General features: G+C 39.8%; 1 protein-coding gene across 4 annotated transcripts; it reads left to right on the top strand.

Moving 5' to 3' along the window:
• The first annotated feature begins 33,848 nt into the window (after positions 1–33,848).
• On the top strand, positions 33,849–96,066 carry LOC308056773 (uncharacterized protein). Of its 4 annotated transcripts, none has more exons than XR_013924967.1 (3): positions 33,849–46,771; positions 62,186–90,993; positions 92,222–96,066. XR_013924967.1 is itself a non-coding variant. In XM_080372605.1 (3 exons), exons 1-3 carry the CDS (start codon positions 42,255–42,257, stop codon positions 62,240–62,242), a joined length of 414 nt encoding a protein of 137 aa, XP_080228731.1. In that variant the 5' UTR covers positions 33,849–42,254; the 3' UTR covers positions 62,243–91,907. The 4 variants fall into 4 exon arrangements, 1 of the variants encoding a protein (XP_080228731.1); XR_013924969.1 differs by lacking the exon at positions 92,222–96,066 and having other exon boundaries at positions 33,849–42,055; positions 43,041–46,771; positions 62,186–91,907; XM_080372605.1 differs by lacking the exon at positions 92,222–96,066 and having other exon boundaries at positions 33,849–42,500; positions 43,041–43,151; positions 62,186–91,907.
• Positions 96,067–144,179: the final 48,113 nt, after the last annotated feature.

The raw sequence follows: 144,179 nt of genomic DNA on the forward strand, positions 1-144,179 counted from the left end.
TCTCATCTGTTTTTTAATTCTTCCTTTCACCCACCATCTGATGATAGTATTTTCATATTTGCTTTGTATTTGTCTGTGTTTCACTGAAAAATGAGTGTTCACCCATTGCCTTTTTACAGTTCTGTTGCTGATGCCAGACCAGTGCATTTTGTGTGTACAGTGATTCTGTTCCATTTCTCAACAGTCTTTGAAAAATGATTATTTGGGACAGGATTTGGTTATTGTTGCAACTGTATAAAATCTGGGTACCTCTAACAATAGTTGCTGTGACCATTCCTTAGCTTCCTTTCTTCAGACCCTTGTGTACTATCCCTGCAGACTACACTCAGGACACTCATTTCTGTGGAAAGGCGCCCAGCCTTTTGCATTTTCTTTTTGAGTCTGATCATAATGCTGCAATATTACTGAGCTGCTGGATTTTTATGCACTGGTTTTGTTTCTTTGTAATAATTAGAAATCTTCACACCACCTTAATGCAAGGAAAACACATTTTGGAGGAAATATGATTACAGGCTTGTTCAGTAGTTGATGGGTTGCCAGCATCTTTTTGGCTCCATTTAGAATGTGTGAGAAATGGTGTGACTTTCTGTTTGAATGGCTAGGAACTGTAATGGTCTCCTGGGGTTTAATAAATGAATAGGAAAATGCCAGGGTAATTTTCATGAATATTATAAATTGCACATGGGAGGTCATCTAAAAAGTGTACAAATAACTGAAAAGGGCCCCCTTATTTGTTCTTTTCTTTACCAGCTGCACTGTAGAAATGAAAGTTGTAGGTAGACCTGGAGCTTTGATTTACTTGTTCTGAGGAAGGAAAAAGGAGAAAATGTGTGTATATCTAGACGTGCATTTGTAATTTCATGTTAGCAAAGTGGTTGTCAAAATACAGTTTCAAAACAAACCTCAAGATGTTTTCTTTAGAGAAAATGTAAGGCAGTATTTAAAAGAGGGTGTTAACTGAATGGCCACTTAGCTGATTAAAAACACAGGTTTACATTAGTCATTTACACTAGCTTTTCACGTGGGACCTGTACCCTCAGGTGTGACAGAAGGAAGCCCAAGAAGGGCACTATATATGTGATGGCAAAGGTGGAACCTGTGCCTTTTAATGAGTAAGATTTTTGCCAGATGGCTGAAGAAGCAGCTGCAAAACACCTGATCTATCAAGCATGGTTTGGACTGTTGGCGCCGGCAGAGCTGGCAGTATAGCAGTGAGTATTGTAGGAAAGCAGGATGGAATTGCCACTCCCATCCATCCAAAGACGGTGACTCAGTTTTCTTGAAGAAACTGTTGTATATCTAAAAAAAACCCAAACAAAACCTGATGGTTGGTAGGAAACTCATACAAATTCTGTTTCCCAACCTCTTTGTCTGCTGGCAAGTATATCAAGTAAGCACAGTCTTTGCTGCTTATTGCAGATGTAAGGCTGTGACCTACTGACAGAATTAGGAATACAGAGGCTGATGTGTTGCATCATATCTTTTCAGTTGATAATATGCTAATTAGTCCTACAGCTTATTAGCCAAGCACAGCGTTGGTACTGCCGTCTTTCTCATTTCATGTGCTGTGGAGCCAATGAGTGTAATTCCGGAATTTAAAACCTTTTAACTTGCTTGGTAGAGGACAAAACCAGTCTTAATATAAATGAGAAGCATGCCCTTTGGGGTAACATTTTTACATGCATTTTAATTCGTAATCACGTCCATCCAAGTCCCTGGATATGTTTCTAATATAAAACATTTTATAAACAATGTGGTCCAAACAAACCAAACTATTATTCCTGCTGCCTCCTACTGACAAATGGCCACCCAGCTATTGAAAAAATCAGAGTAACAGCACATTAAGCAAGTACTTTTTGCATTACTTTATTTTCAATCTGCGAGACCAGGCTCTGATGGAGCACAAAAGCATTGCATTTGCGCCAAGAGTAATGATGAGGAAAGACAGGTCCTTCAACTTAGCTAGGTTCAAGTCTAAGCAGAACTGTAAATTGAAATTAGCTTCTTTACTAGATAGAAAGACAACTAGACTATGACTGTAGCAGATTGTACAGAGGCACTAACTGTGATAATTGCAATAAAATCTGACAGATACGATTGCCAGGGGACCAACGGCATTTTCCTTATGTGTGTAATATATCAAAGGTTTCTGTAATGAATTGAAGGGTGGTTTATAACATTGTCCTAAGTGCTTCCATTCTGATTTTTCTCTCCTTTTTTTGGTAGACTTTGACCACTTCATGATGCACAAGAAGTAAAATGATTCAACTATTTTGCAGGCCTCATTTAGAACATATGAGGACTCAGTTCTTCTTTCGTCTTATTCAGACAAAACATTTCATAACAAGCCACATAAAATTTGTACTTGGGAATTTTAGAAAGGGAAGTTGGTTTATAATGTCCTGCTTACATCTTACAAAGACATAAGTTAAATCATGTAAAGCTTGATGCACTGTACCTCGTTTGTTTATTTTGTCTAAAGCAAGTGCCAGAATGCTTGTTTGTTTCTTTAGCTTTATAGAAACAAGCACTTCAATTAAATTCTCTGTAAAAAGAGTTTGCAATCCTTGCATCATTTTATATCTTCATAATTGGCTAAGACCATCTGAAAATTCAAAGCAGCTGAAGGAACAGACTTGTAGCCAGAAGAACTAGAGAGATGGGACTGTGGTTCCCTTCTGAGGCATGCTGAATAACCACAATAATTAACTTAGTATTTCTCAAGTTAGTTTTTGGGTTTTTTTAAAGCCTACAAGCACTGGAGGGGAATAACAATCACCTGGAACACATAAGCACTGAAATTAAACCATGGACGTCAGAATGGGAGATGAGTTGTCTTCATCTTTCCTTTCTCAGTGCCAGAGGACAGACTGTATGTTTTGCCCAGAGGTCTCAGGGAGGACCTCCCTTCCTACCAAGTCCTCTGCAGAGTCTCCTACGTGGTGAGGTTTGGCTCCATGCCTCTTCTGCTGGAATCCTGCCCTCAGAACTACAAAATATCAAGGCATTGTCAGCTAGTGCCCTCTGCATTGCCCAAGCTGCATCCTGCAAACCCTTTCCTGCCGTCATGGTGATGTCTGTTGGATGCTCTATGGGATTGTCCCAGGTAAACCACTACAAGTAAGCTACATGGTGCATGGTGAGCAGTCAGTCCTCTCCACAGTGGAAGGAGGACTGTGAGGTATAATGTACAATGTATAGCTGTATGGGGTCTGGACCCTCTCCTGCATGGTTACTGCAGGCTGCTAGTGATTCTTGCATAAATCTGCCCTCTGCTGCTGAGTAAATCTGGGGGAGGGTGAGGGGTGGTAAAGCGTAATAATGCTTCCATGGACAGGGATGTCTTCTGCTAGATCAGGTTGCTCAAAGCCCCATCCAGCCTGGCCTTGACCACTGCCAGGGATGGGGCATCCACAGCTGCTCTGGGCAACCTGTTCCAGTGCCTCACCACCCTCACAGTAAAGATATCATCAGTATTGAACTCTTAAGAGACAGTGTACATATACGCAAGGATATATATACCATTTCATTGACCAACGCAAACAACAGCCTCAACTTGCCTGATTTAGAGAAGACTTTTTCAGCCATAAATGTCAATACTAGCTTTCGTTCAATTTCCCAACACACACACACACTCACTCACACACCCCCATCCAATGTCTTTGGTTACAGTAGTTTCTTTGCTTAGAACAAGCTCTCTTAGCACCTTTCTGCCTGATGCCTCCTTTTTTCACACATCCAGAAACAGATGCATTTCGATCCTGATGGAAATATACATCACCAAGAAACTAACATTCAGCAAGGTTGTAGGCCATGGCTTACACATAAGATGTAGTAAAAACAACCTTGATAGTCATGTTTTTCTATATATTACAGGTTCAGACAATTCAGACATATGTAGAATTACAAGGTGCATTTATGCAAAGTCACTTTCTATAAGGTAAATATAGGTGTAGTCGCCCACTGAAACAGGTTCCCCAGGGAAGTGGTCATGTCACCAGGCCTGTCAGAGTTCAAGGAGCATCTGGACGATGCTCTTAGTCATATGGTTTAGTGTGAGGTAGTCCTGCGAGGAGCAGGGAGTTGGACTCAATGATCCTTATGGATCCAACTTGAGATATTTTATGATTCTATGATTTTCATCGAGTGGACCATATATTTTGAAGGTATTAAGACTGACATTCTCTGTGCTTGTGCTAGACCAATTAAAGCTTCTTTATTAATGTTTTTTGAAATTCCTTATGAAGGCTTACTGTAAGTTAAGGGCAAAGCATGGGTAATATTTCAGTCAGCAGGAATAAAGGTTTTCAGAATTGCAAGTTGGATTGAAGCATCCTGGGGCAATGGGGAATCACATGGTGTGCTGAATGAAGACTGCTGCCTTCAGAGGTGATCTGCAGAAGATGAACTTACACACTAGACATACTCCCATACCACGATACATCAAAAAAACACTATAACAAAGTGAAGCCTCAATTCTAATACGATTTTGGAAAAGAACAGAAGCAATCTGGACCATCCAGAGAAACTGGTCTGAAAAGCTCACTTATTTTTTCCACAGCAGAGCAGAAGTACATGAGCCTATGGCCCAGAATTAAAAGAAAGATCAGTAATAACTGGGACTCAGTGTAAATAATGAAGGGATAAAAAATGTATATGACTGGAATGTAAAACTGTAGAAGATTAAAAAAAAAAAAAAAAAACTAAAAAGAAAATGAAAGCCAATACAAATTCTGCAGGGAGTACATTCTTGGCACCATGCTCTAGAGGGGAAGTTAGGAAAGGAAAACCATTACATGATGAGGAGGGTAGGTAGGTAAAGGGGAATGCAGGTATTGAAAATAAAACCAAAAACTTTTAGGGATATGAGCTAAGAAACCTACACAAGAGCTACAGGAAGAAGGAAATATTCAGAGTCAAATGATTGTGGCTTCTCCTTTGTCTGGAGAATTATACAGCATTCTCCTGACTCCAAGTGGGCATTGCATCAAAAATGTTAATAAGAGAGACTGTTTTCAACTTCTGCTTTATAGGTAGTTAAGCATTTTCTTACTGGGACAATAGCGGCAAGGACAGGTTCACTGATGATTTGAAACAATATGGAATTTCTAATTTTATTCTAGAAATTCTGAGTTAGAAATAATCAGCTATAAAGGTATGGAGACCACGTACTTGGCCTTTGCAAACAGGATAAGGGGAAGTATGTTAGGAAGGAGCCCTGCTCTCCTTGTGTGTATCTCAAGGCCAGGATGGTTGCAGCTCACCCACTTTCTTCATGCGGCAGTTTGTCTGAATTGGAGCTGGACAGGCTCATGGTTTGCTTGGTGCTAGTCAGCAGTAAAGTCTGTGGGCACTGTCCCAGCAACTCCCTGCAGGGGATTCAGAAACACCGAACTGCTTTGGCACTGACTCTGTGTGCCTGAGGCACATCTTAAATGTTTCTTTTCTTAGAAATTTGCTTGCATAAAATTCAGCTTTTCCCTGGAGTAGAATTCCTAGTTTTCACAGGCACAGTAAGGACAGTGGTGGGGAGTGGCTGTGTGTTGCCATGGGTGTTCAGTCTAGGTGCCACTGCATGTTTGTAGGTTAAATCTTTGTAACCTGTCACTCTATCTCCTGGGTCAGACAGTGGGAATAGTTTGCACCATTTGAAGTCACATAGCCATGCAATAGGCATAAAATCCAATATGTACATTACCTTTATGTTCCAAACCAATGTATTAGCAGTGTTTCAGCAAAATATTCTCTTTGGCACAAATAGTGCCAGATTACAAAAGTGTTTAGGAGCTGCAGGTTGTAGATAAACACCAACTGGGATTTCAACAGTGCTGGTGTTGGCCAGGTGCCTAAAACCCAGCTGGCTTCAATTCCTAATTACCTTTGTTATATGGGCCACAGGGCTTTTAAAGATCCATCCACACAGTAGGAGAGAGTTTTCTGAGTGTATATGCTGCAGTTCAAAGTATATGAGTTCCTGGGCAGAAACTGCAGTTTCAAGTAAGTGCAATGGAAAGAAAGGCATAACACATATATGCAGGAGGGGTTTGTGCCAGGTGCGGGTACCACTCTATAGATTCTGTGACTTGCTAATTACTGACATTTTTTTTTTGCTCAAGTTTGCATTAGAAATACAATTAGAAATAGAATTAGAAATAGCTGTAAGGTATAGAAAGTAATTACAAAAAACAGTCTGAGATTCACCATTAGATTTTGATGGCAGGGTGAGGGCCTCATGGAAGAAATGGTCTAAACAAGCTGCCAGATTGTAACTGAATAAACTCTAAGGTGATTTTCTATTTACAGATGAATCCTGGGGTCTAAGTTGTTTTCACCAGGACTAGATTCTAGTCTTGTTGTTCAAAACAAATCCCCTTCTTCCTGCACACTGTTCCTGGAAAGCCTAATGGGAATCAATTCTGGGGCCAAATGCATCCTGCAGTGCAAATGCGGGCACAAGGATCTGCACCGCAGAAAGCCTGTATGTGCTTGTACACTGCCATGTGTTGCCTTTTTATTTTCACTCTTCCCCAGTAAATAACGTACCACCTTATGTCTTCGCAGAGAAACTTCCTTTGGTTTGTTTTACTTTTGTTTATAGCTTGCTGTTATCATAGGTCACCTCAATGGGTGAAAAAGTGAGGTTTTTTTCTTTCAAGGGTTGTGTTGGAAAGTTTTCTGTAGGAAGTACTACGGGCCTTGGTGTCCTGCCAGTTCAGCACACTGAAGTGACTGCTTTCTCTTTGATGGGAAATCCTACTTCTTATTCCCAGAGGGTTGCTTTAACACTTAAACTTTTTTTTTTTTTAATAAATCTGAGAGTCTGAATTATATCCTTGTGGTTAGGAAAAAAGACATTTTACTAGGGAAGCAACTTGTTATGACCTTAGGTAAAATGCCAACTGCAATAAAAAGTACTTTCAAGTGTCATTTATATATTAAGCAAGATTTAAAGAGACACTAAAAAATATCTGGCTGTGTTTGCCAAAATCTATATAGATTTTTATTCTCAGAGATAATGAGGTAAAACACAGCTTGTCTTTTTTCAGACTAATGGCCTGATTTTTGTGGTCAATACATACTTGGTGGGAGTTTTTTCAAGTAAGTGTGATAAGCTCAGGCACTAAAATCAGACCTGATTATACTCCAGAGGGTTTTTTAGTTTCTCTCCAATGCAGAAGCTGGATCGTGACAAGCAAGCTTCACAGCAGCTTTCCTCCACTTTTCCCAAGCAGTTCACAAGGTGTTCTTGTTTCCAAGGAGGGTGGGCGGGAGGAAAATGAATGAAATCCAAGGGAAGTGTGGGGATCCCAGCAGTGGGTCTACAGGGAACACATATTGTTTCCCCATCAGCCCCATGGAGGTCATAGAAAAAAATAAGGATTAAGGCTCATTTGCTCCCTTTCTGTTGAAAAATATCTTCTTTTTAAATAATGGTTGTGGCTCGGTCATTGCTACAGGGAGTCTCTGGTGTCGCACTGCGATAGCAAATGCTGGGGATGTTCATTCTCCGTTCTCTGGAGACTGGCAATGAGTCTTGTTGCCTTAAATCAAGAAGTTTCAGGAAACTTTCACTTGTATTACAAAACAATTAAAAATCTCTGAAATAGCTCTTTTAAGTCTCTCTTTACCTTACACGGCTCCCAATTCTCTTCTTACAAAATGCTCTCCTGATTTTCATTGCACAGTCCTGCTGTCATTGCTTGAATGACACAAGTGTTGAGTAAGCCAGAAGTTGTCCCTTCAAGCTTTTTGTTCTGAGTCTGAAGCAGAAACAGCAATGCAGTTGTAAACCAGTGAATTTTATTTTTTTAAAGACTTCTACTATTTATTGTATATTCAACTAGATAAAGAGGAAGCTAAGAAACCTGTATGCTAACAGCGTTATCTGCCATCTAAACAAGACAGATGTCAAGCTACGTTTATCTCTCCAGAAGAAAAAAAATGCTTTGCCATTCTGTCATTTAATGCAGTCTTATGAAAGATGGTAAAGCTTTTGAATGGCGCATAAAAAAGCAGAGATGGGAGGAACTGTTTTATATTTTCTGTGTCTCAACTTTGCTACCTGTTGGCTCAGCAAGAAGGACACAAATAAGTAACAGTTCAAGTCCAGAAACATCAGAAAGAGGGAAGATGAAGGAAATGCTGTTGTTTAATTATGTGTTTGTCCTTTTTCTCTAATACTCGTCACCCACAAGCAGCAAGTTAGATTTCGTTTGGAAGCAAGAAATCCTCAGACATAGTTTGAGGTCTTGACTATATAATGAGACATCTCTTCCCCCACATGCTCCCAGCTCTGGAGTTCAGTTCTCCCTTTGGCCTTTCCAGCCATTTATAAGGTTTTTCTCTGATTCCTCCTGACAGTTATTAATCCAAATCTCTGCCTGAATTCAAGATCTGGTCTGTGTTTTAACAATACCTGCTGTAGGCTGCACTATGCACTAAGTTGCACAGAGGACACTATCTTTTGAGGAATTTTATAATCAGAAATCACTTGGGCTCAGAAAGCAGGCTTGGGAGTGCGTCTGCATCTAATTAACTGAAATCCTTTTCTTTCCTCTTTCACATATAAGGCAATTTTCCTTCACCTTTCCTCACGCTGGCAGTGTAAAACCTCTTTGTGCCAGAACACAGGACTTTTACCCATTTATCCTCAAGGTTTATAATAAAAAATCAAGGCTTAAAGAGGTTGGCACACAGGCACTGCCATGGCATGTTACAGAGACAGCTCAAAATGTTTGCAAAGCCGGGGAGAGAATAAAGGCTTATTCCTGGCAGAAGCTAAATGAATTGTTTGGTTTGGTGCTTAAATAAAACAGAAGATACAACTCTTCTGCTTTTAACTGAGAACTGTGTTGACCTTAGCTGTATTTTCAGCTCTCAGTCTATGTGCTAAAAAATATAGAAAAAAGTAGGTCATATTGCATCAAATGGTAGCTGCTGAGTGTATATATTGCATTATTAAAAGAAAAAAAAAAAGGGGGGGGGGGGAGGAGGGGGAAGAAAAAAGAGCCAAACCACAGTGGCAGGAAGAAACAAATTTTTGCGACAAATTCTAGTGATAGTAGCATATATCACAGCTGAGGCAAGCAAGATGCATTTGAAAGTGTTATATAGATGTATATTAACAAAGTAGAACTGAAATTAAGACGAACAAGCTTAACAGGAAAAAGGCAAGATGTTTTGAACATACTTTATACCTTTAATTTCTCCTGGTCCTATAGAGAGAAGACATTTATATTTATACCTTTATACTGTTACTTAAAACGGGATGACTGTCTGTGCTCTGGCACTGCAATCACTACAGGCACATTTCATCCATATGTCACTTGGCTGTGTATCACTCTGGGTCCCAAATAGCATCCTTCCAGCCTTGAACACATTATTTTGTCTGTTTGTCCCTTCCATCTCCCAGTGCCTGAACTACAGTGAGGACTGTGCTATGGGCTACTGGTGGGATATTCTCACTGCATGAAACCACAGGTGTGCGCTGCACGTAGGGCACCAGGGATCCAGGGTGCTTGGTGGCAGGAGAGCACTGGCGGACTTTGTTAAGGGGAGAGAGCCACCTAAGGTGCGGTTTTACCCATACTCTCATCTGAGAGATGGCAGTTCGCCTGGGCTGAGATGTGTTGAGAGTGAGTTAGCCTGGGTAGTCATCAGCAGTCCAGCATACAAGCTCACTCCCTGACCCTTTTTTATGTAGTGATACAGATGTAGCATAAATGTCTTTTAACTGGGGAGGGGGGAAGTCATTGGTCATTTCATTCACTCAGTGAGTGAATTACAACATTTTTTTTGGCAGTCAGTCATGACAATTCAGTGTGAAGACTAAGGGTGTAGGCGGTTCTTGCTGTTGCATATATGTTTGTCAGCAGCAAAGATTTGGCAGATTAAGGGAGAAGTCCTGTCTCATCTACCCCACTGTCTTCATATGGAGCCTGTCCCAGCAGGCCTGAAATGTTGAGGAGGAATTTTCCTACTGACTCCAAAAAGGTTGGGACCAGCCCCTTGTGCTCCTGGGTCTCCTCTGCATGTGAAATGCATTTCTTGTTCAACAAGTATGTGTTTTGCTAGTCTTAGATGAGTAAAACCATAGCAGAAATACATGTTTTGTTACCAGAATAGAGCTTGATAAGCATGGACACGGTCCGTCAGCGGTCAGTCTTTGTTAGCAAGAAGTTCTTTCCATACAGTGCTCCTCCAGGTAAGAGCTAACCCATGGCCCTCTGTCAAGCAGATTTGGTGAGCATTCAGTTCAGGTGCATTTTTCATACCTTGCAGGGTGAATGAAGGAACTACGATGTAAACACAGTTTAACTCCTGCTATCATCATTTAGGAAGGTCTGCCTTTACATGCAAAGAGAATGGTTTGCTGAAAAATATGAGAATATTATGAGCAAATCCTAGTGCATTTTAGTGTATGCATCCTCTTGTTACCTTTGGCATGGAAATTATTCCAAGAGCTGGAATGGAGGCAGGGAAAGGAAGTGCTTTCCTTCTCACGATAGCTATTCCCTGACCTCAGTATCGCCTGATAACAAGGGATGTTTCAGAGATGGTATCAGATCACCACTGTTGGTAGGACTTCTTCACAATGCCAAAACAAACAAGGCTGGAAAATTGCTAAAATCAACAGGATCTTGCCTTAATATTGCAGGCAAATGCTTGTCAAAAGTCCAAGTCTGATAGTGCTGGAAGTGGAATGCTGAGTTTACCCGCACAACAAATGAAGCAGTGGAGGTCAGGCATATTTCAGCCCTGACGGGCTCTGTAGGGTGAAGTCTGACAGCTCCTCCTACTGAGACTACACTCAGATCTGCTACTTGGTTTTGTGGTCAACTGGGATTGAGACAGTGATTGCAGAATAAAGGCCAACAAATCTATGGTGCAGTCACTGACCAGTTGCTGGGCTATAAAATGTTAAAAATGCATGCTCCCTCCTGGTTCCTGGATGGAAGTCAGTGTGGACAGATTCCACATACCAGGTCAGTGTAAAAAACCCTTTTCATTTGAAAGGTGAAAACCTGAAAAATTGAAACATTAAAGAAATATTGAGGACTCTATTTCCACCTCCTTGCAACTATTCATCCAACCCTGAATCACTGCAAGGAGGATTTGGGTTTTCCCACTGATGCAAAACATCTTATTGTAAGAACTTCATGCTGGTTGATGAGGCTTATTGCCATTGTCAGAAAGTGTCTGGCAGATTTGTCACCTGAGAAAACAATTATTAATCCACAAAAGGAAGTTTTGCAGAATTTGACTAAAATACAGTGAAGCACTTTAGAGTTAAATTTTGTACATAATCAGACCAAATAAAAAGAGGCTAGCAAAAATGTGTATTGTAATAGAGAGTTACTGTCAGTCACTATCAGAAATAGACAAAGCCATTATGGCAGAGGTTGTGTGGTCCCACTCTCTACTGCTACTCTAGAAAGGAGCTGTCAGTATCAAATGAGAATTTGTTTAAAGGTTGCTGGGTTGTAATTGACAAGAAGCGAGAGAAAAACATGTTAAAAAACCTCAAATGCAGACAAGGTCTTCATGTGGTGGGTAGGGCAGCAGGGCTGTGAGTCAATGGGCTACAGCTCTGTCATGTAATGTGGGATCTCAGTGATAACGCTGGGAATAATGTCTCCTTTGCTTCCTTTTCAATCTGTGCAAGAAGTATTTTGAAGTATAGGATTTAACTTTGGCCGCTTTCTTTAACAGGAGTTGAACACCAGTAGCATTAAAACCTCCTGTCATCAGGCCTGGGGACCTTTGAATACAGGAAGGGTCAGAGAAGGCAAAATGAAACTGGTGCGATACTGGGTGCTGGGAACCGCCACTGCCTGATCTGTACCAAAAGGGAAGGGAAAACCAGGCAGCTGGTCAGTTCTTCACCTGCCTGAGAGTCCAGGGTGCATTGTCCCCACCACAGACCAGGAGAGGTTTGAGCCCCAGATCTTTGCCTTCTGCTACTGTCTGCAGGTCCAGGAGGCAGGACACTTGAGCGATTAATTTGGTTTGAGAAATTAGTTCATAGACTGTAGTTTTTAGTATTTAAAATCTTGTATTATGACTATAGAAAGGTAAAAAGTAGGGAACTGTGCCTCTGAAGAGTCCTAGCATGTACTGGTTGGAACTGGATGTTGTGTTATACTCAGCTTGTGTTATGGGATGCTGACCAGAGGACTGCAGTATCCAAGGAAGCAGGTCTCTTGGGACTCCTTGGCTCTGGCTGGGCACAGGTTTCCTGTCGCTTCTGAAACATGTAAATGTCAATATTTGCATTATTTTAAAGATATTTTGTCTCAGTTTGTCTCAGGACTAACATGGCTGTTCTTACATTTCTTGTACCCACAAAGCTCCTGTTCTGTCACAGAACAGAAAATATAGTCTCTTGCAGAAGCCGCTTCAAATGATTATGTGAGATCATACAAAAGCCACCAGCTAGCTGACAGCCAGGCTACCAAGTGAGGTTACTGTCTCAGACATGCTGATATGTTCAGATGATCCTAAAATTACCATGCAATTGGTGAGGTTGGCAAGCACATAGTATCTGCCTTGGAAAAAAATGACACATTTGTGCAGAAACATATGGCGCTCTGAGTCCTGTGTGTTGTCCATCTACTGCTTGTTGCTTGTCTTGGGTTGACATATAGCAAGACTTTCAGATGCAGTGCTTTCATCCTGGGAAAGCTCATTGCATTACAAAGTCATCTGATGCAGCTTTTCTGTGTCATGTCTTGCATAGCAAAATTTTTCATGCCTTCACTTCACCAAAAGTGCATAAACCCGAAATGTTTCATCAGTCCATCATTGCAGGCTCTGTCATAGCTTGCATTTTTCTTGGAGGCTCGTCATGACATTTTGATAGTACAGGAGACAGCTGTGGCGCCATTCCTCTCCTGTTCCCTTCAGCCATTGTTCTGTAAGTTCAAGCCACTGTCCTATACTTTGCATCAGTGCAGCGTTCATGACAAGAGTACAGAAGATTTCCCTTTCTCATTGATTTATCTCATGACTCTATCAATGCCACAGACCCTGTAAAAAAGGCACATGAATAAATATTTATTTACGTATCATTATGAATGGAAAAGGTGTTTGTGTGTGAAGACTGGTTGCAAACTAAGCCTTGAGTGTCCAGAGTGTTAGGGCTGCCTCTCTTCAGATCTTTGAGGAAGGATTAATTTGCCTCTTGAAACATATGCTGAAAGGCAGTTTTTTGGTTTGCAGAGGATGTGAGGACATCAAGAAGAAAGGCAGCTATTTTTTGGGAGTGCAGAGCTATGCTAACACTTCTAGTCACTTGAAGAATCAAGCACATACATCTGTTCTGGCTACATGTACATGATGTGGGGAATGTTGCAAGGGAAATAGCTCCCTCCATGCTCCAGTGCATTTATAAGGCAGTTGTTTGCCTTCCTTCTGTCTATTCATAACAAACACATTTTCTTAGTTGTTGTAAAAAGAGAGGGAAAGCAAAGGTGATGTAGTGATGAATTTTGCATTACGGTGGCTGAATTTATGGATGAAAGCTTTTTATCCATTCAAACACACTTCAAATGTGAATGGCAGATTTCTTCACTTGCCTGAATTACTGTTATAGAGATGAAAGTCAAGAATAGTTTTATAAAATTCCGTATTTTAACTTATATATTTAACTGATAAAAAAGATACTGAGCTTGAAAAGCCTATACAAGTTCAATTTTTTGTGTTGTTTCCCAACATTTCACTGTTATGTGCTTACTAGAAACTAGAATGTAAGCTATAAACAAATCAGTTAATGTGAAGAGTAAATGCATTTTCTGCTCATAAAGGAGACCAAATTGGGCTTTTACAAGCTTACCTTGCTTTGAGGATCTGTTTCTGCTCCCATACAATTTGGTAGCAAAAATTTCTACCCGTTTCAGCCACGCAGGAGCAAACCTAGAGGCAACTGAGAGACAAAAGGCTTTTACAAAACAGTGCAAATATGATAAAGAGAAATATCAGGACACTCAGCTGGTCTCTCAGTGAATGGAATGAAAATAACAAATGAAAGCTTGATCTTTCAGGAAAAGAAGTCTGTTTGGAAAAGGATGCATTCAGCAAAAGATATCATACTTAACACGAGAAAGCCGTGCATTATGGAAGAAAAACTATCTGCTGAAAGTTAGCAGGACACCAATATCCAGGAAGCTGAACTCTGGAAATGAGTGTGCAATCCTCAGGGCTCAATGCAGTCATCTTTTAGGATGGAGTTCTCAGCGGCTTTGGGAATGTGTCAGGTACTGCCTGGGAAAAAACATAGGAAGCTTGAGGAATGCAATAAAATTTGTTTCCTTCATATCCTGTATGAGAAAGTTTTGGTTGTGACTTTTTTTTTTTTTTTTTACCCTGGTTGTTTCTAAGATTTGTAAGGCTTGTTTGTTGTCAAACAGTTTCCTTTGTTCTGCATCTTAAACAACCCAAAACAAAGACCTCTTGTTCCTTTTGGGAACCTATTCTCCTCTCAGCCCAAAGCAGTTGTGGAAGTCCAGTTTCTACAGACTTCCTAAGTGGTTTACAACAACCCCAAACCTTATGATTCTGGATACGCTTTGCCTTCTGCATTTTAGAAGGGGGGAAGGTGTTATTATTGCAGACAATTTAAAACCATAACAAAATGTGGGCTCCGGTTTAATTTGAGAACGGAAAGTGGATGGTATTGTAAAGCTTAATGTTTATAGGAAAGAATGCTTTTCCTTTTCAGCCTTTTTCTTAAGTCTGAAATTTGTAAAAGGAAGTTCAGAGAGGATATACACGTTAGTTCCTACTTGGTTATTTTCCATATGTGAGGTCAGTAGATTTCAGTGGGTTAGTCTGGTTTCTGAACAGCTGAAAAATTTTGAAATCACCTTCCTGAGGTTTTGGAGTAGGGTATTATAGTTTGCAGAGAAAAAGATCAGTTTGAGCAGGCTTCCTGCATTGCCTGTTTACTAAGAAAGTGAGAGTAGAGTGGTCTGAAATGGGACATGAGTGTAATCAAAATAATTTACATCTTCTAAAGCACATCCATTATGGCAATAATTTAAAACTCATCAGGCTTTTTAAGAAACAGCATATATTTCAATAGCCTTGAGACAGTACCTCCTTCTACACTGCTGATTATAGTTGAAACCTTTTGGGAGAGGATGATTTATTGTTTCAGGGCAATTTTCAGTACACCTAAACAAAGGCTTACTTGAGAGGAACTTGTTTTTGAAAAGAAAAACAGACAAAAATAAACAAATTTAAAAACGACTAGACTGACACTGTTATTTCAAACTATTTTGTACATCAACACGCAAGTTTTTCAGGTCTACTTAATACTTTCTCTCAAAAGCAGCAGTACTTAATCTAATTGGAGATCACAAAGCAATCACCTCACAAAGACTGCTCAGGTTATTAGAATTTGAAATATTCACCATTTGGGTTCAAATATGCGTTTCTTGTTTGTGAAGGGTCCTGATTTGACATTTATGTTGTTTTTTTTTCTCCAAATCTGTAAACAGACTTCCCCAAATATTTGGAATTAAAAGGCAGACCTAACACAGAAGGCAGGTGCAAAGAAGGATGAGGGAAAGTCAGTGAATCTAGTTTCACTAGTAATTTCTTACAGAAATATTTTTCATATACATGGATATGATGGAGATGTTCTCAAGGGAAGCTTTGCATTAATGCATGAAATAGATCATTTCAACATAATTAATCTGAAAGGTTTTGAAGATGCTGAGGCTGGCAGAAGTTCTGGGGATGTGTTCAGTAAATCAGGATCTTCCCACTGCTGAAAATATTTTTGAACTGACCTGCAGAGGAAAAGGTGAGGTTTGAAAGGTGCAATTTGGGTTCAAAATAGCTTTGAGTGCTGAGCGTGTCTGGTTCTGCTCCAGGAAAAATAGGTGCTGAGTAGCTGGTTGGGAGTACTATGTTTATTACCTTGCTTTCTGTTAAGGCCTGCAAATCCCAAACTTTTCTGCAATGTTTTCTGCATGTTATTCTGAGTAATTGTTTGAGATACCTGACATCCATTGTACTGGTATACAGCACTATACGCTGAGTATTTGTAGAAAGAAGTTTACTTTGCAATTAATATTGTATGATCTTGTAATTAGTTTATTTGTTAATATATAAACAAAGGAAAGGAAATTCTAGAATTCTCATTAACCTTTCATTTCAGCCCAGCAACACTCCTAAGAATACACCTAATGTGAAAGCAGTGAGTCTACTCAAGGGCTTATTGTTAAACCGGTAGCTGAGAATCTTTCTGCATAGAGTTTAGCTTTGACACCAGGAATGGTCTTACCTCTGGCATACTTTCTTTATGACCAGCTGTGCAAATTTTCCACCCACACAGAGGTCCTGCATGATATTCACTACCTTCACAGCACAAGTCCTTTGAACCTACATCTAAGGTATGGCTAAGGACAGGATTTGCCTTTAAAATGTCATTAATATACAGGTTTATGCATGTCTACGAGAAGTTGCATACAAGATATGCTTGAGCATCATAAGGGATTTTTAAAGTAACTCACAAGTCATACTAATCCCAAAACAGGGATTGTATTATTAGTGTTAAATGTGCATAGGCACCTCGGTTCCATATGAGCTCTAGGCTACTCTGTGGTAATAAAAACTTTAAAGAGTTCATGAGTTATTTAAATATCTTGCTAGCAAGAGTTTAAATGTATAGTCTATAGAAAGCAAGGGGCTGAAATCCAGATGTATCTCATTCAGCAGGGAAAATTGCAGCTCATTCCATGTCTTGATGGGATAAAATGTATCTCCCAAATTCTGCCTTCTTTAATGGTCAGGCAGTTCATTTAACTGTGGACAGAAATAGCAAGAATTTTCATGAGTTTATGTCTTTTGGAGAAGCCTTAAGTCTTAGAAAAATCTCAGAGGTTTTACACAGGAATTCTAATGCTAGCAGTTCAGTGGTAGACTGAAGTCCTTTCTTGTGCTTGGTTTATTTGCATTGTTTCCAGTGACACTACTAAATTTAGGATTGACTCTGGAAATGAAACTAAAAGGTGACAGTGACAATAACTTTAATCTTTTTTCTTTTTCTCCTGTTCCTTTACGACTGTTGCTGAAATGCTCTCAGCTCACAGGTGAAAAAGAATTTCCTTGTAACAGCCCCACCAGTGTGAAAAATTCTGCAAAGGCAAATACAGAAAGTCATGGGCAGCATTTATCTTCCATGCTTATGTTAAAAGCTGCTCTCCCAGGCTTGGGATGCCTTCACTGGAGTGAGAACTCCTTCAGCTAGTAACACAAAGCACCTATGCTAAAGCTTTATGAAGCTTTCCTTAAGCTCTTGCTTCTCCTGAAAGAGAAGCCTCCCTGTTCTCAGGAAAAATGGTGATGATTGTCCCACTGTCCAAACTTCTGTCCACTTTCTTCCAGCAAAGGCAGTGTTAGATGACAATGATCAGGAGCACAGAGCAGACTGAAGCCTGGAGCAATGCAGTGGTGCTGTTTCCAGTGGCTGCCGTCTGCATTGGATCAGGCCATGAAAACAACCCAGACAAAACCTCCAAGGTTTCGTCTTTGCTTAAGCAACATTTGAATTGGCCTCACTCAGAGGGATTAGGCAACGGGTTTTCCAATGTATGTATCAGGAAACTTCTCTTTGAGGTTAAGAAATTAATGCGGACTATCTAAACTAAAAGAAATGAATTTCAAGGTCACTTTAAAAGATATACAAGTAATTTTCTTCCCAGTTCCCACCTTCATCTGTACAAATGCCATCTCATTTTTCCAGACAGCAATTTGGCCAGCACTAGCACACAGCTGTTTTTTTAAAAGTGTACTGCATCTCCACAGTTTCTATTCTCTTCCTAGAAGAGAACAGTTTTTTCATGTAATTGTTGTCATCGGAGGGAATGGCACTGGCTACAAAACTTTATAAACCGGTTTCATTGATTTGATTTTGTCAGTTCAACAGCTGTCTCCCAGCCCCACTCTCATTACCAACGTCAGTGCTCCCATCACTCCCATCACATCTTTCAAAGAAAGATAAAGGTATGTTTATTCTAAATAAACATTTGGTTCCAAGGGATGAGTGTGTACATAGGATTCCGTCCAATTCACATGAAGGTTTCACCTTGCATAAGATCAGATCATCTGTATAAACTCAAGTGTCATTCAGACAGAATAAAAGTACCCTACAGAACGTCTTCTGCGAAAAAGACATTTTCCACTATAGAATTTTTTAAAAAATGTTATTCTTCTCCAAAACTTCTTTACAGAGTCATCAAAGAAAGGCAAGTTCAGCAGTAATACTCATGAAATTTATAGTCCTTTGTGTTCTTAATAGTGTATTGAAAAGAATAAAACTACTAGACTAAGTTATTCAGATGAAAACATTCCTGGACCGAGTAAGTTAAAAAGACTAATAGTTAAAAGTTATGCCACTCAGCTATGCACTATACACCACTCAGCTATTCACTACTCTCACTGCTCCGTTCCTTGGAGCGTGGTTTGCAACACCTATGATGCATGATTGTTAGAAGACTTGACATTTCTCTTCCGACACAGTTCTGGTGGATTAGAACAACAGGTCATAGTCTGAGCACATTTTGAACCTTATTCATCAGGACAAAAGCTAGATAAATTGTCCACAGTCATCCCATCTAATACAAACATACCAGGCCAGCTTCTCCTCTAGTTGTAGTAAATGTTACATGCCTTTATTTCTAAATGGAGGACTGGATGCAAGAGACCTAGGAAGACTAGGTCTACATTAAATAGTAAGATTTCCTCCTTATAATGGAAATGTTGAATGCTTATGCACAACCAAAACAGAATAAGAGTGAATCTTTGGGTGTCCTCCAACACCATTTGAACTTAGGCCACTGTAATGTAGAGCTGTACTGTGATTATCTGGTATCTTCAAAGCAAAGGTTCAATCCAAATACATTTTTCCTATAGTTTTTGAAAATAAATCAGTTTGTGTGGAATCCAAATTCAGAAAGAATATTGTTTAGGGAAAATAGGCACTCACTGTACCTGTCTTTCTTCATAAAACTCATGCAGGTAACAAAATTTCATTGTCTGTCTGCATTTTCAAAGTGCAATGATGTATTTCTTGCCTGTACTTAAAATGTGCTTTTATTATTTTAAAGCTTTCTAGAACCTGTAAATCTTGACTATTATTTAACTTTAAAACACTGGCAATTGTTTGAAATAGTTTTTAGATCCTCTACACAACCACTCTGTTACAAACATTTAAATTATGTTCACATGACCTATTCACTCCACATACTTTCATCTGAAAATTCTTAAATTCTTCCCACTGGAAATTAAATATTATCTTCTATGTTGTTTCTTTATAAGGTTTACTTTTTCAGTGTTTAACTACTGCATATGGTAATAATATAAACCATCAATCACTTATCACAAATATTCATGGAAAATCTGATTGTGTTGAGCTCTATTTTGCCAGTGACTTTGGTAAATGTTAAATTCTGTTTTCTTAACTGTATCCAGGAAAATTAACCTCCACTTTAAAATTCATTTGGAAGACTTGTTCCATGATATTTTTTTTTGTCAGGTTTCAGACATTGTAATTGGTTACTGATTAAAGACTGCTATGTTACTCATATGGGCATTTACCATTTTAAACAGGCTAGAAAAACTCAATACATTTATTTTAATTAAATGTAGGTTGGCGTCTACCTGTACATGAGGCCAAGAACACACTAATAAACAGACAATCTGCTAATACTGATTTTAATAATGATTGGTTTTAATTCTTTGTGTTCTCAGAGGAAGATAAGCATGTGAACTAGGGGCAAAACCTGTTGTTTGCATTCATACTGTTTAAGTAATAATTTTACAGCTTTTGGTAAGACACTGGGAAGTCTTCTTTTACGATATCTTTATGGAAAAGAGCAGGTTCTCAAAGTCAGTGGAATGCTTACTTGTATAAAGCTTTTTGGTAGCTTGCTTGAGGGGGAATAGAACTATTAGCTACAGCCTGCTCAGTGCAATAGCTTCAGTTTAATAATTCATCCTTTGACTGACTTTTGGCAAATGTGATTGACTACTTATTTTTTTACTGATGCCAAACTCTTCACCAAGAAGGTTGAAGAACGTATTTTGATCTGTAAGGCAATAGTAGCTTGTGGAGCTCATAGTACATCTCCCTGACCACTTAAAACCTGCTTAGGGCTGTGGTGCTTTACTTCAAACAAGGGCAGCCGCTGTCTTATTTTCTCTGTCAAAAGTCACATTAAGAACCATATGCCTGTAAGTCACTGCTACTGATGGATGTATCTGCTGGAAAGCTACGGGTGAGGGATGAGCAAGAGATGTTTGCTCTAGGTTTAGAGGAGAACCATGTGAATGAGTTATATTATGCCTTAAAGCGACTGCTTGGGCAAGGGCATGAGTACACCAGCTGTGTTTGCTGGAGAAATTACTTTTTCCCTGCTCAGAGCTGCTCCTTCCCCCTCCTGCTGTAGACAGTGGTTGCTCTCCCTTCTCTCTGCTGGTAGCAACTCTAGAATTTTTCATTCAAAATGAGTTTGTTTAGCAGAAGACCTACCTTTTAAAGTACTTCAGCCTAACCCTGATTTTTCTGCCTCGTTAATTGCTCCAACTGGAGAGGGCTATCAGCTTTCTCAGTTAAAGTTTCTATCTCAGTCGTGGTGTTTTGTCAGGATCCTTCTTCTCATTAATCTCTGGAAAAATCCAGCTTGTACTCCCATGGTTTTGACCAAAATTGGTGGCTCTCACCACGTGGCTGGCACCTTCTTTTTAGGCTTGACTGGAAGTAGAAAGCCAATGAAATTTGGCAGCTTAATAATGGAAGTATTACAATTAGAGAAATGAGACAGCTCTTTATTAAAATAGATTCAAAATCTTACATGTATATTATTTATTACTGTTTACAGACCTTTGTCCTTGGGGAATCTAAAATGCACAAAGCTGTTAAAGAGCTCTCATGGTTCTCTCTACAGGTAGTTGTATTTCAGGTGATAAATTCTTTCAGACAAGGACTTGATCTTCATTACATGTATCTGCACCTGTGCAAATATGCCATAATTTAATCAATTTGTTTTGTGGAGTGTTTTGGAAAGCCCTTGTGAAGTGCCTTATTAGTATATAATGATGATGATATATATTTTTAAAAAAAATGGCTTCAGTGATGTTTATTTTGCTGCATAGGGGCTGCATGACATAATGGATGCCATAGGTTCCCTTGCAGCCTTGTGAATCTCCCCTTGGGACCTGTATGACATAGGGAATAAAATAAAGAGTTCATTTGGGCTGGAATTTAATTTAATTAATAGCATTAAGCATATGCATAGTTCCCTTGAAGTCTGTGGAAACACACTCTGCTTTTAAACTTTTAAATATGATTAACTATCTCGCTAAAGTAGTTACTTTTCTAAATCAATTACTTTTATTATTCTGTGTATCAGGAATACAAAGAACGGTGAAGGTGCCCTTTAAATGGATCATGTAGCACCACTACATGTGGAAAAGACGGGGGAAACAGCCAGACTGAAAATGTAGCCAAGGACAAAACATTCCTCTGGTGATGTGTGGTGTTAGCTAAAGGTATTCAGCACCTCACAAGATCGGGCCTTGTATGATTAAATTGCTGTATAAACCTGTGGTAATAGATCCTTAAATAACAAAGTGAAAGGGGAGATAGGAAAGCTGGGTGGGAACAAAACTAACTCAGTGCATTAGAAAGATTATTGTTTGAGTTCCCAGTATTTAATGGCTGGGTTCACAGTGCAGGAACTAAATTCAGCAGCAGTGTTGTTCTGGCCAGTGATTTGGTGGTAATGTCAACCTGAGGAACAACACCATAGTATGTACAACTCAGGTCAGACACGTCTCTGATTTCTGACCACTTTTTCTCTTGGGTGGTGTTTATTTTCTTCCCAGAAAATATGGTAATATTTGGATTTATTCGATCTTGTAGCAGTCTTGTACTGCTTATTCTAATGCCTGTTGTTGAACCTGACCCACACATTATCCCTTCATGTAAATAACTGATTTAGACCTAAGCCCTAAACCCTCTGCTTAAGGCTGTGTGAGCTGGACTGAAGGAAAACAATATGTCCTCACATGGAGTGGAGCACAGAACAAATGTTCTTTGACTTTGAAACAACGCTTGCCATGCACTGTAGCATTGCCTCTCTTTGGAGGGTGCGTGCACAACTGTTCTCCAGCTTCTTCCCTTCTGAGGTCCTGTGAGGAGGAGCAGCATGTGTCAGTGCTGCCGTGCCAGTGAGCAAGGGGCTGGTGGGGTGCGTGGAGCTTGCTCTTCTCTCCTGTTCTGCGACACCATGCCTAGTGTGTCAGCAGTAATACCATTCTCCTTTTTCTAATGTTGTTCTAACACCTGGGCTCATAAGATGGCAGGCAGTGAGCGTGACTCTTAATTTCATTCCTGTAGGTTGTTGCTCACATCTCTGATAGGTCTGGGTGTTAACTGTTAATGTAGTCCTTACACGTGGATAGCCAAAGACAAACCACTCCATCCGGGAGTTTAATGAAAAATTATAAGACAAGGGACTTCGTTGAAATAATCTACAGGAAATGTATTTGTCCCTTGTCAGAAATACAATCTTTGTGGAGGGGAAGGATGATAGGTATTGCAGTTTGTGTTCTTTAGCCAGAGAGACTTATTTCTCACAGAAATGTAAAAAAACCCTCTCTCACACATAGGACTATTTTATAGTAGATACAAAGAGAAAAAAACACATTACAACCATTTTGCAGGTAACTTTCTTCCTTGTTATATATCAGGCCATAAGTAATGCACCTTGGAGACAGCAAGCCAAAGCAGTAATTATTTCTGCGGTGATGCTTGGAATCCCCAGGCATAATTTAAGGCTTTTTGGTCTAGACACAATATATGTACACAATAGGAAGATGGTTTCTCTCTCTAAATCAGGGGTCCTCAAACTACGGCCCACGGGCCAGATAAGGCGCCCCAGGGTCCTCAATCCGGCCCCCAGTATTTACAGACCCCCCTGCCCCCCCCTGCCGGGGGTTGTCGGGGGGAACCAAGCAGCTGCAGATGACTGCCTGCCACTGCATCCGCGTGCTGGCCCCCTGGTTAAAAAGTCTGAGGACCCCTGGTTTAAATAATCACCTCTTTACCAAGCTCATAGCAACAACACCTCATCAGAATGCAACCAAATTTGTGTGCTTGTTCTGCCTGTAACTGCATGTTAAATGATGTGAGAATGTGCCAAGTGGTGAATTGCTGAAAACCCACAATAAATACAATTCAACTAATAGCACATTTATTACATTCATGCTATTCAGATATTTTAGGAACTAATAATATTAACTCCCAGTTTATTGTGTATCATCTGATTTTTGCTTTTTTAATTCTAAAGCTAAAACTACCCTTGCAATTCTTTATGAAAAGGTGATGCACATATCTTTATGGTTTCTAATAATCCTTTTGCAAGAGTACTTAAACTATTTTAAATAATGGTAACAATCTAAATGATTTAATCATAAAAAATGAGTTAAATATAAATGCTCAATATCTAGATTCCTAGCATAGCTGTAGATGTTACCACCAGCAATTTGCTACGTTTGGTATTTTGGAAGGTTTACCACGGAAACCTTGTGAGGTGACACAGACCTTTAAAAACAGTGGGCCATTGACTTGATGAAGCATACTGTCATTGACTTGGGCTAGCAATGCACCTCTATGCTTAGTCATATCAAACTGAGTGATGACTGAGGGACTTTGAGAAAATTTAACTCATCGTGGAAGAAGAAATGCTCTTAATATGTGTAACAGAAGGCTTCAAATTATGCAGGCTAATATATAAATAGGAGGCAGAAATATAAAAACCACTGTGGATTATATGGAAATTTAAATGTTGCTATAGCCACTGAGTGACAATTCGGCCTAAAGAATTTGGGCAAATAGCATGAGAATAGATGGTATTTATATGACATGTGCAGCACATTAAAATGTGTGCTTACACTTGTGGCCAGATTCTTAGTGTAAGAGTAAATTTGATATGTGAATCTCTTTCACTGCTGGCAATAGATAAGAAGTAGGGAAAGCTAGACATAAACCAGGTGTTATTATTTTGGGTTTTGTGCTCAGGTCAAGACTGCAGAGCCTTGGTGTAGTTTGTCATCAATGCAGTAGCTTCAGATGAATTCTGGCAACTCATAAAGGCTGGAAGTGGCCTTGTTGGTTGCCTTTAATCTTGTCTACAGGTGAATCAGCTTCTGAATACTACATGTTCCATAAGGAAACAAATTTCATCTGTCAGCCATTAAATACCCTGCAACAGAAATAAAGATACATCTTGAACATATTAGTCCACCTACATGGAAGCAGGTGTCTGCTGAAAAACCTCCCAACAAACCGCAGGAAGAAATCTTGTATAATTTTATTAGATTCCTTAAAAATGTAAACCACAACAGTGAGACCATGGTTCTCTCTATTTGGAGTGCCTTTTCTTTTAAGATCACAACAATCTTCTAATTTTATTCAATAAAATAATATATGCTGAAACAGTACTTGAAGTCATACAGGCCTTTAAATAAAGTGAAAACTTCAATTAACAGTCAGGTTCTTTATACCTGAAACCTAAATTTGGACAGGTATTTGGAAATGCTGGGATTTGCCTCCAGTATAAACATATGAATAGCCCAATCCCTGACATTTACTGTTTCATGCTTCTAAACATTTAAAAAATATGGTCAGATGTCAAATTTGTCGGGGAGGGAAAGATTTTTTTTGCTATTTTTTCTTTTTTTCTGTTAAGAGTACTTTGTTGGTGAGGGAGCAGGGTCTTGTTTCATTGCAAAGGAAAGGAAAGTCCCAGCCAAAATGTTCCAAGGTCATGTCTGCTGGGTGAGCATGCAAAGAAAACAGTGGTGTTTTGATTTTACAATCTCAACCCATCTTGCCACCTCAAATAGCCTTCGTTTTTCATTCCTTCTCAAAACCTTCTCACTTTTGTCATGGTGGGCCAGCCTCTGCTTTCCCCGAGGTGAAATAGCCTACTGTCACATTGCCTGCACTCAGGAGGAAAGCCGTTTTCTCTACAAAATGATTACCCACAGCTCAGGATCTTTGGGATCTGGTTTACCTGTTTTGTTAATTTCTTTTAAATAAGGATTTTCAAGTGCATCTTACTCCTCGCCTCTAGACCAGTTTGGGGGTCCAAGGGCACCCCTGGAGGAACCCACAGGGCTTAAGCAGCCCAGTAGGGAATCGCTGGGGTTAGCGGAGGCTGGTGAGGCACTGCCGCCCTGGCTCCCTGGCCTCAGGGCACAGGCTGCTGTGGGCCCAGGGATGCCCCGTGCTGAGAGGGAATGCAAGCGTCAGGGCCTTGTTCATTCCCCCTCCAGGGCCCTGGCTGCTGAGGGTGTCCCAGTTGCTGCAAGTGGTTGTCTTCCCACTGGGGACTGGGGAGAGGCCCCAGCCAGGCAGTGGGAAGGCTGGTGGCCATGTCCTGCCGAGGCCCCAGTGTGCTGCTCTGGGCTAGGCAGGGCGCTCACAGCCCCTGACACCCACTTTGTTCCTGGTTTCCCACCAAGGGAACTGCCCTGTATGGAAGCAGAGATACGGTGTGTGGAGTGAACACAAAACAGCCGCCTGAAAGGTCACAAATGTGTGGGGAAAGAGGGAAGAAAAGTGTCTGGAATCATGGTAACCAATGTCTCCTTTCAGTGAGAAAAATTACAAGTACTGGACGTGAGCGGTAGGGCAGAAGCAGCTTTTCTAGAAACTTCTGACCTGGGGATATGATGGCCAGACTCCAGGGCTTGTCTGTCCAGGTCCTGGGGGACACATTCTTCACCTGTGCAGTGGCAGCCACCAGGTTCCTCAGTAATGTGGTTGGCTGCAACAGGGCCTGTGGCATACCTGTGGAAATTAGTTGTTTATGCCTGGAATAATCACTCAGGGCTCATTTTCCTGCCAGCTCCAGACATTGATTTATCTCTCCCTGTGTTAGACACTGAGGATGAAGCACCCAGCAGTACCAGCTTTCCTATGCTGGCTTGTGAAAGGCATCTTTGGCAACAAACTGAGAGTTGGAGGCCTAACCCTGAGCTGCCTAAATCGAAGTGAGGAAAGTCCCTCCACCAGCAATGAAACCAGAGCCTCTACCCTCCTTTTGCAATTGGGCGTGGATCTGCTTCGACAATTGAACCCCAAAATGAAAAAACATCAGCAGTCTTAAGATATAGAAAAACAGGACTAAAAGCTGTTTCCTGTGAACTACGGAGGTTTATTTTTCAGCTCTCCAATGCATGGGGAAGACACCACCTCCTAGTTTTATTAATGTCTCTTTAATAAAAGCAATGAGCAATGATAAGGAGAGAAGAGGAAGAGTCTGGAACTGCTAAAATGTCCTTGGCTGCATTCCTTCCTGCTGCTTGGGTAGATTAGATCTTGCCAAGCAGAGTGTGTTGAGCCTACCTTGATTCAGATGCCTGAATCAGTGTATTTAAACCTAGTCTGGTTATTTCTACACTATGCTGGAGTGTGGAGTACAGACAACCCTGAACATGCAGTTGGGCAAGGTGGAGAGGAGTTACACTATGGTTTATGGCTGTTTTTACAGGCTGGCTTTATGTGTGCAGTGTTAAAAGCCCTTAAGTGGCACCGTCTGAACACCTGAGGCTAAAGTTTGATTAGCTAACTTGCAGGTTTTCTTTACAGAGAAATATATTTTCCATTTTTATAACTGTGGGCTTAGAAGTTGTTTTAACATTAAGTTGCACAGATGCATCTTTTACTATGTTTTCGTTTCCAGTATGACAATTCAGGGGAGGTGGAGGGTTATAAGACATGACAAATGCCTACTCTCTGCAAATTCCAGAAATAGCAAAAGGCACTATTAGGCTGTTTAATAGACTTGGCAGGTATCTGGGGGCAAATATCAGGAATATGCTTGCAAATATGGATGTCCAACACTTCCAGGAAGATGTTTTTGTTTTCTGAAATACAAGGTGCATGTTAGCCTCAGAGACAGAAAGACCACAGTATAGTTTGTCAAAGGGGAATTCTGGATAGAGCAGGTCGAACAGAACAAAGTCCGTGAAGTTTATCGGCTATCCAAACTGTTTAAAAAAAATTACTGCAAGATTTTATTTAAAGAATTCATGACATTTGACTAATCCAGCACTCCTTTTTTCTGTTTTATCTAAAGTATGTTAAACTGAAGAAAAGAAGGTCTTCAGGGCAGATTTACTGCACAAGTTTTCAGAAATACTGTCTCAGAGAAACAATTCACCAAAATGTTTCAAATGCAGGCAAGGCATATTGGCTCTGGTGGGCTGTTCATGGGAAAAGTCTTTGTTCCTCATGCTCTATTCATGCAATAAATGCATTTCTTCAGGAGGAAAAAAAAAGTATATACAGAAGCAGTTTATTTCCTAAGGTACAGTTCTATTTTGAAATTGCAAATCTTTTTGAGAAGTGTGATGACTTTGAAACAGTGAAAAAGACCTTTTCCTCAGCAGGTTCTGAAGAAACTTCCACAAAAACTATTTTAGCAGATTTGGTGGAAAAGTACTTCTGTCATTCAGAGGAGGATAGGAAAACTACATTTGTAGCCTCTGTTCATTGAAACCAGAGAAAAATTAAGGGATACATTTAATTTAACTTCAGTTATTTGGGGTAATGTCCCATGTCCTGACAGGCTTATTTAGTTTTAGAGGGGCAGAGCTTTCTAGGATCCTTTTATGATGTCCCATCTCAGACATTTTAAAGGGTTCTTGCTTAAGTAAAAGAATACATTTTTTTCAGACACCTAAACCCAATGATCTTATTTTCAAAATGCAGCTGAGTGCTCAAGTATTTTTAAATGCCAGGTCGTTACACCCTGCAAAGAAACTACTGTAGAGTGAGCACCAATCATAGAATCATTTAGGTTGGAAAAGACCTTTAAAATCATCAAGTCAGCTGTTAAGCCAGAGCTGCCCAGTCCGCAAATAAACCGTATCTCTAAGCACTGCATCTATGCATTTTTTTAAACACCTCCAGGGATGGCGATTCTGCCACCTCCCTGAGCCGCCTGTTCCAATGTTTCAACACCCCTTCAGTAACAAAATTTTTCCTACTATCAAATCTATAACTTCCCTAGTGCAGCTTGAGGCTGTCTCCTCTTGCCTTGTCACTTGTCACCTGGGAGAAGAGACCGACCCCCCTGCCTACACCCTCCTGTCAGGCAGCTGCAGGGAGCCACAAGGTGCCCCCGAGCCTCCTCCTCTCCAGGCTGACCCCCCCAGTTCCCCCAGCCGCTCCCCACCAGCCTTGTGCCCCAGCCCCGGCACCAGCCCCCTGCCCATCTCTGGACACGCTGCAGCCCCTCTGCGTCCCCCTGGCAGTGAGGGGCCCAACCTGAACACAGGAGTCGAGGGGCGGCCTCGCCAGTGCCCAGTGCAGGGGGACAGCACTGCCCTGGCCCTGCTGGCCACGCTGTTCCCGGCACCAGCCAGGATGCTGCTGGCCTCCTTGGCCACCTGGGCACACGGGGGGCTCATGCCCAGCCGGCTGCCGACCAGCCCCCCCAGGCCCTTTCCCCCCAGGCGGTTCCCAGCCCCCTGCCCCCAGCCCGCAGCGCTGCGGGGGCTGGTGTGACCCACGGGCAGGACCCGGCACTGAGCCTGGTTGAACCTCACACAACTGGCCTGGGCCCATCGCTCCAGCCTGCCCAGAGCCTCCTGCCCTCCCGCAGATCAGCGCTCCCCCCAGCTGGGGGTCACCTGTGAACTCGGTGAGGGTGTGCTAGATCCCCTCGTCCAGATCACTGATAAAGATACGGAACAGGACTGGCCCCAGCACCGAGCCCTGGGGAACACCACCTGTGACCGGCCACCAGCTGGATGTAACTCCGTTTACTACTCTCTTTGGGCTCGGCCATCCAGCCAACTTTTTACCCAGTGTAAAGCAGATCTGTCCAAGCCATGAGCAGCCAGTTTCTCAAGGAGAATGCTGTGGCAAATGGTGTCAAAGGCTTTGCAAAAGTCGAGGTAGACAACATCCACAGCCTTTCACTCATCCGCTAGGCAGGTCATCTTCTTGTAGAAGGAGATCAGGTTGGTCAATCCGGACCTGCCTTTCATAACCCCATGCTGGCTGGGCCTGATCCCCTGTCTGTCCTGTACATGCTGCGTGATGGCCCTCAGGATGATCTGCTCCATAACCTCCCCTGGCACCGAGGTCAGAATGATGGGCCTGTAGTTGCCCAGATCTTCCTTCTGTCCCTAGCTGTAAATGGGCATCCCATCTGCTGACTTCCAGTCAAGGTGGACCTCAGCAGTTAGCCAGGACCGTTGCTAAATGATCGCAAGCAGCTTGGTGAGCACTTCCACCAGCTCCCTCAGCACCCCTGGGGGCATCCCATCTGGCAGCGTAGACTCGTGTGTGTCTAAGTGGTGTAACATGTCACTGAGCATTTTCCCTCGGGTGACAGGGGCTTCACTGTGCTCCCTGTCCCCATCTTCCAGCTCAGGGGGCTGGGTACCTGGAGGACAACTGGTCTTGCTACTAAAGACTGAGGCAAAGGCGGCATTTAGTTCCTCTGCCTTTTCCTCCTCTTTTGTTACTCTGTTTCCCCTTGCATCCAATAAAGGATGGAGATTGTCCTTAACCCTCCTTTTGTTGCTAATGTATTTACAGAAATATTTTTTATTGTCCTTTATGGCAGTAGCCAGATTAACTTATAGCTGGGCTTTGGCCCTTCTCCTTTTCTCCCTGCAGAGCCTCACAACATCCTTGTCCTCCTGAATGGCTTGCCCTTTCTTCCAAAGGTGGTAAACTCTCCTTTTTTTCCTGAGCTCCAGCCAAAGCTCTCTGTTCAGCCAGACTGGTCTTCTTCCCCATCAGCTTATCTTTTGGCACATGGGGATGGCCTGAGCCTTTAAGATTTCTTTCTTGAAGACCATCCAGCCTTCCTCGACTCCTTTGCCCTTTGAGACTGCCTCCCAAGGGACTCTGTCAACCAGTCTCCTGAACAGGCCAAAGTCTGCCCTCTGGAAGTCCAAGGTAGCGGTTCTGTTGACCCCACTTCTTTCTTCTCTAAGAATCAAGAACGGTCATGTAATGATTGCTATGTCCAAGAGAGCCTCCAGCCACCACAGCACCACAAGTCCTTCTCTGTTCACAAAAAGCAGGTCCAGCAAAGCACCTTCCCTAGCTGGCTCTGCCACCATCTGTGTCAGGAAGTTCTCTTCCACACACTGCAGGAACTTCCTGGACTGTTTCCTCTCTGCAGTATTGTATTTCCAGCACACATAATAGGTTGAAGTTCCCCATGAGAACAAGGGCTAGTGATTGTGAGACAGTGTCAAAGGTTTTACTAAAGTCTAGGTAGACAACATCCACAGCCTTTCCCACCCACTGGTTGTGTCACCTTGTCATGGCAAGAGATCAGTCTAGTCAAGCTGTATCTGCCTTTTACAACCCCATGCTGGCTGGGCCTGATCCCTCAGTTGTCCTGTACATGCTGCGTGATGGCATTCAGGCTGATGTGCTCCATAACCTTCCTGGCAGTGAGGTCAGAATGACAGGGCTGTGGTTTTCTGGATCCTTCTTCTACCTCTTCTAGTAGATGCGTGTCTTTTTGCCTAACCTCCAGTCTTCTGCGACCTCACCAGTTAGCCAAGACTGTTGCTAAATGATGGAGAGTGGCTTGGTGAGCTCCTCCACCAGCTCCCTCAGTATCCTTAGGTGGATCCCATCCAGCCCCATAGACTTCGTGCTTGTCTGAGTGGGGCACATTGGAAAATGAACACATTTCCAATTCCAAATGGATATTTAATCAGTCAGGATTTGCGGGCTGGGGAACTCGGGGAAAAGCTAAAAGAAGGGCTAGCCACAATATGCATCATCTATTTGGCCCTCTACGTATATTAAATTTTCATAGTTCAATTGCTTAGATACTGGTAATCAGTCAGGGACTGAGGACCCTGCTAAAAAACGCACACAAAACACAGAATAAATACAATGATGACAGCAGTTTGTTGTCATATTAAGATGCTTGTCTGTTCTCTTCAACTTTATTTTACTAAAAAGTAATTTAAGGGGAACATTTCAAACTATATGGCTAATGATTGGAGAACTTTCAAGCTGTCTTACTTTATGCAAAAATAATTCTACCTGTTTGATGTGCCTAGTTGTTTTATGAGTGCTTTGCCCTCTGTACTTGCTTTGTTTTTACTAGTTTCTGAGATTTATTTAGAGACTGATTTTTTGTGTTCCTGACTCACACAGAATTGAAGAAACAACAAACTAGTTTTAACAGAGGTTGTAAGATTTTTGCTAACATGAAGAATAAAGACTATTCTGCTAACCTGATTGCAAAACTGATTGGAGGAGTTCTCTATTCTGTTTTAGTTGGCCTGAGAACATAGCATACTATGCACTACAGATGATCTAAAGTTTTAGATTAATCTCTATTTGCCTGATTGGAAAATGTATTTGTTTCTCGTTACATCCTGTATAGGGGAAAAATGTATCTTTGCTTTGCAATAATTCTCTTAACTGCTATTATTAACAAAGAATGTTGCTCTGTTTCTCAACAGTAAATGCTATTGGCCCAAGGCTTATATCTACAAAAGGCCTTAGATACTGATGTGGAATTTAGGTGACTGAACCCAACAGTTAGATCCTCAAAATCCCTATTCAGCTGTTGCCTAGTCCTGTAGGTGCCGAAAATCTGTAGGAGCCAAAGATACTAACATTAAATTCCCAATACCTATGTCTGTTTACTTGGAAGTGCATCAAATGGTGTTTATCTCCTTCCTGGTCATGCAGCCATTCTCCAAACAACTTTACAGCTTTCAACTCCACAGAATGCAGCAGCTTTTCTCCCAGAGTGATAAATTGCTCCTTATGCAGTAATTCAGAGGTTACGTTCCTGGGAAGAGAGCAGAAGAGGACTAGGTTCAATCCATCCTCTTCTTGCTGGGCTTCAGCTCTACATCCCCTCCCCTCCAGGACAGTGGCTTACCCAGCATTCTTGCTGTAACAATTCTGGCCATGTACTTTTCTACTTACTCACCTATACTGCTTTCTCTTCCAGCTACATCATGAAAGATAAGTCTAAGCCTGGGTTAATTATCTGAGAAGAAACATAGCTGCTTCTTATGGCTCCTATAAGAAAGGTCTAGGACTGTAAAAGCTGTGAACATGAGAACATGCTTGTACACATGGGTGAGTCACTTGAAAGACTACAGGCCACTGTGGGTACAACTATTAAAATCCCTATGGGCAGAATTTAGATCTGAGGATTTACTTATTACTTTCCCCATGGATTCATAAAGATACTTTTCTGGCATTTGGTAAATGGCTGTCATCCGAATGTAGTAGCAAAGAAGCTGGATGGTGAAAACACCAGGAAATAGACACAATTCAATTAGATTCTCTATTTCTTCCATTGTTGGTCAGTGAGTTTCACAGTAGATTCTGAATGGAGGTAGTCTCAGGTATATCCCCATATTACTCTGTTGCACGCTGTCTTTCTGCGGGACTCCAGCAAAATTTTACATTCACAAAAATGTCTGTGAATGTAAAATGCAAACGAACTGATTAAACTGGGCTGTCTCAAGCACTAGAACGCTTAAAAAGGATATTCAGGTTCCCTGTTACCCTCCTTCACCTTGCCATTATGAGCACTACCAGTCACTGCACTGGTTCACACAGGTATCTTCAGTAAAAGATATTAGTAAACTTGCAAAATCAGGCACTGGGATTAGAAAAGCCTATGAAACCTGAGGCTGGTACTCTTGTGGGTATTCATGGTGAGACAGTCTTTACAGATGCGATCAGGCAGTGGTTTGGGTTTTTTTCCTTTCATCCAGTCTCTGCCTCTTCTAGTGTGTAAAGGATAATCTTAGCATTAACTAATCTACTCAGTATCTTGCTTAATCTTCTTCTTCCATCTTCTGGAACATTATTCCCTGAAGATGTAATCAACATTTTCCTCACAGGTTCTTCTTGGGCAAGCACCATTAGTTTATTTTCAAAATGCTGAGGGTGGGATGGTGTTTGCACTCCACAGATGGGATGTCACAATGCTATCCCACCCAGAAGTGTATTCACAGCCTCTTTTTGAAAATACCCCTCCTCGTTCACTGTTAATCTATAGCTGTCATATAAACCACCTGTTTTAAACCTCAAAGAGCAAGAGTGTGTATTGACAAGACACAAGGCTCCTCTGTCCCATTCCCTACCATGCATACATGATGGGTGGTATCATTGATGAAGTCCTTATAAGGGCATAGGATTTCATAAAGATAAATGCTGATAAGTTAAGAAAAGTAAGGCCTAATTATGATTTTGAAGATATTGATGCTGATGTTAAACCAATGTACTGAAACAGTCAGCTATTCCGGATCATTCTTGTCTTACAGCATAATGGAATTCTGATGTTAGCAATACATGGATACATATGGTAGGAGATTGATGAGATTGTAGCAGTGTGAAAGGATCAGGTTACAAGGAAGTAACACTTAAAGTAAGAAACAATAAATTCCACTAGAATACAAAATGTATGAAGATTCTACTGTTAGGTCTGTTGGAAACTGCTCTTAAACTTGCAGCCTTTCTGAGTCTGTGTATGTTTTCGGTTTGCGTCAATACATTTGCCCATATGACTTCTTTGTGAAAGGTAAATCCTGAAAAGTTCTTAAGACATGATAAGAGTGTTAAATTTCTTTTACTAAATATTTTCAAGCTTTGAGTGCAAACTGAAAAATCTGGGAAATGTGACAGCTGCCAATGCTAGCTAGTGTATTTATCACAATGGACATTGGTTAGGAAATGCTGTTTCACTGACAAAGGAAACAGAAATGCTCTATCACTACTTTTAGCCTAGAGCTCCCAGCCCCCCCCCATCTTTCTGGGATTAATTTAAGGATCTTGGTACAAAACAAAGGCTGAGAAAACCGAACGTTGGTAAGCACCATACTTTCTGTAAATTGGACATGAGTAACAAGAGAACCTGGGCCATCTCTATTACCAAAACAGCTTGGGTGCTTTGGGAAAAAAAAAGCCAAAAAAAAAAACTGCTTGGCTTGGCAGTCCTGTTGAAAAAACTGGTAAATAAATCTCTGTGTTTGGTTTGGTGTCAGGATTGTTTTGAACATGATTTTGAATATTCAAGTTTTCTGTTAAAATACTCTGAACTCTTAACTTGAGAAATTTGCAGTGCCAATAAAATTCACTGTAAAGCAAGTTTCATGAAAGTTTGCAGTGTTCAAACTCTGAAAAGGAAAATGATACTGGTGACAGTAATGCCCTACCTTTATATTTCCTAGTGTTTGGCTTTTATACTTCATACTGTCTTGATCTGTGATTTGGAGAAACAGCCCTAATAACTTGGGAGGTTATTTTATTTAGTGTCTTGTTTGCAAGTGTTAGAAAACCTGTCGTTTCTACCAGATGCTCCCAGCCAAAGGGAAAGGATACATATCAACAATGAAGTCTTTAGAAACACATTACCTCCTACTTAATTATCAGTATCTCTCTGCCCCACATACAGACACACTTCAGATCTTAGTTTCTAACCTGTGCCTATTTTTGTGTGGAGACTGAATGTTAGACTAGATATGAGACTTGATTTAGTCTTATATCTGAAACTCTGCTTTCAAGTAAGAATGTGTTTGTGAGTGGTCTTTGTTCATGTAGGTGTTGATGCTATTTTAGTTACATTTGTTCCTCTTTTTTCTGGATTTAATCCTTATCCCAGTGGTTTTTAGTATTGCTAAGTACTTCCGTTGTATTATTTAAACTGTTGTTTATTTTGTATCCATTTTTTCCAAGTTAGTTTAACGTTATCCTATTAAAAGATTTTTCTCCTCCAATGCCAATGGTGAGTCTATAACTATCTTTTCAGTACCCTTTTCTCCCCTCTTCCCTCTCTGCTGTCAGCCATTGCCTGACCCGGGCCTTGCAGAAATGTTTGTCTAGTGTGTGACTCTGAACATACAAGCAAAATGCTCATGCCAGTTTAGAAACTGTTAGGAGAAACCTAACAGGTTGACAACCTCCAGCTACTGGGTTAGTTAGGGTGAGCTCTTCCACTTCTGTGAAACAAAAGTCTTGTTGTGGCAAACTGAAGTACTGAAGTTGCTGGTGTGTAGTTTTGGTGGTGTAGCAGTCTGCTCTCTCCTTGTCTTGTGATATAATGTCAGAGGACATTGGCTCCTCCTGCATTATAAACATTCCTGCCAAAGTACTGAAAAACAGAAGAAAGAAGCTGTGAGGTCTTTTATACTTCTTTAGAGTGTTGTAGTCATGGATACTTTTGCTTTTAAAAGTATCAGCTATATTAAACTTGATCTCTCCTGTTTTCCCTAAAAACCCCTTTGGAAGTCCCCATATGCATATTATAAGCTTTCTCAGTCCTCTATTGAAATGCAAAATGGATTAGATATTTCTCCCAGGTGTCTCTCAGTGTTTGAGTTAAGTAGGTGTTAATAAAAATAACCCAAAGCATTAAACAGTCCAAATAATAAACCAGTTCCCCTCTCTGTTAATTAGGTTTTACTTATATACTACTGTGGTGATAATCCCACCTCTTCTCCAGCCGTGTGTAGTCTTCCAGGAAAAATTCAGTAGATTTCCTCATGTAAATAACAGGCAGAACTCCCTCTTCCTTTTTTTCTTCTTTTTAAAAATAAGATTTATTTTTATGTAGTTTCTACTCTGTAGATTGTCTTTAAAACTGACCTTGAGTGGTGATTCCAGATGTAACTGTATTAATAACTGTGATTTTTTCTTCTAACAGGGGCAACTTAACTTTCCACTTCTCTGCCATCAATGAACTGCTAGTAGATGACTTCTCACACAGCCGTGTGGCCAGTAATAGCTAGTAACCCTTAACTGTCACGGAGGGCCTTCAGGTCTTCCTTGACATATTGTTAGATCTATCCTGCAAGCCCTGCTTCACTCCCCTTAAGACCAGAAGGTATTTTGTGCTGAGTTTCCAAGGCACTGGAGGCAGGGAGCTTTTAATAGAAAACTCTTTTCTTTGCGGTTCACTTTACCTAGAATTACATCAAAGCCAAGATTTTCTTTAGTTGGAACATATTGCAGAATATCTATGTCCCATCATTATCTGTGTATTCCTAATCATGGAAATTAAATCCACTGGCTCTCACTATAACTCATCCTTGTTCTTTGAAGCCACTGTTGCCAGCAACACATAATATTCCTTCAAAGAGTGTTAAGATCTCCCAAGTGAAGCTCTGCAATATGTATAACAACAGTTATAATGGTTGGTAGAGCTCATTGTAAAGAGTAATATGGACACCAAGGCAAAACATACTGTTCACTTATTATTGAAAAGCATCCTTTTAAAGCAGAAATAATAAAATTAATAATTATGTAATCTTGCCATTATTTAAAATTAAATAAATCTTCGATGTTTTTCTTCCCTTTTGTGATTACAGAAATGCCCAGAAGGTCGGTTTGTATCATATAAGCTGATTATTCTGGAAAGGACTGTTTTATATGGTATGTGAATATATTATTCTGAAGAGTTCTTTATATTGGCTTGTATGTACATATTTCACTGCATCACTTTAATTACTGACTCTTGTTGAGAGTCTATACTTGCAAATTTTTCCTAGTTAGTAGGCTGTATCTTTGTTCAACAGTGGCTGTGTTAGCTGTTCTCTGTTACCCTTCAGTGTTAATGGATTTTCATCAAATATTTTTGCTGAAATTGATATTCATGGCAACCAATGGACTGAATACACTGCTCGTAGCCACCTGATTAAACCAGCTCAGCTTAGTCACAGGCAAAAGCACTGCTAAAACTCTCCATTTGTGCAGTTTGGGGAAAGAGATGGAAAAGATTTATCTTTCTGGCTTTGTCAGTGCACATCTTACATCTTATACTCCTTATACATGCCATACCAGGTTGTTTTGACTTTGTCGGTTGGGGATGTGAATGTGACCTGTGTGATAAACAACAAGGTTCCATCCCACTGTAAATTCCCTTGTACACCCCAATATAACAAAGAAAGCCATATTAATTTCTACTCCTGAGTTATGTAAATTCATAAAATAATGGCTATTGGTATTTCTGATTGATTTCTCTGAGTCAAAGTGTCCGTTGTTTTAACAGAGTAACAGTCCTGGCAGGAGCAGTAGCAAATAAAGTATCAGGTAATTTGTGGCACCTTTTTCAGAGCTGTCTATCCTATACATAACCCCTACGTCAGTAATATGTATAAAAACTTTCAAAGTGTTTTGAAATCATTCACATTAGCGTGAGAGCTGAGGTTTAAGGGAATGGTGTTGATGAGGAGTGTTAGTGTTTCTGTGCATTTCCTGCATGCTTTTCTTGGATCTCTAGGGGAAGTGTCTGGAGAGGAAGATATTTTTTTCTCCTCCTCAAAGCTGAGAACTGGTAGTGGATTTATGGGTAGCTGAGTTAATTTTTCTTATGTGCAAAAGCATCAGGTTGCAAATGTTCCCATTGGGAACTCTTCCTCCTTCTGGACTAATGCCCACTTTTGAATCCTGTTTCTACAAATTAATTACACTTGGCTTGTCATCCCTGACATAAGTGCCCTTGGTTTGGTAAAATAAAGCCTACATTTTGTCCTGCAGGGAACTAACAGATTCCACAGAGGTCAGTGATTTTTCTTTTTAACTATTACAAAAAAGATCCAAACATCTAAATAACGTAGCAGAGGCTTTCAGGGAAAGGGGGTAAGATCCTTTTTTTCCTGATGTATCAGGTATTTTCACTGCTGAAGTCTAGTTACTGTAATTCACAGATCTGGCAGATTCCAGAATGCTAGTATAGAGTTTCCCAAGAGGGATATCTATTTTGAACTGCCCAGGAGGGATGTCTTTACCTAATTTCACAGCTTGCCCTGTGAACATTTTTGCACATGCTTAGTTGGCCCTACCACTATTTTTTTTTTCTTGGAGGTCAGATTTCTAGGTATGGAACCATTCTTTTTCTCACAATTGTACATACGCGTTTTCCTCCCAATGGCTCTGTGATGCTTAATGGTGTGAGAAAAATCCTATCACACAGGACTGTATTTTGAGATACTGGTATGCAAAAGGGTTTGAGTGTCCTTTCCAGATAGCTTGCCAGTAGCTGTGAGCCTCTGTTTTCTCATTGCTCTACTGGACTGGTCATATACATCATGTCATGCAGAAGCCATACTAATTTCATCTCCCCTAGCCTCTGGGTTTTCTAGAAAATGGTCAGAGACTCTGAGATATTGTAACATACTCAGTAATTCACCAAATCTGCATGAGGGAAAGTTTCATCTAGTTTTAGACCTAAATAAAGAAGGTAATAAAATCTATGCAGGCAAAAAACTAAAACAAACTGTCATTTTTCCATATCTTCCTTAATGAAGTGTACCGTCTACATTAATTTAATTTACTTTTCTTGCAGTCCTTATTAGTAAAATAGAAAAATGCAAGCAGGTCTTCACTAAGTAAACACTAGTATGGGCATGGCAAGAAGCACTGGCTGGGTCTTAATTTCACTGTGAGGTCAACTACCTGTGATATTCTGAATTCCTGACTCTTGAAACTGAAATTGACTTCTCCCTGGAAAAATGGTCTAGGTCCATCACAAACTGAAGTCTCAGAGCAGGAATCATTAAGTGAAGTTTTGTGGTTTGTGCTACAGAAATGTCAGAGTACCTAGTAATCATATTTTCTTCTGAAGTTTAAAATCTGCAACTACATGACTATTCATAAATATAAGCATTCAAATATTTTCTGTATGTAAAAAAATTTATGTAATGTAAAAAAAGTACATTTTGCAAACTATCTAGTGAAGAAAAACACTAAAGCTAAGCTAATTTTCAGGGTCTTATTCTTACCTTGATTACACTGTTGCAATTCAGGTCACAGTGGGACACAAACTGTCAGTTACACAACAACAGCACTAGGCAATTTGTGTAATACCTACGTCTATCAGTTGTGGGTGAACTGGTCATTGCCAAAATGCGCTTCCTGGGGAGAACTTTGTTATACAAGCATTGTACTACTGGGAACTGGCAATGTAGTGTTTGTGAGAATAAAATACAGAAGGGTAGGTACAAGTTTCTGCTAGGATCTGTATTTTCATTAGTAGCTGAATATGAAGTATTCATTTTAAAAATTGAGATGTAAGATTTTAATTGATCATTTGACTTGGAATCTCAATGGAGAGACTAGCGTGAGCTGGAGATCCAATCTGGATTGAAGAGTTTTGCATGAGCTTATGGGATTGAGGTATCCACCTTGGCAGATGGAAATGGTCTTTACGAAAGACTTGCCACATTGCTGGACTTGTCTCAGTAGTCTCCTGATCTCTTCATGTACTTTTTATTTGGCTTTATATGAAGACAAAGAGTCCTGTATATAATTTCCTGTATATCATTAACATATATAGAGAGGTGAGAATGATCATTGTAGATCCAGAAGAAAGATTATCTTCTGATACTTGAAATAACAGAGAGATAGATACTGTGGATTAAAACCTGGAAATAAAATCTTCCCAAGTTCCAACTTGTAACATCAAATCAATATTTGGACCCATCTGAAAATGTTGAATCTGTTCCAAGGTTTTAAATGGGGGAATCATGATTATGTTGTGCAGGAAGACACTACAGGAAGGGACTAGGAAGCCTAGTTCCCTAGCTATGATAAGTAAAGGCAGAAAACAATGCATAACCAAATTCTTTTGGGAAAGTAATGACATTTTTTTGCCTGATTCTTTCTCCTGAAAGGCTCTTTCAAAAGCTCTTTTAAAGAGGAATATTTAGATATACTTATTCACTACTGGTTCTTACCAGCTGGTTCTTTTGGAATGTCATGGAATGAATACTGCAAAAGTTGCCTTTCAGTTTAAATACCTTTTCTCCACCACTGATGTCTATCCATCTGTATGTTTGCAGAGAGCAATATTATCTCCTTTCAGGCTTGGCAAAATAAACCTCTTTCCTTTCCACGTCTCCTTTCAGATCCTCCTGTTACCTCTTCACTGAAGCTCTTCTGGCTTCAGTTCATCTGATCAGACGTGAGGGATGAGAATGGCACACAGTATTTCAGATGACTTTTTTATTGTGTCTTGACATGAAACAAGCCTAGCTCTTTTTTCAAAGGCTTTTGTGTGAAATTGCCTGGGGTATCCCCCTGTATCAAGAAGACATGTTTCTTTTTCTCCAGTTGTGGCTACTGTCTGTGTGATAATAAAAAAAATAATCCCTAACACTGTGTAAGGTGTTATAAAGGCTAGTTCTGTACTGCAAGATACTTAAAATGTAGTGACACCAAAAGGCAAGATGAATGTTAAATCAGCTCACAGCTCACTTTGACAAACAGATTTAGAATCTGGTTGTGTTAATATCACAGCAATATACTCTTTATCACATTCAGACCAATTTAAATTAATTTAGCATGGCACAGGACAGAACATAGCTACCAATAGCAAAGAAGAAGAAAAAGAGAGAATAACACTAACTAGTAGTCAGCTATCAGTAAAACTGGATAAATGGGTTACTTAAAGCTGTCTCCTCCTGTAGTAATGCATAAAAATCTTAAAGCTTCTCTTCTTCCTTTGGTAATACATACTACGCAGCTGTGCTTTTTTTCAGTCTTCAGAGCACAGGTAAATTTTGCAGAGACAGGAGTTTTTCTCATGCATGGAAGAAAGCATGGAGAGAGGTCAGTGGGTAAATTGCTGCAAAATTAGAAATTGGCACTTATATAAGCTTATTATTATTATTATTCTTATAAAGAAAAAAAAGTACTGGGATTCCTGCAATATTTTTTTAAACTTAAGAATTTGAAATGTTTTATGTGCATTTAATTAAAATATGATCCAGTGATAAAATACCATAATGAATTTCTGTGTTTTTCAGCCTGCTTTCGATGTTTTCTTTACCTTTACACATAACTGGCTACTGAAGTTTAGAACCACATTACCACTCACCTTCTACAGTGGTACTGACTAAAACTTAAGAAATGGATCTTTGGCTGATAGACAAAATTATTTCCTTTACTGGCTCATCCCCAGTGAGGTGCCTGCAAAACATTCCAATTAAGTTTTAAGCACATAGTCCTTGTTCTGATATGGATGTGAAAATCTCTGGTCATAAAGATGGCATGAATGCATATTACTGGATGAAAGGAACATTTTTTGTGGTCATTTTAGAATGCCACTGAGTATCAGAAATCTAATCTCTCAGGCATCTGAATGAAGTTCATTGTCTTTGTATATTTCAAGCTTCAATGAAAAACTGGACATTTTGTCTCAGTTTTCTGGCTTACTCCTGAAATATTAGTGAACTTAGTTCCGAAACCCACCATCCCACTTGACAGCAAAAATCTCAGTAAATTCAGTAAGAAATTAGACTTGATACATATTCATCTCGATTATCCTGGAATGTCTTAAGTGTTGCCTGCTGTCACAGTTCAGAGGTTTATCAGTCATGCAGAAGACTTATTTATTTTTGTTGTTTTGTGCACTGGAAGCATCAGCTTCCCTGGTAGTAAAGCAGGCCAGGGATGAAATTGGTTCTAGAGCAGTCTTGCCTTTCTCTTCTCTGTGATGGGCATGAACCTGGATGGCCGCCACATAACAATGAGAGTCCTAGATGCCAACCATAAGGTCCGGAGGTGAGGTTGGAGGTCCATTTCCCTCTTCTTCCATCCTTGGTAGGTTTTTAAAATCAATACATGAGGTTGCTTACAAGCCTTTGAGTCCAGCCCCATTCCTAACCACCAGCTGTGCCGTAACTCAAGAGCTGCTATAAATGAAGAACCTCTGCCCCTGTAACCAGAATGAGTGTATGTTGGATGCAAATCATTGTGAGGATATGACTGTTCAGCACAGTTTCACAGATGGTATTTTCAGTTTGGGCTGAGCTCTGCCTCCCAGAAATGCTGGGTTTGGAACATTGCACAAAAACTTCCATGTAGGAACAAAGTGTAACTTCCTTGTACAGTTTTCTCTCTTAATTGGAGTGAGATGGATTTGATGGATGGGCTGTTCAGTGGATGAAGAATTGCTTGGATGGTTGGATCCACACAATAGCGGTCCACAACTCAATGTCCAGATGGAGATCAGTGGTGAGTGGTGTCCCTCAGGGGTCTGTATTCGGAACAGTACTGTTTGACTTCATCAATGACATAGATGGTGGGATTGAGTGCACCCTCAGCAAGTTTGAGGACAACATCAAGCTGAGTGGTGTGGTTGCCATGCCCTGAGGGACAGGATGCCATCCAGAGGGACCTGGACAAGCTCAAGAAGCGGGGCCATGTGAACCTCATGAAGTTCAACAAGGCCAAGTGCAAGGTCCTATACCTGGGCCAGGGCAACTCCCAGTATCAATACAGACTGGGGGACAAAGGGATTGAGAGCAGTTTTGCGGAGAAGGACTTGGGGGTACTGGTGGGTGAAAAACTCGACATTAGCCTGCAATGTGTGCTCACAGCCGAGAAAACCAACCGTATCCTGAGTGGCATCAAAAGAAGCATGGCCAGCAGGTCCAGGGAGGACCTCTGCTCCACTCTGGTGAGACCCCACGTGGAGTACTGCATCCAGCTCTGCAGCCCTCAGCATGGGAAAGACATGGACCTGTTGGAGTGGGTCCAGAATAGGGATACAAAAGTGATCACAAGGATGGAACATCTCTCCTATGAGGAAAGGCTGAGAGAATTGGGATTGTTCAACCTGGGAAAGAGAAGGCTCTAGGGAGACCTCAGTACTTAAAAAGGGCCTATAAAAAAGATGGGGACTTTTTAGTAGGGCCTATAGTGAGAGGACAAGGGGTAATTGTTTTAAACTAAAATATGCTAGATTCAGACTAGATATAAGGAAGAATTTTTTTATGATGAGGTGGGTGAAACACTGGAACAGGTTGCTTGGAGAGATTGTAGATAACCCATCCCTGGAAACATGCAAGGTAAGGGCTGATGAGGCTTTGATCAACCTGATCTGGTTGAAGATGTCCCTGCTGATTGCGGGGGTTAGGTCGGGGTGGGGGGTTGGGCTAGATGACCTTTAAGGGTCCTTTCCATCCCATACCATTTTATGATTCTGTGGTTCTTGTAGCTGCAGATATTGATTGAAAACCTTGAAGACTTCATGGATCATCTGCTGCATGTGAATCTCTACTGGAAGAGGCATGACTTACTAGGTGAAGTTGGCAGTCAGCTGTGTCCTGTAAGATCTACTGTTTTTTTGAAAAAGTGTACTTTTGGCTAGCTCCTGTGAAAACTTCTGCATGTGTGTGTTTGATGGGTGATCATAAGGGATTTTCTGGAACTGTGACTCTGCAAGTGCTTTTATTGAGTTTTCTATGATGTGAACTCTGAGGAGCTTTCATGGTTTTGGATGTCCTTTCCAACCTCAATAATTTCATGATTCTATGAAATACTTTTTATGCAAGTTGCAGCTACAATGAGAGCAGTGAGTCACTGCACTCTGTCTTCTCAGTTTCTACAGCTCTCCTGGACAGCCTTATCTGTTAACTTATGTCAGGTTCTTTCCATTTGGGAACAAACGGGCTACCTAGAGCTTTGATTAAAGAAGTTTTTTGGATACAGTATTCTGTAGAGAAGGGCAAGAGTTTTAGGAACTAGGTCTGCCCAGTTTCTAGTCTCAGAACTGATGGAAAAGCTCATGACATGGATAGAGTCACCATTTGCTTTTTCCACCATGACCTACTTCAGAGAGTTTGGAAAAAGAGTGGGAGCATTCTCATAAGGTAGTCTTCCCTTGACAGCAAACTTCGGGCAGTTCTTTAAGGTAGCTGGGTGGCAGCTGCATTTTAGTTTGTTTGTTTTCTCCCAAGTTAAAAAAAAAAACAACCATTTGATGTGCTCCTAGGGTCTCCATCTCCAGGGTCCCTGTAGTAATAATAATAGCTTTAGGAAAAGAGGATTTTTTTTTCTTTGTTTTATTTTGTTTGCTTTTGTGGGTTTTTTTATTGTTATCAGGGGTGTGTACAAAGAAAAAAAGACTGTGGCAAAGGCATGGGGAGTTTTGGTGCCTTCAGAGTTTTGGATCTGGGGCAAACACAGATAGGTGGTGATAGGCATGTCAGTCTGAGAACAGTTTCTGTCACCTGTAAAGACCCATTTCATGAGATTATTATCTGGAAACTAAAGGTGTCATAGTAAATCCTGTGTCTCCTTGGGGACCTCTTGGGTGTTCTGGTCTCCTGTCCATCCATGTTCAAGTGACCAGTTCAGTGAACAGGTTCTTCCAAAATCTGATGATACTGTTTCTACTTGAATTTCCACCCTTGCTGTTTTTCCCACAATGACACAGAAGGATTGAGCTATTGGCAGCAATAGCTTTTATACCTGACTAATTCACTTACCACTGGAATCTTGTATTTTACTTCTCAAAGGGGAGTGCAAACTTTTGGCAAACTCAACCGTGGAATTTGCTTATGATCTCTGTTCACAGTGAGCCGTCTCCTACCCTGAGGACTGCTGTGACAATACAACTTAGGTTGATAGAGCGGGAACTAATTTGCGGTTTGTTTAAAATGTCTTTTGGCATTTTTCAGCATCCTCTCTGCTATTATAAAGCTGGGGATAATATAGATAGGGAAGTCTCCAGCACACACACACAGAGTCTTGTTGAAGGCTCTGAAAAGAGCTTATCTTCTGAATGAAATTGCCTTATTGACAGAGCATAGCTTCTGGTTTTGTCAGAAGAGTGGTTTCCATAGTGATAGGATAACCCAGTTTTGTCAAAAAAAATAAGTATCAAAACGATCTTAATGCATCCACTCATATTTTCCTTCTGACTTTCACGGGATTAATGGATTTCTGTGCTCTGTTTGGGTACCAATACTGAACCTAACGAAGTATGGTAGATCTTGCAGAAGGAAAGTTGTTCAAAAGGTATTTTCAGCCTCAAGCCTCCAGAGGTTTGGATGAGCTTCAACTACTCATCTGAACACGCTGTACAATTCATACTACCTTCCTCACTTATACTGTAGTTGGGAAAGAGCAGTGATGCCTCACATTCTCTCTACACTTTTGCTCCTTCCTGGGTGCTTTGTTTTGCAATGTAGATGTAATCCAGAGCCTAGCTAAACACACATGCAAACATAGAAGAATTCGGGGTATTAAGAAACTTCTGTAAAACAAAACAAAGTGCCTTTTGGTTAATTTAAAAATAATCATGGTACTTGATTTACATATACTTTGGAACATCATCAAAATAACTGTTCCAAATCTATAATTTCAGCTACTGCATCTGGCACAGTCAGATTTAATTGGGTTAAAAAATGTAATCCTAGAAGTGTAATTTCTAAATCTTTGCACATTCCTGAGATTCCAAAAACATGCATACTTTTGTAAGTTAGCTTTTGCAAGATCAAGACCTTTGTGTCTTCCTTGCCCAATGACTTGATGAGAGTTGAATGCCCTTACCACATCAGCAGAACAGAGAACTGAAGGAATTCAGAGAAACCCTGGAGAACCTCTACAAATTAATTCATTCATTTGCTTCACCTCTGGAGGTAACAATTTTTTTTGTCAGTTAGACTCCTCTATCCTGCAGCCACCTTTTCAAAACTACAAAATTACAAGGTATGGCCACCACTTAGTTCTATTGTCTTTAATTCTGTATAGAAAAGGGATATGCACTTACTAGCTTTCTAAAATGGATATTTTAGTGCAAAATCATAATATAAGTTACCCTTGATTTGGCTGTAGATTGAAACAGGAAGCTTAAAGAATTGATTGTGCTCTACAAAGCCCCATGTATTCCTCAGTGTCCATTCAGGTCTGCCAACCTTCAAGGTACCCAATGCTAATGTGGCTAGAGAAGAGAGGCTGAAGGATATGTGAAGTCTCAGAATTTCAGCTGAATATCAAAACTGACAGTTTTGTTGCGTTTTTAAATTCTTCCTCTAACTTTATACATGCTGCATGTACTAGTTTACTTACAGACCATTTATTAATGGTCTATTTATCATGAGTGAATTGGAAAGTTGGTGAAATGTGTCGAGGAGTACTGAAGTCACAGCCTCTGAAGTGCTGACACACTACTGACACTGGCAAATAAATACCAATACTGGTGAATATAGCAGTTTCAGTGGAAATGGGGTAGTCAAACACTGGAACAGATTTCCTGGTGAGGTGGTAGATGTCCCAAGCCTGTCAGTGTTTAAGAAGCATTTAGACAATGCCCTTCACAGCATGCTTTAACTTTGGATCAGCCCTGAATTGGTCAGGCAGTTGGACTAGATGATTGTTGCAGGTCCCTTACAACTGAAATATTCTATTATTAGTTTTTTGCAACGGTTTTCAACTTTATGTAGAAATATACCTTTTGCATACACCTTCCACACTTCTGCCTGACCCTTTCTAGTTACATGCCTATATGACTTTTTGTAATTGTCTTTGTTCCTGCTGTCCTGAAATTGTTGCCAGACTCCCTGACTTTTGCTGTCTGCTGTGTCATTGATGCCATCACCTTTGTATAGGTCTGTTCCCATAGTGGTTTGTATAGCTGCTTCCAGTCCAAATCTTACCTGAAGTGCCGCCATCAGTCTGACAAGAAAATAAACACCACGATAGTGACAAAACAGAAGCTCTCAGAAAAAAATGAACTGCTTGCTCTCTCAGATGAGCACTGGCTTCTCTTGTTTTGTATGTACCTGACAGAATTGTGACACTTCTTGAAAATCATTATCATAATAATGATTAATTCTAATATGTCTAACATGGAAAGGGCTTGGCTCACTCATATCTTTAATGGCCCAAAGGAAGTGATCATCCCTGTTACTGTTGGAAGAAGCTGAAAATTACTAATTAAAGGTGAGTGTAGTAAATAATTTTCTTTTTATCAATCTGTTCTTAAACAGTATCATGAAATAGCTGAACATCTTGCTTAACTCAGTAATATTTAGAAATTCAGATGGAGCTGATTTTAAAGGCAACTTAAACTGATACGTATTAGGAAAAAGTGCCAGAATTGAAAATTAAAAACCAATAGGAATTAGAAAATTACTTAAATCTTAGTATTTTGAAGGAAACAGAAAGATGGTCTTAAACATTGACGTTTATGTGTGATAATGCCCAGTTTCTGCCACTGAGTCTTCATCCTCCTTTTTTTGGGCCTTTTCAATTCTTTCTTTATTGGTTAAGACTGCTGCATGCATTACTTTCATTCCTGAAGATGGCTGGATTACATTCTTAAAAAATCTCAAAAGACCTCACTTTTCACTAACTCAGAAGACAAAAAAAATGAGTTTTGTATATGAATTCAATATTTTGTATGAAAATGTAGGCGCTTTCTCTATTTTAACCACAATATAAATCAGCACAGAAAACAATGTAGGTTTTGGCATCTGTGTCATGTTAGTTTTGAATGATGAATACATACCAGGTTTGGGAATTAAAAAAGCTGCTTGTGTGGTATGTTGCAGTTTTTCCAGTGTATCTACAAGTACTTGAGTGTCGTGGTTTAACTCCAGCCGGCAACCAAGCACCACACAGCTGCTCACTCACTCCCCCCACAGTGGGATGTGGGAGAGAATCAGAAGGGTAAAAATGAGAAAACTTGTGGGTTGAGATAAAGACAGTTTAATAGGTAAAGCAAAAGCTGTGCATGCAAGCGAAGCAAAGCAAGGAATTAATTCACTGCTTCCCATGGTCAGGCAGCTGTTCAGCCACCTCCAGGAGAGCAGGGCTCCATCATGCGTTAACAGTTACTTGGGAGACAAATGCCATAATGCTGAATGTCCCCTCTTTCTTCTTCTTCCCAGAGCTTATATATACTCAGTATGATGTCATATGGCTTGGAATATCCCTTTGGCTAGTTCAGGCCAGCTGTCGTGGCTGTGTCCCCTCCCAACATCCCGTGCAACTCCAGCCCTCTGGCTGGCAGGGCCTGAGAAACTGAGAAGTCCTTGACTTAGTACAAACATCACCCAGCAACTACCACAAACAGCAGTGTGCCATCAACATTGTTCTCACGTCAAATCTGAAAAACAGCACTGCACCAGCTACTAAGAACACATACTCTATCCCAGCTGAAACCAGGGCATTGACCTTTCCATGTCCTAAATTCTCTGTTGTGCTCCTTGGCACATCCCATTAGGATTTCCCACTAAGCACAAGGAATCTTCCTTGGGGATTCACCTGCTCAGGGGTGTATCAACAAAATTACAGAAATGGAGGGCCATAGCGAGCAATGAGACATCATCTTATCTTAAAGAGGGTAGATTTAGAATAGATACTAGGAAGAAATCCTTCACTGTGAATGAAGCAAGACAGTGGAGCAGGTTGGCCAGAGCAGCTGTGGATGCTCCATCCCTGGCAGTGTTCAAGGCCAGGCTGGACGGGGCTTTGAGCAACCTGGTCTGGTGGAAGGTTTCCCTGCCCATGGCATGGGGGTTGGAACTGAGTGATCTTCAAGGTCCCTTCCTACCCAAATCATTTTATGATTCTATGATGCTATGATCCAGAACTGTTCTGAAGCAGAATCAGATATCCTTGCATATACTTGACAGATATTTTTCTAAGCTGTTCACCAAGTTATCCAAGAGATACACAGCATAATGAAGTAGCATACTGCAGTGCTCCAGAACCTTTAAATTAGAACATATGGATGCAGGGTACCATCTCAGGTCTCTTGATCCCCTTAAAGAATATGGGTTAGCCACCATTCAGTTTTGTGTTGCTTTGAAGACACAGGTTCTTGTATTCAGTTTATTTTATCTCATGTTCCTTTGGATGTGTTTATCTCTGTCTTTGGTTTAGACCCATTCTAACTTAATGCTGTGTACAACTGTAAAACGCTGTCTCATCTTACTGATGAGTTAAATACAAGAGCTTCCCTCGAGTAGAAATACTTCTTAAAGAGAAAATTAATCACACTAATGATATAGTCTACTTAGAGAATTTCTAATACAGGTAGGAAATCAAATACAAAAGCAAGTGAAAAAGTTCTCTGTTAACACTTCTCATGTAGGTTCTTCCATTTACTTCAGTGTTTGTTTTTTTTTTTTTTAAATTTCGGTCAAATTCATGTATCTTTGGAAGACTGCCATGACATTGTGAAGTCTTTACACGTGTTAAGCAGAGTTCATAGTTGATAACTCCTGATAAATTTGTTAAGGATTTTTGACACAACCCTGTTAAACCACACAGAAATTCACTTCATCCTGTATCTTACCTCCAGCATTGTCCGTAAGCCAAATCATGAGAAGTGTCTACAAGAAAACTATGAAATAGAGAATTATGGTGAAACATGCTCAAGAGTAAATTACTTCCTAACCCTATTTCTGGGTGGTTGCTTATTCACTGAGGAATGTGGTCCCAGAATTTAATCACATTTTATGTAACAGATGGTATTTGCACAGTTCACATGATGCTTAACATTTCTGTGAGTCCTATAATGACTTTCTACTTCAGTTAATATTGTGGTAACAGGGCAGTAATATACAAGGGATTATTATTTTAAAAATGCCTATATTTATCTATTTCTTAATTTCAACAGCTTTATGTAATCATAGAATGATCAGGGTTGGAAGGGACTTCTGGAAATCATCTAGTCCAACCCCCTGCTAAAGCAGGTTCACCTACAGCAGATTGCACAGAATCATGTCCAAGTGGGTTTTGTATTTTTCCAGAGCAGGAGATGCCGCAAACTCTCTGGGTAGCCTGTTCTGGTGCTCTGTCATCCTCAAGATGAAGAAGTTCTTCCCCAGATTCAGATGGAACTTCGTGTGCTGCTGTTTGTGCCCATTGCCCCTTGTCCTGTTGCTGGGCACCTCTGAAAAGAGCCTGGCCCCGTCCTCTGGACACTTGCCCTAAAAGTATTTGTAGACATTGATAAGATCTCCTCTCAGCCTTCTCTTCTCCAGGCTAAAGAGCCCCAGCTCTCTCAGCCTTTCCTCATAAGGCAGATGCTCCAGTCCTCTAATTGTCTTTGTAGTCCTCTGCTGGACCTTCTCTAGTAGTTCCCTCTTGAACTGGGGAGCCCAGCACTGGACACAGCACTCCAAATGCAGCCTCATCAGAGCAGAATAGAGGGAGGATCACCTCCCTTGACCTGCTGGCCACAGTTCTTCTAATGCCCCCCAGGATCCTTTTGGCCTTCTTGGCCCCCAGGGCACACAGCTGGCCCACGGGCAACTGGCTGCCCACCGGGGCACACAGCTGGCCCACGGGCAACTGGCTGCCCACCAGCACTCCCAGGTCCTCCGCAGAGCTGCCCCCCAGCAGGTCACCCCAGCCTGTGCTGGTGCCTGGGGCTGTCCCTCCCCAGGGGTAGGACCCTACACTTGCCCCTGTTGAACTTCATGAGGTTCCTCTGCCCGACTCTCCAGCCCGTCCAGGTCTCTCTGAACAGCAGCGCAGCCTCCTGGTGTGTCAGCCGCTCCTCCCGGTTCTGCATCATCAGCAAACTTGCTGAGGGTGCGCTCAGTCCCTTCGTCCAGGTCATTTATGAAAGAGTTGAACAGGACCGGATCCAGCACCAGCCCCTGGGGAGCACTGCGAGCTACAGGCCTCCAGCTGGACTCTGCACCACTGATCACAACCCCTGAGCTCTGCCATTCAGCCAGTTCTCAATCCATTTCACTGTCCACTCATCTAGTTCACACTACCTGAGTTTATGCAGGAGGATGTTATGGGAGACAGTGTCAAAAGCCTTGCTGAGGTAGAGACAGACAACATCACCACTCTCCCCTTGTCACCCAGCCAGTCATTCACTCACAGAAGGCTGTTGGGTTGGTCAGGCATGATTTCCCCTTGGTGAATCCATGCTGACTCTTTCTGATGACCTTCTTTTCCTCCACATTCTTTGAGAACACCACCAGGATGAGCTGTTCCATCACCTTTCCAGGGATGGAGGTGAGGATGACTGGCCTGTAGTTTCACTGGTCCTCCTTGCCCTTTTTGAAGACTGGAGTTACTCTGGCTTTCCTCCTGTCCTTAGGAACCTCTCCTGTTGTGCAGGAGCAAAAATCATGGACTCAACGACATATCAGTATGATCCTAGTTGAAGCCACTTTACTTAAGTTTCTGCAAGGTTATATACAATTTTAATATTCATACACACATCACACCTTAATTCTATGGGTTACATACACTGTTCACACGCTGCCATACAGATACTAATGTGTTAAAAGCATGCAAGCGGTTAGTCCCATCATTAAGATTGTTGACATTCTTGCAGTCATCAGATCCCAGCTCAGCTCCTGTTTTTCTGCCTGCTTAACTGCCAACGATCCCATTTTGTTTGTTCTCACACAACATTGCAGCCTTGCTGAGCAGATAAAGCCTTTATTTAACCATATCAAGCTGCTGAAGCAAGAGCGACTTTTGATAGGCCAGGTGTCCCTTTTCTTCCAAATACATTGCCACACTGTCCTCCATGGCCTTTCAAAGATGATGGGGAGTGGCTTGGCAATAACATCTACCAGCTCCCTCAGCACTTGGGGGTGCATCCCATCGGGACCTACAGATTTGTGGGTGTCAAGTTTGCTCAAGTGATCTCTAACGTGATCCTCCTCGACTTTTCTTTCTTCCTTTCTCCAGACTTCTTCTCTTGCCTCCAGGGTCTGGGAAACCGGAGGGCCGGCGTTGGAAGTAAAGACTGAAGGAAAGGCAGCATTCAGTAACTCCGCCTTCTCTGTATCCTTCATCACCAGGACACCCACCTCATTCAGCAGTAGGCCCACATTTTCCCTGGTCATCCTTCTCCTCCTGATATACTTGAAGAAGCCCTTCTTGTTGTCCTTGGCATACCTCACCAGATTAATTCCAAACAGCCCTTAGCCTTCCTTGCTGTCTCCATGCATGTCCTGATGACATCCCTATATTCCTCCCAAGTGGCCTGTCCCTTTTTCCACATCCCTTAAACTTCCTTCTTCTCTTTGAGTTGTGCCAGAAGCTCCATGCTCATCCATGCAGGTCTCCTGCCCCCTTTGCTTGTTTCCTTACTCATGGGGGTGTACTTATGTTGAGCTTGAGGGAATTTATGCTTGAGTATTAGGCAGCTGTTTTGGACCCCTCTACCTTCTAGAGTCCTAAGCCATGGCACTCCTCTAAGTAGGTCCTTGAAAAGGTCAGAGTTAGGTCTCCTGAGGTCCAGGGTTGTAATCCTACTTGCTGCCCTGCTTTGTCCACACAGGATCCTGGACTCCACAATCTCATGGTCACTGCAACCAAGGCTGCCCCCAACCTTCACATTGCCAACCAGTCCTTCTGTGTTTGTGAATACAAGGTCTAAGAACACACCTTGCCTCATTGGCTCCTCCATCACCTGCATCAAAAGCTGTAATCAATGATTGCAGGAACATCCTGGACTGCATGTGCCTAGCTGTGTTTGGTATCTGTGTCTAGCTGTACCTGTCTTTGCAGCAGATGGTGGCTGAAGTCCCCCATAAGAACCAGGCCATGAAATCATAAGGCTACCTCCAACTGTCTATAGAAGGCCTCATCAGCTTCCTTTTCCTGGTCAGGTGGCCTGTAGCAAACACTCACAACAGTATTCCCCATATTGGCTTGACCCTTAATCTTTACTCATAAGCTCTCATCTTGTTCTGCATCCACACCAAGGGAGAGCTTGATACATTCCAGTTGCTACCTCACATAAAAAGCATCCATGACACGCCATCCATGACAGTATTCCAGTCATGTGAGCTACCTCACCATGTCTCTGTAACCACAATGAGATCATGGCCTTGTGACCACACGCGGATCTCTAATTCTTCTAGTTTGTTCCCCATGCTGCCTGTGTTGGTGTACAAGCATTTCTGAGAGGTGATTGAGCATGCAGGTTTCCCAAGACGGGTGCAAGTGGATCCACCATAGCCACACACACCCTTGAGATGTTTGGCTGTCTGGTACTCATCTTGCAAGGCAGCTAAGGAACATACATTGCTGCTCTGGTTGGCCTGGCTTATCCCCCAGTTGGATGTGATGGCGTGAGCACTGCCACTTTGAACCCCTCTCCAAGTCCTTCAGTTTAAAGCCAGCCCCACCAAACTGGCCAGCCTGCTACTAAAGATTCCTTTGCCTTTTCTCAGCAAGTGGATCCCATCCCTCCCTAACAGGCTATAGTCAAAGAATGTCCCATTATCATAGAAGCCCAAACGCCCATGATGGAACCAGTTGTGAAGCCAGAAGCTGATGTGCGCTAGATGTCTATTTTTGGCTGCACCTTTTCCTCTTACTGCTAAAACAGAAGGAAGAATAACCTTGGCACCAAAGCTTCTCATTTGCACCCCAGGGCTTTATAGTCACCCTTACAGCACAGCACAGCGCACCTCCCTTCCCCGCCGCCGCCCATCAGGCCAGCAGGTGGGCAACTCAGTGACCCCCAGCAGAGCCACCTGCTGCAGCCCCCAGCGCATCTCTCTGCGGTAACCACGGTGTTCTGCCGGTGCAGTTTGTCCGTGCGGACCTTGCTTGTGCGTGTCTGCAGCTGCTAAAGCTTCTGGTCTGTTTCTGGATGTGACGCAGGAGGGTGGAGGCTGCGGTGGAATCCTGCTGTTGCGGGTCACTAGGGCCCAAGGTGCCTCGTGCTCTGTGGTGTCTGCTACAGGAGCACGGTTCTGAAACCACCTGCCTATCTCTGCCAGTCCTGTGACAGGCATGGTACTGTGTTGTTGCAGTACAGTGTGAAGGGAGGGGCAGAATACCTTCCTCATCCAAACTGGTGGGAAGCCCTGATACTCACAGCTACTTAAAGTCTTTGTTAGCCTATTTGTGATGAATTTTTAGTCTAAAGAGAAAAAAATGAAACATCCTACAAGCCTCAAAAGTACAGCTCACAATTGTTGCAACATCCCTTTTTTTTCTGAATTTCTACTGAAAACTAACTCAAACAATCATTTAATAAGGTCATTACAGTCTGAAAATTGTGATTCAGAATTTTTACACTTAAAGCTTTGTTTTGCTCCTATTTTTCTTGTCTGCGCCCTGTGATATTACCTCTCTCCTTTACAGGATGTAAAGCTAAAAAACAGATGCTCAGAGTCCAAAGATACCAAAAGGCTGGTTTGGCTCAAGTGTTGGTGACCACATAAAAGCTTTAAGTTTTGCCTTGTTTCATGTGGCTTTTTAGTAGAGTGGACAACAAAAATAGTAGAATGAGGCGAAGTAGCGTGTACAAACTACTGTAGTTCATTAAAAATTAAAGAATGGATGATAATAAGAAAAAGACTGAGTATAAAGAAATGTTCAGCTGAGCATATTTTATGATCTTCTAAGCATAAATAGAGGTATACAGAGCCCCCCAGAAGTATGTACAGTCAATAAAATTAGCCAATTATCACTGACAGGTTTATGGATATAGTTTCAGGAAGAGCTTCAGTCTAAATAATTACCAGGGGTGAAACTTCATTGATAGCCAATGTTATTTGGCGAGTATTTTAATATTTGTTTAGATGACTGCTTTTCTAATGTGACAACTCCTAGCAAGTAAATCTGTGAATCAAGAACTGGTAATGGAGCTAGCAGATGTGTGAGAATCTGTGGTCTGAGCAGTCACACTCGGTCAGGCTGATGTCATCTAACTCTTCTACTCTCACTCCGACAGTGGCCAAAAGCAGATGTGTAGGACAAGGTGTATAATTCAGCAAAGCATCCCTAGAGCAACCCCCCAGCTTTTCGTATGTGGCCACCTGATGGTGTGTGGTATATATATGTAACCTTCCACAGATTTCTCTGCTTTGAACTTTTCCAGTCTCCCGTTGGGCCCATGTAAAGTTAGCATTCACAACGTGCTGTGGTAGAAATTCTGTAACCTGCCATGTTCTACTTCCTCTTGGCTGGGCTGTTTGCTCTTTGCCTCTTGAATAGTTTCTAACAGTAAGTTGCTTTCTGTTGTAAATGTAGCAGGTGCAGTTCCTCACCTCATTCAGAGGCTTTTCAAAGTTACTTGTGAGACTTTTTCCAAAGTTTAAAGATCTGCCTAATGAACAGTTTAAAACATGATAAAGTGTGTCTATGCATCTCAGCTAACTTTAGACAGAGTTAGGCTTGTCATGTAAACCAATTGCCCAAGCTTCCTCTACTATCAGAACAACAGAAACTTCCGGATGGTGATTCATCCCATTTATTTTAGGCATCCACTTTTGCCTGGATTGAGTTGCCTTTTGGAGGATCTTGTCCTTCCCTAAAGGAGTAGTATGGGTGGCCAGCTTAGATAAGCTGCTTCACATTTAAAACTGAAAACAGAATCATAGAATTGTTCAGACTGGAAGGGACCCATAAGGATCACCAAGTCCAACTCCCTGCTCCTTGCAGGACCACCTAAAATGAAACCATATGACTAAGATTGTTGTCCAGACACTCCTTGTACTCTGACAGGTTTGGTGCCATGACCACTTCCCTGGGAAGCCTGTTGCAGTGACTGACCACCCTCTCAGTGAAGAACCTTTTCCTCATGTCCAGTCTGCACTTCCCCTGATGCAGCTAGATGCCATGAATCCCAGTCTAAGAAATCTCAGAATCCGGAAAGTCGTTGTAAAGTGAAAGCAAAGGAGGAATAAGCTAAGGAAGTAACAATGCACAAGCATATGAGCAGACTCTTCCAAGGAGCTTCCAAGGGCTGAGTGAATAAGGCAGCCTGGTAGCAAAAGCATAGGCCTAGAATACAAAAAGCAGTCTTGCTGGGGTCTGGATTCAAATCAGACTCAAGTAGTCCTCAAGAGGGTCGTTCAGGCCAGATATTCTGCTAAGAGAGGAGAAACATTTAAATAGCCTCAAAACTAAACAGATGAAACACAAACCTTTGTGTTACTACCACGCAGCCTGTGTCTGTTATCCATAACACAGAGGTTTGAAAAGTATTGTTTGCTACAATTTTCACTGTGTAGGCTGCATGACTTGGGCAAATGTTGAACATTCACTTGGTTCATGACTTCTACTGATAGAGAGTTAGGATAGATGCTCTGAGGGTTTAGCAATGCAGGCCCATTTTGTTCTGGTCCCATACAAATCCCTTTGCTAGGAAATAGGCTAAATTTTCATTTTGATGCACTTAATTATGTTGTGTTGACCCAAAACCATCATCATGAGTTTACCAGAGGGACTAACAGGGATTTAACTCTCCCATTAGCAGTGACCCACATGTGCTCACTTTCAAAACACAAAGCTATCATGCAGCTGCATTGCTCTGGCTTCAGTGTTTGGTCCGGTTGTCAACATGTATTCCGAGAGGTTCCCATGCTGTGGCTCATGAATGAACCACTGAAGGCCCACTCGCTTGTGGAATATATAGAACAACTTTGGCTCTCCTTTTTTCCAGCTGCTAATATAGGTATTTCACTGCTTACAGAAAAAGCCTGGGGGCCAGCAGAAGCAGCTGGAAATAAAGGAGCACAGACAACTCAGGGTCTTGATCCAGGGATTGCTGCTGCACTGCAGCCAAGACTCACTAACAGCAGCTGCTAGGAAGGTGATGGCACCTCATGACAAACTCTTTGACAATCACATCAATATGTAGTCCCTGTTGCTCATCCCTGCTCACCGGTCATCAATACTTTTTCAGGCCAGTCCTTTCCTGTCATGTTTTTGGCCTACATATCAGAAATCAGTCAGTTCTATCTTCTGGTTTTACTAACTTTGATAACATCTTGTCATATCTTTTTCCAGTTGATGTTTTAATCTAAATTGAGCTGATACAGAATATCCTTACAATGAACAAAAGCTAAGTCAGGAGTATGTTGCTTCGCTTTCATTAACTGAGATGACCTTGATTGAGTGAAGGGGTTGGTTCAATATTTTTTTAGAAATGTATCCATGAATATGTGGGCAGAGAACACCCAGTCTGACATTTTTGGGCAAAACTTTTTTCTTTTTAAACACCATACTTTTCAACAATCCAGACATGATTGATGTTTAAAAGTGATGAATCATAGTGCAAAATGTGAACCGTATAAGACCTCATTTCCCAAAGAACGGTGGAAAACTAATAAGAAAAAAAAAATCTCTAAAAACGAGTAATTTCAAAGAAATGGTTAGTGTATGTATGCACCTTGAGTTTTTAGCATAAATGTTGTGACGCGTTTTGTTTGTGTGTGTGTGTGCACTTGTGTTTTATCCTCATCCAACAAGTGTTTTGATGCTATTAGGAATAAAAAGAAATAAAGCTGTTTAAGTCACTAAACCACATGTCCTCTCTACAAAAGCATGAAGTCTTATGACTTGAAGTTTGAAAATTTACCTAGCCATGTTAATATCTAAATTACTGTTGGACCTCTCTTCCTTTTCCCAACCAGCTCTCTCTCAAACCCACAGAAAGTTTCCTGTTCTCTTAGGTGGGCATTGGATCAAGCCATTTGGTGATTCCTGTTGTATGATAGTACTGCTGGTGAGGGTTGAACACTGTTGATGTTGGGTCTGAGTGAATTCCCTAATTTGTAGTGTTTTACAACCTTGTGGTAAAATTTTTATATGACAGAAATGTGACCCGGTAGGGATAAACTTGGGATGAGTTTTTAGAAACTTTTATTACAAGGAGAGCTCTGTGAAATGTTCCTCACCGACCCTCCCAATCTCTTCTTTGTTACATTAAGTTAGGGTGCAGAAATGGGGTTTACAGAGGGTCACCCAATAGCTGAGTTTACATGGGACAGATGTATTTCTGCTGGCCGTAGCTACTAGAGGGACCAAGCAAAGGTATTATGAGTGTCCCATGCATATAATTACAACCATAAATTAGTTTTATGTGCCAGCATGGCTCACTTTTAGATGACAATATAATCGAGCTGATGACACATGTATTTCCAAATTTCAGGCTTTGGCTTTTACGTCTTTCTTAAAAATAACAGCAAGGCAAGCATTCTGAATAGAGCAGAAATCGTCAAAACAGAACACAGAAAAACTAGGCTTTATTTCAAAGTTAATATCCTGGCGAGACTTAAGGGAAGGCTTGACAGGGTTTGTGTGTTCAGCTCAGCCAACTCATGCTTCCAGATGGAAATTCTGTGAGACATTTTTTGGTCTTGTTTGATGACCTCGGACAGTTCAGAAATGGATAGTTTATATTTCACACTGTGTTCTGCTTTCATTCGAGCAAGAGGATGTCAAGGGCAACAGACCTATGTAAAAAGAAATGAGGAGCACAGATAACTACAAACTGGAACCAGCAATTCATCCACCTTTATTGGCAAAGCTCACATATAAAGCTTGAAAAAAAAAACCCAAAATTGTAGTGAAGACTGAACAGCCACAGCTCCATTTTTTGCACACCTTTCTACTGTACTTGTGACTACTGCAGCTGGGCCTTACTAAGTACAAACAAGTTTAACACATCTGTGTCAGCACAGTATTGGGAATTTAATTGCTTGCTCTGGGGTATTTGTAGCATTCTGGAGACCATTTGCCCAGGAAGGTCACAAAATTTCCAAATCAAATCTTAGTATATATTCCATGTCCTGGAGTAGGTCATCCAGCTGTGGTATGTTTTGAACTGAGGGAACCAGGTCTTGGTAAAAGTGCAGCTTCCAGCTACCATCATTCATACCCTTTGCCTTCAGCCTCTGTGTTCTGCTCTCAGTCCTTCCAACATTACAAAGCTTCCTCAGCAGCAACTTGATTGTAATTTCTGTTTACCTCATAAGCAGTATCTTGCTTTTCATCTGGGACTTTAGGAGGAGGATGGCATTTGACAAATTCTGAAATTATTGGCAACTCTGGCTCATGCATTGTCTTGTAGAGGACAATGACTTTAGCAGAAGTTACAGAAATAGAAAGGGAGAGACTAATTGGGGGAATTCTCTTATTTTAGCCCAGAGCTTAGGCTGAAGCCTGAAGCTGGGAAATATCATGGCAATGTATTTTGCTAGTCTTTGTTTTACTGGAGAAATTGTATAAATTCTTAGAAAAGAGCACATGAATGACTAGTGGACCCTGGATTCTTTGACCACAGAAAGCTTCCAGCACATAAAACTTGGAGTGAAGTAAGAAGTCCTATAAATCCACATTAAAGGGAAATGATGGCACATTTGGATCCAGTATAGGAGAACTAGATCATGTGTAAAGTATGCCTTACCACTTCTCAAAATGAAGAGATAGTAGCTAAGATATGAGGATGTTTCAGGTTTCCTACAGCTTGTTCCGCTGACAGTCCTGCATCTATTGCTGCAAGGGGCTCCTGTCTTTTTCACAGAGAAATATCTTCTCTCATGTGAGAAAACTCTGCCTTCCTATCACATACCTTCTACAGATTTCCAAATTATGCTCTTGGTTTTGCCCTTAACTTTTCCTTTTTCACAAACCCTGCAATTATCTCTGTACTGCCTTTGTCAGTCCAAGCACTGGGATTACAAGCTGTGGGAGATTCTGTATTTCCCTGTTTTTATGATTAGTGGATTGGCCAGATGGTCTCAGTTTACTGGCTGTATGATTTCTACTGTCTGAGAGTGAGAGACACTGAATACAAAAATGCATGCCATGGCAAAATGATGGAGGAGAAACTGTGTTAAGAGGTTTATCTCATCAAAAGAGTGGTCTCTAGAAAATACCTTACACAATGTATCTTCAAAAAGAGCCAATTCAGTTGTTTTCAATGAGCTGAACCAGACATTAAAGGAGTTTTACACTGAGAGAAAAGAACATATGGACTTGAAGCAACTAATTTACCTGTGATAAACACATCAGAGTAATTCAGATTATCCTCAGACACAGGAAGAGAATACATTTTGCAACAGAGGTCCTTTCTTGATTTGTAACCCTTCCTCACATAACAGCTTCACTGAAGACAGCGATACATTCCCTGAATGACTAAGAAGAGAACTCTTGGGATACAGATAGATCTCATGCTTACTTTGATGTTTGAGTGTAATACCCTTTTACTTCTGTACCAGGGGAATAGCCACTTTGTATCCTCAGAGCAATTGTAACTGAAACTGAAGCAGAATTGCCAGTGTGTAAAGCAACTCTTCAGGTACCCCTGACTCTATACACTGGTCTGTTACTTGCAGGAAAACATCAGTTTGATTTTGCTTCAGTCCCAATTAGCAGGACTGAGGGTGGAGCGAGAAATATTACATGTATTTGTGTTTTCAGTTGGAGAGAAAAAAGATAGGAGGCCCATGCCAGCTCCTCAAAATTTTAGTTGTTATGGTTGGTTTCTCTCTCTTTAAATTGCATGCATTTGTCTGACCCAAGCAAGTGGTGTGATGTGCTTTCACCATACTACTTCTTAAACTAACAGTTATCTTTGGCAGGTGCTGTAACTGCTCAAGCTCTTTTATATGTCTGGGGTTCTTACTGTGGTCAGCACTTCAAGTATAGCTCAACATAAATGATCTGAGGAGAAAACATGGAAATGAAATTATTTTTTCCAATAGTGAACAAATGTTACTAGTTCCTAACATTTTACAAGTATTTAAGACTTTCATTAGAACTTTGACGCAAAGCTGCCATTGTTAACATGGTTGATGTCTCTACTGTAAAACATTAGCCTTTAGAGTTTACTATTTGGATGCTTGAAACAATATTCAAATACAAGTTCATTTCATATTTCACATCTCTATAGAAGTGTTTTATGTATCTTTTTACAGTGACATTTGGGATTGATCTCAGAGTCTTTTGTTGCTGCTGATGCTAGACTCCTTAAACATCCATTTTAATTTAAAAAAATTAAGACATTGGTCTTTTAAAAATAAAACCAATTCTTTTTTTTTCTTTTGCAAATGGTTAGTCTTTTTACAACCAAAAGACAGTAACCCTTTTCACCCTGGCATTTTGGACAGTGCCATATTAACACTAACTCTTTTTGGACTTCATGTCATCATACAGCCTGAAAGACAATGTCAGCAGAAGTATATGAGCTGGATTTACCAGTGGTGATCATATCATGACTAGCTGTCAGTGGGCAGACTGCTCCTAATAAAGCCAATGGGAGCTTCATATGCAACCTCCAGCAAATAGTTCATTTCAGTGAAACAGGTTTTTCACAGATCTAACTAGTATATGAAAGCCTCTGGCACTTTATACTCTGTGCCAGACTCCAGCTCCGTGGAAATGCCTGTGTGCAAACAGTTGTTTCATCGCATGAATAACCTTAGTAAACAAGACACTGCAATACAGTTTAGGTTAAATACATGTTGTGCAACATTCAGAAAAAGAAAGAAATCAGTAATTGAGAAATGCATCATCAGTTTAGCTTGCTGAAGAGCTGATTATTTAATGTTGGTTCCTCTTTTAAAGAGAGAGAATACATGATTCAGAAGCATTTGTTGTCAGGTGTTCATTACTCTAATTTTGAAGAAGTGCAACTACAAGTCAGCTAAGGCCCACATTAGTTCTCCTGACTCAGTTGTCATTGAAATACAAGGCAGTCTCATTTTGAAAGGAATTGCACAGAACTTAAAAGAAGGAAGTAACAAATATCCCTGTGCAATCCTCTGAATCCAATGGGATTCCATGAATAAAGCTGAGCTAGACTCCTTTTGTACTCAGCCCAGGATCTGTGCTACTGTCCTAAAAATATATAGGAGCGAAACACTCATTTGCTTATACCAGTATGGTGGGGTCATTATCATTAAACATATTGAAAAATTTACAGACCAGCATCTGCAATCGTATGTAACTAAGTAATTATTTTAGCTGCAAAAAGGCACCTATCTAAGCAACAAGGATAAAGGACCTAATAAAATTTTAAAGTACTAGTGCTCTGCTGAATGAGGGTAATTTTCTGGATTTATTTTCTAAACAGTATTTAAATGAATGATTGTTCTGTGAATGTGGATGACGTATAGTTGAATTTAGCTGCACATTGCACAAAAAATGGCTTAGATATATCTGTGGACACTTCAAGTATACACTGAAGCAAACAAACAAAAATTCCTCTTTTTGGGAAAATACTAATAGCTAAAATTACCCCAAAGTGATTTATTTTTTTACTGATATACTTTATTTTAGCTTGCTGCTGTTGTTTTTTGTATGTGGCTTGTTAAAAAGCTCTATGGAAATGCCTGGACTTCTTAAGAATGCAATGAAATAAATATATACTGAAGTTTTAAAAGTTTTAATAGTTTTATTTCTATCATAACTCCATTCTAGAAAATTGGATTAGATGCCAAACTCTGAGGATCAGTTTGTGTCACAGCTATTTGTATTAACTATTTCTTTTTCTTCTTCTTCTTCTTCTTCATCTTCTTTCTTCTTCTTCTTCTTCTTCTTCTTCTTCTTCTTCTTCTTCTTCTTCTTCTTCTTCTTCTTCTTCTTCTTCTTCTTCATTTTCTTCTTCTTTCCTTTAAGGATTCCAAAGTTCATGAAGAAGAAGAAACTCCTGCTGATAGAAAACTTTTCTACTGACTTCCATTGTTAAGTAATGAAAAAGAAGTCTGAACTCTGATGGGTGAGATTCTCCACAGGCTGAGCAAATGGGATTGAAATGGTGCATAGACACTGTGTGTTTTTTCTGTAGAGAACTGAAATTCATCTGAAGAGAGGAAAAGTATTGATGGTTTATTTTGTTAATTCTGATTTTGTGAAAAAGGTAATTCAGTTGGGTTATGGATGCAAAAGAAGTAATTATCCTTAGTAATTCTGGGATATAAACCTGGCAATTATTTCCCTTCTAAAATGTAGAATGTCTAAAAACTCCCCCAGAAAACTTTCCATTCTGCTTCTGGAAAGAAACCTGTAATCAGACAATGCTTACTTGTTTTTCAGATTATGTAATGTTCATCACAATAATTACTTTCAGTGGGAGTAACAAGCAGGCAATTGAAAGTTAAGATTTCTAAGCGAAGAAGACATGAACTTTCCTTCTGTGTTGCAAAATATTTCCATAAAGAAACATATTCCTCTTCCTCCCCACCATGTAGCACAGAATCCTGGTTTATCCTTCTGCAAGGATAGAAGTTCCATAAGGAATAACTAAGTATGGTAGCAAGGATTCTGATGATAATGAGAGAAGGGAACACTGCATACACAAACCAGAAACCCATATATATTTTCTCTTTACCTTTTTTTTCATTTATTTAATACAAATGAGATCTAAGATTTGAAGGTGAGATATAAGGAAATAAAAATTAGGTTAGTGCCCTTCAGAAATGCATAAAATTTCAACTCTTGTTTTCTTTAGCCTTGCCAGCAGTCAGCTTAGGAGATCAGACAAAGGGAATGGGAACCTTCTTGGCTCCCCTTGTAGGAGAAAAGGTCAGTCTTTGTCTTTTAACTGTCATTAAACATTTATTTTTGAATCCTTGTTTAACAACAAATAAAAAAAGAGATTTCAAAACCTGGAGGATCAGTCTTTTTGTCAGCTCTTATGAATTCTCTTGCTTATACCAACCTATCACTTTCTTTCAGAAAAAAACCTGAAGTAAAAAAGATGTAAAAAGAAATCTGCAAACAAGTAAGATTCTCTCATACATCAAACAGAAAGGTCACAGCTTAATTCTTTCATTTGCAGATAAGCTTTAAAGTGTAGGACAGAACAAAACTCCTTCTGTGACAAAGCCAAAGAATGTCAATACAACAACCAAACACCATAGTAAATACAGCAAATAATGGAACGTATTACTCAGATAACTCTCTTGGATAATGCTGGATAATATATTACAGCAAGCAAATAATGTGTTATTCAAATAATGTAGAATTCATCCAACAACTGAAATGCCAGCAAGTTTGAAGCCTACTGCATCACAGTGTTTGAAATGCACTCCATGAGTGTTGGGGTAACTACTCAACTATTCAGACAAGGAAAGAGACAAGTGTCCTGAAATCAGGAAGAGGTCTACAGGACTATTTTCCTAATTTTTCTGCTATTAAGTAGCCTGAAAAAACAATTCTCTTCTCTCGTGACTAAAAGAACATATCTTCATTCAAAAGACAACTTCGTCATTTGTTATCCTTGAGGAGACATAAGCAAAACACTATTGACTAGTAACTGCAAATAGTGAGGAAACAATTTCTTTCTTCTGCTTTTACCTGGAAGTACAGAATTTTTATACTCTTTGTTGACTTCCAAAAGAACCGAGTCCTTAAATGTCAGATGCATTTACACTCTTTGTCCTCTCCATAGGTTGGATTTCTAAAAGGGTTTTGCCGAAGGTCCCCCTCATCACTCCTGGTGAAGAAGAAGTTGCTCCTCAAAAAGTGGGAAAAGTCAAATGCAGGCACAGCTGCTGCTGCCACACCATTACCTAATAGGAGCGGTAGGAGCCAGGAAGACCTGGACATGACTTTGGAGGGGAAATTTTCAATGGTCAGCCAAGAAAATTCAGTGGCTACATCCATAACAGTAAATCAGATAGAGCTAGGGCACACCAGTTAATTTTGCTGGTACACTATCAGGATGGTATCCAGCACAATTTGGCTGTTACAAGTCTTCCCTCACCATCAGACTTCTTGCTACCACACTACACAGAAAACTTATTCCTACATAAGTACAAAACAGGATTCTCTGCTGCATGGTGGGCTTGAAGAGCCCTTACCCAAACTATTTCTTCACACAGTCTGGGAGCAACCATTCCACTATAACTTCACACAGTCTGGGAACAACAATTCCCAAATAGGATGTGTGCTGGCAGGCACCCCTCTCAGGGTAGGAGATTTTATTGGTGTCGACACAACGTGGTGTGTGCCAGTTAGACTCAGTGCTGCAGAACAGTCTGGAGCCCATTCAGTGCCCTAGTACAGGCATAAACATATTTTTTCCAACAGCTTGCAGTCTAACACTTACCCTTTAACCATTTGGAAGGGTATTTTCTAATTCTGTCCTCACTGGAAGGTGCTGGGAAATATAACAAGTTTACACCCGAAGAATCAATATACTGAATTCCTCCACCACATATAGAAGAGTTGAATACAGTCCAATTTCTGAGTTCACAGTCCGTGGAAAATACTGTGAGACTGAACAAGATTTTACTGCAGTAGGAAAAAATGGTAGACACATCAGTGGCAAAGAGGACCTTGAAACAGATAGCTATGACAAAGGCTGAAATCAAAGCTGCATATGAAAAAATGGTGCAGAAACTCTGTCACAGTTCTCTCTATCTGGTATGAGACTAGGAATTAGTTTAAAAAGTGAGAATCTAGGAATTTCTGATAGATCAAAGTGGAAATTATAGGCAACAGGCTGCGTTCTCTGCATGAAATCTCCATTAGTACAGCAGAAATCTAAACGTGACCTGTGACATTTTCTCAGCAAGCCCATTCATTCATTCTTCTTTTCTTCCACAAATGAAAATCACATTAGAAATGTTTTTCTTGATAGGCTTTCACCGTTGTGTTCAACATTCCCATGCTAAACCTAAACTAAGTGTTTTGGAAGCAGGAAACCTACTATTGTACAAAAAATTTGTTCAGACAACAGGAGCAAAGTCTTACTAATGATAATTTAATGTTGACAGAACTAGGGTGTAACTTTGTATCGTGTGAATGATTAAAAGATATCGAATACCGGAATTTTATTAAAACATCTTCTAGAACACCTGGTCATACCGATGAAGACTTGACCAATACTAGTCTGAATTAGAAGGTGTTCACCAATTGTACCATGTTGCATGGGAAAGCCTGAAACCTCCTAGAACTACTGCTGTCATTGTAGTACTTTACAAAGAATTAAAGTAAGGAAATTGTTTTCATCTGACTGTAAGCCTATATGGCTAAAGTACAAAACCAATAAAAGGTGGCAAAACTGCAGTGACAACTCATTTATGTGAACATTTGAACATCTGAGCATAAAGTGAAAACTGGGGTTTGACTGCTTTATTCTCAGTGTGTTTCTTTGACTTTATTACTATCGTTACAAACATTATTCACCAAGACATATTCTAGTAATTACACGGCATAAATTCCTGGAACTAAAATTAATATCCATTATGTTACCTTCACCAAAAAGTCCATAATATGGTTTCTCTTCTTTGCAAAGACAATTTAAAAGCTGGAAATCTTTAAACCTTGGATGTTGTAAAGAAAAACAAAACAAAAAAGCTATTTTGCAGACTTGTCTGGTGTGACCTTGTCTATGTTTCCAGCCCTATGGGGGTTTTGCCTCATTCTGATCTTTAAATATTTATCCTAAAAAATGGGGGTGCGGCTAGGGGGTGGAGAGAGAGAGAGAGAATGAAGGGGGGATGGGGGATGGAGGGACCTCTCTGCCTGTAACCATTCCCCCAGCCTGCTGTCCCCCAGCTGGAATGAACGGAATCCAATAATACTCACTTGTTCAGAAATGCAAAACTCACCCAGACTGTGCAGACACAGCTTTAGCTGAACATTGCATGGCATTTTGGATTATGGGAGAGGGGACGATAAAATAATTAAAAGCAATGTCAACCTAGAAAACTCAGACTGGTATAGAAATTGCCATCCAATCATTACAGAGGACATTGCCTTAAAAAAGATCAGGTTGAAATTAATTTGGGCCAGATCCTCTTTCTTAAGATTTCTGTAGTAGCATGCCGTCCTAAAATGTCGTTTTTTTGTATCTTCCTTAACCACATACGCTTTGCACATTGGAGGCCAGAACCGTTTGACTGCCACTCCACAAAGTGCTTAGCAGCTTCCCAGTGGATGCTTGGGGTACTTGTTTCTTGACTGTTCTTCTAAAAGCTGTTATTTTGCATTTCAGAAGCTAACTATCAGCAGTAGACCCTCGAGATCAAATTCTGGGGGGTGTATACATATCTATGGTATGTATATTATATATCCAGAGACAGTATGAGTCTCTTTCTGCATAACACACATGAAATGAAGACCTAGGTATGTTATTCCCCTGTTTTTTGGCAGCTCACTCTGCCAAGAGCCATTGGGAGTGTCTTTGAAAGATTTCCTTAGTTAGAAAGACACAAAGATTGGCTAAGGAAATCCAAAGTCTGGGTATTTGTAGTTAATGTTGTTGATTTGGGTCCACAGCCTACAGGAGGATTTACTTTGAGAGATGTAATCACATGGTTATGTTGTCTTGGTGATAAACAGAACAGCCGATGAGTCACCTGCATGTTCAATAAGATACATCTAAAGGCTGTGCCTTTGTTTTGAACATACAGCTAGCAAAAAAAGGAGGTGGCCCTGAAAAATAAGCAAAGCAGTGAAACAGAAAGGTCTTGCCCTCCCTTGATGGATATTAAGTTAAGTTGCTTGCAGTTTTGGAAGTGTTTAATAATGCTTCAGGTTTTGGGTTGTACTTTCAGGATTGTGAATAATAACTTTAATTTTTCTTGAAAAGTTTTTGCAGAAAACTACCTGGACATTGAAGTCATTCCAGTGGGTGGAAACTACTGTTTGTTTTGCTCAAGGTGGAGTAATGGCAGCTGCACCCACTTTCTTAAGATTCAGGCATAAGAATGGCACTGACAACTGAATTGGTGAGTTTACAGGCTAAGGTTTTATCTTCTGGCTTACAGGTAGGCAGAGTATTCTTCAGCTACTGTCCTGATTCCAGCCTTTCCTTTTGGGTAAAAAAAACCCAAGAAAAAAGTAACCATCAACATCGAACAACAGGTGACATTAGCTGACCCTTCAGAAGGCTCATAAGCAGAGTTTAAACTAGGACAGAGTGCTGAGGCTACTTGAACACTTCCTCCAGGCCATAGGCACACACAAAATACTCCTGATCAAACTACTGGATTTTCCTGTAGCCTTGACACAGCAAAGCACACTAGCACTACCACCAGCATCTTTGTCCTGTAGCAGGAATAGATAGGCATGGTCTACTAGACTTCTTCCCAGTAGTAATGTGCAACTGACCTTTCCCTCTGAACATCTTGCAGAGATCAGTGCTAACCTTGGGTTGTTTTTTTCTTTTTCCAAATCTACACGAAACTTCTGGGAGGAGGGGAGAGAGAAACACCATGGTCTCAGCTACCAATGACAGAATGATAACACCCAACTATTTATCTTGTTTGCTGCTCATGCAGCTGTCATTATGTCTCATGCATTGGCATAGGTCAGGAAATAACCTTTCAGATGACAGCCAACTGACTCAAGCTGAAACAAGCAAGATGAAAGCAGTTTGGAAGGAAAAACACATCAAACAATTGTCCATGATGCTGTTTCCACACGTCCTTGTAGGCATCCAACCCACAACAGTGCAAAAACTTTGCAATACTCTACTCTTCCTGACAAGTCTGAATGCCTTTCTTTTATTTTCTGACTTGCTAGGAAACTTTGTTCAGAGTGCAGGCCTGGACACAGCAGCCCATGTGTTTATTGCACTCGTTCTGGAGGATGGTTTTACTGCACCGAACTGTGATGTTGACTCCCAGGTTAATATCTAATATGGCTTATGACCTGTGACTTTGGCTGCTGTGTGAATCCCCTATTTGTACAGTGCTCAAGCTGACAGCTGGTTCCTAGTTCACTTGTGATACCAGTTCAAGCTTTTGATTCTAATTTCAGCACAACTTAATAGACCAAGCCTTACATCTTGAATTTTGGGGTCTCAACCATTACAGCAACTGCTTCTTTTAAAGCAATACAGACCAAAACTGAGAAGGAAGCTCATGAGATTGGGAACAAATATTCTGTGACATTCTGATTGGAAGAAACTCCCACAAAACATCAGGCAAGTACAGGGTTTTGCTGTGTTCATGAAATATCTTAAAATCTTCATTTGTGTGCAAGTATTTACTACCAGTATTATTATTTTTTTAAATACAAGGAAGGATTTAGAGGGAAATGTAGGTAGTTTTATCAAACTAATCTTGTTTTTAGAGAAGTTAGAAAAGCTTATGGGGGTTGGGGGTGTCATGTTTCCTCCAGACTCATGACTGAATGCTTTTCTTTATTTTTCTCTCTACGTTGGTTACTCATCATAAATTATGTTCTCATTGTTCAAAACGATATTTCTTCTTCCAAATACTTTGCTTTATTTTCCCATGTGCCAACATAACCTGCCTCAACTTACTCCACATTCCCAGTAGAAATGTTGCTAGTGCTATTCATTCTTTGTGCTGACACTTTTACCAGCTAATTTAATAATTTTTCTAATTGTTTGAAATGTTTTTCATTTTATATGTTTTCCTTTAATAACATAAATCACAAGTTTTAAACCCATAAAACAAGAAACTTAAATATATTTATTTCTAAGTTTTGAAGAGAAAAGTTTAACAATAAAAATTTCTTATTTAGGACGACTGTGGTTGAGATTTTTCATTTTCCAGATATTTAGAAATGGATCAGAATTAAAACATCATATTGAAATACTCAGAAAGTCGGGCAATGCAACAGTTCCAATTTGTATTACAACAAATGCCCAATTCTGGTCTGCAGCTAGAGTGTGGAGAGACTTGGAAAAAATTATATGACAGGCAATTCTCTGGATGCTTTAGAAAAAGAAGTATACTTTTTTATCTCTTTTTGAGGAAAAATAAGAGACATTAATTAGCAGGACATAGGTTGAGGGGCCTTGACCTTACAGAGCCTTTGCAGAGCTCTGCGGAAGACAATGTAGTTTCCTAAGACATCTGTTTGGAGATCAGATTCTGAATTTAGTTATTTGCACAGGTGAATGTGAGGCCATGAATTTAAGGCCAGAATTTGGCTTGCAGAAACATTATTATTCTTGATGACTCACAAGAAAGAACGTGCTTGACCTTTAGATCAGGTTGCATTTGAAGGGGTAATATTTAGAGAAGCCATCTTTTTGCATAAGCCTTATATGTGATTCTGAGCCAAACTAAGCATAAACGTACAAAGCTGTGTTAAAAGATCAAGAGGCAATCAGGCTAATAGAGTTTTTTTGGACAGATAGACTAAGAGGAAACTATGACTACTTTAAGTTTAATGAATTTCTCTGAAATTTAGTAGAAATCACCTCCCAGACTGTACCATATTCATGTTTAACTCATTGCCTTAACATAAAGGCCCCCAAACTGCCTTAATTCATTCTGTATCATTCTGCTCTGAAGCAGAAAAATGAGGGCATAACATAATTCAGTTTAATAACATTTTTCTCTTCCCAAGTGTACTCATTTCTGTAGTCAAATGTGTAATAAGAGGTTTGGCTCAGTTCCCAGGCTTGCTGAGCACCACAAGAACACGATACAAATCAGTTTATGCCGTAGCAAAGATATTTATAAAGGTGTAGTGGGTACGCTACAAACCTCCCAGAAAAGACTTGTGCTTTGAGTTGACTAAATTCCCTAACACACGAAATACAGGGCTTAAGAGGTAAAGAGGCACCAAATACCTCTGTGCGGTGTCTCTGCCTGATCTCTGCCTGATCAGCAGAATGACTATGAGACAGTTTTACTTAAAGAACTTTGTTAAATTCAGATAATTTTGTTTGTATCAACAGAAAAGGCTAAGGAATCCATTAGAAAGTTGAAAACCACCCAATGGTTCAGATCACTCTTCTCAGAACATGAGACTGCATGAACAGGCACAGAGACAGTCAGAGTGGTTTCCTCTGCCCTGTTACTGAGCAGCCGCCCCAGGTGAGCTTGTATAACCCTGTTTTAGAAAGGTATGTGGTAACCTAAGTTTCGTATTTCTTCATATCAGACTTGAGAGGTGAGTTAACATTTTTAAATGTTGTGAAGGAATAAAAATCCCACCAGTTTGAGTGGGAGGGGGTTGCTTTCAGACACCTAAGAAGATAGGTTGGAAAAAGCATTTAGGAGTCTAGTGTGTGTCTTAGGTACCTAAACTGCACAAGCAATCTATAACTCCTAGTTCCCTAGCCAAACCGAAGGACCACAGGCACTAGTGAAGTTACTTAGTCATCTATAGAATATTGTGGCTTCACATACCCCAAAGCGTTTTTGATTAGCATCTCCTAAATGACACTCAGCAGTTTGTGCACACCTGAATTTCCCAAAGTAGGTTATCCTATGTGCAAGTTTTACGAGTGACCTACCTGCAGAGCTAGGCTATGAGCATAGCTCCAGCATACTTACAGCTCAACCATGGCAACTTCAGCCACCTTAACTGAAAACGTACAAGTGATGAAGTTGGTTCCACCAACCTTTCGTACAGTAAACCTTTAAGCCAAAACACGCATTCAGGAATGGCAGCCTGTGGTTCACCAGTGCTCTGGATATACTACATATTTCCCATGAAAACCAGCATTTCTGGTGCCACTATTTGCTGAAATGCATATTGATTTTCTTCTAAATATGTTAACAATTCCAGTGAATGTAGTCAACAGCAATAAGCTATTTATGGGCATCTTCAGGGTGCATAGTGTACTGCTGAGCCTAGGGCTCCCACTTCCTGCACAAATGCTCTCACCACCAGGCTGTTACAAAAAATACGGCACTACCATCTCATCTTCTAAAAGAATAGAGTCGCCAGGCTTCCACATCAAATGGAAAAGTTAAGTCAAGGGTGGGTTTGAGACTGTCACCCATATTCTCATGCAAGCATCAGGTGTAGTGTTGCAGACACTGCCTAAATCTAGAAACAAAGTGGCTGTTAAGACTTTGTTCTTCATCATTGCACCTGTTTGGTAGTGTAGATGTGCTCTTCTTCTGTATACTGGCTTCTGTGAATGCTGTTACCAAGTGCGTAACTCACAGCACAGTGGTTCTGTCATACTCTGCAATGAAAGACTTTGGTGTCTGATTCCACTTAATTAAAGTGCTTCAACCATAGGGTAACCGGTAAGTGAATAAATCAAATGCCCAGCAGTCACCACTACTTTTGGCTCAAGATTTTTTGGCTATTGGTGGTGGAAGGTTTCTTTAGTTACCATTTCCAGGTAAGTGTGCTACTGTGAAGGACTGGGGCTCATTAGCTGTGCTGAGGTGGATCTAGGGAAATACATATAAACTTATCTAAATGATCTGAACCTCTGAACTTAAGTAAGATCTGAAAGTCTCTGGAGAACAGATGAGCACTACAGAAGTCCAGCGAATAGTGCTTTCCTTCTGTCTAACAGGAAACACTGGAAGAGTGGACTTTCTGTAACAGTGGCTATTTATAATTCAGCTGAAAACAAGACGATAACATCAGGAAAATGAAAAGTTAAAAGGAAACAGTGAACTTTTTTAATTGACAAAACATGGGGACTGGTCAGTTTTTCAGCAGTCCAAGGCAAATGTGAACACCTTATTTATGCATCAATGAATATATAAGATTTACCAAGAGACAGTAAATGTTCCATTGAAAAGAACACCTCATAATATATTCCTTTTCATGAGTAACTGTTGAGAGCCTAAACATTCCTTTCTGTGGGGCTATTATACTTAATTCTTTAAACATGTTTTAGACCATCTACGATTCTGCTGCAAATATGAGCTCAGCTGTGGGTGGTAAATGGTAGACGTATTTTCAGTTTATTTGAAATATTTGACACTTTTTGTTAGCCTTGGGCTTCAACCCCCTGTAAGTGAGTGAAATGGATGATCTTAGGGTTACTGACTCATATTTCCTGGCCTCATGATAATAAAACAGAGTAAGAACAAATATGGAGAAATTAAGAAACAACTTGGGACTAATTATAAGTTAGGGTGCCTTCAAGAAAGCCAATGATCTTAAAAAATAAATACTTTTGTTTCATTTTCAAGTCTGACTGCAGAGTGATATTGAGTGAAATATTTCTCCTTAAACTTAGCAGCCGATTGGAAGGCAGCAGCTGGAATATTTTAAAATAAGTACTTTTAAAGAAATACAGACCCTTTCATCCTTGGGAAGAAGGAAAGTGCCTGTGTGAGTGGGAAAATACAGGAAATTGAATTGTTATGAGGGTTATTAATCCTGCATTATGATCCTGCTTTCCCTACAGAAAGACAGAGCGCAGTTCAAACCAAGAGACTGTTCATTGTAGGCGTTTGCCAAACATCTCAGAAGGGACTGCAGCACAGTCACATCTATATAAAAGTGAACATTCCTTTTCTGCTTCTGCTGCCAGCTACAGTTATCTTCCAGTGTGGATGCCACATCAAGGCTAACAAGGCAATGTACGTGAATTACTGTGCTCTGGTAGAGCAATCCGCTCTTTGATTACCTATATTGGTGTCTCGGCAACAAAATTCAAATGTGGGAAGGCATTGGAGGGAAGGCTCGGTGAAGGATGCTTTCAAATACCCATTTTCTAGGGATATTCCTTGAATACCCCTTGTCAGCTGTTGCTTGGGTTCACTGGTGTTGAAGCAGTATAAGAACATAAATATTCATAGGTATTCACAGAGATTTTTTCATCCCTCAATCTTTCCTGCAAAGCTGGATTGACTTGATTTTTATTCTGCTGTCTTTTCTTATTGATGTTTTTTTTAGCATTTGTGCATCAGCCATTTATGCTGAAATCATAGAAATGTTAGCTGGACAAGACTGTGGAGGTCATCCAGTCCACCGTCTCACTTGGAGCAGAACTTTTGCCAATACTAGATCAAATCAGCAATGTGTTGTATAGTGAAGTGTTGAAAACCTCCAAGGATGGAAAATCCACCTCTGCTTTGAGTAACCTGTTGCAGTACTATAATGCCCTCCTAATGAAGAAGTTGTCCTACTCTCCAGTCTGAACCTCTGAAACTTTAACTTGTGGCTGGCAGCTTTGTTTTGTAATCTGCCACTATATCAGAGTTCAGCCATACTGTCTCTGTAACCCTTCAAGTAATGCCCAATAATGGGCAGAAAATTTTTCATCTTCATTTTCAGTATCAGAATAAACAGATTATTTATTCTTTCTGGAATAGCAAATGAAAAATCTTCTTCTGATTTAACAATCCTACTTGCAGGTCCTTGTGACACTTTGCCATATACCATATCTTCTCCAAGAGGGGCTACTTCACCTATGTAGTGAACCTAGTAGCAAGAAAAGATGATTTGAAGTGAGATATCCTGCCATGTGATCCCAGAAACAAGGATTTGACACTGAAAAATTATGCTGGATTTTTACTTCTTATTGCATATGTAGATCTGAAATGCATTTTCAGAGTACGGACTGCTCTGAGTGATGGAACCAAATCTGACTTTACAGGCCTGAATGAAGTAAAAAGATACTATGATATATTAAGATATCAGTAGAGCATGGCAATACAGTACTTGTAGTTGAGAAAAATTTTGCCTCTAATGTACCTCTTGGTTTTTCCCACTCAGGACAATTGTTGTGTTTTAACCCCAGCCAGCAGCTAAGACCCAGACAGCCACTTGCTCACTCCCCCCGATGGGATGAGGGAGACAATCAGAAGGGCAAAATAAAACTTATGGGTTGAGATAAAACCAGTTTATTAGGTAAAGCAAAATCTGTGCACGCAAGCAAAGCAAAACAAGGAATTAATTCCTCACTTCCCATTGGCAGGAAAATGTTCAGCCACCCCCAGGAAAGCAGGGCTCCATCACGTGTAACGGTTACTTGGGAAGGCAAGTGCCATGCCTCCAAATGCGCCTCCACCTCTTTCTTCTTCCCCCAGTTTTACATGCTGAGCATGACGTTGTATGGTCTGGAATACCCAGTGGTCAGCTGGGGGTCAGCTGCCCCAGCTGGGCCACCTCCCAACCCCTTGTGCCCCCCAGCCCCTCGCTGGTGGGGTGAGGTGAGAGGCAGAAAAGACCTTGATGCTGTGTAAGCCCTGCTCAGCTGGACCGAAACATCCCTGTGTTCTGATCAGTGTTTTCCGCACAAATCCAAAGTATGGTCCCATATTAGCTACTATGAAGAAAATTAACTCAGCCAAACCAGCACAGCAAGGGAAGAGAATCATATCAGTTTCCATCCCATCAAGTGTAAATATATTGACTTTGAACTCGAACTGGAGAGTACGTAATTCTGCCTAACACTTTTTGGACAGAGGTGTTAGTTATAACACTGGGTGATGAGAGAATCCCAGTTTGAGGTGAAAGTTTCTACGTTTTGGACATTGCTCCAGCTGTATATATGTTGTTTATGTGTGTACATTTTCAAATGAATCATCTTTAAGAAGGCATGTTAAGGGCTGTAAGACATTATTGCAGTAGGGCCCTTATACTGAATAGCAGCAGTGTGTACTCCAGGGAACTGTCCTCTCGTCTTTACAAACCCATTAGACAGAGTTCATCTGCTAACGCTGGCTCCTCAAAGATGTAAGGGAACAGTTGACTCACTGAAAGGTCTGTCCAAAAAAACCCTAGTTGCACGCACTGCATACAGCAGACATCCTTCTGGGGCTAACCATAAACTCTGTATCTTGTGAGCTGTGATATTTGAATTATGTTTACTCTGCTGCTCCCTTAGCCCATCTTTTATGTGCTCTTCACCAAACAATGATACCCCTTTCCCTCCAGAAATTATGATCCTGCAAAGAAATGAAAACATAATGAGGATTCATTCACATCAAGCTTTATAATGAGGATAATGGAGGCACAGGACAAAAGGACTTTACCTACTTCAGCTTTAAAACATTTTTTTTCCAGTTTTAGTGGGAGAGAATTCAGCAACCGTCAAGAGAAGCAGACAGAATCCTTAGTGCCAAAGCGAAGTGCCTGTGTTCTCAAGACCTTAACACTCCTGAAGGGGGATGTGGAATAAGTCTTCTGGAGATGTCAGCAAGACCACAAATAGCTTGAGAAAAATTAAGTAAAATTTTAAAATAATGGACTACAGCTGGCCTGTGGGAAGACCCCCAGTACACAAGGAATATGTTTGGCTTATACCAAGATGCCTTTGAGCTGTGTTTTTAATATAAGCTGAAATCTGGGATATAACAAGATTTAGTTAGATGGCATGTAAAATGGGATGATAGCAGTTATAGCATATAATTATATTCTTAATTCAGCAGACCTAGCTGCATGAGAATTTTTTTTTTCCCACTGCACTATTAATGCTCTGTGAGTAATATATATCTATACTCATAATACATATCTACGTTATATGAAAACGCTGATCTGAAACAGAGGCAGGATCAGATGCCAAAATCAAGTAAAATCACAGACAACTCCAATCTCTGATTCATGATTATGAAAAGTTAAGCAGATTTGAACCAGCATTACAAAGGCTGAACATAATCCATGTATTTAGTATAAACTGTCATATTTGATTTCGGTCTTCAGGAACAACTAACACAAGCAAGGATTTCAAGTTTGGCAACTGTGTGCCCTATATTCATCCCCACAGGCCCCAGAAGGATAATTCTTAAACTTACAAACTGTCTCGTGCAGCCTCTTTTTTTTTTTTTTTTTTTTTTTTTTTTTTTTTCCCCTGAAAGACTATCCAATTACTTAGTGCTGTGCTGGGACTACCTGGGGAAATAGTAAAAGGAAATACAACTGAGAGCCACTGCGGTTTGACTCCTCTCCAGATACTTTGAAAATATTTTGGCAAAAACAAGGTTTTAAGTAAAACTGTTTCCTTTGGTAACATACCCAGAACTGCAGGTTTTACATTTTTGTACTTAGTATGGAAGGCCAAAGAAAAAAAAAAAAAAAAGCTTGTGTGAGAAGGTTGTACACATGGTAGTAATATTAGTGGGGAAGAAATAGAGAGCAAGCGGCAGGGGGAATCTGAGCAAAATGCAGAAAGAAGACAAGGAGAGAACATATTACAAATATCTATATTCTACTGGTAAAATATACATTGCTGCAAGAAGGTACCTTTGAGTACCTTAGGCTTTTAAGTAATGACAGGAGAAGCATGATGTTCTGTTCATCAAAGGATGACTATGACAAAACAAACAAAAAAAAAAAACACCACCCCCCAAAAGGCAAACAATAATTTATTTTTTGCTGTTTTGCTGTCAAGCAGTGCCAATGAGAGAGCTCTGGAACTGACAATGATGAGTTGGATTTCTTTCTCTTACAGGAGATTCCTTAGAGTACTTCTGATTACTTTTTTCCTCTGAAGTTTTTAGTGAGAATAGAAAGAAGTGCTATGAAAACCTTTCTAAATGCATTGTTCATACAGACTTTTCTAGGTATCTCGGTGATTAAGAGGCCTATGAATATTTAAATAAATGAAATGAAACATTAATGCCTTTGCCCTTCAGGACTGCTTACTTCCTTTAGAAGATCATTGTGTTTGTTTGAGTGCTACTGATTACAACATGTTGGTTGCACACACAGATCCAAAATGTCTCACATTTATAGGTCCATTGCTGTCCTGCTCTGTACACTCATTTACAAGAAACACAATGATTGGCATTCAAGAAAACACTGTTAAGTCACTGTTCTTATTCACCATGTTAATTAGCCAGATAACCATAATGTAAGTGCTTTTCTTTAGTTGTTTGTTTCCAACTACAAAAAAATTCCTGGCCACAACCTTCAGACAGATAAGTATTTATGTTTCTCTCAATTTTTATTATGTCTTAATTTTCCTTCAACTTGTGAGAGTTTTTTTCAAGGCTGAATTACTGCTTTTCATCTGGAAGTGCTCACCTTATCACAGCTGGTCAAAGTCTTTCTGCTTTGGATGCGAATGTTGTAGGTAACCCCTGTGCACATCACAGCTTTTCTTCAGCAGGATGTATTTTCTATCCTGCAGCCACTTGTTACTCAGAAGGACTCAAAGATGCCATTCGTTAAAAATAGCTGTAGGATGGAAGTTAACTTCAGTGGGATTACACAGGTGCTTACTTGTAGTTTTGCAAACTGGAGTGACATGGAAGTGTTTAAAAAAATGTGTAGATGTGGTGCTCTGGGACATGGTTTAGTGGTGGACTTGGCAGTCCTGGGTTAATGGGTGGACTTGATCTTAAAAGTCTTTTCCAACCTAAATGATTCTGTCATTCTATGATTCTGTTGTACTGGGAGAAGTTACCAAGCATGTGAGGTGTGAGTTTAGAAGTAGTCAGAAGACAAGGCTGCAAATCAAGAAGAGAAAAGGAAGAAAGGGTAGGTAGTGAGTGCATGGAGATGATGGAGGTTGGAGGGAATTGAGTATATTTGGGAAGTAAGCTTGAAAAGGTAATGTTAAGCAATAGGCAAGAGTGGCACACTGACACAGGGCTCTAAAGGACAGTAATAGAGCTGAGTTTTGATATTTGAAAAGAAAGGCGAATGGACGTATCCATTTAATGAATGTACTTGAACTCGTAGGTTTGATTTTCCTTTAAACAAAGCATTCAGTTTAATTCTTACTTAGCTGAACCCAGTGAGAGCTAATATAAAATGAAATGGAGGCTTTTTTTCAGGGGGTGAAAAAACTGCTAACACGAAACAATGTATAATGTCCAGTAACTGGCAACTTGCCTCTTTCCTGTACTATGCTATATCTTTTTTCTCAGAGGCTGAGCTTCATTGTTCTTTGTACTTGGTTGAATTCCTTAGCTATTACACGCTGAAATCTTGTATGTTTAACCATGTCTGTATAACCTATTTCTAACAATTCTTTAATATGCCATGTTTATAAACAACTCATTCTGCTATTTGACCCTCAGCTTCAGTGCTTATTTTTTTCTTCTTTTCTTTTGTTTACAGATTGTTTATCCAGGAAACCTGAACATGCTGTTAGGCACAAACTGTGCTGGAGGGGGTAATAACCTCACTTATGTGACAGGACACTAACATCTGATGGAGCCATCCCAGTTAAGAGTCCAGACTCCTCTTTTGGTAATTAATGGAAGGAAGGAAGTTTCTGATATAACTGTTCTTTGAAAGCTACCTTAAGTTAAACTGTACAAACACCTTCTTTGGATGTTTGAAATCAAAACCCTTTTTTATGTAGCTGTCTTTCAGGAGGAGATTACAAAATAGCCTGCAACTTTGAGATGCTGTTCTGTTCTTTGTTTCTGAGATGCTTAGGGGTGGACTGAGAGAAGCTCATTTTCTTAACAAGTACCTGGAAGAAAAAAAATGTAGCAATATTGTAGAGCAGTTCAGGGAAGAGCCTTAGTTTGAACAGAGAAGAGTTTGTGAGAAAATACTGTGTTTTCACATATCCAGTACATGTGGGTAAATTTTTCCATAAGCAATGAATGTGTTCCATTAAAGTGTTATGCCAGGAAGTTTTAATTTCTACACCTAATTCTTTCATGATCTGAAGCCAATTTTTTAAATGTTCATGTACTGTCTTCGAAAACAAAGCTTCAATGGAGAAATTCCCTAGATTATTTCTGTAGTCCTCTGTTCTAGTGGTTTGCACCATGCCGTGAAGAACCGAAGGAATTCTTCCTGGAATTCCTTGAAGACCTACTATTTAGTCATTTGCACAACTATTCTGAAATTAACTGGGTCTTGAAGCTCTTATTATTGTAATTTACATTAACTCTCTTTTTGGAGGCATCCTAGACTTACTTGCAGTGATCTCTTAGAGCAATAATCAGTGTGTCCATTCAGACTTCAGGCTGTGCTAGAGACTGGACACCTTTCCCACAATGGCACTGGACTTCGACAGTGTGGGTCATGTCCTCACTGATGTTAGCAAGAGATCACAGTAGTCACAGCACACACAGTTATTCTCAGCTCACTGCCAGACAGGGCATCCACTAGATCTGTATTCTTCTCCAAGCCACAACTCATTTACTGTCATGACTTTTTTTTCTTTCTGTCCTCTTTGTTTTTCTCCCTTACCTTTTTTATCAAAAAGATAAGATACTGAGCCCATAATGCACCTCTGTATACACATAATTACGTGTATGAAGATCTGGGTTTACCTTCTGTATTCTGGCAAATGATCTCAGCTGATGCAAACTTTTTAATCATGGACAGTTTAAACACCCTTTCTGCAGCATCAGACAATACCCCAAGATCGGTGGCCTTCAGTTCCCACAGGCTGGCAGGTGTTCTACCTCAAGGAAAAGCCGTACTCACATTCACCCTCAGACCCCTCTTTCTAACCCCACAAAATGAGGAAACAGACCAACCTATTTGGTCCTGTACTACCCACTTTTTCTACTTATTTTTCTACTTCTCTGCTTACTGCTCTTTTTCTTGTGTTCATCATCCCTTTAATCATAGACCTCCCTGTCCCCTGCCGCTCCTCTGAGGGAAGGCTCTTTGGTCTTTCCTCACTTGCCTTTCCTCTGAGATGGTCTCCAGCACTGCCAGTCTCCATCACGTGAGGAACGACAACAATGAAACAGCTCAGAGCAGGTCCCATTCCCTTCCGTTTGCAGCCTTGCTATGACAAACCTGCATCTCTGATGGTGATGGGTGACTGTCATTCACACCTTTACGACGCACCACCAGGACAGTGGTGACAGCCTGTCTTTAACAGCAGTGACACCAGTCACAAGGTAATTCTGTGTCTGTTACTTGCAACTGCAGAAAGTTTGATAGAGGACATGCACTCTCTGTGAAGATAAAAGGAGGTATCTGGCATACTTGGAGATGTGCAGTCCATATGCATCTTTGCTTCCTAACCTCATTCTTTCCTATACTATTGTCCTGTAACACTTTGATTAGATTGTGGACTGAAAGGTTGGCATGGGATGGCACTCCAGAACAGGCACAATCTCTGGATGCAGGATTGGTGCACCCTAACAAGTGATAATAAGATTAACATTATCAGCAGTAGAAAAAATTCTGTTATATGTATTTGACAGACTGCCATGTATATATGTGAACTGCACATCCCGAACAATTCCTGTTATTGGTTAGTAGCCTCTTTTCTCTCAGGCAACTTTGTTAAGGACAATTAACATTTAGAGGGAAAGATACTTGTATTCTGGTGACATTTCTGCCTTTCTTTTTTTCTTTGGATGTAAAAGTGCATTGAGATAATGTGGAATTCATAGTCACTCTTATTGTAGGGGTTTTCTTTTTTGTTAACTCTGTTTTTCCTTATATCAGTTTTGTCATTGTGGTGTGCCTCTTCTGAACGAGCATCTCATCTATTAGATTAGTTCATAAATAACATGTAGATATTAAAGATGGAGATGCCCTAATTAACATTGATTTAATTGTTGGTAGTTTGACTATTAAAAAAATCTTGGTTTACACTTTGAAATAATCTAGACAAACCAGATTCTTTGAATTTCATTCAGAATCACTTGGACATGGGCGTAGATTAGCAGGTGCAAGGAAAAATGTTGGGCATCCTTTTTACAGGAGTCTTCCAATGCTGATTTCTTATCAGAGGCAAGACAGAGGGAGAAGCTGACACAGAGACATCTACCGGTAAAGCAGCAGAGTAGTATTGAGTGCAAGCTCTCATTCAGCCTTCCTGGGAGGCTTCTTGCACTGAACCGAGCTTTTGTGTCTTGATTAATGTTCTTGATTTGATTCACCATGCTTTTATCTCCCTGCACTAGAAGCGTAGGTCTTAAACCAATAAAAAGTAGTATGAAAATTGAACCACTCTTCACTCCAGCATGCCACCTTTGAATAACTTGTATTGTCTCCCTTTTACAACAATGAAGAAAAGCAAACAAATTGTATTGCAAGTATTTAATGTAGGAATACTTGAGTAATTAAAAAAAAAAAAAATAACAGTCCTGAAGTCAAGGAATCATTTTCCCAGTCATCATATCAACCCAATTCTAATTATAGCAAGAAACAAGCTGGAAGCTCCTGCAGTCTTCAGAGCACAGACATGAAGCAGTTAATGGTGCAAGCACCCTCCCCTTGGTAACTGTAAATAACACTTCACAGTTAGGACCAGTTTAATAAAAAGATTGATGTTATTTATGAAAAAGAATGTTAATAAGTTTTGTGAAAGCTAAGAAGTAGCAGAAAATGGAGGCTGGTAAATGAGTTAATGGGCTTCATGGATATGAAACAGTAATGTGTTCACAGCTTGAAACTTATTTGCTCTGACTCAGGCTGAAAAGGAAGTTCTTCAGACTAGGTACAGATTTATTTTAAGAGGTGGCACCATGGTTAATCTGAGTCATGTTCAGTCTGTGGCTGGGTAGAGTCCCTCTTGTTATGAAAAAAAATCTGATGTTTCTATTGATGAAATAATTTTAATTTGGATTTCCCATTTTTACAGCATAGAAAAAAAGATTTGAAGCTGGCAAGTGGGATGCTCTGCCTGGGCCCCTGAACATGCCTCGAGTGTGCTGCTAGAAAACATTTCTGCTTTTTCCAGCACTGTCTGCCCTTTCTTATGAGCTTTTCATCTCACCTATCAAAATCCAAATGGGAAATGCAGTGTTACCCCTAGGATCTACAGGGGAAGCAGGACACTTATTAACATGGCCCAGAGTCTTGGTTCATAGATTTACTCCACCCTTTTTGTTCTCTAGGTACTTTAAATCATACCTATCTCAAGCCAAATCAAGCAAAAATACAAACCCAAGCACCACCCATGGTGTTTGAAACAGCCAGCATAGTGAAAAATGCTTTTTAAAGGCCCAGGTGAAGAAATGCAAGAAAAGATGTAGTTGATCTACAACATTTTTTCTAGGAAGGACCTCTCCTTCCACCATCTAACTGGCTGGCACCCTCTTGACCAGGTGATATTTAGAGTTTCAGGGTACGCACATGCATTCCCTCTTTTTCTTACGGAATATGCTCATTGTTCCAGTCAGTCTTGCCTTTGCTGTCTACTAGCTGTATGAATATTTAGTCTTTCTCCCTGAAACTCATTCTGTTCCCTCTGTAAGTAGGAGGTAGCCTGACCAGTATCCTAAACGTGTCTTTCACTGGAAATGTGTTCTGTATCAGTTTGTGTATTATAAATGTGCATGGTACAATCATTTAAAACCAATAATCATAGTATTAATGGCCCTTTGTGGAAAGCATACACAATACTGAGTAATGTCTTAGAGGTAAAAATGTTTTTAGGATGATGGCTTACTGAGCTAGGTTTACAAAAACGCATACCCTGATTTTTTTGTCACGATGATCACTATCAACACAATGATCAAAAGCAGCTACTTTGCATATTAAATTGCTTCTGCAGGAAGAGAACTACATGAGAGATCCTGTCAGGCTCTGTAGAGCTGTTCAGTGAATCAGCTGGTGTAGAAGGTGTTATGAGGCAAGAGAGCTCACCCCGCCTCTAAATGAGTTGTGTTGATCTGTAATATCTTGAAAAGACATAATCATCCTTAGGCATTGTGCAAGCACATTTTCCAGGCAAAAAATAATTAATTGAAAGAAGAAAAAATGAACAAATTGCTTTAGGGTCATCCTCAAAACCAGTGGAGCATCTTAACACCAATGGCTAGAGTCACTGTGTATGCTGCAACTGCTCTGCACAATCCAAAATAGCTGTGAACTTGATTGATGAAGAGTTGCAGATCAAATACAAAATGTTGTAATTGATCTACATTTCTGCAGGTATCCCTCGTGTTTATCACTGTGTTCTACTGGTCAGGTGCATCTGACATGTCAGTCACTCATCAGGAACAAAAATATCCCAAAGTGCTGCAGCTAAAATCGTGCCATCCCTGGACATCTGCCCAAAGAGAAGGCACTCAACACTCGCAGAGATCTTCTGCAGATGACAGAATGCTTCTACTTGGAAAGGTATTAGGCCAACAAAAATAGATAGTTTTCCTAAGTTGCTCAAAAATAAGCCAGTTCCTAGGTTAAAGGTACATTATTTATTTCAATATCTGGAGCAGGTAGACCAGGGACCCTTGCTGAGATCTGTGGATCTCACTGGAAAACAGGCTCTTTTCAGTGGAGTTTGAATCAAGCACAAGTTCTTATAAACCAGGCTAGTGTGTGCTCGTGGGGTTAGTTTTCCTGATATTTAAGCCTGAAAAAGGGCTTACAAAGGAAAAACTGTCCTCTGGTGGATCTGTCCTAAAGCTGTTTCAAATTGCACTTCCCATAGGTTAATAATTTAACCTCTAGTTAACACTTGAAATAATGAATCGATGGTGCAACCTTTTTATAAGTGTATTTTTCATACTTCTTCAAAAACATAATTGTTTCCTTTTATGATAAGTACATATAGCAAACTATTTTTTTACAACAAAATTTTTAATTTAGAGTCAGAATTGCTCAACTGTATTTCCTATCAATGTCATAGTTAAATTCCAGGAAATTGATAATAAAGGCATCAAACCAACCATACTGACATCAAATCATGGGTCTTATTAAACAAAATCATAACACCCCAACACCTACCCACACATCACAGCCCCACTGCAAATGTAGTTTTATGCCAACATACAATCCACATCTTCACTTCCTATTCAAGGGAGAACTCTTACTGTAAAATCCCAGAAGAACCTGGAGCCTGAAACACTACTTAAACATAGATGCACAGAGACTGATGTTTGTACTTTACTTGCTGGATTCAGAGAAAATTAAGGTCTCTGAGGAAATATTTTTAAAAAGATAGTCATTATTGTGCCATATGAACACTACAGAAAACTCTTTCCCCATATTTTTTGGAAGTTATGGTAACACTCAAAGCTAAATTCTGATGCCAAAATTGCAAAGAAAATGTTTTAACTCTTTTTATTTTGCAAACTCAGTATAAAAATGCCTCTGATCTTTCTCTGATGTTTTACCAACTTAGATTTTGCTATAATTTACTTAATATACTTTTATCCTCTTATCTTTATCTTTTTTTCTGTTGTTGGTTTGGGTTTTTTTTTAACCCCAAGAAACAATTACTCACAGCTTTAGCTAAATGACCAACTTTCTGTTAGTTGAGAGATGGGTTGGTTTTGGCTTGTAAATGGGGATGAATTATTTAAGAATCGTCATGCATTCCACATCTGGGGCATAAAGCAACAGTGAATGTTTATAGCGAAAGAGCGAGAATGGCCCATACAGACTGATCTTTCCTCCACCCTACTCCAAGCTTCAGAAGCTAGTGGTTAAGGACTTCCTGAGTTGAAGACTGTATCAATTAAGTTACCTGCTATTAATTTATCAGATCTATCTTCTCATACTTTAATTGACACAGAATTCTGACCTTCCAATAAAAGGGCGTAAGTTCTTGCTGACTCTTTGAGACTAGGGGCTGTTGATGCTCATTAGCCTTTAGCTCCCCAGATCCTCCTTGTCCTTCTAGAAGACAGGAATGATGTTTTCTTTCTTCTGTTTGTTGGCAGCCTCCCCAGATCACCATGACTTTTCAAAAACTTTTGAGAGTGACCTTACAATAACATTGACCAGCTGTGAAACTCAGTAATGCTAGAAAGGACCTCACCTGCCAGTGAGTACCTCATCTGTAGATGAGGGGCTGATGAAGGTGTTTTGGCAGCAGTGTTTTGGGAGGCTGGAAAATCCTTATAATTATGGATGGAGTTCCAAAGCATGGCTGATACCAGTCCTTTAGAAAGTCCCCCAAGGAACCATGGTTCAGATACTATAAATATTGCCTCTATCTCCCTCCTTCTAGTTTAACACTTTTGTTTGTTTGTTTGTTTGTTTGTTTGTTTGTTTGTTTTTTAACAACAAATAGAAGAGAAACTCTGTAGACCAAATGGAAAGCTTTTCACCATGAAAAGATACAACTGGAAATCAGGATGCTTAAGTGTGGTCAGCCAACCGCTTCCTTCCTAGATGGAGTCTTTCCAGAAGTTACTGCTGTTTAGCTCACATACAATACCCATGTGATCATGTGAACAACTTCTAGTAGAACTGAATCTCGTTTATTTTGTAATGGTATGGACAAAAACTGTTTCCAGTGCTTCGTCTAAACATTAGAGTCATGGGAGAATGACATCTCAGGGCAGTGCTGATCTTCCACAAGCGAACCATGTGGTTAACCAACTCCTGAGCCCTGGTTCTCTCAGTATATAATGTAAGAAAAGTTTCACAAGATTTTGCAGAAAATTGTTAAATATGGAGTGACTGGAAATGTTGTCCCCCCTCTACCACTACCTCTAAGAAAGAAAAAAAGCCAGAAAAAGAAGGTAGAAGCTGCAGAGAGCAGAGCCTGGGGCTTTTTCTGGGGAGCTGGAAAACTACTACTTGTCAGCATTATTCCATTGAGTGGTTTTGTCACATGTTGTCACAAGTTACAGCTGCACTGTAGGGATCTTCTCCGAAGGAATCTGTGATCTCTGAGCAAAATTTGTCCTTCCCATGCTGATTTGTGGCACAGTGTAAACTATAGCCTTACTGAGCAATCACACGATCTTAATACTTTGACCTTTTCCTTTTTTTCCCCCTTCAACAGCTGCTGACTGTTTTGTGTTTTCATATTAATTGTAACACTTCTGATGTGAGGCTCCAGCCTTGCTCACAGATGTGCATGAGGAGGTCATCTTAGACTTTAAGAAAGAATTTCTGCTGAGAAAACAAACTCATTTTAATGTTCAAGCTCTGCTTACATAGACGTGTTCTGGAGCAAGACTTAATAACAGATGTTTTTAAAAGTCACTGGAGGCAGGTCTCCTGCATTATTTTTAATGGCTTCAAGACTAATTTTAAAAATAGAATTAAAAGAGTGTTAAAGCATGAATTTAGTAAAAAAAGAAATTCAGATGAAAGGTAATTGCCTTTCAGGATTTCTTAGCTTGCAAACCAACCCGACCCAGTTCAAGGATGTATATTGACACAGATATATTATGGCCTTATTTTCTTACAAGTAGTTTCTCTCTCCCTCTTTTTGTCTTCCTTTTCCTCCATGTAGGAGGAAGACAAAGATGAGGACTCTATCCCATGGCAGCAGACCAATCCAGGACTGAACATTGTGAGTCTCTTTGTGAGCTGGAGTTTCTCCATTAGCGCCAGATGATGCTGGGCTTGCTTTTGATTACTTACTGGAGAAGAAGCCCAGCAGCTGAGTGAGACCCTGCAGCCCTGGCAGAAACTCAGACACCAGACCTGGGTTTCCCACTTTCTCAGTTCTTCCGCAGATTTAAGAGCTACTGTGCTATTTCAGCATAGTCTGTGTAGTTGACTTAAGTTTATACAGCACTGTTTCCATTAGTGTTATCATTTTGTCAGTTAATTTTCGGTGTACATATACTATATGGGACAAGATTGTTTTATTCGTGTTAATGTAAGAGTAAACCATGGCCCATTTTATTTGCAGTGTGGTTAACTGTGGTATTCATGGCAGCTCCTCTGAATATTTTTGATGAAGTCTTTAAGTACATGTAATACCGAAAACACATTCCCATTCAATAGGTCTCGTATAAGACATTAAGCCAAATAGGGCAAATAGCTTCTAGAAAAATTCCATAAACATTAAGCATATTTATGCCATAGCATTAAGGTTGGTCAGTTTGAACCTTACTGTATTGTAGTATAAGAAGCATCTTGTTTGCTTTTATTTACCTTCTCAGTAGTAAATGTATTTTGGTTAACCACAATGGCAAACGTGGGCAAGACATTTGTGTCAACAGATCCTTCTTCTCAACAAAGTCACATTCTTAGTTTCTAGGGCAGCAGACTGGATTCTGAGTAATAAGGTTTTTATAAGTCTTGTTGTAAATCTGAAACCATAAACATGTCTACTTTTCTATTAAACCTGCTGCTGTGTTTGAGGCACAATAAGTTCTCTTTTAGGTTCGATGGTAGTGAGCATGTTGGTTTTCCAGTATTGATTGCTGTTGATTTAACAGTTGCCAGCACCTCCTGCCAAGCTTTTGACCTAAGTCACGCTCCCTGGTGATGTCATTAACAGTGCCTAGAATTTAGTAGTTGATGGTACCTGCTGGTAGGCAGTAAAAGGTTTCATACATCCCTTGTTTTGTTGCAGATATGTTTGGGAACAGTGGTAAGAAACTGGTTCTTTCCACAGCTGACCTCTAATTACTCATTTGTTGATAACAGGTTCAACAAAGATTCAGGCCTGGAGAAGTTTTAATTGGGACATATATTTGCTTTTTATAATACAGGCTTTCAAACGCACCTCAAACACTGCTAACAATGAAATGATTTCTGGAACATTTCTTGCATTCTTCAGCCGCTGTAGGGTACTTCCCTCCTAGTGAGGACCACAAGAGTTATTCCCACGAGGAAAGCCTATTCACATTGGTAAAGTCAGCAGGCACAGTGCCCTTGGTGTATTCTTTTCCTTTGGAATATATTAGGAGTTGTGTGCTGAATTATTTCTTCTGAATGCTTCAAATAGCTATGACTCATTTATTGTGCTGTTATAAACAGTACAAGATAGTGATCCTGTCTGCTGCAGGTGTGCATATCCGTTTAGTGTGCTTCTTCAGGCTGCAGGAATCTGTTCAGCTGAAGCAGTGTTTAGGATCAAGGTCTAATATTGAATTGAAAGTGGTATATTCACTTTCATATTCACACTTTACGGTAACTTAGTTTAATAAAGTAAGAAGTAGGAAGGAAGTTTAACAATGCTTACCATCCTCTATTTCTATCTTCATCTCAATGTCAACAGTTAGGACACATTCATGCATTTCATTAAACGCACCACCATATGACACAGCAAACAGAATTTTATTTCAACACGTGTAAATGAAGGCTGGAACTGATCCAAATTCCTTAACCTCAGTGGACAGCTGCAACTGCAAAAGCAAAAATTAGTGTGTCCTGGAGAGGCCTCAAATTTTCTTGAGTATTTTTCTAAAACTAAATCAAGGAACAACTGAACTTCAGTAATACATTCCATCTAAAACATGGTTAAGTGCTTCTACGGTGCTTAGGAAAAATGCCTACACTCCCGACCCCCTGGATACTTTTCTAGTTTCTCTGTAATCAGTTTGCATCCTATTTATCATGCATCAGGTTTCACAGTTTCCCTAGACAGTCTGAATGTGGTTATCTGGCAATTTTAAGGTCTCATTTTCACACAAGACATCTTCCTAAAAACACTTGCTGAAAACTGTGGAAAGTAGACCACGAGAAATTATGTTTGCAAACAAGCAGGGCAAAGCATGAAGAATCTTGACCGAATGTCTTATCTTCCTAAATTTTAAACTACACTCTCTTAATAAGATGAATACTCAAAAAGCTTAATATATGTATATTGTGTATGCATATGCATATGCATACACGTATACCATATGTGTATCACACTTTCCATTCTTAGAAATGTTCCTGAATCTCAGCATAAATTTGGTAGAGATCTATTAGAAAGGGATCCTTCGGCTTGCTAGGTTTCACCAGGGAATGCTTCCCAGCAAAGGACAGGGAAGGAGCATATTCTTTGTGAAGTTTGTCTGCTTCTGGTCCTTTTGCAGGAATTGCAGACACTGCAGCCTTTTGGAAGGGCTTGGAAAGGTCTCCTGTTTGCAGGACACACATGAGTTTCAGGCCTTTGAAGTTTAAATCAGGACTCACAATAAGGCTGTGTGCTGTCATATGTCTCACACCCTTATCTTCTAGATGATGAACCTGGGTGCTTTCGCTAAACCAAAATCCTTTGGGATTTGGCAGAGCTTTTCTGCCAGCAGCTGCTTTAAAGCTGTTCCAAAAGATGACATTTGTGCGTTAAGGATCTGTATCAGTCATGTCTCCACGGTTCCCGCAGAACCAATAAGGTCAGGAAACCTGTACCTGGCCGGTCCTTCCTGCCCATCTATAACTGAAGGATGGAGAAGGAGTGCTCGTCTGCTACAGTACCCCCAGACTGGATTGCAAAATGTTCTCTGCTTTCAGATTTAGAGAGGCAACATTTCAAAGGTAGGAAGCAAAGACTACAGATACTAAACTACAAGCATAAAGAATCATTAAAATTAAATAAAAACAGGTGAAAGGAGGTTTTGTAGCTGAAACTGGCTTTTTCTTCCGCATCAGAGGTCTTCGCAGTTTTCTTCACCATCAGATCCCTCTAACTCTCCCAGAAATCCCAGGCCCTGATAATGCCAACGTGCAGAGTAGGACTCCTTAAAGGTTAAGTGCAATAGTCAGCCTCAGGGCTTATTAGGTGACAATGCGTGACAACTGGGATGACTTGGACAAGAAGATATGGGACTCCAGTAAAACCATGCACGGGAAGGAAAAGGAAGGAAATGCATGAAGAGAGGCTGGATGACAAGAATAATTGCAATATCCTATGGAGGTAAATGTAACAAGAGGAAAAGGACATGCTGAGGCGTGGAGCTGAATGAAGACAATAGGATAAGAGAAGAAAGCACAGCAAAACCAAAAAAGACAAATTATTTCACAAAACTCTGACTGGATAGAAAGCACTCTTAAATTAACTTGTCAAACATGATAAAGAACTGAATGGGTGTTTGGGCTGGTATTTCACCTAAGGCAGCAAAATGCCAGGAGCAATTCTGACTCACATGTTTGTGAGTCAGTCCTTCATCAGAAAGCTGCTAGAACAAGAACTATTTTCACTTTAAAAATATATTTTTGTGCTGATCTAAACAAATTGAAAACATTTTCATTTGTTTTTCATGAGCAACACAGATGTTGTTTGGCAACTTCCATACAAAGCACCATAGATAAAAACCGTAACAGCACAGCAGAAATGGATGAAGTCTATTTTTTTTAGCAGAACCAAAGATCTCCAAACTTTTATATACTCTTTGCCAGGGAATGAGGGAATATTAAATGAGTTTGGGGTCTCTGTGTTTGTGTAGTTTCATCCATCTCACATGGAAACAAAAGAAAAACCTCCGGAGATTTCTTTCTCATGCTGGAAAATCCAGTAGGCAGGAAAGTACATTCTTTTAAATCCACTGAACAGTTTAAGTTTATTTATTTGTACTGCATATGTGCTTTCTGCGGATGTAAACCAGCAATGGAAAGACTAATACCAGAGTTTGCAATGAATATGTAGCCCACATGCAAATTGTGGCACAGAAACTTCCAGTTTTTGACAGCTAAATGCTGTAGTCCTTATACCAAACACTGTATTTTCACAAGGATTTGAGGAGTTTACATACATACATAGATCATGCCATTTGTTCACCTAGAACATAAATTGCATATTATTAGCCACAAATTAATTTTGGAGTGAAATTGCCTCTACTACCTTCCTTTCTGTCCCCTGGGCTACACACATGTACTCTTGATAAACCTATAGACAGATAATGTGGCAGTTAAACTGAAGACTGTATTCATATATTACATGTTTGGGGGCCAGCCCTTTCTCAAGCACCATCACTTGAGACTATTCCATTTCACTAGTCTTAACTACATCCTCTTAATATCTCACTAAATAATTCATGTGATTTTTCAGCTGCTTTGGCATTTAAGCCTTTGAATACTGTACTAACAGACAATTAATGTCTCCCTTTAGATATCTCATAGCCAAGTTATGTATATATTTAGCTGTTTCATCTTTCCTCATAAATTCAGACATTTAATAATTGCTCTGCTGTTCTCTGAATCCATTCTGGTTTGGCACAATCATCCTTATAGTAAGTTGCTCAAAACCAAATGTATTTTTTAGGTATGGTCTCAGCAGAACCATATGGACAGGGTTATACAGCCTCTGCTCTCCATGACCAAATACCACACAGCTTGTAAGTAAATTTCTTCTTGCTACCATATTGCACCGAAAAGTCACGTCAAATGTCTTATCTGTGCCTCTCTCAGAACCTTTCTCCATATCTCTATCTTCCTCTCTTTCTTTTCACACGTTTCTCCTTTTCTCCTCATTTGGCAATAACTCATTCCCCAGAATTGTTTATATTGTATGTTTCTAGTTATAATAGCAGAATGATGGCTTAAGATACTAGCAAAAGATTCGAGAAGTCTGTGCTAACTTTCCTGCTCTGTGTAAAAGGAGGCAGTATAACTTTCTATCACTAAATGGTGCTGTGAGCCAAAGTGCATTGCACTACTGCAAAACACCTGCATGTGTTGAACTGGGGCTGTTTAAAAGCCAGAGATAGTCTTTTTCTGTTGTCCTGTTTATAATTTCAGTAAATACTTGAATACTGTTCTCTGTCCTACTCAGTATTTACCCTTCCTAATTTATCTGGGATTTCATAAAATGTACTCCTATGTACCTGTCAAATATCTGCATAAGTTTAGCATGACTCCAGGTAGGTAGATACATTAACAAAAAGACATGTTGACAAAATAAAAGAAATTCCAGAATGTCTATATAGTGTCTGAATGTCTGAGCAACTGTTTCTCCAAATAAACATTTCTGAGAAACAGACACACTAGCAACTGGTGCTGGTCTTGTGCAAGGTGGTAAAATTTCTCACATTGTCTTACAGCATGCTAGTACTTAAGAGTTGTATTTGATAGTCTTTAAAGTGGCTGCAGTGGGTGGGCCGGTTGTTCCTGGCAGCAGTTGCTAAAGCAGTATACCAGACTGGACACCCCCCTACCCCCCCCACCCCGCCCCCAGTATTTATTTAGCAAGTAAACTCACGTCTACATCTATAAGCTGATATGTACATTATATGTGCATCTGTGTATAGGATTATAAATGTACATTATATGTACATCTGTGTATAGGATTATAAGGCTGACAACTGGCTATCGGCATTCAAACACCATTTTAAAGAAAAAAAGGGTTCCTTGATATTTTGAGGGAGACACTTTTTTGGTCAAACATTCAAGCCCATCTGCAGGCAGCAGCTCTAGTTACACAGGTGTCTACTTCACTTCTTTAAATAAAAGCCCAGAATGCCATATGTATACTTCTAAGAGTGATCTTGTATGAAAAAACGTAGTATTGCCAGACGTATAAGAAAACCATGAAAAGAGATCTCTAATAAGTCTTTCCTTTTTCAGTGCTAATTGTTAATCCTTCCCAAGGTGAATTTTGCTGCTACCTGAAATGAAATGAAACCTGCAGGTTCATGTGGGTGTTCTCGGGAGAAAGGCTGCAGTTCTCTGCACTGAGGAAAGACCAGGCTTTTTTTTTATTATTTTTTATTTTTTTGTGCATTATAGGAACCAACTTGTTCACTGATGAAAATTTTGCATCTGTGTCTTCGGTAAATAATTCTGACTCTGTAAAAGCAAAGATTTTGTCATCAGCACCCAACATGTCAAGTATCTGCTGCAATGGTTTGTCTCAGGGTTGTGAGATACTTTTCCTGCTGTCAGGCTGGACAGTTAGTTCTACCACAAACAATCTGCTGCATGAGCCCCAGGTGGCATATTTGAATGTAAAATATCACTCTTTGTTTATGTCACCCAAAGTCAGTATCAGTTACTGTTTCTACAGTTGAGCTTAAATGTTTTCTTTATCTATGTTTATATAGTAAAACAGTGTGCATGAGTGCAATGATTTAAATGCATCTTGGTTTTCTACCTCTCCCAGCTAGCAGGCTCTGGGGAGCTGTCAGTGCATAAATGCAAGTAAGAGGTTACCTTGAGCCTAGGAGTGAAATATATGTGGGCACATTGACAGCTAAGTGTGCTTTGGGCCCCTAATCTAGTGAACCATTGATTTTATCTTTGAACCCTGAAAATGGATCTTGTCACATGACTTCCATGGTTGTTATTCAAAAATGCTGGACTTAACATGGGCCTCATTTTCAACAGCAATAAAACAGACTTCACTAAACTCTTCAGGATGCTGTGATATTTAACTTCTGCTGGTGTATGTGTTAAAAAAATGCCTTGAGGTCTCACATAACGAAATGAATAAGAATCTGCCACTGTGTTGAAATTCAAGGGGAAAATCTGTACTGTATTCTTAGCATATTTTTCTTTTATTATCTGTGGGCTTGCACTGAGAACATCTCTGTAAGCTCTTCTTTCAGACAAGGGTTCACTGGCACAATGGAACAAGGTTTTAATTTGCTCAGAAATTAAGCTGGCAACTGTCAAATAAAAAGACTCTTACCTGTCTGAACCAATCCCTGGTTTTGACACATGGCACTGCCTGTTGCTCCATTTGGAAATATCACAAATACTGTGTTTTGTAACTGACAGCCTAATTACTGTCTAGTGATTAGAGCTTGGCATAATAGACCTTTTCTTGGATTGCTTTAGCTGTTAATGCTTTGCATGAGTATTTCACAACTTAAGATCATAAAATGGCAAGCTAAATTAATTCACAGGCGTGAATGGACCTGAAAAGTTTAACCTTGACCACATTTTTCCAGCTGGTTATCCATTCCCAGTAACTCTCTTGTTACAGAACATGCACATACTTTCAAAAAGACCTGTCACCAACACCACTAAAATATAAATGTCTGTGTACACAGTGCACAACAGGTTTTATGTAGGCAGAAGCCTCCTCCTCCCCTCTGGCCTTAAAAATGCTTTTTTGTTTCAGATTGTATAACTCTTTTCGGCAGTTACAGAAGTGCCAAGAGTCCGGCTTTGGCTGGGATGGGTTTTCTTTGTATCAGTTACAGTGGTCCCTGCCAGCGTCTCAGCTCTGGGGGCTGCAGAGGGCTGTTGTTCTCCAGCTGCAGCACCACCTCTCGTGGCTGCTTGTTGTGTGTCCCTTCAGTCCTTCTGGTGGCCTCAGATGCACAGGGCTGCTCTTCGAGCTGCTCCCACATCTCAGCGCTGCGGGTATGCGCATGAGCAGCTGTAGATGCTTGTTGAGGAGGGCAGCGGCCAGCAACAGACACAGTACTGGCTGCCTCAAAACAAGAAGATCCAGACTTTCAGATGGTTCCGTGAATGCACGCTGGGAGAGGCAGAGGCCATGAAGAATCCAGAGCTGAAAGGAAAGCTCAAGAGGACCCAGTAAAGAGAAGAGGACTATAAATCCCCTGGGATCACCAAGGTTAGAGAATGGGTCCTGTGATGTTTTGCATGGGATGTCTGGCTTTGTCAGAAAGAAAAATAATTTGCTTTCAGCCCTTTAGGATGATGGCATTCTGGAGAACACCGGTGTTAAAAATCATTTTGCAGCTAGCAGGCTCAACCCCAACACCTGTCCACAGAATATTTTATCTCTAGCTTATCTCAGCAAACTCAGCAAGTCAAATTTTGTTCAGGATAAGCTCAGAAGCACAAGAGTGAAGAGCAGGAGGAAAAATATGATTGCTCAGAGCTGCTCATGAAGAAATACCTCCCTTGTACAATTGCAGCTACAGCGACCACTGTTCTGCAGCGCAGGAATGAAAGCAAGGAACGGGCCAGAAATGTTCCCTCCTATCTCCAGTGTGTCCTGGTGAGCCTAGTCTCCAGAGTTTCCAACAGGGGTCAAATGATTGTCTCCTGGCTAAAGTCCCTTATGACACCATTAAAATGCCAGCAGATGAAAGGAGAAGCCATTGGCCCAGGAGACGTTATTAACTCAGCTAATTAATTAATACCACAATATTAACTAGGCTGGACACAGCTGTTTCATGGATGGGAAGGGCTCTTTGTAGCTGTGCAAGCATTACCCATGTTGACCATGAAGTTCTGATAGTTTTTACCCATTTGGGCACCTCAGTTCCAGGGCAGCCTCATGAGGACAGCTGACCCCACCAGATGGACAACAACAGACCTGGAGCTGGGCACTTAGTACTACACTGATGTGTGTGCGAAAACGTTTCTTTTTCAAACTGTCATTATTAGACTTTCAAAAAAGGAGGCAGCTTCTAACAAAAGCTCCTGCTCCCTGTGAATTTTTTTCCATGAGGACTGAAGTTCAGGGAAATGTTTCTGCTTTCCCACAAAATTATGAAGGAATTATTTGGCCTTGTTGCTGCAGGAATTAGTCACATTTTCTCTCAGCTCTAAGGACCTGCTACCCTGAGTATCCAAAGCAGACAACAGAAGAGGACTGCGCGAGTAGGCAGATTTTTACCTCTCTGTTGTGTTTTTGCCTTTCTCAAATGTTGTAGAATAGAAGAACCAACAACCAAGAATAAGAACCTGAACCTTTATCCTGGCTTTTTAGGCTGCTTCATTTTGACATCTGTCTCTAGGGAGTGTTTATGCGTGGTGTAAAAACAATCCAGGCTGCCAACACATCAAAAAGGAAACAGAGCAGTAAAGGTTGGGCTGGTTTTGTTTGGTTTGTTCAACATGCTTCGTAAAGAGAGTGCTAGCTGGCCAATGAAATTATATATAAACCTGTTATGTGAATCCCTACCTAAATATAAAACCCAAGTTCAGTTTGCAGCATGACTGGTAGGGAATTACAACATTATTGAATCATGATTATTTGGACAACATTCCACTCTTCCGTGAATGCTAATAAATCATAAAGGAGTTGTGGATTTTAGCACAAATGATCAATGACAGAAGAAGTCTGATCTCTCTTCTTCACTGGTTCATCTTTAAGTTTGGTATCAAGAAGAATACACTATGCAAAATATTTCTTGTCCTGTATGTCCTGTAATCTATCATTAGATAGATTGGCCACCAGTTAGCAATAAGGCTGCTCGGGATTCAAAGCATGCCGACAACTGGGGTGGACCTGTCTAAGCAGAGAAGTTTTCACGTGCTGGACAGGTATGGATGAGGAACAGATCACTCCCCTGTCAGAGGTAAGGAGAGAGGAGTAAGGTTTTCCCTGAGGTATGGCCACAGCTGTGAAACTATGCACTGGTCCTCTTTGCAGGTTAAATTTCCTTCCTGTTTGCAACACAAGATTCAGGCAACCAAAGAGAAAACTGAAAAGAAAGATCTATGGAGAATCTTTCACAAAGATACTCTAAAAATTGTTTAGCAAAGCCCTTTCACAAAGATACTCTAAAAATTGTTTAGCAAAGCCCTTGGCAATAATTTGAAAAGTAATGGGCACATTCAAAGGAAATTAGGATCTGTTTGTGATGGGTCACAATATATATATCAGACTGGTATATTTGTAATTTTTGTATGCAAGCAGCAGTGTAACAAGTGTTAACACGGATCACAGGTATACATCTTTACTGCAGCTTCTTCCCCCAGTCTCCGCATCAAGGAATATTCCACCCATCAATATCGATGTTGCTTTTTATAGCAACAAGCGTTATATAAACACAAATATTTGCCCTTTAGCTATAACTCAATCAAAAAATCACTCCAGACTTTCCTTTTTACATATCACATCTTCTGCTACTCAATTTATCTTTCGGGGTGTGTGCAAGGGATTAACACCCACCTCAAAATTAAATAAAACTTAATTGTTTTTGAAACAGCTCATTCCACCTAAGTGTCTTCAGTTTAGTAACTGAATGCCAGTGCACTTCAGTATTTACCCCTGCAGCTAGATGAGGTGGCAGCTAGAGGAGCATTAACTTTGGAAAGCTTGGTGGGGTGTTTCTTTTGGCCTCCATTATTTAGAGATGCAAGGACTAATAACAAAAAAATTTGCTGTTTGAAATCTCATTTGAATGCATCCCTGGGTCATAGGCTATGAAAAGATGGGTAAGTGGTTTTCAAATAAACCAACTGATGCAAATGTTAAATAAGCCTTGTGCCTTATTGAAGCAGTCTTGTGGGAGATGACTTAGTCTAAGTACCTGAGAGCTGCTGGGAACTAGCCAGTATGTCTTCCTTAGGAAGCTGGATACTCACCATGCAGATACCACGAAGATGAGAAGATCATGCATAGCCTCGAAACAACAGGTAAATACAGTCATTAAAAGCAGTCCTCAAATTTGTCCTTCAGGATTAAGTGATGGAAAGGCTCTGAACTTCAGGCTGCTGATACAGCTTGCATTAGCCAAAGGGCGCTGCTCATAGCCATTCAGTGATCTGTGAAAAATGAATCAGCCTTTCTTTGTTTCCTAGAGGACAAAAAAATACTTTATTGTACAACATAGTACTAAACGTGGGTTTATTGGCAACTTGTTGGAATGTCAAGAATTAAAGAAGCATTCTGGACTGGGTTCTAAGCTTGGTAACACCAGTGTAAATTACATTAAAGCATAACTCTGTGTGTACAACAGCTCTGAAAATCAGTGCATTTGATGGAAGCAGCTGTCATTTATATTGGTTTCTTATCATTACAGCTTTTAATCACAAAATTGCCTGGGCCACACTAATTTGAGGAAACTTGCACTCTCTCTGTAGTTGTTATGTAGGTAAATATTGTGGTTTAAGTGCTAAAATGCACATAGTTGAAAAATAATTATCCATAGTGTTAGCCAAGAAAAACTTGGCAAGCACTCTAATGCCATAGAGCTGGAAAGTTATAAAGCACCTTTATTTTCTTAAATAAGTAGGATTAGATAAAATAGGTCAGTCAAAGGCACCTTTTTCTATTAGAATTAGGTTAAACTATCTTCTGGGTTTTTTCTTAAAAAAAGGAAAATTTTCTCCAAATTTTGAACTGCATTCAACAATTAGTTTATATTTCTTTATTTCTTCTGTGCCTTTTCTGTCAAGGAAGCATATTTTCAGGAATAATAACTAAGCACACAGAGCAAATACTACAAAATATCTAAGGGAAATTAATTCCTATGTATGCTAAATGAAAAATTGGACATGAAGTGTTATTTTTCTTAGTCCATTTAAACAGAAGCAAACACACCAGGCTTAAAGTGTGTTCAAATAAACATTTGTTATAGATATTTACAGATAGGTATATGAGATAGGCATTTGAACACTCAAATATTAATATTGAATTATTGAATTCTAAAACGCAGCAGTAATTTCTTAAAATGCAAAGTGTAAATTACAGGTCTTTCACATGAACAACATTCAGTGTTCACTTTTCTGTCTTGACAGCACTGAGAGAAATGATTCAGAGGTTTACTAATGTCACATGCAAAACTTTTTATATAGACTTTTCTTTGCTGTATCTTAATGAAGTCTGCTTTTTATTGTACTGTAAGATAAATAGTGTTAATTCCTAGGCAACGTTAGCTAAAATAAATATGTTTTGTACTTTGAGTAAGAAAGGGGTTACTTTATCACTGTCAAATACAAAGTGTCCCAAGTTTGTTATCGGCACACGGTGAATGCTTGCCTTAAGATTAGCTTAATATCAGCAACCTTAGAAATGAGCAACTAAAAAACAGGCACTGATAGAAATGTGATGAAAGAGTTCCCTTTGTCAAATGCAGTTAAAGTGCACTGTGCTTAGTGCTCTGTTGCACTCTGGGGCATACAGGATTAGCCCATTTTCAGTCAATTCTATTTTAACTTGCCAGGACCCAGTGGAGGCCTGGGAATACTCAAGGGTTCTGATGACAGTCACTGGAGATCTGTTATCTTTAAATGAAGTGTTTTAGGGCCATCCCAACCTGAATTTGTGTATCCAGGTCATTTGGTTAAGCCCAGAGGAGATCCAGGTGGTGTTCTGGCAGCACAAGCCTCCTCATATTGCCTCCTTCATGTTCTCCAGCGCTGGCTCAGATAGTGCACCTGTAGGAATGAGAAGGAATTTCCCCCACCCCACTCATTTGCTTTCAGGCTTGACCTATCTTGTTCTGCTAGGATTGCCAACAAAGGCTTAGGTCATGGTAGTGGTATTTTTTATCTTTATGCAACCGAGAATAAAATTGAAACTACTAATTCATTCTTTATGCAGCCTGGAACAACTACTAAATCTTGACATGCCTTGCCCCTTTCTAGTTCAACTTGGTGATCTAAAGCCAAACAGTTCTGTTTCTCAATACTAATTCCATCGTCCCAGAAAAATCGGTTTTCTCCAGATGTGTTACTGGGAAGTGATAAAAGAACACAGCAGAAAACCAAGCAAATATGGGGCAGGGGTGGTGGCAGTGGAGGTGATGTTCAAGTTAAACTTTGAAAGAGTTAAACTAAAACATGATGTAAGAACTTCTTCAGCCAGGTTTTCAGTTCTATCAGTTTGCTCTGGAAATTTCAGGGATTTCAGCTGGTCAGCTGCTTCAGAGGCTGAATTGATCATAGATGCATGTCTGGAGCCTGGGCTCCTTTCCTTAGTGCCTTATGCAGGCTACAGAGACATAGTCTCTCCCACCCCTGACCCTGCACCCAGATGCTGTTCACATTCCTGTTTTAATACTGATGAAACATCATCACCATGAACCTCCTTCAATAAAAGTCAAAAAAAGGGAAGAAACAAACTCTTAACAACTGTTTTCAGTTTTATGCTGAATTTAAGATAGTTCACAATGCAAAAGTTCAAAATGAAACTTCAAACTTCATTAAAATAAAACAACAACAACAAAATGCCCACATCCCAAAGCACTATTATGTGATCCTGAGTTTGATTGTATAAACTAAACAGATCAACAAAATAAGCTACCTGCAACTCACCCCTCTGACAGGGCAGAGAATCAGCTCCCATCCCTCATATCCTGAAGAGAAGCAGAATCAGTGCAGGGCAAGTTAAGGGAAAAGTCCTGCTGAGGTGCAGGCTGCTGACAGGCACCACGCTGCAGGGATGGTGCTCTTAACTTCTGGCTGCCGCCTCTCAAGAGACCATCGTGTCCCATATGGATTGACCAGGCTGAGGTTCTTCTGTCTGAGGAGCCTAAAACAAAGGCTTGACAGAGACATGCCCTTTGCGGCTCTCTTCATGACTTGGTTTCACATTCACTGGGCATCTTGACCTCCCAGGAACCTTTCTAAAATCCTAAGTATAATCAGTATCTTAATAGGTACAGATGATTTTTTAAGTAGTTAACTTCTATGAAACCCATTTGATGATGGAGAAATGTCACCTCCTCCTCCTATCAGATTGCATGACCCTAGACCCGCATGTGTCATCTGATGCAGTCAGGAAGAACAGGGTCATTCAGAGGGTTGCTTACCTGGGACACGGACTCCAGCTTTGAAAATAAACATCTCAGCTTTTTCTTGACATTCCGTTTTGACAGTGACTTGAATGCACTTCGGCATTTGTCTAGTAAAAGAAGGTAATTGCACTGGGGTGAAATGGTCTCAGAGGGCCCTTCTGTTCCAGTTCTGGAGTTCCTGTTGGGATCACTTGCTGTCTCTTGATCTTCTTAGTGATCTGCCATTCTGTGAAGTATTACGCAGCACAGCAGATGCAAACAATCTGCATTCATTGAAGACCTTAGTTGGAATAATATTTTCTTTTTGCATTTTCTTCTATCTATAAATCTTTCATATGGAAGCTTTAAAAAAAAAACAAGTAAAACTAATACAACATCTTAATCACCTATTTATTTTATTTCAAATTATACATCCTACTGCTACAATATGAAAGTAAGCAAACTTAAAAAAACACACCAAGCTAAGTCTATAGTTACTGTATACACTCCAAGTTTTTTTGTACTATCAAATATTGCTTAGAGACTTTGAACAAAACTCTGCCATCTGTATCTATCATGCTGTTTGTCAGAATGGAAGCCTTATCATATTACTATTTTTTTAAGGGATAGGTTGCTGGCCTATCACTCAACTCCTATCCTGAGGGCAGCTTTTTGTCTGTATTTAGCTCTTTAATCTCTCCAGCTATGTGGACTTCCAGGAATTTAAACTCTCAGGAGTCTAAAAGTCTTAATGGGTTTCAGAACTTTCCTGCCATTCCAACACATTAAGGAAGAGTCTCCAGGGAAAACACCATGTTTATGTTGCACTGTACTACCTCTTGAAGACTGCAGCACATTCCCCATACCGCCTTACTATGATTATATGGTCATGACCAGACAGTCACCTGGACTCCACTTTGTTCTTCATTTCCTCTGTTTGGAAATTCACTCCATATGAGAATGAGAGGAGAGAAAAGGTCTGAATTCACTGCGATGTCTGACTACTCCTGGGTCAGGCTAAAAAGGCAGATGTGTTATGCTCTGCATGTTTCCAGTAAGAATCTTCAGCAGCAGTACTGCAAGGAAATTACGAGTCATAGCTCCATCCTGATTTTTCTGATTTGCTCTAAAAAAAGGAAAAAGAACAAAAGAAGAACATGCATTCTTATGTAGTTGTCCATAATTGTCTAGTGACAATGTGATCTTTATTAACAACTTGCTCCCTGGTTTAACGTGTGCAATGTGATGTAGATGTGTTCACAACTTTGGTAGATGGGTTGGCACAGGTTTTTTGGAACCTGCAGCAGTGTAACGAGGTGAAATCTCCTAAGGCTTTATACTAAGGTTGGGTTTCCATATGAATTTAAAATGTATTTAAACATCTTGAATAAATTGAGAGGAGAGCAGCCTTCCTCAATGCTTTCAGATGCAATCAGAAACGAAAAGTGGAACAGGCTTGCTGAAATGGTTCTGAACTTCAAAAAACAGTGCAATTTGGAGGTAGTTGTAGGAATGGGGAAGGTTCAAGGGTCATAGGAAATACAGAAGCCTGCCTGCATGTGGCCATCCAGTTCAAACCTCTGTACCACCAAATCCGTTCACCACCTTGGCCAGCTTTATTAGCTTCCCTCACGCTGAACACTTAGAAGAGTTAGAGCACCAAACTTCATTCATCTTATCCTTCTTTAATGTCAACATTAGGTTTTGGTGTAAAGATGAATCAAAAGGTTTTTACTTGCCAAGAGTTGAGTCCGGAGTTCTGGATTTCTTCTGCAGTGGCAGATAATTTTGCTCACACTTAAAGCATATGCTCTGCTTCATGTATTAGTTTCTTATGCAGTACAAATCCAGAGACATGCAGTTATGCCCTGGCAATAAAACCAGGGGTGCTTATCTGCCGTCACTTGATTTTAAAACAAATTAATTAGAAATTTATCTATATTTAAGTATCCTAAAGTTGCAGCTGGTTCCTATTTTTCTTAATGTCGAGCCCCACATAATTTTAGTGAACATTCTACCTTTTTGGAAATGCGGTTATGGATTTAAGCTTCACATCTCCAGGCCATTCCTGGATTTAAATTGAATGTGCAAGTCTATCCATCTTGGACTGAATCTGATCTCATGCTGAGGCAGGTCAGAGGTAACTGTACTGAAGTCAATGGAACTGACGCTAACACCATAACGTCCCTATTGGTTGAATTTCACTTACTTCAGTAGAGTTGATTTTGATTTACACTGATTGAATGAGATCAGTTAGATGTCATGTTAAAGTCATTATTTTTCTTTTGATTTTAGTAAAAATCCCAATACAGCAATTCAAAAATAAGCTAGATTTTTCTGCTAAAAGTGCTGGTTAAGTTTATTTAAAGTAAACACATGAAAAGTTTTGCATTGTCTTTATATAGAAATGCATGCTATTAGGTAAGAGAGAGAAGAAACGTTCTGCAGTGTTGAATCTTATTTTACAGTTCAATCATCTGGAAGATTTCCATATATCATATTTACCTTCACTTCTTATTTAATGCAATACAGATTTTTTACTTGCATAGACCTTGAAAGTGAGTAACATATGGAGAAGCCTTGTAGATATTTTTTTTAATGAAATGGTATGCTTATGTTTTACAAAAGAATTTTAATGGGGAGAGTGCAAGACTATTAAACAAGGCAGTATTTCTTTAGGTCAACATTTTTCCATTTTCATTGCCCAGCTCAAGCTGTGAAATAGTCCCAGAAGAAGTCCCAGAACATGAAGATTTCATATATTCCATCCAAGTCAATGATTTATCAAATTCAGTAATCACAAAGAACGAACATATAGTTACAGAATCCTCTAATCCTTTAGGCTGGAAAAGACCTTTAAGGTCACCAAGTACAACTATTAACATAGGACTGACAATTCCACCACTAAACCATGTCCCTAAGTGTCACATCTACACATCTTATAAACACCTCCAGGGATGGCGATTCTGCCACCTCCCTGAGCCACCTGTTCCAATATTTCAACACCCCTTCAGTAACAAAATTTTTCCTAGTATCAAATCTGTAGCTTCCCTAGTGCAGCTTGAGGCAGTTTCCACTTGCCCTGTCACTTGTCACCTGGGAGAAGAGACCGACCCCCCTGCCTACACCCTCCTGTCAGGCAGCTGCAGGGAGCCACAAGGTGCCCCCGAGCCTCCTCCTCTCCAGGCTGACCCCCCCAGTTCCCCCAGCCGCTCCCCACCAGCCTTGTGCCCCAGCCCCGGCACCAGCCCCCTGCCCGTCTCTGGACACGCTGCAGCCCCTCTGCGTCCCCCTGGCAGTGAGGGGCCCAACCTGAACACAGGAGTCGAGGGGCGGCCTCGCCTGTGCCCAGTGCAGTTGTACCTGAATACTTCATACCCAAGTTTGATTATCCTAAAATGCCCTTTTATGATCCCTGTGCTGGTGTTAAAAATGCAAGTCACTTAAATTCCACTTTGAAATGTTTCCTGGTAAATGAACTGCTATTGTTGTAACCTAGGATGGTGAATAAATGCTGGGTTTCTGAGCATAGCCTAGTCACCTTTATGGTTAAAATGTGCAGTAAAACGTGTTTCTCTTGAAGAAAGGATTATTTTAGAGACTGTAGGAAGTGACAAGGCAAAGAATGAACCTCTGACCTCCCGAAAAAAAATTTGGAGACACAGTCTGTCCCCAGTTAGAACTATAAAATTCACTGGATTTTATAAATTAAGATTTAGCCTGAAGAGTTCCACGTAGTTTATGGTGAGACATCTTGAACTGGTGGAGCTATTGTGGAACCACATGATTACAAATTAAAAAAATGCAAAGAATGAAATGTAGCTATGTTTGTAAAAAGGAATGCTACAAACAAATCAGTTTTATATGTCAACCATCACATTTGAATCTAGTAGAAGTAAATGCAGCTCCTATGGAAATGTCTGGATGGCATTCAATATGGTTCACATAAGATAGACTGGGCTGAAAGAAAGACAGTTTTAGTTCTCTCTTACTACTGCCCCAAGCCCCAAAGAAAGCCTGAATTTTTTTAACTTGATTTCCTGAGCTTCAATGGAAGAGATCTGGAAATATATCTATATCCTATCAAGTTGGTTCATTATCAAGAAGCTTGACAGAATAACAATCAAATTTCTCTGTGTGTGTGTTCAGCACCCTGTCTTTTGTTCACATTTATCACTGCATCATCAAGAACTGGTCCATTCATTTGCTGCTGAATATTTAGGCAAGAAGATTGCTTTTCACGAATAAGAATATTACAGAAGACCCCTATCAGTGCCCTGTTTCTACACTGGCACATCACCTGTCTGAAAGCAAAATAAGCTGTAGTACTTAAAGGTGGGAATGACTAGTAATACAAAAAGACTGTGACCTCACCAGACTTTAGGGAATGGTACCCCCAGGTAGACCTACTGTTTATTGTTAGCTTTGCCATCCTGAACAAAGGGCAAACTAGAGAAGACAAAAACAAGCTTCAAACACACTACTATACTCCATGAAACAAAGCAAAAATACTTGAACTTCACTTACTCTTCCTTAAATAACAAAGAAAATGTTTTTGTGTTCTTGGTTAATACCAATACCAAACATCCAATGCTGAGTAATTGCTGGTTGCCAGTACTATTAGCACATGTAACTTGTGGCTCAGAGGCAAACCTTGTGGCCCCTCTCCCCTAAACCTTAGGGCTTTGCCAGATTAGACAGCTACGCTGATCAGGGAGAGGACAGCTGGAGTCTGGAAGCAACCAGTATGTCCTTAGTAATATACATGCTGCACACTTTTCAAGAATCAGTAAGACTCAAGCTGATCGATACACCTAGATTTGCACTTGTTAATATGCATTGAGTGGGTTCATCATCTCAGGCTCCTCATGTACAGTAAAGTTGCATGCTGTAAATACAGCCTATGTAAAGTGCTAGTCTTTTTGCATGTTTGGGGCATGCAGGTGAAGGTATTTCTCTTCTATTTTGAGAAGTCTTCCCAAATCCTTCATTTTGAAGTTTTGTTTCAAGCAATAGTCCTCAAACTCATTGGCTTGATAGTGGTTTTACATCAAAATGTGATTTTGAGCTAAGTCAGCAAGGAAGTAACTGTAAATCAGTCCAATCTGACTGGAAACCTTTGGAAGAAAAGTTCATGACCTGAACAAACCTGGCCGCTGTTTAAAGTTTGCAATGAAGTCCAAGGTAATTTGCTACCGAATGCTTCACATGCTTCCATATCCAACTCCTTAATAACCAACTCATCACTATTTATGGTTTGTATGTCTGTACCAGAGAGAGGGGTCACACTGAAGCACAGGCACAAACTTTAAAAATTAGGCTTTATCTAGACATTGATGTCTGTTACCTATAGCAATATCACTGTAGATTATGAGCTTTCACGTGGCACTGCCTGCCACTGTTGATATGATGTGGTCTTTACTCCCTTCCCTACAGTATGCAGACAAGTTCTAATCAGTCTGACCATTTGCTGAGTGACTTGAGAACTGCAAGAACCAGATGTTAAGTCCTAGCATTTATTTTTCCAGTAGGGTCATTTAGGTCTCTGATTTGTTTCCTTGCTAGCTCTTCTTAAGTCTTTTATCTGCCTTCTTGGCTGATTTCCATCAAAACAATAAAGCATTTATAGTTCTTAGTTTCCCCATAATAATCATCTCCAACTGCAATTCCAAAAAGTCCCCAGTGTAACGATTTGGAGGTTTTATTTTCCTTGTGAACACAGTGAATGGGGTACAGATTTTGTTATGTCAGATACAATATTCATATCTTGTTTGTAACTGCTCAAAAGAACATACTGTGAAGCTTCATTCACAGAACTGACATTTCAAATTTATCAGAACAGGACTTACACTCTCATGTTTGTACATTTACAAAAGTTATCTCTGATGGGTAGAGGAACAAGTTTGTTTTGGGTGGAGTGAATCCATCCCAGTCTCCATGGGTAGCAAAGAAAGGACACAAAAACCTGGGATAGCCTTTGCAATCGTACTGATAACAGAGAGTCACCCTGAAAACACTGCAGAAAAAAGAAATCAAACACCACACATTTTATTAGTAAGGGTTCTTATTCTTTGCTTATTTTCATTCAGCGATTAATTTTAAACAGAAAAAACTTTCAAGAAATATTTATAGAAATCTTTTTAGAAGTGCAGTTTTCAAGCTCCACATATTTTGGTTTTGCATGAAAGAAAACACACAAAAAAAGAAAATGTTGCCTGATATGTCAACACTTATTTGTCAGTATCTAACAGAACTGTACGTGCACTCTCAAGGTACTGCTGCCTCCTTAGTAGGTTTGCTTGCCTTCAGATTTGCATTACAATTCTCTCTCTTTCTGCTATGAAGAAGTTACCTGGTTCTAACAATCTCTTAATTCACTTTTCAACCCTTGATACTTATATGTTTTGTCCAGGCAATACTTTAAATTTTTTTTCTACCTAAGCTTGAAATTGCTGCTGTTCTACTGTACAGTTTTGAAGGTGTCTAGAATTCAAGTGCTGGTTTGGGTGGCTGTTATGAAAGATTTTCTGTAAACACCTCATTTTTGATGAAACAATTCAAGTGAACCAATCATAAAACATCCCAAACATTGTGTAAAAGAAGACTAAAGATATGGTGCATTTGGCATAGCTTTCCGTACAGCAATATGATGGTACTATCTTAATGCACAAGCAGTTCCCAAAAATGTTAGTAGCATTTCCCACAAACAAGACATTAAATGGATTCAGTGGTTCAGATGGAGATACTACTCCAAAGAACCAAAATCTAAGGAACTGAATTCTACTACTTTTAGTCATGATAAGCAGAATTTCTTCTCCACGTTATTTGAGGGCTTAGCTACCACTTCACTTGAGTAAACATGGCAAAATCTGCATTTAAAGCAGCACCACACTGGTAGTGACATGCAATATTATATTCTCTAAAGGACATTTTCAGACGGCAAGGATGCACCTCATCCATGAGTAACATAAGCTAATCCCTTTTGCTGGCATGGATTCAAGTGCATTATGGTTTTTCAGGACTTATTAGAGGTTGTTATTTTTCCACGTTTGTGACTACTGTAAATCTGCTGTTAGAGCAGTATTACTGGTACAGCTGATTAATGTCCTTGAAGAGATTGTCCTTTCTCTAGGGAGGAAAAGATCAGAAGAATTTGAAGGGGAGAAATAAAATAACAGTGATGAAAGCTTTGGGTAATGAGTGCAAAACTCAGAATTATAATTTCAGTTGCCTTATTCTGAAATATATCACAATAATTAATTAACAAATTATGAAACAGCAACTTTTCATGCAAGGAGGTGCTGTGAAAACAAACGCAAGAAAGACTCTGTTTCTTGTTGTACAGTTCTGGTCATGTCCTGATACAGGTCTAGTATTTAAGACAATTCCCAAGCTACTATTTGTCTCACTCTTAGGGGCCAACAGTGACTGTTGAAGGGGATCTCTAATGCCATCAGCCAACTAAGGAGGCATTCAAACCTCAGTCTGAATTTTCCTCAGCAGATTGTTCTGCTTTGTTTTGTTTGGGCAGGATGGCTTCCAGGGAATTGGTTCCTTAAGTTTCTGGCAATTTTCATCCCTTTGTTTCCCTCTGTTTATTCCGTCTGGATAAAAAATGAGTTGCTATGTTCAAAACATTTGGGTTTAGATATCTGTTGTTCTAGGATCCAACCATTTCAGATGTCAGTTGGATCATACGTATAAACCTTACGTGACTTTTCTTAGTGTGTAGATCCCAAGTCTTTCTTCTTTTAGTGATGCCAGCAGCTTTCTATCCTTACTACCACAACTGAAAGAAAGTGGCTTTACCTGCATCCTTTTCTGACATGCAAGTGTTAAGGCAGCTGCACAAGCCTCTGTGCTGCTGCATGATATTGCAGAGGCTGTGTTGGTGGGCCAAGGTAAGGAGGCAGTGCTCCCCTAATGCCTATCCTTTTCAAATATGCTGTGCCTTGCCCTTATCAGGATAGGTCTTCGAAAGGAAGATTACAAACATTTGTTTTCACCAGTGAGTAGAGGTACCTCTTTGCCATTTGTCCATTCTGGACATCAGACAGAAAATGCAGACAGACCCTTTTTTGCTATGGGTTAACCATAGGCAGCTGTAGGTGACAGCTTGTAACCTAAGGCTCTTTTCAGTCTGGTGCCTCTTCTGGACCCAGTTTAAATCATCATCTTGTGTAATACAGAATATGCCTAGCTCAGGCTTCTGGACTTTTTAGGAGTAGGCATGTGTGTCCCTACTGGGTCTAGGCATAAGGCCTTCAGCCATCAAGTTTCCCCAGGGTTTGGAGAAAGTCCTCTAGCAGAGGTACAGTCTGTACTGGCAGGTTTCTGCCATGGCAGCTTTACTGAGCCTGGGAAACACTGTGCTGGAAGCTGGTAGAGCTTGCTTGTATGGCTCTAGCTGCAGCTCTGCTTGAGGCTCTGCTGGCATATTTTTCTGTCCACAGCTGATGAGGCATTCAAAACTCATACTGAGGCATTCAAACCTCAGTTTTAATTTTCCCCAGTAGATTTTTTTACTCTGCAGCCAGCTCAAAATGCCAGCAAAACTTTGAAGTCTAGACCATACCTTAACTTTACTATAGGTTCTTTGATAGCAGAAATATGATATAGTCTTTAAAAAATCTTCCTTTTGTTTATCCAGTCACCAAGGTCAAATCCACTGCAAATTGTACTCTAGCTGAACAAACCATCAGGGAACTTACTTTTGATTTTGTTACAAATCATCTGAGAAGCCTTGAAGACTATACAGCTTTCCACAGTTAGATAAATGTGCTTCTAGTAGCTAATAGTAAAATACTATGGAAAATTTATTAATATACTGTATAACTTGATGCTGATGGATACACCATGTACTTACTTTTGGTTACCAAAATTTCCTGTTTAGTAACTAAATAATTTGACTACAGTGTTAAGGCAAATCCCAGTCCATACAAAGTCGTGACCTCAAGGGCAAAAGGTCTTGACTTCTCTGAGAATAAGAACAGTCTCTTATTTCCATACAGTTTCAGAAAAAGGTATTGTAAATGATTAGTTAAAAGTAATCTTTTATAAGTAAAGTCGTATTATACAGTGTCAGCAAATATATTTATCTTAATATTACTTCTGCTGGTCCATCTTATTTTTAACTAGAATCTTATTTTGTGTATTTGTAAAAATTGGCAAAAAGAAGCTATGATTGAAGTTGCCTAGTTTGGCCTTAGTAACAAGGCGAGTAGTATTTAATAAATTCTGCAGAGCAAGAAAGAGCCAGAGAGGTTATGCAGTATGACTTTTATTTTGGAGTACCAGGTCCTGGTATAGTTCTGAAAATTATGATAAGTACTTCTTTCTTTGTTTTTAATTGGTTGATTAATCTTTTCTACCCTTTGCTGCCTCTTAGCTGTCATGTTGGTATGCATGAGCAGGCCTATGACTGTTACATTTTCATGACTACCTGATGCTTCTTTTGGTCAGTATGACTTCCTAGAGGAAAGGGAAAAGGTTTGCTATCTCTGTTAATCCTGCATCCCACAAAGAAGTCTTCAATAAGGATCTACCAACTTGAATATGGTAGATATGCATGACTGATATGGAAAGACCAAGGCAGATCTATTTTTTTTGTATATAAATGGCCTGATTGCATTTTGATTTATAGTCATCTTTCTTCAGAGCTGTTTCTGACTGTTCCCTGAGCTGGTTTATACACAACTGTCTGCTGGTCCTCTCCTGAAGTGGCCTATGTGTAAATGCCAATTGTCAGCCAGTGTAAAAGTTCCACTTTAAATTACACAAACTACCAATTATCTTAGAGGTTTTCTTCTGCTGCATGTATGCTAACGTATACATATACATGCTTTATTCTACTCACTGTTTTCAATGACATTGCATGAAGAGGGACAGATTCTGCATAACAAATGTGGACAGACCAGTATTCTGTAGCCGAGTTCAAGTGCTGAGTGTGACTTCAAAGAATTGTGGTCAAATTCAGTTCTGGAGTTCATCAGAAATTTCAAATGCTTTTCCAAGGTACCACAAAGAAAAAGAAAATATCCTTTAAGTCTGTAAAACAACCACAAATCTTGTAGGAAAGATTTTTTTAATGGCAAGATATTCAATAATTCAATCCTAGACTGTTACATTTTTGCATACAAAGAACTGCCTTATGTCTTCAATTGACATAATCTTGATTTTAGTTTAAAACAAAACAAGCAACAAAGTTTCCATGAAGGACCACAACATCTATATCTTCTTTGTCTTTAGTGAACTATGTAAGAAGATGAGTGCCTTTGTCTTTTCTTTACTTAAACAGGCAAAATAATAAAAACATCCCAAAAGCTTAAATACTAGATATGACTTCTCAACTTAAGTGGGGAGAGATTTCAGGTTACAGCTATCGACCTTCCTGAAATGATTCATTCTACTTGACTTGAAATCTATACTGTAAATCATGACATTAAAACAGGAAACAAATCAGTTTTCTGAAAGTTGTGACATGTATTCCTTGTTTTCTGATGGTAAAGGATATGAAATATGAAAATAGTGATATTTGTATCTTTTCTGAAATGCTAGAAAGAATTTATATCCTCTCTTCTGCCTAAACGGGAATGATTACAACCAGAATGTTTCCACCTTGTGCCTTTTCCAGGGCTGGATGTCATGAAAAAAATTACATGAAACAAGTGTTATTTTATTCCCTTTAGCATACCATTTTATATGGCAGCTTTTAGGATTCTGTTTACAGAAAGCTAAAAATCTTGTTTGAGAGAGAAAAAAGGTACAGGAGCCATTTAAAGGATCAAACTGTTTTCTTAAAACGTACCAGAAACTTAACAAAGTCCACTAAGATATGACTTCAGGGCTACAAAGATGACCAGGGGACTGGAGCATCTGCCTTGTGAGGAAAGGCTGAAGGAGCTGGGCCTCTTTAGGCTGGAGAAGACTGAGAGAAGATCTTATCAATGTCTACAAACATCTGAAGTATGAATGTCCAGAGGACGGGGCCAGGCTCTTCTCAGTGTTGCCCAGCGACAGGACAAGGGGCATTGGGCACAAACTGCAGCACAGGAAGCTCCATCTGAATCTGGGGAAGAACTTCTTCACCTTGAGGGTGGCAGAGCCCTGGAACAGGCTGCCCAGAGAGGTTGTGGCATCTCCTGCTCTGAGACATTCAAAACCCACCTGGACATGACTCTGCAATCTGCTGTAGGTGAACCTGCTTTAGCAGGGGGTTGGAATAGATGATCTCCAAAGGTCCCTTCCAACCCTGATCATTCTGTGATTCTATGATTCTCTGACTTTCAGAAGTACATGAGCAATTGTTATTTAAAATGCCAACTAAACCACCAAAACTTTCAAGTCCTATTATGACATTCTTCCTCGTTAAAAGTTTATGATCCATTGGGTTATACTCTTCATTATTTATGAATGGCAAGATGTGATTGATAGCCACACTGGTAACCATTTAGGCAGAAAAGTCTCTTGTTTGGAATAATAGGAATGAGAAAAAAATATGCAAGTTCTCTTTAAGGGATTGAAGGACTGTGCATCTATTGCAGATCTATAGCTCTGTTATCCTAAGCTTTGTTTTATAAACAATTACAGCACTCTGACTTATAGAACAAAATAGCAGCTCTGCATTGTAACAGTAGGTTTTGACAATGAAAAAAATTTATAACTTTTACCGATCAGAAAATCTGACAATATCCTAGAATGATGGACAGGATTGGAAAGATCATTTGCTCATTTTTTTTATCGACTACACTGCATTTATAGGAAGACAGTATCTTTTTTTAAGAGCAACTTCTATGGGTGGAAGAAGCAGTGAAGGCTTTGGGTATGCAAATTGTTCAACAGAAACAACAATTTCTAAGCAACAGTAGGTGATGACAACAGTTGTTCTGAATTTAACTTTTGTTAAGCAGACAATTTGAAAGAAACAGTGGTTGGTGGCACTGGAGCAGTAGCAGATGTTGGTGTGGAGAGGGGTGATCGTATGGTTATCTCCCACAAAACTAGAAAGGCATCCATGTAATTACTTCCCACTGAACATCAAGAGGATGATTGGAAGTGTTGGAGTATACCCTGTGTCATAAAACCAATGTCTGCAATCAGTATGTGCTTTATAGCACTAATAGAACTTCATTCTGAAGACTGATTGTCCTCTTGAAGTGGGTGTCCAATGAGGAAAAAAGTGAGTGGGAAGTCAGAGTTGTAATAGTTGTTTTGTGAAAAGTATTATTTCATCAGTAACTGGATGTTTCAGTATAAAATCAAAAGATACTGGATTTACAGCATCAATGTTAGCTTCCTTGCTAGCACCTTCCCTATGCAACAGACACTGACATTTTCTCCCAAATCTTTTGAATTACATTATCAAGCAGCTACTTTGCTAGTTTTGTTGCAGACCTGAAGAAGGTCTTATGCACCTGGAAGATAAACTGTTTTTTCTCCAAATTATAATTTAGTTTGATTGTAAAAAAAAACCCCACTATTAAACCCCCCACTGCTTCTTTCTATAAGTTTTGCCTTATTAAAAGAGTTGTTATGTCCACAGAGGATTTGGTTCAAAGCCCAGTGAAGTTAAAGGATATTGTTTTAAATCAAAGTAATGATTGGGATCTGGATCAAGCTTGAAGCAAACTAAATTAAATCCAGTATTTTTGCAAAAAATATTGTACTTGCTTGCTAGATTCCTATCATGAGACCAATCTGAATTTGCCTTTGTAATCCGTTTTACCATCTTAGATACTTCCATTTATCACTGTGTATTTAAAATTCCTGCAATCATACTAATTTTAGCCAAAACCAGTGTAAGTTATTTGCTTTTTTTGTTTTTTTTTTTTCATATGGCTCTTGTGACTCTAAGATCTTTCATGGTTTAAAATTCATAGTTAAAGTTACAAAGCTTCTTTTACCCACTTATTCAATTATCCTGATATTGGAGTGCCTATTAAGAGCAATAAAACTACTAATGCAGACCTGGAGACTCCATCTCGACTACCCTCATATCTACATTTTCAATAGCTCACAGCCCATGCTTCTCCCAATTACACTTTAAAAATTATAGCTTATTGTATTCAGTTGCATGCACTGAACTTGATAGAACTGAATTCTTACTAAAGTAACAGGAGTTTGCTCTATAACTTCTTATGCACTTAAAAAACTCCAAAAATTCCTCAAACCTAATGACTAATCCATGTTCTTAAGAGTAACTGTTGGTTTAAGATAAGAAAATTACATAAATGGAAAAGCCAAAATATACTTTTTCCATGTTTGTTGTAAAGCTCTTCTTTTCAGCACATGATTCTGCATAATGCAGAGTGAAGCTACTTTATTTTTCTGTTGCTGTGAAAAAAGGCATCAATTGAGATACATTTCTACCTGTATAAAAAAGGAGATTATGCAATTTAAGTCACTAGACATCACAATTTAGAGGTGTGGGTTCATTTCTTCTTTCTTTCTTCTGTGGACTACTTTGTGAGTTTGAGAAAGCTATCATATCACTCTAGTTCAACTCTCCTTCCAGAAAACTGAAATAGCAATATAATTCACAGTATGGCAGGAAGGCTAGTATCAGTGTGGCAGTGGTACCATACAAACATTTGAACATATAAAAATATGAAGCACAGGAGATTTTTTTTGTGTCATATCAATATCCACAAGAAAAGTACTGTGTATAGTCAAAGTCTCGTCCGGTTTTTGCCAAAGGTATTGATGTTACTTTCAGCAGCAGCTGGATAAAATTATTGATGAAAGTCCATCTGGCTCTTTCAACAGAATCACTTTGGCAGACGTGGTTAAAAATAAGTTTACCACCATGCCCACATTCAAACTAGTTTGGTATGCTTGCATTACATTGACACAATCACAATAGCATGGGATTTCTCACAGCTGCAAACCCATCCAGGAAATAGGGTCTTTTTCAGGTAGTAAAGTGATGGCACTTTCTCTTCTGTGGTTACATTTCTACCTGGGTGGAACTCAAAGTCAAACACTAGATATTTAGATTTAGGTGTCTAACCATGAACTTGGTATGAAGGCTCCTAGTATAGACAGAGGGGGTGAATGGTTCAATACACCTAGCCACAAATTGCTGTCAAATGCTATCCATGATGCCCTTAGGTTTTCCATGAGACAGACAGATGTCAATCCAGAACGGCAGAGAATTCCTGTGGGTCTTGTGTTACACCTGCCCAGTCCTGCATAGCTGTTTAAGATATGCCTGGATACTTCAGTTGGCACTTGATGCTTATGTGGAGGACACTGAATCAAGCCCCTGGTCAAGACAGTCTACAGCATTTTAAGACATACTCAGCTCTGCCCGAAGCAAACTTTTACATCTGGACAAATGAATCTCTTTTTAGACTTACTGACAGTAATGCGAGCTTAGAGACCTATCTTGCATGTAGATGCCTGCGTTTAGACATCTAAATACAGGTAGCTACCCGCAACTGGCATCTGAATCACTCTTTTCTCCACACTAGTCTGGATTATAATATGGACATGACCTAAAAGGATAAACTGCTGAAGTACAAAGTGTGAAAAACTACATCCTGACAGGAGTTTTTGGCATGGTCTTTCTCAAAACCTCGCAGAAGCTGAGGCAGCAAATCGTAAGATGCTACCTACTGCAGTCTAAACTCTGGCCAGTAAGAAACAACTGAAATATTAAGATCAGGAGCCTGAGTGATAGAACAGGTGAAGCTGCTTGTACAGGTGGTTGTAAAGAATTATTTCCATATTCAAATCCAATCCTACATAAGAAAAGCAATTTCTCAAGTTGTATTATAAGCAGAACTAGTAGTGGGATTGCTGTTATGGAAGATGCAGGCAGTCTGTGAGTGATCATAAGTGAATGAGCTACCAGAAGTTCGTTAAATGGTTTAAGACAGTATGGGCGAGGTAGGTAGGAATGCAGAAGATAGTTGGAATTATTATAAAGGTAGCATTGGAACATGATTAAAAAAATGTTTCTACTGAGAACTAAGTGCTACTTCAGTCTTCAACCTTCCCAGAAAAATAAATCAAGACTAAAAGAAAATGCATTTTCTTGCATGGTAAATAAAAACTATAGTAGTGTCAGTCATGCTACATTGTTTATTCTCCTGTGACAATGGCACACTTGACACACCCTCTGTTCTTTGTCTGCTGCTTAACATACTTCAAACTTGCAAATTTAAATCCTACTGACACACTTAGAAGATCAAATGAAATCACTCACAAGTTTTGAAACAATTCTGCCATCATATTTCACACCAAATGTATCTAGACTTAAAAAGAAAACATTTCTAAGATACTGTTAGAAAATGTGTATCAAAGATATAAGGAATTTTGAAAACTATGGCGAAAACTGACTTGGATGGGATATATTTTGGCAGGAAGATCTCTGGATTTATGTTTTATACCTTTAAGATGCTCAATCATATTGAACAAAGGTGTGCTTAATACAGAGTGACTCTTTTTCATTTCATTAAAACATGAATTAATTTCTGAGATTCCTTTGTTCTAAATAGATGTGACACTCTACATAGTTCTATGGGTTTTGATCTTGATGTGAAAATGCCAAGACAATGATTCTTTGAAAGTTTGGAAAAGAATGAAAAAAGCAAATAATTGTAATTTCATCTAATAATTATTGTTTCTGAATTAAATGTTCTCTTTTATATCATAAACCCCCCTTATTAAATTGCAGTAAATAAAGAGAAGGAAGAATGTTTTGCCAAGGAAAGATTAAAATTTTCTATTTTGAAAACAGATTACTGCGAACTGTGTATTTCTTCCTATTATAGAATTTTTCCTAAGTTTCTATTATACATTTTTTTTTCTTCTTCTCCCGTGCTGTCCCCCCCTAGAAAGAAAGACTTAAACTTTTAGTTTGTATCCTGGGCCTTTCTATAAACATCTTTCTATAAACAGAAGGATAGAGCTGATATACCTATTTATTAGAGTAAGTATGCTGAGCTACTGAGTAAACAATTATTACCAATACAAGGGGCAATCTTCTGGTTTAGACCAATCTAATTTCACAGAATTCTGCTGAACTCCTTCTGTTAGGACAGTTACGTGCTCGTTAGCAGGTTATAGTCCTCACATAAGAGAGACTTACTGCTTTGGACTGTTGAAAATGCCATCATCTAAGAAAATAGTTCAAAGAAGCTTGGCAGAGTCTAATGGGATCCATGAGAATTCAGAACAATTTTAAAACGTGAGAGATACAGGGTTTGATTTTGATCAGACCTTATCAATTGAAAACACGCATCCTAAGGGATTATTATGTGTAATCAGCATATTCTGCTTTTTTAGTTTTTGCTCAGGATTGCTGTGGATTTCAAGGAGTGACAAGATGGAGAATTTCACCTTTGGAAACTGACGCACTTTTGGAGTTGTGTAGTTAGAACTGGAGTCGAGGCTGTTCAGCTCAAGCATTTAAAAACACTCCATTTGATGGTGGGTGGTGGAGAAGATTATGAGAGCTGCAGAAAGGCAGAGGCAGACTTAACAAAAGCATTATTTATGCAGAACATTCGGCAATGAGTCCACACCCAGAGTCAGGCACTGGTGATGCTCCGGTGGGGAAGGTTACATGGAGGAGCTGAGAAACCATCCAGTGGAAACTGTAACAGGCGTATCCATGAAAATGACTGGACCATCAGTTTCTGATATCTGGGATACAATATGTGTCTGAACATAGTATCCTACTGTGCAGCAAAGTACACCTAGGCCAGTTGTCCAGGTTTCCTTTACAGATGATGGAGATAAAGGGGTAGTTCTACTGCAGAAGCCACATGCAGGAGGATATCTGTGTCAGTTAGACAGCCTGCTCTCCAAAGTGCCTTTTTCTCTGCATTGGATAAAAAGGGAACCTGGACAGCCTCTCAGACTACAGAGCTTTCACCGAAGACTCCTGAAGTTAGGTGTGGTGAATTTTTACGTAACATCTACTGAAACTGGGTTGGTATTTCAAAGGGACTTCAAATGATATTCAGACTCTATATTCTAGTCATAGCAAGGGAAGCAGTGGAATTGCTAAATATTTGTCTCTGTATGACAGGCAATAAATGCAGAACAGTCCAGATTTTGTGGAAAATAGTGAAATTAAACAGCTTTTCTGAAAGAATAACCACATTTCATTTTTCTGAAATGCCTACAAAGAGAAGATAAAAGGCAGTGTCACTGTACAGTTGGCAAATACTGTGTTTCTGTAGTGCTCTCCCCGTCTCGTCTGGTATGCTGAGCAGTCTATGATCTGGCACAGGGTAATGCAACCTTCTTGAGCTTAAGCAGCTGCACACTTCTACACCTGATCTGAATTTGAGCCTCTGTTCCATACTCTTCTCTTTTAGCTACTGCAGGTTGAGAGGGATGAGCAACTATGTGCAGCCACTGTTCTCAACTGTCTCCTCGACACTCATGTGCATAGCACATTTTCTTCTCATTTAGCTTTCTCATTCAGAAGAAAATACTTGTTGTTACTGATGTGATGACATACAAATGCAACATAAATGTCCTGTAAAATTCTTTAACATTCAATACAACAGCCTTGTGCTCTGCTTCATAGCATAACTTTTTTCTGAAACTGCTGCCTGGGTTTTTTGGTCTATGGCTACATTGCACCTAAGGAGTGTGCATCTCTCCCCCTGACTATTTGTGCTCTAACTAGCTATACAGTGACCCCACTACAGCCTTTACTTTTATCTGTGCTCTCTCCCACATAAGAAACTTTCACATTTCTTTAGAAGGTCAAACTCAGACCACTAATCATTCCATAAAATGCTCATTGCCCTTCCAGTGGGAAAATCTGTCACCTCTGTACTCTGCAGTTACTGGTAACAGTTCTTGTCAGGTTGAATTAGAAAAACTAGTAAATTTTATACTTTTTTGCTTTGGCCATGCCACTGCTGCAACATCTCTCTAATCTGCATGCAGAGTTTCCTCGACTGCAGAAACTCATCGCTTCAGATCCTCTGAACAACTTATATTAACTCCCATAGCTCAGTGTAGAATTATTCAGGAACTATTACTGTTTCAACAATTTCTTTCCCTGTCAGGCATAGGTACACCAGAAGCCATATAAAGTGTTGATAAATAGTCTGGGAAGTTTGCTTAGAAACTTACTTAGTCTATACATTCAGAAGGTGTTTGGGTTATCATTTCTCTTTCTTTGCATTGTAAGTCAAACCTGAATAAATCAAAATCTCTACAAATGTATTAGATAGTCACAAGAGTGTTCACAAAAGTGAGGATGAATACTTTATCTGTTCTTTATAGCACAGTATTGCTTGGTCTTTGTAATTCCCAAATTAATGATAAAATAGAGATAACAAATAGCAAAAAAGCAGGTTCAATATTATAGTGTGTAATGTAGAAAGGCCTAGAATATCAGAATTGCTTTCCTGAAAAAGCCTGAGAAAAAATGTGCAGTATTTAAATATAGAAAAGAATTACCACTTCTTTCACTGACATCTGTGATAGTGCAGCTACACTTCTACAGACTACAGAGATTATTCCCAAGTTACATTAAAATTAAGCAAACCAGACTGAGCACTCTAGATTGCACAATGTAAAATTTCATGGACTTTTCTCATTAGAGCTGACAGTTCATATTAAACATTTAAAAGCATCCTCACAAGGAACAGTTTTTCCCAACACTGCCAAATTGCAGGTACTGTGATCTCACTGAACACATATTGACTGCAGGACAAAGGTTTTAGGAACCTTAATCCTGCCTCCTGGGCTGCCAAGGCAGTGTTGATAGTTTATAGGTCTCCAGCTCCATGTGATGCCATGACATCCCATTAGCTCCCCCAGAGCAGCAGAGCTGTGCTTCAGTGGGGAATGGCTGTGACATTCTTCTTTCTCCAGTGCAGTGCAAGACTGGCCAAGACCCATGAGCTGATCCAGCATGAGGGGTTCTTGTGCACTTACCAATTCTTCTGATTATCAAAATACACTCCTGTCAGTTTTTCAAAGTCTTTGTACATCTCTGCTACTGTTTACTGCTTAATTTGACCATAAACTCTGCAACACATGGATTCCAGTGAGATGAAAACCAGGCTCATATGTGGGATTAGATGTAACTGGTTTCATGGCCCACATGTTCTCCATTCATATTGCTGCTATTAGCACAGGGGCTGCATATACTCAGAGCAAGCATGCTGTCCTTAAAAAGAAATGAGTGCCAGGTATCTCCTGGTGGACTGTGTGAAGTGCTTGGTCATTTCCAGAACTAATCCTTTCAAATCACAGTTGAACAACCATCATTCAGGTTTTTACCCTTAGAGCATTATGGACCCTAAACCTCTACCTGCATGTAGACAGCTAGTAGATAACCTGAATGCAACTGCCTGTGCAGGCATGCTTGGGGTCCTGATTACATGGTGAGATATCTCTCATACCAGAGAGAGTTCAACATATTATGAGTTGTCGCCTTCCAAAATGAAAAATTACATAGTCTATTAAACCAAATTCTCATAACGATCATCCCATAGTTATCACCTACCCTTAGCAGCCACGTAATAAGAGCAGGACAAGGCAGGGACTCGTGTGTGGGATACCAAATATGATTAACAATTTCATTTTCTTCATTAAAAAAATAATAATAACGGGGGGTGTGTTTGTGTCTATGTGTGCCCTTTAATATATGGGCAAAAAGCTATTCACAAGTCCTTAATGAATATTTATCCAAATACTGTATTTGTACCTGTCTATGAAGAAAATGCCTGCCTTGGACAAAAAGGAGGTAATTTGTAACATAAAGTAATACCTCTCATTAGACAACCTAGGGTAGCTGGGAAAAAAATTGCCAAGCTTTTGGCCACAGAAGTCATTCCTCAGGCTTTTGGGAGAAATATATTTTAACTCTCATTTCTGTGACGCATGATTTCACCTTCCATTTGCTTTATATCTAGTCAGTAAATCTTGTGTTTATGGAGACATAAGCACTGCGAAACACTTTGACACTCTCCGTTTCCTTCAACCAAAACGGTGGCATTATCTAAAATAAATGGGCTGTCTAGCTAAGGAGACATAACGAGTGTTTTCGCAAGCCTGCCTGAGTTTCTGTGAAGTTACCCCAAGGTGTGAAAGCAAAGAGGGGAAGGGGAGAAGGGCCTGCAACGGACGTTGCTGGAACACCCTGTGTCCAGCAAGATCCAGCTGTGTAAATGTACAAATATAAAAAAGAGGTGCAGGCATGTGTTTGTGCCAATAGAAAAAAAGAATTGCTTGGCGTAACTTGTGTTGAGACTGCGGGTTATAGCTTGTGTGCTGAAGAAGCATGTGCATTCTTACATGCTTTTTGTACTCAATTGAGATACAGGGTGACTGCACTTAAAAATAAGTACACAGTGTATTCTGCATGTTGCCCTTTCAACAAGACAAATGTTCTTGTTCTCCTCAGGGGACTGAGTTCTAGTCTGTAATCACAGATTCTTCCATAACATTAAGCTCTTGATTAATATGTATACTATGAGATTTCCATTCATTCTGAATTTGAAAATTCAGTCATCCTCTGGCATAATCCTTCATTCTTATTGAATTTCTTTTTTTATAGCCTCCCAATAATTCATTACTATGATTATTTATCTACCAGCATACTTGGGCAGAAAGGCAACAGCAACATCCTCTCCTAGAAAAAGGGAAGCCAAGGCACAGACCACTGGTTAGACCCCTGTGTTGTGTCTTTTGACTTCATGCTCTTATAGCTCTTCCCTTCCTGCTATTAAGATCCCCTCCTCCCTGGTAAATGTCAAAGCTTATGTTGGCTTTTTCTCTGGAACCCCATAATTTTTCTTGAGCGAGCAAATGGAGGCCTACTTAAAACTTGCTCTGTTTTCCAGCTGGTTTGTCCAATATGACCTGCAGGAACAGGTACTGGAGCTCTTACATTGCAGTCAGCCAGGGCAGCTGATAAGGAGAGGTAATCTCTCTGCTTGGGCTCACAGAATTGTTATGAAAAAACCCCCACTGTGTTCCTTGTATTTCTCCCACTAGCACTATTCTTTCCCACACAGACACAAAAGGTAGCACCTTTTTGGCTTTTGTTCGATAATGTTATTATTGAGCTTCGCAGTAAGAACTCGTTTTCCCTATTTTCTTCAAGCTAAGTACGGGAACCTCACTGCCAACCTGAGCATGTGAAGCCTGTCTCAGCAATAGAAAACATTATATAAAATACCTTCCTCAATTTCTTACAGAACACTCAGTTCAGGTCAGTGCTTTTCAGTAGCTGTTACTGCAGCGAAAAGGAAACAGCAGGCAAAGGAAAAGCAGTTTTACCTTAGTGGTGGACTTTGGAAACCTGCTTCCTTGGTCTTCTTGATGGTGGTGGTCCCATCACGCTCCTCAGCCAGCATTCAGTTTCCATTCAATGCATGTACTCTGGACTAGTAAATAGCTAATGTTTTTCTAGTGAAATTGCATAAATTAAAAAAAAAGGATTTGTGAGACCTGTGCACAGTGATTCCAAATTCTTTTGCTGTGTTCTAAAAACTGAATGACAAGTGATCCATGTGAAATGGATATTTAACTTGCATCCCTTCCTGTGCCGCTTTCCAGGTGCAAAGTTGGGGCTAAGACCCTTTAGGATACAGAAACATCCAACAGTCTGAGACACTGTAACAGACATTTAGGTCCCTGCATGCACATTGTTCTCTTTTAAGAGAGAATTCTCTTTGGTGCTGAATGTTTAGTTTTTCTCACTTACTTTTTGCTTCTTTTAGCAGACTGATTTTCACATCTGGAAAGAGCAGACTTTTTGGCCAAGCAAAACTAACACAGTAATTGTTTAATTTCCACCTGGAAGTTACCCTTTTAATATTAGGCCTACATCAGCTAATGTATTTAATTGAAAGTTCAAGTCCTTTGGCTGATCTGCTTGGTTTGGATTTACTCTCTAATGATAGTTTCTATGGGTATAAGAAGAGAGAATTTCGAAGGGAAAGCGCTAAGACTGCCATCATTCATCAAATAGCTAGATAAATATTTGCTGAATGTGGATATTTGAGATGTAAAACTAATATTAATACAGCATCAAGGTGCAATGTAATAACCATACAAAAATTCTAGTGCCAGCATATACCAAACAGAAAAACTGTAAGCCATACAATGCAGGAAAGTGCAAAAAGCAAGAAGCAGCAATAACTGTAGAAACCACAGTTCTGCTTTATCTTCTTTAGCTTGTGTTTCTCTGACCCCTTCTACTTCACCAGTGAACCTGTGCTTGGCTTTCTTCCACGTGGTCTAGTGTGTTCTTCCAGCCTGCTTTGATTTATGGTAGTCTTATACAAATTCCCACACAAAATGTGCAAGAGTATTACATTCATTGTTCAGTCCTCCTCCCTCCTCTGTAGCTGTAATAGCTACAGAAATCAACACATTGCTAGTAACTGAGTAAACACTAACAAAGCAAATGATTAATGCTGCAAAATAATGTTACAAGGATCAGAAATACCTCACTGAGCAACTCATTAGAGTATGTATGTGTGGGTTTGAATGCAGTTCCTCTTGTCTCCTATGATTTGATGTTTTTTTTTGATGTTACCTACTACGAGCTCTGTAACCTATCCTCCTGGGGCAGGGAACGTACCTTTCCCTGTGTTGGTACTGTGCCCTGCTTTATTTCTCCCTTTCTAATGGGAAATAAAGGTGGAAAGATATGTCCTGTACCCAATTCTATGCCAGTACTAACTTGTCTTTGAATCCGTTGTAGTTTCTTGTTAGTAAATAAATTCCAAAACTAAAGGCTTACCTCAAACAAGTGAAGCATCTGTATTCCACTGGCACACATGCACATGTTGGTTCTGAAATACTGCAAATCAGATCTTCCTTAGGTTACTGGAGAGCAAGGAATGCTGTTCTCTGGATAAATTAGCTCTGCTGAGCTGTGCTCCCTGCAGCTACAGTGCTGCTGCTCTCTCTACACTATACTGCAAACGAGTAGACGCTTACCTTAAGGCCAAAATGGGTTATCTTGTCAGATCTCCCCAAAAGCAGAATCCATAGAATTGTAGAGTAATTTAGTTTGTAAGGCTGGAAAAGACCTCAGGAGGTCATCCCATGCAACCCCCTGTTCAAACCAGGACCTGTTTAGATTAAGTTGCACAGGGCCTCATGAATTTTTCCATATCAGTCAGTGGAAATGAATTGACTTAAAAAATTCCTGGAATTGAAAATCCATCATGATTCTTATTAATCTCTTTCTGTAACCAATTGCCACCACTGTTTGTTGGTGGATTGTTTTTTTTTAAAAAAGGGCTTATTTTTAGCTTGTATTTCACTAGCTTTATCATCCCCTCTTCCTTTATGATTTCTCATTTAGATATTGGCTGGCAGTTGTTGTCATCACATAACTTATTTTGATAAAACCAACCAGACTGAACTCCATGTCACTGTATTATGTTTTTCACGTTCCAATTGCTTTTGTAACCCTGCTCTGAGCTTTCTCTAAATCATCAACAGATAACAACAATAACGAAAACTGTCCAGTCCTGGGCAAGTGAGCTGGACGGAATATTCCTAGTCACAGTGCCAAATACAGAGCTAATGTATTTCTTTGCTATCTGAAGTCAATATTCCCCTTTTTAGTTATCCACGGATTATAATAGCACTTTTGGAAATGGCATCTTAATGGTAGCTCATATCCAAGTTAGCTGTCCACCATGAACCCCAATTTACTCCTCCCCAGAACACCATCCCCATCCTGTAAGAATATTTCTAAGTATAGGATGGCCCATCTAGACATACTGATCCTGTGATTCCATGCATTTGTTTGTGAATTTCTTATGAAATGATTCAATTACCCTAAACAGACTTCTTCACTAATTACATTGCTTACACAGTCTTGGTGCCATCTGCAAAATCAGTCTGCAGAGATTTGATGTTTTCTTCCAGACCCTATATAGAATGTGATAATTATCTCAGAACCAGGAAGACAGTCTTCAGTGTCTTCAGATGCAGCCTCATCAGGGCAGAGCAGAGAAGGCAGATCCCCTGCCTCGACCTGCTGGCCCCACTCCTCCTCATGCCCCTGAGGGTCCCACTGGCCTGCTTGGCCACCGGGGCACACAGCTGGCCCGTGGGCAACTGGCTGCCCACCGGGGCACACAGCTGGCCCACGGGCAACTGGCTGCCCACCAGCACTCCCAGGTCCTCCGCAGAGCTGCCCCCCAGCAGGTCACCCCAGCCTGTGCTGGTGCCTGGGGTTGTCCCTCCCCAGGGGCAGGACCCTACACTTGCCCCTGTTGAACTTCATGAGGTTCCTCTGCCCGACTCTCCAGCCCGTCCAGGTCTCTCTGAACAGCAGCGCAGCCTCCTGGTGTGTCAGCCGCTCCTCCCAGTTCTGCATCATCAGCAAACTTGCTGAGGGTGCGTTCAGTCCTTTCGCCCAGGTCATTGGTGAATGAGTTCAATGGGATCAGACCCAACACCGACTCCTCGGAGCACCACAAGCTACAGGTCTCCAGCTGGACTCTGCGCCGCTGATCACAACCCCTGAGCTCTGCCATCCTACCGGCTCTCAATCCACCTCACTGTCCACTCATCTAGTCCACACTGCCTGAGCTTAACATGTGAGGATCTTATGGGAGACAGTGTCAAGCCTTGCTGAGGTCAAGGCAGACAACATCCACCACCGCTCTCCCCTCAACTACCCCCAGCCAGCCATTCCCTCACAGAAGGCTATTGTGTTGCTCAGACGTGACTTCTTGGTGAATCATGTCAACTAGAATCCATGTTGCCTAATTCTGATGACCTTCTTCTCCTCCACATGCTTCAGAATGACCTCCAGGATGAGCTTGTTGATATTTTAGTTTTCCTCCTTCCTTAATCAACGTGCCAGAAGGTAACAAATGAAATATTCTACAAAAGTTGAAATATATTGCATTCATATTAATTTGGTGACCAGATCTAAATGTCAGAGTTGAGGCCACATATATTGGAGAATTGTCTCTCCCCATACTACCACGGAATGCAGCATTAACTTCCATCTAAAAACCTCTGATTATAACAGAGTTTTGCCCCTGTGAGTTTTCCAGTTGCTTAGGCTAGGAGCCTTTATAATTACATGTAAGATTATTCTCCACTTATTAATTTCCAGAGTGACTGCTCTCTTGTACAAATACTGAAAGCTGCCCACAGCTGAACTGCACTGTGGCATTTCACTGCTTATAAAGATGAAGAGAAGATTAATTTCTTTTTTTTTGTTGTTTTGTTTTGGAGGGGGTTTTTGTTGTTTGTTTTGTTTGCCTGATGTTTTCCTTAAAAGTTTATCTTAAATGAAGGAAGGGAAATATTTACAATGGCAATGGAACAATGGCCTGGAACTAAGGAAGGGAAAGTTTAGGTTAGGCTGTAGTAAGGAGTTCTTAACTTAAATGGCCTTGGACTCCAAAAGAAGTTGTTTGAGACAACATCATGGAAGATTTCCATAAATGGTGCAGGTGATACACTCTGGAGAATCACTCTATAAAGAACACAATCTGGTAAAAACTGAACACTAGACAATCATCATCTTTTTGTATAACCTTTCTTTCCCTAGTGCTTTAATAGTGACACAAAGGAGTATCTAAAATCAAAGAAAATGTGAGATCCTTACATACGTAAGAAGAGCTTTCCATCAGAATACAGATCCTATTGAGAAAATAGCTCAGTGGAAACGTACAGGTCTCGTTTTATATTAGTTATGCTTGTAGTTAAACAGGAGCATTTGAGTGCTAAATTCTTGAAAGTCTGACTCGTACGGTACAGCCCCTTGAGAGTGTCCTAAGGGTATTTTGGCCTTTTTAATTGCCAGCACACCAAAGATTAAACAAAAGGATGGAGGAAATGAAGATGAGACATTCTGTGATTTCTTGAAAAAGATAAGAGACAGTACCAAAGAAAGCAGTAGTTCTTTACTCTTACCAATTCACTGCTAAACACAAAATATCTAAGTAAGGAAATATTCAACTCACTTTGGTACTAAATTTTATTAACCTATTCAAGTAAGTAAGTAGTGTTTATTTAACAAACTAATCAGGTTTCCTATTTAAACATGCTCTGTGGCATGAAAGTCAGCTTTCCTAGTTATTCTATATAAAATAAGCCAGGACCTGGATAACGCTTGTTCTGAAGCAAGTCCATTTTATATAGTGAAAGTGCTGCAGATTTAGAGTGGTGGAAAAGGGCTCCGTCTGGTCTGCTTAATGATATCTGGAGTTATCAGTTTTCATATTATGAACATTTATTTCTTCTTTTTTTTTTTGCCACATTCATACTTAACAATTGCAGTTCTCTGACAGACAAACATTTATCTGAACTGAAGAGGGGGGTGGAAATTGTAGGTTAGGTAACTTTTAGGTACTTCCTGATTTTTGAGGAATTACAATAATAATATTTGGCCTGCTATGTGCAAGATCCAGTATTAGCAGTGCCATAGGTACTAATTCACTGAAGCTGCACCTCTCCTGTGACTGTGACATATGTCCAGGATTGAAGAAAGAGTAAAACTAGTCCCCCTAGTGTACTGTTGTTGTAAAATATTTAGGTCTCTAACCTGTGGAAGTTCGTCTATGGGTTAATTAGTAAGTCTTCCCTACTTTCCATATGTTATTACTATACTGAGTACAATCCTTGCTAAAGGACACTTCTTGGTCATTTTTCTAAGGGCTGGAATAAAAAAAAATCCACCTGATAATGTATCAATTCTTGCAGATTGCAAGATAAGAACTAGACAATATTTTGCTCCTGTTTATCAAAGCTTATAAGAACTACCTTGTTATTTATTGATGTTATTAAAACCTGTATTTTTATTATAAAATTTAATCTTAGATCTGTGTATATCCATCAGTTTTCATTACGTATTTCTGGAAAACATTTCCATTGCTTTGGAAAACCCACTTTTTAGTTATGAAAGATCAGATCAGACGGGCAATAATTATTGGGAAAAGTAATTAACTAAAATTTTCTTTTGGGAGATGATTCTAAAATAATTTATAGTTAATACCACTTTAGCATTTTTATAGTGTTTGAAATTTATTGCCTAAATTATGTTTCTAATAAATTATTATGTTGTGCTCCAAGCATCAGACAATTGAGTTTTTTCATGCAGCTGCATTGACCACAATGCTGCAAAATACCACTGGCTCTGCACTGGAGAGCTTCACAAAGCATTGAAGGGGGACTATGAGGAAAAATTAAATGAACCAGTACCAAATCAGACCCAAATTTCTATATGGAAATTTACAACAGGATATTAAGCAAAAGAAATTTTCACTAGAAAGGCCACACACAATACTAGTATTTCATAAATTTTTTAGAATTTCTTTGGAATATAGCTACCTGTATCTGGGAGTTTTTTGTGTAGGGGACCATGGAAGAATTTACAGTGAGGAAAAGATGCTTATGAATCTAAAGAAAAGGCAAATATAATCCAGAGTAAAGTCTGGGTTTGGCCTAGGAAGGGGACTGTAAAGGAAAATTTGGTTGACATGAAGTATGGGCACATCTCACATCTGCTAGTAACCACTTCAGATTACCCTTCTTCACCCTGGGTAGTCTATGACTGGTAGCCTACAGCTTAGCCATAAGGTTATTTCCTGTAAAGTAGGAACAAGAGGGTTTGAGCCTAGGCCATCATGTGAAGGATTGTCAATATGTCTCTTAAACACCAAGCTCTTCATCCTCTGAGCTTAGGTATAAATGGGCTGGGGAAACATCACCTTTACTTATGCTTTGGAAAAAAGTAGCTTCTGCTGCTGAATTTTGAATGGGACTGGTCTTGATAGGTTCACCCTCAGAACGCCCTCAGACCATGCTCTAAATAGAGGACTGAAGGAGGTTGAAGAATGCCTGGCTGGTAGATGTCATGAGGTTGTGCTCATAAGTTAAGCAGGACCTATTCACAATTGCCATGCCCAGAAGGACAAATATACCTCTAGAGATTTCTTCTAAAAAATTGAACTGGCTACAGACTTCACATTCCTCCACAAGCTGTAGTAAAGTGGGATTTTGTGGTCTGCCATTTAAGCATCTAAACCCTGTCACCTAAAGTCCTGCTTTAACCATCTAAATCTTCCTATAGATTTAGCACAATACCTAATTAAATACTTCCTGAATGAAAAAAAATTTAAAAAATCAACACCACCTGTGGAGAAGAAGGAGTGGAGCAAACAAAAGTTTAGTCATTTATCATTAAAAGTATAATTACTGCTAAGACATACCTCCTAAAACAGGAGATGAGAAGAGCTTCTGTAGGGAAGAACTGCAGGGAAAGACGAGCACATGCTTCTGGAGTGATTACTACTCTATCAGAATATATATTATGGGAAAATTTGCAAGAAACTTCATGCTGTTGTAATGAAGAACTTCCACTGATTTCCACATACTGAGTTACCAGCAGATTAAATCCTCATTTGTATTAGGATCAGGTGATGGAATTCAAGAAACAACAGTTCAGGCTAGAGACTGTGATGGAGCAGGAGAGACGGGTTCTTGCCTAGAGAGGGGATCTGCAGGGGCAACTTTTAAAGCAGGTAATTTGCAGCACTTTACTTGTTTTTTCTTAAATGCCAATCTATTTTCATGGTGGTATTGCTTTATTCAAGCATATTTTAAGTCAAATACTTAAAATACCTAAATAAACCGACCACTTTCAGGATGTTCTATGTGCATTTTGGGCATTGGCAGGTCCAAAACTGTGTATATGTAGCACTTGATATTATGGCATATAAGAGTTTATTTTTCTCTGGGGCACAGTTACAGAAAGATACAAAATACGCAGATGGAAACATACTAATGCTATTTATGTTTGCTTTCTCATGATTAATTTGTGAAGGTTAAAGGGCAATTTATTACCACATTTCTCAATAATTAATTTGTAGCAATACCATGTCCTCCCTGGAAGATGAGAAGATTTGGATTTGGATCTTACAGCAACAATTTCTGCCTGCTTATTTCTGTTAGGTTATAAATGGGAATTCCAACCATCTCAAATTGGTGTTCCAAGGATATTTTGCATATTTTGCCTTAAAACTCTTTCAAACATGCTTTTGCTGTGTATGATTTCTTCAAGCGGCATGTTTCTCTAAGCCATCTGAAACTTCTGTATTCACACAGAGAAAGTGGCACATGAATGTTTTGACATAGCCACTTTCAGGATGGAAGCTGCCTGCTAATTTTCCCTTCTAAGTTCACTCTAGCTAGCACAATTCTGTATGTGCATACAGACTCTGAGCTCTATCTTGGATGTGGTTCAGATTAACTCCTGTGGAATCTCAAGCAATCTTTCTGGCATAAGATTGTCCAGCGAAGAATCAAATTCATCATATTAGGTGAGAACATTTTGAAAGTTAAGGGTACATTTCAACAAACAAGGCTGTCAGCCTTGCTGTCAAGCTTGAGCATTAGTTTTCCAGCCCAGTGAGAGGTGTTTGATTTAGAAGAAACTCTGCATGCCAGCTTCTTGGAGATGAATAACTGAAGTTTCCTTGCTTGGTACATACCTTATGATCCTTTGCATCAAATCATGCTATGTTGTTTGCTCTGATACTACGCCAGTTCCTTTGCTGTTATAAATCACTCTTATCAAATTAATCAGGATTTTTTTCATCTGAGGTTCTGACTACTCTTACTTCTGCTCTCTTCCTATTTAAGGTTAAGAGAATATCTCTCAAAGCTGTACAGCCCAAATTTGTCTCTTGAAAACAAAGCTGATAAACTTTCCCTGTTAGAGCAACAAACCAATGGCTGGAAAAAAAGAAGAGCATATACTTTGAAGAATTATTAAATACAACCTAGGATACCTGGTTTACAGGCTTTTCTTTTAGCCAGGTTTCAGCAGTACATGGATAGTAAATTGTTTATGCTTCTCAGAGATAAGCAAGGCAAAACTAAACATTCAACCTGAGCATGGTATAAACTATATCAGGAGAGAGTGAGTAGCAAACTTCTTAGAGAATTTTCCTTCTCAGCTGGTGTTTGTGGCTAAACTGAAATGAGTGCAATGCAGAAGTGTAATACAAAGAGTAACCGTGTCAAAACAGAGAAGCATGTGTGACAGATTGCACATAACCCTGTAAAAAAGACAAAGATTGAATATGATTCTTAATCACCTCGCTGTGAACCTGCTGAATCCACTAGGGTTGCCTGGGGATAAGTGAAATACAAACCTGATCCATTTGGTTTGCTACAGCCTCTGGCAGTCTAAATGTAGCTTCAATCAAATCAAAACAGTAGCAATTTATCCTTAGCCAGCACAGATGCAAGAGATGACTCAAGGAGAAATGAACCAGCAACATGTTTTGGAGCAAAAGAATATCTTTGGCTGATTGAATTCCAAAACAAAAAGGAATGTAATTTGCTCCCCTTTTTGTAGCAGCTGAGGGCAGTTCTATGTGAAAATGGTATCTGTAAAATAGTCATCCTGCTGCATTATGCATTCCCTTTCTTTGCTACGGCAATCACTGATATGGCTCTTAAAATGGAAATCTGAGTTCCAGTCTTTTGAGATCCTTTTACTCTTCTGCAAAGCCAAAAAGCAGCCTTGACGCCTATTCATTAGTCATGGAATTTGGTTTGCTGGGAACACATTCTGCTCTGAAGGAGCAACTGGTACAAAGACCGGAGATGCTGATACCTTGCACACCCTGTGCCACTTGTTGGTGGTCCCCTGAATATACACATTAAACGTGAACCGGAAGAAGCCTAACAGGCCTAGGATAGGGCCTGAGGAATTCTTTCTAGCTAGATCTCCCAGCTCCTGCACTTCATCTTCTTCTAATCAGCAAATGCACTTTCACATACCAATGAAAGCACATTGGAAATTATGTATTCTGGATCATGCTGACTTTAGACCAAAGTGGTTCCTGTGGATGTATCAAGAGCAACTGCTAAACTACTTCCAGCACATCTGCTCCATGCTGCATGTACCTCGATGGCAGATAAGTACAGGGAAAAAAAGCTTGTTATTGCTTGTCAAAAAGGTGGGAGCACTGCTACTGCAGCTACAAAAGTCAGAGGATAGAAACAAGGCAAGATTTGAAACACATCTTTCCGAGCTTTAGGAATACAAAATGATTGCCTGACAGTTAGTCAATGCACAAGTTGATTTGTTGTTTCAAGTGATGGAAAGTGTTGTTCAGCCGGTGTTCAGAAATATTTACTTCCATTTTCTAGGGGAGGCACAATAATTGCCTCAGTCCTCAGTTTGGAAGGAATTGCTAATTCTTTGGAAAAAATGTATGAAATATGTTGTATTTGATTTCAAACTCTATCCAGTGGAAATAAATTGATTCCAAAATGTCAGTGTTGGAGCCCCTTCTACATTTTTTGTTCATAAAGTAGAATAATTCCAAAATAGAGATTCCTTGAAAGATGGGATTCTTTTGTTTGGGAAAAATAATTCAAAATTAAGGAAAGATCCAAGTTTCACCAGAACTTGAAATAAATTTTATGAAGAGTTTAGAGTTATGCTTAGACTGTTTCAAAATTTTTCTCCCACTTCATTCTTTTTCAGACCCTTTTCTTATTACCAGATAGGTGACCAGAAATCAAAGTAGAAAAACAGAACACAACACCACACCCACTCATGACAGCACAGACTGCAATGTAAAATTGTGTATGATTCCTACGGAACTGAACAATAGATTATGGCTTAGAGAAAGAAACTGGAAGATTTTTAGAAGATGGCAATCAGCTTATTTGGTACTTCCTATTTGATTTGAATCTGGGAAAAGGAAAGGCAAATTTCTTCTCTAGGTTTGTTATGACATCCAATTAGGTTTGGCTTCATTCCTCCAACTTCTGGATTATGTGCAAGGTGCCTAAGTTACCTACTCATTTGCTGTAGACTCTGTCTATGTTTAATGGATAGCTAGATGACCTTCAAGGATGATTTTGGTTTAAAGGTGTATAACTGAGTTATAGTGCCTTTCTCTCTATTGATCATAAAACAGTCTGAGGAAAAAGGTGTTTTAGAGGCAACTCAAATAAGCACTTAAAGTTAAGGGGAAAGAATTCAGGGCTACATGGTTTTGTTATACCATGGAACCTATTCCCTTGCCCTCCCCCCGCCCCGTTATATTTTTTTTTCCTCCCGTATGCTGTTCCTGCTGGAAGCTAAAATTAGCAAAGATACTTGTTTCAGGATCGCCAGACTTAAATTTCACTGTGTGTTTATTTAAGTGTAGCTTCTATTTTTTTTTTTTAGTGTTCCTTTGAGCAGTGACATTTAAATTGAAAGTTCACATTCTCAACAGAATGCTCAGAATTTGTACACACGTATTTTTAAACAAAATCAATATATTTAAATCATGTTTCCTCATGCAAGTATGAATATTGGAACCTAGATCTGTCCAAGGTACATATGTAAATTTGACTTCCCCTCATAAGCCATGTTACTTGTACCTACAAATGTTATGCAAAAGCTGTAAAAGAAATTTTGAAGTGGATTATGTCCACTTATAGCCTTAGAAGCAATTTTCCCCTAATGTATACTGATGTAACAGGTTTTGATAATTCTTCCTGTTTGATCCAGGAAGATAAAACATGTGTTAATGGGTAGATTGTAAAATGTAGATCATGGTTCTTCCATTCTACTCCCTTGTGACTCAGAAAATTTCTGTGTCATCTGAGGCAAATAACTTCAAAAGGTGTTATATTTCTAAAGGTATTATATTTCTATTTCTTCTATAAATTAAGCCTTTACAGTTAAATTTTCATAAAAAGGAGTCAGGTCTGAGAGATGTCAGGGCACATCAGTCAGTGCAATTCTTGTGCCTTATATTCCTTTTAACAAGCCATGTCATGAGATCTGTCCTGATAGCTTTGTCTTAGATCCTTACCTGTTCAATTCCCATATATTCCCACAACTCTAGCTTAATATTTAAATTGATTTTAAGCTAAAATTTGCCATTTTCTTTTCCTTAGGCTATGACCTTTTGCACTAACCACTAACTGTTCAATGTTCTGCAGCTCTTGGTGCCATTGAACAGGGGTATGTAGTGACCAAGCAGCTCTCTAAACAGAAAAGGAATGTTCATTAGCTGAAACATGATATGAAGCAAAGATTTGTTTTTCCCTAGAATTTTTCCAGCCTTATAGAGAAATGAGGCATGCCTGGTTTCTTCATACATTTCCATCAGCTTTCCCTGTTTAAGGGAGAACCTTGCATGTAAAGCTTGGTCTTGATCCTCTGGCTTTTGGCCTAGTGACTGAACTCATTCCTCCCCACTGTGACTATAGTCAGGCATATATCTCAGGTGAGGTACAGTAGCTGACAGAATCTGGAATTTAACCAAACTGTTCTCCTGCCTTCTTTCCCCACCATGAATTCTCTACTCCTAGGAGGAAGCCTCCGGTATCATGTGAAAGATAGGAACAGCTGACAGGTGCATGTGCTCAGGTCTTCACCTTTACCTGCCTTACGGTTTGCACAGAAGAGTTTTGTAAGGAGCCTGATCCATCCCTGATCATTGAGGCTCCCACATCTTCCATATTTGAGCTGGTGAGGAAGGCAAAGGCTGTAGCACACATTTAAGTGCTTACCAATTTGAATGAAGGCAAAATTTGACTCAACCACAGTCTTTCACCTTATCTTAACAGATGGAAGATAAACTTTTTCCACCCTTCATTCTTCCTCTACATGAATATTCAAAAACTTTCACTTTTCAGGAATTCTTTAAATCTGAATTTACAGGTCTTGACTTTTCTTAACTGAAAATAGGGGTATATCTGGACACAAAATCATAAAAACTTAGTTTTAGTTCCCACTCTTTTATTAGGTGATATCTGGCTATCAGGAGCCTTTCTCCTCCTTGTATGCATTAGCCCCACACACCTGAGTAACTGACACATTCCACAATGTCAGGAAAGTACAGCAACTTGATATTCATCATAGCCTTAGATTCCTGTTTATCATTACTCTACACTAGGCTCTTAACAAATAAAAAGAAAAACATCCTGTCTCAAAGAGTTTTGCAGCATAAAAACATCAGGAAGAGCCCAAGAGCAGATGGCAGAGGATGCGGAGTGCAAAGAAGGAAATCAGAATGCTAGTAGTTTCTCCTGCCACTAGATCTCACAGATGCTCTTTTTGCATGTGTGTGAACCTTTTTGCATGAACACAGATCACAACATTATAGGGACACTAGAAAAGAGAAGCAGAGTAAAAAGGTAAGAGATGAAGCATGCAGCCCTGTGCACTGAGCACTGCACTGAGCTCAGCTGGTAAAGTACATTCCTGGTGATAACAGAGCAGGACTAGTGAAAGGCTTTTTACAGTTCCATGCATTTTTCAGCTGGGTTTTTTCTTCTAGCAGTATGATGCACTTTGAAATCAGCTGGAGGCTAAAGCACCTGTCATCAATTGGAACATTATTTTCTCATTGCAAGTACACCAAACAGAAGATTTCTTTGTTACAGGGGGGCCTGGGTGAGAAGAGAAACAAATCAGATTCAAGGGATGCAGTCCAATCCAAAGGCTCCCACCTTTTTGCTCACCATCTGTGTAGTGAAATATAGCAAAGGCTTCCTTGCCATCGGATAATGCAAACTTGGGGACTTCCTTTACGTCACTGTGAAGGGTGGGTGGTCTACGTGAGAGAGCTGGCAGCATGCCAGTTATCAAACATGTCAGAAGATCCTAGATGGTAGAGGATAAAAGGTAGTTCACAAAGAAACAGAGCAAGTCTTTAAGGAAACTTATATTGTCCTTACCAATATTTACAGAGATTTACTGCTTTTCTAATAAATGGACTCTCATGCATCAAGCTTGCAATCCATAGAGGCACGCAGACAATGTTTTAAAAACCAAGCAGGTATACAGAGAATAAGAGCCAGGATTTCATATAGATAGATATAAACACATCAGTTTCTGTTCCTGAGTTTCTTTGAGCTACCAAAGCTGCTAAAATGACAGTGATGAAAACACTGGAAGACTGCAGTTGTCTTCCAATTCCAGACACAAATTCTGTGAGGAAGAGTGATATTTTATAAATAATTTCCTTCTCCTTTTCAGAAACAATGCAAGTACTTGGGAGTTCAATATCTGGGAGGCTCCTAAAGCCTGAAGTGACCTCTGGGAATGAGTCTAGAGAAACAACATTTTTTTCTAAGCTAATTAGCACCAGGATCAGATCGAATGCAAGAACAACAAATCTGAATTGCACCATCTCTGTTCAAGGGTTGTTGTGGCTTCATCTGACATCTGATTCAGCTCTTCTAGAAGTCAGGGGAAAGGTTTTTCATGTGAGAGTTAGAAGAGATTCTTTCACTGCGTTCATCTGCTGACAAAGTCTCCTTTCTTTACTTTGGTGGTGCACAGTCCTAAATCAATATTCCTTCACACAAACAGTTTCTGGAAATATATTTATCCTTTCTCTTCCTTCAATTAGTTTTAGATGTTGCCTAATGGAGATGGGGAGGTTAGACAAAGGTGAACACAGAGTGAAAGAAGAAATGGTAGGAAGGAAAAAGAGAATTAGTTCCCTGTGGTCCAGTCCTTTCCTTCATAAAAGGCACTCACCAATTAATGAAAAATTGCTTGCAGGGATCCATGATCTTTGTCGTTAACTTGACTAAGGACTGGCACTAGGTCTACAACCTTTCCCCATGGAGAAAGATCAAGACTGTAGGCCAGGGCATTGTTACAGGTGAAAGTTGACAGGTCTGTCTTCCCCAGCTTTATGATGTGTTCAGAAGCATCATGACGTAGCAGTTGTTCTTTCACAAACTTGGTGAAATAGCTCAGAGGTTTTATTGGTGTGACTAAATAATGTGATAATAAATAAGAATCAGAATTAACTTCAGCACAAAAAATCCAGATGGTTATTTATAGTGTTTACACACATACATATATGCATATATACATATATCCTGAAAGTAATAAATGAGGCAGATTTGCTGTAGATAAGATTACCACATAGGGATTATGAATATCTTGAGTACATACCAAGGATGGGTTCCAAAACCACAGTGCAAGTTACTTTTGATGGGTGGTACCATCACTAATAACCTGTATGCATTTGTGGCTCTCCCTGGTGCAAGCTTACAACATTGTCCCTAGAAGCTTGTGAGTGATATCCTAGTCATCCTTTTTCACTGCTCACCTCAAACTGATCAGAATGTGAATGTCATGGCAGTTATAGAGCTCTCTTGCTGCTTTCACAGAACATGTCAGAGCTGGCTGTTTGCAAAGCAGCCCTCAGATCAGAACAGATCAAAGCTGCCTTAAACTATCCATAAGCATATTTCTGTGCTTTGTGACTGCTCTCAGTCTTTGAGGCCCAAATTTGAGGTGTTTGTAGCCTCTTCACCTACCCTGGTCTTAAATTATTTGCATCTTTACAGGTCAGGTCTTGAGCAGATGACATTACCTTCCCATACACCGAGTCTTCTGAAATTATAGCATCCGTGGCTAAAATCACACAGTGAAAAATGTCAGGCACAAGTGGGTTTCAGAAGGAAGAAGATGTGCAGACAGATGAAGAAACAGAAATGAGCCAAATAATATCCCTTTAGTAGTAAAGAATAACTCAGCTACCGGCATCTTTACAGGAATGTGACATAGTACAATCCAAGTATCATTTAAAATAGTTTAGGGAATGGAGAAATATATTTAAAAAACAGCTTAGAAACATATAGTTCAAAGATGTAGAATGATATGTGAATCCCATGGCATTTTTTTGTTCAGCCCAATCTCATATCCTCCCATTTCACAACTAAAAATCCTATTCTTTGTCTCTCATTGACAATTAGTTTCACTGAAAAAGTCATAATTCACCATGGCCTAGAATTTGTCCTATCCTGCTTGCTGTTTTTGCTAGCCTCAAAGGAAGACAAAACAGAGAAAAAGGCTTTTATGCTCTAACAGAACACAAACAGATCTTCCATGAGCTATTGTCAGACATAAATCTCTCCTGATCTCACCACTGTATTTATCATAACATCAAAAATACAAATAGCAATGAAATAATATTTTATATCTCTGTGGTGCCATTTAGTCATTGACTAAACGCTTTGCATTTAGACAGTACTTGCACTACCAGTAGCTCAAAATTATGAAAGCCATGGGTTTAATATTGACAATGCAAAGGTGTCATATGTTGGGTCTTAATAGTTACTTATTCACAGAACACCTATTTTCATCAGAAGTTATCAGAAGCTAGGGTGACTCACTCTGGATAGAAGAGCTGATGATCCTAAGAAAGTTAATAATCAAGGGAAAACAGATTTCACAGTGGATTCTGCAGGAAAAATAATCCCTCAAGACCTCAAGCAGTGTTTAGAAAGTCAAAGCTGCATTTAGTGTGGGAGCCATGAAATTATGCATGTATGTAGTAAAACAGAGGGAAAAAAAATCTTACGGTATAAATAACCAACAACAGCAAGAAGATAGGAGAAGGAAAACTGCATTATCTCTACTCCACAGATGGAAGATTATAAAGATTAAGGATCTTGCCCAATAAACTAAACCCTAGATTAAGGCCTCTGCTTTAACCACTCAATAGTCTTGAACGAACAACACTGATATTGTTAAGTTCTGCTCCCTTGTCTCTGCTAATGTTCTAGGAGAGAAGACAAAATTGTCTTTGATGTACCACCAAGAAACCGAGAAAAAGGCTTTTTTTTTTCCACACATGGAAATCAGTATGTTTCAGTCTTGCATCTTTTGAGCTCCAGAACTGAAGAATAGAAGTTAAAAAGCTTGTCCTAGGTCACAAAGCAGACCAGTGTTACCGGGGCATCCCAATTACTAACGTCCTACACTAATTACGAGCCCTTAGGACAGTGTGCTTGGTTGCTACATCATATCATGTACAGGTCTGCTGCTGAGTCAGGATAGTGAAAAGTCCATGTAACTCAGGTGGTTTAGAATGCAGTTCATCATCTGATAAAAAAAAATACAATATTAAAATAAGGCAAATATTCAAACAAGCATAGGGATAAAAAGATGAGCCTGGTATGAAAAAGAGCAAGTTTTACATCCACAAAATACCAGATAAAGCTTTCTATTTCATATTTTAAATGCTTCCTGAAAATTTTAGAGAACTTAATCCTGTCAAAAGTATCAGTTTTGCACATGAAAATTAACACCACTTGGAACACATTATTCTTTTAAGTTTCAAGACTTTCTAGTACCCCATCACTGCTTTCTGCCTATACACTTTATTGTCTCCTTCACATTGCAGAGTAACCAACCATGCATTGAGCATGCAAAAGATAATGACTGCAATGGACAGGTTTCCTTGAGCATATCTGTAAGGATAAATGATGCTTTTCTGTTGAGTATGAATACTACAACAGTAAAAGGCACCAACAGAAAAAAGAAACAAAAGCAGACACAAATAACTCAATAAAATTGATTACAAACTGATGCAAAAAATTCCTTCAGGAGTGCAACACCAAATGTAAGAAACTATACAAGCAAGTCTGCGAACTCAGAGCTAGCTGGAATCGGGCTCACTACAATAAATAGTGTTGTCACCTGTCTCATTTAGGAAAATACCCTTTGTACATAAAACCACTTGAACCTATCATCCAGTTTTCCTTGTAGCTGAAAGACCTTACAGGACTCTGAAAATTAGCTATGCACGTACACAGGTAAACCTCCTGAGGGGTCAACAAGAAATAAGGCTATTACAAATGGGGCATGGGGTGCACGCCAGATGAGTCGCTCTAATGGGCTGTATTCAGTATATGAAGTATTGCCTGAGCATCCATTCATAGATTAGTCATTGGTTTATGGAATCTTTACCTTTAGGGACAGGACAATTCATGAAGTTCCTGAACTGAAAATATTTGCCGTACTTATAGAAATGTTTGCCATGCTTCTGCTGTTCTCCACTTATGATGACTGTTAACTTGGCTAGCACTTGGCCAAGATGACTGTTCTGTGCTTTTGGACATCTGATAATGCAAAACCACTATAAGTTAAGTTACAATAAGTCCTATCTAAACAAATATTTACCTGTATGTATAATTTTGAACACAATTCAATTTCCCAGTCTTATAGCATTTGGGTTCCTCTGTAACCTTAAATAAAGTACCACAATATGATAGCAATAAAGTTCTCTTTATGTACATGAACTCCTGGTCTCAGCCAATTACTGGTGAGGCAAACCCAGCATCTTACAAGGAAAAGTCCTAGCCGTTTCTCTGCAAGTTCTTCCTTGACAAAGGTTGCACTGAAACCTTGGTTCCATTGAAATAAATAGGTTTGCCATTCATTCTATGGATCTGTCTTCTAGCCCAGTTCTTTATTTGTAACCTTTAACAGCTGGTCTTCTAACAAAGCTCACGATGAAGTGGGGAATGTAGCTGAAAAGATATGTTTAAATAGACAAAGTGTGCTAAATGCTCATCATTTTTACAAGGTATGTTCATTCTTGAGTAGATGCCATGAAGAAACATGGAGAACACCTACACTTTTCAAAATATACCAGTAAGAGTGCTAGATAACCAGTCTGAGCTTAAGCTTGGGCAGTATTTCCTCAGAAACACAACACCAACTGGCTGATGTTTCATGGCATTTATATACCATACAGCAATATTTTCAGAGGGGATACAGTCTCTATTTTTGAAAGAAGTTAGATTTCCCATTTAGATACTTGAATAAAAAGGTTGTTCAACATGATGTGCAGCCAGAGAAAAAATACTTGTAGATGTTACAGTAGAAGACTAAAACAACCAGATATTGAATATAAAGCTCTTCAGTAGATGAAGCCCTAAAATCCCAGTTTAGCTCTGTTTAAACAATGAGCTCTGTTCAACACATTGGAAACCCTATGCACACTACACAGAAAACTTAACTGAGGTACAGGTAAAAGTTATGAACTCCTGAACTATTAATAGTTGTTTATGTGCTGCTGTGGGCAGAATGGCAGAGCCATCACTCAGGTTTCCCAAGCCAACTGATAACACAACCTTCCCATGCCAGTTCTGAGGCTGAAGGTACGTCAGCGTGGAATCACTGAGGTCACTTCTCTCCTTTGTTATTCTCCTTTTTGGCCGACTCCTAAATTCAAAATTGTTTCAGAGCTAACAGGATTTACAATCATGTAAATAAAGGACATTATATTAGCTTGCATATCAGATATGCTTGTTTATTCTGTCCAAGGAAGAGCTAGTAATAGCATTTTCATGACATCAGAGGCGAAGCAAAGGAAGCCATTCCAACTAATTAATCTGAGTGTTGTTTATAAAGAAATATAGGCAACTGATCTGTGTAATTGTTCTAAGGAGTCACAGTTTGCACAGTATGTTTAAACAATGTATGACTATTAAGGGCAACTTTGAGGATGGATTTTTAATTTATCAGTGTGAGGTACTTTCCAAAGTTTATCAGAAGTGTGAGGCCTGCAATGGTGGAGATACAGAAAAATTTCAGTCTTCTCTGTACTTAAATTCCAGCTGAGCTGGTGGGACAGACCTAGTCTAACACCCAGTAGTTTATGAACTGCATAGCAAAGAGTTAATGACTGTCATTAAGAGTAAAATGATTAAGATATCAGATTTCCACTGATATTCCAAAACTTTGTGCAAGAGACAGTAGAACTTAAATAATAATTCTGATATGTTGTTTTAGTTTTGTTCTACCTGTTTCTCACCTGAATATTTGCAACTTCTAATCATTGATTTGTTGAAACTACAACACATTGTAAGTATACAAACACCGAAAGCATAACTTTATGGCTAAAAGGGGAGTTAAATGAGGGAATTAAATGAAATAACATTGCTTCATGTAAAGAACACTAAGTGTCAGTACAAAATTTGCCTTTAGTTTTTAAGTGAAGAGTGATTTTTATGGGGACTTGGAAACAGATCATTTAAGATTAATTTAACCAGCTTTCTAAGAAATTGCATTTCTAAGCTTAATTTTGTTTATTTAACAAATGTTTTTTTCTAATCCTTCATACTTTACATTAAACCTCATTGATAACTTTGGGAGAAACTGGGCTATAAATAAGGCAAATTAGTAACAGTTCATACCATTAACACTGCATCTTTTTTCAACACCTGTATTTCATTAAACAATCACTGAATCTTTTCTATAGCTTGCCTTTGGCCAATATATATGAATCAGTGATTTTTACCTGTGCACTTGGTAATTACTTGATAGGTCAATTCATGTTTAACTGGTAGTTGTGTTCATGATGCTACTGAACACAGGACCAACTCTATACGGGCTGGGGAAACTTCAGGGCTGTGGTGTAGAAAGGGTATCTGTTAGCTTTCTGTTGCCTTGCATTCAATCTGTTTTGTAGGCATAGTGCTGCATTGCTGGAATGCTGCTTTGCTATCTAATAACTAAAAATTTATGTGCCTTTTACCTTCTGTACCCTATAAACTCCTCTCATCTCCATGTACCATTACCACCCCCTGAACCTAAGTCTAATCTACCTCTGGGTGATCCATTTTCTCCTCAGTGACTGCAGATCAGGAGCTGAACTCAACTCTCCCTAAGGTCTCCAGTCTTTGACCAGCACACTTTGGTGGGAACACTACTACCATTTGCATCTTCCCCCAGTTCCATTCAGAGGCCTTCCCTGCATCAGCTCACTTGGGGACTTGGAGTCCTCAGCCAGCCAAATTCCTTCAACAAAGTATTTGTTGCTGTACTGCGAGAGGCAAAATATCTGAGACAGCTGAGCTTTTTCACCAGAAACCAGAACATACTTTTTTTTTTTAATTCCAGACATCTGATTTTTCTCATAATGTTTGAAGTACATCAAAATAATCCAGAAACATCATACTTGGCTTGCCAGCATCCACCACCATGCAAAATGACACTGCCCATGACCCCTGACCTCAGAAGAGCATCAGCTAGACCTCCAACAAATAGATTAAAAACCACTCCTGATATGCTAAATTAATCTATTTCTAGGGCTCTTCATTTTCCTGCCAGCAGTTGAGCTTACGGTGGATGATATCTCCAAAGTGTTCACTGGTTTCTAAGGTTAAAATCTGACCTTGCACACCCACACAGCAGCAGAAAGCATGGCCTCCCACCACGCTACTCACAGGAGAGTGGCTGCCAGCCCAGCCCAGGTGTCCCAACCTACACCCATAACTGCCTTCATCCTCCTCCTCCTCCTTCCCCTCTACTTCTCTGGGCTTCACTTCTACTTGATCTTCTCACAGACTGTGAGGGGATGGTGTGGACATTTTGTTGGCTCCCAAACCATTGACAGTAACGGGAGGTGGCAGCCATTTTGTGTATAAGATGATTCATGTGTTGGAAGCTTTCCCATAGGTCTCCATGAAAAAATTTTGAAAAATCACTAGATCCATGGAGGTATAGTAAATTCTGCTAACACTGGCTGTGTTATGACTTCTCAGAGAATTTCTTTTGGCTACCAGCTGTGCTAGGTAAGAGACCTGCTCACAGTGACCTGTGGCCAGCACAGAGCCACTGGGCCTGTCACCCAGCCAGTCTGTCCTTGCAAAACCTGCTGAGGATAAGGAGTGGGAATGACAGTGGAATTCCTGTGTTTATATGGGAGCTATTTAATCGAAATAAAGTTTTGCTGTCATACCTTCCTGTTTTCAGAAGTTATCCAGCCGTTAGCTTCCTAATCAAAAGAGATATGGCAGCATGCCACAAAAACTGGGCCTCGCTTCCAGCATGTGGCCCAAAGTATTTCCAAACCCCATGTTGTGCTTAGGAACACACACCTCGGGTGAAAAGTTGACTTCTACGCTCTATGCATCAGAACATAAATTCATTTAAACAAGCTATATAAAGAAAAAACATGCACCAAGGCCAACAGACCACTTTGGAGAAAATCCCAACAAGGAGTGAAGCCAACTAAAAAAATCCCCACAGGTCCAGGGTTTCACCTGTTGTTCAACAGAAAGATACCCACCCATGAGCGAAATATCTCACAAATTTACATGATAGATCTTCATATATTTAAATTAATGTCTGAATTTGCTTTATAATACACTATAAATTCAAAGGCCTCATACTTACAGCATGATAAATATGTTTTACTGTATGCAGTAGAAAAGAGCTAAAGAGGCCCTCTGGGTATTTTGACTGGTGACATGAGCAATCCTTGTCCTCTCATGCTTCAGCTCAGGGCAATAGGAAGCAAAATACTAAGTATACCAGAAGTCTGACTGCCTGACATTAATTCATGGGGATTAAAAAATATTTTTGTTCCTGTAGATTTTAGTTTGGCATTATTAATAAATAATGATGAATACAAGGTCTAGGGACTCCTGTCAGCAATCTAAAGACACATTTTATGAATTTCAAGGATCCAGGTATAATATTCCTGACTCAGAGCTGACTGAAGGCTTCTTAGCACCAGAGGCTGTAACGCTTTTCTCTGCATTTTAGGTAAAGGGCATGTTCCTGACTTGGATGAAGCTGCACATTTTGTGAAGAGGGATAGTGAGAGGAAAGAAGACAGAAGGCCAAGGGTCTGAGGCTCCTGCCATGAAGTGGAGAGGCTACCAGAGTGGCTTTCATTGCTAAGAGGTGGCAGTGGTTCCCCCCCCCCGCCCCCCCCCGTCACAGCTGCAGCCCCATGAGCTCTGGCACTTACCTCTGGCAGCAGGAATGCTTAACAGCTCCCACAGCGTGGGAAAGGTGAACTATGAGGACATGGCCATCTTTTCATGCCAACAATACCCTGACTAACTTCTGTCCATGCTAGGGCTGTCCTCGTCCAACTTCACCAAACGATCCTTGAAAATCAAGAGCTCTTCATCATTGAGGGTATTTTCCATTAAAAAAAAAAAAAGAAAAAGGAAAAAAAAAGCAATCACCTATATTTACTAAAAGTGTATCAGATCACTGAACTCAATGTTCCTTTTTTAATGATCATATGAATCTGAGTCAGTTCATCACAACCTGACTATCCTGTGTCATCCTGTCAGGGCTGAGGCTCACAGCAATCCTTTCTGGCTTTAACATCTATGAACCTACAGTTCAACTCAGTATTTGTTACAATTAAATGTCATATGGGTGTGGATTTGTCTTCATTGCAGGGAATATTTCTAGATAGTATAGAGGTTTGATGTGTATGTGAGCTTCACCCTACACATGTGAAACTGCAATTCAGCTGAAGTCATAGGCAATGTGCAGAGACTGGTAACACTTTAATCTCTCCTGCCTTACACTGGGCATGAGTCCGGATTCCACAGGTGCATATCCCAGAGGTCAGCTCAACATGATTTCTTTT

The sequence above is a fragment of the Falco punctatus genome (genome assembly GCF_963210335.1).
Source record: "Falco punctatus genome assembly, chromosome: Z".
NCBI lineage: Eukaryota > Metazoa > Chordata > Aves > Falconiformes > Falconidae > Falco > Falco punctatus.

Excerpts from the sequence above, each read along its gene's own strand:
- LOC308056773 (XM_080372605.1), top strand. The coding sequence starts at position 42,255 with ATGAAGTTCAACAAGGCCAAGTGCAAGGTCCTATACCTGGGCCAGGGC. Across the intron at positions 42,501-43,040 it reads AGGACCTCTGCTCCACTCTG|CTGCAGATATTGATTGAAAA; the intron begins GTGAGACCCCAC and ends TGGTTCTTGTAG. Across the intron at positions 43,152-62,185 it reads TTGGCAGTCAGCTGTGTCCT|GATTCCAAAGTTCATGAAGA; the intron begins GTAAGATCTACT and ends CTTTCCTTTAAG.